The sequence below is a fragment of the Anas platyrhynchos genome, chromosome 7 (assembly GCF_047663525.1).
Source record: "Anas platyrhynchos isolate ZD024472 breed Pekin duck chromosome 7, IASCAAS_PekinDuck_T2T, whole genome shotgun sequence".
NCBI lineage: Eukaryota > Metazoa > Chordata > Aves > Anseriformes > Anatidae > Anas > Anas platyrhynchos.
The window spans coordinates 22,078,660-22,222,838 of record NC_092593.1 but is presented as its reverse complement, the minus strand read 5'-3'; the positions used below and the strand labels follow the sequence as shown (position 1 = coordinate 22,222,838).

Sequence of the window (144,179 nt, the reverse complement as noted above, 5' to 3'; positions counted from 1 at the left end):
GATCTCTGTGAAATGCAGTGTTCAGACCTACCAAGCTGTATTTCGTTCAAGCTTTGTGCCACATCTTTTCACCTGAGTGCTAGGGGCCAAATTCAGAGCAAGTATAATCAGATACATCTCCTGACTAACTCAAGCTGTCCTGCTCACTGTAAGTTTGATTTTGACATAAGGCCACTGGCCTTATGCCTGTATGAGTGCAAGTTTCCTATGCATGTGGCATTGCCTAATGCTCAGATGAGAACATCATGTCAGACATGTTTAATCATAACAGTGTTTATCCCTTTTACTCAGAATGTACCCCCTTCATGACAAATGTATGTAAATGCTGAGATAAAAATAGCATTTGACAAGATAGCTGGGTATGTTTCATTTTATTAACACATTAGTCAACTTATTCTGCTCAAAGTAATATGTTGAATAGTAGATACATATAGATTAGCATAATTTTTTCAGTCAACATTTGTTCTGTGAGTTTTTTGATTACATTATTTTAATTAAGCAGTAAGACATGACAAGCAGAGGATTTCATGGTGAGTATAGCGCTCCTCACAACATATTATAAGGCATGTGTCTGAAAGCTGGATGGTTTTAACCATCCAAAATGTGCATTAATAATTGATGTAGATTGACTAAAGTGTCCTTTGGTTTCTTTAATGAAATATATATTATCATATATACTGGTCATAGACATCTGGGCCAAGCCTTTGCTCTTGGCCACTGAGAAGGCTCCATTTGTGCTCTAAAACCTTCTGTCCTGTTTCAGGGTTTAATGTGCTCATGACAGCACAGGAAAGCTTGTAAATATATTCAGGGCACATCATACTGTCTATAAGGGACATCACCTGTCCTCTCTGGAATCGCATAATGTAGTAGGTGTCACAAGTCAGAAATAATGAAGATAAATGAGATTATGGACTCAAGGAAAAATATGTATTTTCTAAGTAATACCCACCAGTCAGGGAACAGGAAAGTGAAAATGTTCAATTTCTTTTTAGGTGTCCACTGGAAAAACAGATTGGAATGCTTTGTGTGTAACTTATTTTGTATCTCATTGCATCAGTCCTGTGATATGAAATAAGAAAATGCTGGAGATAACAAATGTCTGTTTAATTTCAAACAGCCATTGCATTTTTTCTTTTGCATGTTCAATGGTGGGTGTGAAGTAAGTTGGACTATTATGACCAGGATCTCAAAGTATCTAAATGTGTTGGTTGTAATTCCATCCATGAAATGAAAAGATTGAAGTAAACCTGGAGATTGTATAGGTGTCCTGGGTTTTGGTAATACTTCATGAATACAAGAGCACATGATAATTATTTCTTGACCTATGAGTGTGTCACTCTTTTAACCTATTAATTCCCTGCTAATTCCTCGTCGTTTTGTAAGATGTTTCATTTTAGTAGTCATTTACTCACCATAGTTAATTAATTCTACTTATTTTTAATAATCATTTAACATTTTACTTGAGGGCCAGTAAAAGCAACAACAAATAAGCACATGGTTGTCCAGCATTAAAGCAGCAGCAAATGACCAGGAATATGACATAGTATCAATCTTTTTTGGGTATCATGGAAAGTCACTATGTGGTAAGAGCAAGGTGATGTCCTCCCCTCCTTTCAGAACCAAATCTCTGGTAGGCAAATTACCTTTGTGAATATCATCTTTCCTCATCTTAGTTAACCCAGTCTGAATAACTAGATGAAAGATAGCTTCAGACAGTTCTGAGGTATCAGAAAAAGAGTTTACTGGATCTTTTTTCAGGTTTCTTTTTTCAGCTCCTTTTTCATGTGTATGTTATGTTACCTGAATGTTCCTGATTTTTTTTTTTGCTTGTTTGTTTTTGTTTGTGTTTCTTTAGGGCAAAACGATGAACTACGTTGTTTTATTACACAGCTGGTTTGCTTATGTCGAATGTAAAGTGTTTAAGGAGAATCTTCTGGATATTCTAGGAGAAAAGGTTGGACCTTAAGACTGGGATAAGGAAAAACCAAGCATTAGTTTGGAATTTCTTAAATATAAATATTTTAAGAAAGTTGACAGGGTCTTTTTTTGAGGAGGAATCAACATCCAGAGTTTCAGAATGTATAATGTCACATGATAAGACAAGCTATGTGTTAACAAAGGGTGGGGACTGAACCGGAATCTCAAGGCCAATGTCTTTAAGAGACTGAAATGTTAGTGGAATGGAAATATGGTGGGTGGTTATTCTCAAGATCCAAATATGTATGCTTTGAGTGATGTAAAAACTTGAGTATAATTACTTATTTCATTAATCTTCTACCATTTGTTGGCATCTAAGTCTTAATGGTCCTGTTTATAGAGAACTCAGCTTAGTTAGTTTCTTGTATTAACCTTAGTAGTGAGTGTGAATGCAAAAATAATATGTTTATACACACCTAAAAATAATATAAATGTGATGAAATAGGGTTAAAATGTGTTGTGAAGTTTGATAAGCATTCAGGCATTTTATCTGACTTGGGGGCATTGAATCCATGGAAACATTGTCTTTTACACATCATTTTCTCATTCACAAAATTAAGTAATTACATCCTGGGAGAAATGCACTGGCATTGAATGTACGGTATCCAGACTATGTCACTACAGGTAGCAGATTGAATTTAACTAGCCATATGGATTGTAATTGTCTGAGTATGATTAATTCATAATGTTTGTTAATTTTATGCCTTATAATATGGTTTGTTATTACAATGTAAGTCTTGTCTTTTCTGTCTTGGTTTTGATGAGAGCCCTCTGGGATTTTAATCTTACTACTGATACTAACTAATGATGTCCTTATATTCATGGGTGTCATCAATGGCTTGTTCCCCTTGGTGGAAGTTTCACGGAAAAATGTTCTGAAGTTAGAACAGATGGTTTGTCAGTCCATTGCAGAACTCTGTTTGCAGCCTGAGGAAAACTTTATACTGAAGGTGGAAATAATGGTTTTCTGCTTAGCTTATTGTAAATTCTAAATGGGGTGATTGAAGACTGTAATGATCACTGTTGTTTGATGCCTGTGTTTCAACATCTGGCTAATGCCTTTACTAACTGTAACAGTAAGAAAAGGCACTACAGTGTTTCCTGCTTCTTTTCATTAAATAGACTATACCATACGTGTATATATGTGTGTAAACACACACAAATATATGCACTTGATGTGCACATATGAAAAAATGTGTATTTTATATCAGTGTCTGTATTAATACCCAATCTGCACAACAGTGAAATGAAATACTCCATAAAAATACAGCATTGTTCACATGCCAACACCGTACTTTCTTTTTTTGTGTGACCTGAGTTTGATTTCTACTTTAACAATTGGAATTATTTAAAGTCCCCTTTTATTTACTCTTGCTACAGACCCAATCCATTAACCCAACGTAAGTTAAAAATAAAATAAAATAAAATAAAATAAAGAAATACGTCTTTGTTTCACATATAGGACTAACAGAGCTCCTTGTAAGGCCAGGGTGAAGACCACCTCCTGCAAAGTGAGGGACCGCATTACACCAACTTATTTTGTACCTGATTTTTCAGAAGATAATTCACTAAATCACCAAAGCCATTAGTCTGTTCTGTCACTGCACTCTATTTGACTTGAAGGAATATTGTTAGTAGGAATCATGCTGGAAAAATATTTTCAATTTTATATATTTTCAAATATACATATTTTAGTCAATATATATATATATGTATGTATTTTTATACTTTTCATTGAGTATTCAATATTCAAATGTAATTGTATTCTCTCTTTGCTTGGTTGCACTTCAGTCTACACAATGACAATTTAGGAAGCTTTATTTTAGAAATTCGGATAGCATTGTCTGAACTCATTCAGAAGTCTACTATGGCCAACTGTTCTTGAAACAAATTGCTAAAATCTCTAACAACATTATACTGTTATTAAATGTCTAGCATTATTTAAAACTATTAATAATTAAAAAAACACATGGGGACACATACCGAACTGTAGGCACAATGTCTTGATTTGAATGGAACCTTAATCACAGGCTTAAAACATATTGCTGAAGTGGGACCCAACCACATGCTTAGGTGCTCGGAATACTGGTCTGGTGGTCAGTATTTAATCTTCTTGTGGATTTTTGTTCCTGAAGTTGTGGTGCTTTTTTGTCAGTTTATGCTATGTTGGTCTAGACAGCAAGCTCTTCAGGCTAGGCCTATAAAATGCCTGTTGATACAAAGAGTGGTCAAAGCATTAAGCTTCTGACTAAAGCTATCAGAATCTGAGACATTAAGTATCCTTAATAACAGTCTGATCATTTTTCGTGATGAAAACTTTGTGAATCGTATGCTGCTTATGGTGAATTTGCAGTTAGTTTTTAACTGATGCTAAATCTGAGTTCTGGAATAGCATGACAAGAAAAGCTTTCCTCTCCTCCTCCCCCCCCTTTTTTTTTCCCCTTCCCTGTAGCTTTGTGATTTGAGAATTTTCTCATGGCAGGACAAATGTGTACTTCTACAAGGTTTTATTTATAATATGGATCTGAAGAGAACGGCTGTGACAGGCACAGAAAAAGATTGCTAAATATAGCATTTGAAAACTGAGAATTTTAAAAACATCTTTTTCCATTATTTCTTCAATCTTTTCAAATTGGCACCATGTTTGTAACTAATGCTAGCTATGTCAGCTACAAGAGGGTTTAAGGATCAATGCAAGCAATTCATATGATCAGCTGGAATAGAGTAGTGTGGACAGTGGCATGGAGTTCAAAGGGCAATGCTGTTCAGAAAACAAACCCACAGTATAATCACTATGATTCTGATTAGTTGCTGTTTTTTCCTCTTTTTCTTTTTTAGCATGATGTACATTTACAACTCTCATTGGCAGTGCCTCAGTTTTATAGCCAAGCTTTATATTGGACTGATAGCTTTCACTTCCTTACAGATGCAGTAAAATTCATATCAACACTCAGAGTTAGGTTTTGACACGTTAATTTTCTTTGTAGGCAAATACTATCAGCTATATCAAATGACCATTCATCAGTGAAATAAAAATATTCTACCAATTCCAACATGTTAAGCTTGCTAAGCAGGCTTTTATTTGAGATCTATGAGTTGCTGTGGTGATCATCAAGTCACATAAGGCATAAATCAATACTCAGTATTTTATCTGTGTAGTATCTGTGATAGTATCTGTGGCTTGGTGAGGGATCTTTCTGTTCTCCACGTCTGTCTACAGCACTAGCTAGTTACCCCTCTGTGCCTTCCCCAAGCATCACTGTTTTGTCTCACATGGTGGTAGCAAACTGAGGTGGTTAGCAGAGTTGTTAGCACTTGAAATGACGTTTTATCAGACTCAGAGAATCCAGAGTAGTTGGCAAATCGAACCTAGCTACCTGAACTGCTCAAAGGGATGTAACCAGAGAGGAAGAGCATCAAAACTACTGGAGAAGGGATGGCCAGTGCAACAAATATGAATAAAGCAGCAGGCAGTGCTTTTGTGAGCATCTATACCAGATTATCATCAATTTGTTACACAATTCTCAAAAATTGGACTGAAATCCAAAACAAGGTTGTGTGAGGCTTTGAATTGTCTCATGGGTCCGGTAATAGACCCCCAGATGGGGAAAGAGAATAAAAGAACAATTTGTGGCAAGGTAAGGTGCTTATTAAGGTTTTCATACTATTTGCTCTCTTGACTATTTCCCCTATCTCTTTCTTTGCTCTCATACCACTGCTCCATGACTTAACACCTGAAGGGCACATTGGGCCTATTCCTCATGAGGCATACAGCTCACCCTTCATCTTCAATCCTTGCTAGCTTATTCATGCTACTGTTTCTGGAAACTCTAACCTATTTTTTGTTTTCCTGAGAGAAATAGTGATGCATTTAACGATTGCTTTTGTGGATTTTGTCACCTAGGATCAGAGATCTTTATGATTCATTTGAGGTCAGAGGCAAGCTAACGTCCATAGGGTATTCATCAGTTCTGGTAAGCCATATCTTGCAGTATGAATGCAGAGACTGACTGCTGCATAGGTTTACTATGCAGGACTATGGAGTCCTATTAACATGCATGGCTGCACTATATTTTAAGATCATAGCATTTTATTGAAATTACAGTAGAGATGTCTGCCTTATGTCAGGAAGATATAAGTGTTGGGGTACTCAAGGTCTGCCTTTCTTTCCATATGTTTAGAACACGTCTGGATTTCTTTTAGCTCTTCTCTTAGATAAATCCCAAGGGGTCTATAAAAAAGAGCACTGCTGCAAAGAGCAGAAGTGGGCAGTAACTGCTTTGAGGGGACTATATACGCACTTCCCGATAATCCTCAAAGTTAGAAACATCTGAAACTGTTGTGTCAACACCAGCCCAACTTTGTCTAGATAAATAAAGCAATAATTTGAGAATTTCTACTTCTACATGTTGGTCAGGTCTTTCTGAAGTGGCTTAGTTTAAACCTCTGGGAGGGAGACAACCCTACTTTGTACATATTCATTCCCCTTCTCTTGAAGAAAATCTTCAGGATAATTATGTGAAATGAAGATTTAAAAAATATGTATATATAAAAGGAAATTCCTAATACAAATTTCTGTTTTCCCATGTTTTCATACTACAGGAGTATTTGTAGAATATAACTGTGTCAGGTTGTCAGTAATCTTTAATTTAAAATCTAGTGACTTCTAGTTCTCATAGTCGTAAGTACCGTTGACAGAGAGACAGCCTTTGTGGTTGTAAATGCTGAAATGAGGAAAAATCAGATTTTAGTAAAAGTAAATTATATTTTCAAATATCCTTCCCAAACACCTGTTTTGCTTGCTAATTGCTTGTTTTTTAAAGGAAATATTTTGGTAAAACAATGTGTTGGAAGTTTATTACTTAGAAAACATTAGCAGAATAAGCTCATACTAAAACAACAGATTCTATGAATCACACTGTAGTTCACACGAGGTAAGTTGAATAAAATTGGTGTATTATGCCAATGCTGTTTTTGTGATAGATAGAGTAAGTGTATTTTGCCTATGTTGTAATGTCTTATAGTTTATTTTTAGGGGATATCTTTTCTTTGCTGTTGTCCATGCATTTTCTCTGCATTGCATATTGGCACCCATTTATTTAATTTATCACCCTTTTTATCTCCTCTTTTGTTTATTCAGCCAAACCTTCATAAACAAGTACAAGAGAAAATATGTTATAACAATTTTTAAGTTTTAGGAGTTCAGTGCTAACCTAAATCTAAATTTTTATGCCTTTAAAATTTTTTCTATATTTTGTAAACATTATTTCTGACTCAGATAAAAAGAAAATGTAGCTATGCTCTGACATTTTGCTTGTCATTACATACTAAAGATGTTGTATTAAGTTTACGCCAACATGAAGTTAATGTCATCGTGATGATAGACTGAAGGCTGCTACCACATGTGAACAGTTTTGGGTTTCTTCATCCTTCAGTAAAGGAGGTGGAAATCTGTAAGATGTCTTCATGATAAATTAGCTAAATGAATAACTGACATGTTGCATGTTTATGGTTGAAGGGAATCAACTTTCTGTGTTCAACCAGAAGGCCTGTTTTCATCTACTGTAAAAGAACATTCTGCTACTACCCAGGATCACCCAAAACAGATTGTGCTTTGTGGAGATTTCACCACGTTCAACTGAACACTGTCATGGATGATAGGTCAGTGATTTATATTACAAGTACTTCTGTGCAGTGCGTGCTTTATATCAATTTCACAAACGCCTTTTCTTTATATCAATATAATCAAAATAAATATAATCATAACCAGAATGTAATACAGTTATAACTACATATACAGAAATGGTACATATCATGCTATATAAGCAATTGTCCAGTGCATATAGCAATCAAATTCGTAGCTCAAAAACCTTCACTTGTATGGTGGATCTCAAAATGGGAATTCTCTCTCTCTACATGTATGTTTGGTGTTTTCTATGAGGAGCCTGTCATTTTAACAAAAGTGACATGCAGAGTAAAGTGGAAAGGTCCTGTTTCAACCTGGGAAGAGGGTGGGGCAGACAGCTGAATTGTTCCATTTTTTCTATGGAATCTTAATTGATTAGACTATCACCTTTATTCACCACAGAAAGACCGTCTTTCTTTATGATGGATACAACAGCAGGAGAGCAAACTGTTGGAATTGATATACTTTGTTGCTTATCTGAAAGGAGATTTTTTGCCCTAATTTTGCACAATAGTAGAAACTTCCTTTAAATCCCATTTTCCTAACCAGTGCCTAGAATAGCTCTTGTTGTTAGATTCTAAGGACTCTATTGTGGCTTTTAAGCCAGAGCCCGCAGTAGGGGTTGTGGAGGGATACACCGCCCCCAAGAAACTCCTAGAGGGTTTGTGCTTGAGGACAAATCTGATGATAGAATTTAAAAATGGAACAAACCATTGTAGATCATCTAGTCCTCCCATCTGCCAGCACAGGATTTTCCCTCCCAGATATTCTTAATGCATTGTTCGATGTAAAAGTCTCAACTCTGGGAGTTTCCAAAGCTTTGCTTGGAAAATGTTTGCCTCCTTTATCCCCTCAGAAGTAGGAGGACACAGCAGCAGCCATGACCATGTCTTTCAATATATATATCTGTGTATACTTTGGGCTGGCTTCCACCTGCTGGCTGGTGTGAATAGGGGGCAGATGGGTACAACTTTTCCCTTTACAGTCTCCAGATGACTTAAGTATACCACGTGATCCTGGTGTCCTAGGAGGAGATTTGTGACTGCCTTAAACCATCACCTGTCCTTTAATAAATGTCTCAGATTTTGTTCAGTGGGATCTGAAGTGTAATTGCTCAGTTTTGGAATGCAGTGACGCTAATTTGTGGTTCAATCAGAAATTTTGTCCTAATTTTCTGGGTGTTGATTACTCTTCCAGACAGTGACATTGAGTTGAATATTCCAGTGCATTTTGTTTACTACTTAAAGGCTGACAAAACTCACATATTTTTATTTCTCTTTTAAGGAAAAAAAATAATTCATTCTTCAGTCTTGGTACCTGTTGATATTTCAGTCTTCCAGGAGGATTTTGAAAAATTTAAGTTACCAAATAACTGATTGTAAGTGCTATTGGAAAGAAGACACTGGATTGTCACATGTAATTTGGGCCTGTAGTGTAAATGAGACCCCAGTCCTGCAGAGATTATCCTATATTTAATGTTGTTACATATAAGTGTTACTGTCAGATTTATAAAGATAACTCAGAGCTTTATGAATTCATGGGATAAACACGTAAACATTGGAGTATGCTGGGATTTGCATTTCACTGCCTATGAAGCCTCCAGTAGCTTTGCTTCAGTGTCATGAGTAGTGTAAGTGGGAATGTGCTCTGTAGTGAGAAGTGTGGGATGACAGCGATATACAAAATCCACCAGTAGTGACTATAGTAGTCATAGGGAAAAAAAATGAAGGCTCCATCAAGATCAAATTCCTTTTGACATATTTGCCAGTGCTCTTTAACCCAAGCGATTGGAAGTTAAAAGTGAGCAAATACAATTTTTAAAAAGTGGTTAATATTCCACATTTGAAAGAACAAATTTAAATCCTACTAACCTGGATGTGCTTACATGGAGGAAAAAAATTGCTCTAACCTAGGCCTAGAGGTTAGAGGAAAATCTTCAGGAGCAAAGAAAAATATGTAAGTAGAGGAGTTAGAAGCAAATGAAAATCTGATTAAAATGGAAGAGGTCCCATCCCATTTCTTTGATCCCAAGATATGCAGTAGATCTGGGAAATATTCAGGATGTTTGCTCTTCTTTTAATGCATATCGTGCAAGATATGAAGGACAGAAGAATTTATTTGTTCAATTGGAGACCTACTGTGGTGGTTTGTAGGAGAAAAAAAAAGTTATAAGCTGTTTTTTCTTGGGCACTCTGTGAACCTTGTTCATACAAACACTGCAGTTACTTTAAAAACAAACAAAGAAACACAGGGGGCAATGACAATGAGATGTTGGTTTTTCTGTTTAGGTTCTATCAAGTACCAAGTAACAAAGGTATATTTCATGAAGACTTCAAAGGCTTGAAATCAGCCATTTTTGAGCAGCAACTTTAAAGTATGCAGAGGTGACATTGTCTATGTGAATAATTTTGATTTAGTCTGGACCCCATAAATAAAATTACCAGATTAATAACAGCATCTGGCTAGTTTGCTGGCAGAAGATGCTTTAATTTTAGATTGAAAAGTATTTTCCATTTTTTAAAGTATGGACAAGTCTAAGGTAGGAAGGTCAGGTTCCAATGTCTGAAGTTCTTTGCCAGTTTAATTAACTGTCATCTAGCTTTCTAATAGTTTCAGAATCTGGTATTATATATTCCAGTTTGATTGCTGCAGTGCTTGGGAAGAACCACAGAAGAGCACCTCCTCCAAACCCAGTTTTACTGCTGTTCTTAACAGCTATTTTCCATTCATATTTTCATCCAGCTTTATTTTGGGCTGCTTTCACTTTCCAGGCAGAGAAAGCATATGGGGCCATTGCATAGTTCCTGAACACAATTTCTCTCCAAAACTTTCCAACTATATGGCTTTCCACTTTCTACAAGGCAGGGCAAACACTTAATGGTTATAACTGGCCTGGGCATGAAGATAGACATGCATTTCCTTTTCCATGAGATGGTAGCAAAGATGGGATGGATCTTCACCCATGTTTTACAGTTTAATCATTTGTTAGCTCTTTGCAAAATATTTTTGAAGACACTATGTACCTGTCTCCCGGCAGCTCCATCACTACATTTTGCACACTTATATTCACCCCTGCAGTGACTTCATGGGCTTTCTGCCATCTGTCATTATTCCTTTATTCTAAAGTACAGTGCAGCCTCACATAATTTATGACTTTGTCTGATATTTATTAGATAGACAGGATTATTGCCCACAGATGGCTATGGTTCACAGCCAGAGGCGTCTTCACAGAACTAGCGGGAAGAGATTGATTCAGATGACCACGTGACTTCTACTGTAAGCTAATTTTAGCACTGAGTGTCTCTTGATAACTTAAAATGAAACAAGAACTCTCGGTCACATTTATCCCTGCAGCAAATGATGCAGTTCCATTGACTTCTGTTGAGTCATACCTGTATGTCAGGTGTGAAATTAGCCCTCCAATTTTTCATTAGGAAAACAGAATATTTGGGAGCATATTTTAACTGCAGCACATGTATGCAGTTACAAATATTTCTAGTCTCACAGTTCTACCTTTGGATCAGAAACAACAGAAAAGATTTATCAAGTCATACAGTTGTTGCCAGTAGATGACATTGTCTGCTGGCTTTACATTTTCTCTGCTTCTTTTTATGGGCCACTGGAGTCATATATTCTGTCGTTCACAGTGTGAGACTCGGAACATTTCTTTGGCAAAGTCAGGGAGACTGGCGTGTTGAAAGTGAGCCAACACAGTCAGGTTGTTTCGTTTGTACTTGAATTTGAGACGACTACTTGCAGCAGATAGGAGATGAAAATTGTATTGTATCTTTCTGGTGTGTTTGTTTTGCTGCTAGTGAACTAGTTGCTGCTGGTGAATTTCAGTCATCTCACTGGCAATAAATACACAGAATTGAATACATGGCTTTTCAAATCCTTAAGGATTCTATTCGGTAAAGTGCAGCTCACTGATGTCCCACATAAACTGTTAATTCAGTGGGTCTATGTAATAATACTGCAAATACCAATATGCAAATAAAAATCCCTACCAATTTCCTTGCTGTAGACTGAAGCAGAAATTCCTGACCTCCACATTATAATCTATAGGGAGTTTATTAGCAGTCGGGTTTGGGAGGAACGACACTTCAAACAGAAGCCATCTGGAATACACATTAGGAGATCCTGCTACAGGAGAGCTAGGAACAGACACAGGCATAGGAATACGCTGCACTTGCACCCTGCAAAAGTGCTGCACCCTTACGTTCCACTGGGAAGTCAATGGGAATTAAAGACATTCTGCATTTTCAGCTTTATGATATAATTCAGGAATGCCATGTGTTGTTTAATATGTTAAAACAAAAGTAAATACATGTGTGCTAGGTAAAGTTCTGCCATCTGATTCAATAGAAGAGTTACGGTATAGATATAAATTCCCACTATTTGTCATTGCTTCTGTGCTTTTGCTGGTATGTCAAAGAGGCTGTTACTGTTTATTTTAAATGGGTTTACTTTCCTGGGTTACAAAGCTGAACTGATACTTGCAGAGAGCAAACCTTATCATCCTTTTTGACATGTTTATTCACTACATTTTGCCAGTGCAGCTTTTAAAACCATTACCCCCATTCCTCAAAATGATAAAGACAATGTAACAGCAAGCACAGAATTGCCATTGTTTTCTTTGCTGTCCAGCCTGCTTTTCAAAGCTTTTTGCTGTAGATGAGAGAACTGAAAGGTAAAGAGAGCATGCCTGCCTGCAGAGCATTTGCAGTTTGCTTTGCCAATATGAGCATGGCACCATTTTGTTGGCCTGGTGCAGAAAGGAATGCAATATATGTCCTGCTGGAGGCTATAAAGCAATGTGTCAATGCATTATTGGGTCAGAATATCTAAATGCAAGTTCACCGCTTCAGGTGCAGTGCCTGCAGGATTTGACCCTAGAGAAAAGTATTTCCTCATCCTTTACTACAGACATTTCTAGAAGGCACAGGCTAATTTCAGGTTTGACATGTTGAGGCACAGAGAAGAGTCGTTGACACAGCAGGTGCACTTAAATATAACTGTCTAATTATACAGTGATGCAAGTTTGCTCCCAAGAAACTAAATGTACAGTGACATGGTATCTGCCTGTCATGGTCTGGAATAGGAAAACAGTCTTCAGCAGTCAGGCACGTTTCATGTATGAAATCATAAAAGCCATGGTATGGTAAACATCTGCTTCATTCCTGTTCTGTGATTTCCCTTCTGCAGACTTGGAAGATTGTAACATGTATGCAGCTTGTTACAGAGAAACAAAGGTTCTAAAACTTATTTAAGTGCACTAAGGTCTTGATTTCAAGCTTATTTATCTATTTTGGATTTGAATATTCTGCAATAGAATTTCTGAATCAGTTTAAAATCCACAACAGTAATGGTGGAGGATAGCAGCACTGTTATTCTGCAGTTACTGCTAGTCTAATTCTGGCACATCGGAAAGGTCACTGCCTCTTGGCTAAATGTAAGCAGAGCCTGGGGCTTGGTAGCGCGTAAAGGGGGTGAGGTGGATAGCTTACTACCATGGTTCTGGCTTGAGGGCATACTTGGGTGATAGGAGTGTTTTCTTGCCCTTCCTGTGTGTCCAGTAACAAAGTCCTTTTTCCTTTTAATTGGCAATTTTACCCTGGACTAATGGTGCTTTAACTACACTCTAGCTGCTAAAGACTAGGCAAGCAACCAAATGTAGAGAAATTGGAAAAGTAATAAAATACTATCTTAACCAATAATCAGAGAATCGTTGTTACCTATGAAGAGAATTGGAGTAGTAAATAACAGTACCTGTACCTTAAATAGATCATAATATTTATTAATTTACTTTCATGCCGAAGTACAAGCTTTCACCGCTCCATCTCACATGCCAAATGCACAGAATGAAATTGCAGTAAATCCGTCCCACCTTTCATTGAGTGTCCAGTTCAAACTCTTTCTCGCATTTTCCAGTTTTATTGTACGTCCATCCTTCTAAGATTGTCCATCTGCTTTTTCCATTCTTATTCTTTCACACTGACCAGATATGTATTTAGGCAGAGGGCTAACTGCAATGTTAACGCTGCTAAGAATTGCAATAATTGCGCCAACTGACCAATAAATGTTTTCAGATAAGTATTGTCCAAACAACCATTACAAATTCACAAAATTTTTCTAGTGTTCTAAAATATCTCTGCTGAGAAGTAAAATGTTTCTTTCATTATACATTGTCTAAGATTGCCTAATTAATGACTATACCTTTAAATGCCATCTTCTCTCAGTGGTGATAGAGAAAGGCTGTTTGTTTTGAGCACAAAAGGAAACATTTACTGAATGACAAAATGGATATTCAAAGCAATCCAGAACAAAGGCAGTGAACACTGTGTAACAAAAAAAAAAGATGAAGATTCATGGTGAATCTTTTCAATATATGACTTTGGGATCTCTTTTCAGTGAAGTACCTTGGTGTTCACATATCAATCAACCAGACAAAAATTTATAAAGTGAAGAGTGCAACTCGTGCTCACTGGTACTTTTGGCCAAAAGTACAGAGCAGAGCAGATCACACCAGTGTATTGGGAGAGAAATTAATTTCTTGCTTTCCAATGCTGTCTCTGGCTCCCAACATCACTTCACCATCACCACGCTGCCAAGAGTTGCTTCTGTCAGCAGTCCCTAATATGTCACATATGGAGAAACAATTCATCAACCCCAAGGTTGTCTTATAAAGGCTTTTTATAGACAAACATCAATCCCATCTCACTTCTGTTGCCCTCATATTCCTTTTTACACTCAGTCTTCAAGATTCTGCTGCCGTCCCTAGTCAGTGCTTAGGCCATGAATTATTTGGGGTCAAGATACTTTCTCTGGAAGAGAAAAAAAGTTTTTGCCTAATTTTTCATGTTAGTCACATTCTACCTTGGAAAATCTACAGATCTGGGAAAATTGACTCCTTTATGGAGTAAGAAATGCAATAGATGGTTGTTATGTGATCTGGTATAGCTTCCAGACTGGGGATTTGTGTTTGTGTCTCTATTATAACATATTTTTCTCTTTTATTTTTAGAATTGGTTTACCTCCATGAAATGTATCTATACTGATATCAGTTTCCTAGAAATGTTTTTGTTTGTCAGGATTCTGTTCCAGATTATAACAGATCCTCCCCAAATTTAACTAAAATGTTGTTATACCAAGACTTGCGGATTCTCCAAAGAATTTTGAAAATTAATTAGTTGCTTAATAAAAGTTGATTTTTCCGTTGCATTAGAAACATCTTTATATGTCTTGTAAATAATATTTAGAAAATAATTCTATCTGTGAATAAATACCTAACAGTATTTACTGTTGTTGCTTACTGATAGCCAGTGGGACTGTACATGTATATGACCAGGTGGGAGAACAGGCCTGACCATATTTCTGAGAACAGTTTTGTGCAAGGCAAAATTCTTTTCAAGACCAAAGAAAACTTTATGGAGTCACGTTTTTTATTTTTTATCTGTTAGAAGGCCTAATCCACACCCTTTACTGGAAGCCCTACAGTATCCTGAGTACCAGCTGCTCTCCAGCAAGGTGAGTCATGAACTTTTCTTGTTACAAAATAGATCCATCTTTTTCATTGCTTGGCAGTCTTTCTCCTTCTAGTAACAGAGAGGAAAAAGCAACCATTCACATAATTTTGTGTTTCAGGTTGTCAGATGAACCAGACATTAAAGGTTAGATCTAGATTAAGCACTTGTGTGCTCTCTCCCTTCACCCTATGACAAGAGTTGTCCTAATTGATGCCCAGATCTAGAAACGGTGGATATCTGTAGACCTGGACTCTGGGTTTAGCTGCATGGTTTGATGGGAGGCCGAGTTCTGGCTACAGTGAGCTTGCATGTAGTCCCATTGGGAGAAATTACTAGTTCAAAGACTTTGTCTCATGGTCCTCAAACACTCAAATCCTAGCTCTCCCTTTGGGAACTACAGTGCTGGATGCTTATCATTAATGGTGTTCTTATGTTGTCATTGTATTATTGTTAATAAAATGTTTGAGGGCTTCAATAAATTCTTTCTGTTACTGTTGTTTTTCTCTTCAAGGCTTTCTGCTCATTACTGAATTGCCTGCCAATGCCAGTCTTCTCAGCTCTGTAAAGGATATTTCATTTACAAATGCAAATGTGTGTGGGCTTTAAACCTGTTAACAGGAAATGTATCATGTGACAGTTATCGTACGAAGAAAAGTTCTGCATCTGTACTTCTCCCCAAGAAGAGTATTGGTTTGTGTTTAAGTTCAGTAGGGCAACCTGCCAAGTAAATACTGTATCTGTATTATATCTTAAGAATCTTGATATAGTTAAGGACTTCCCACTTGCCATGCCTTCTCCTAGAAGAATGTCCTGGGCCTGCAGGTTGTCCCACATACACAACACCAGCTTTGACAATACATTTTTTTGTTATGTTTCCCCTGTACTGCACACACACTGTGGCTCCCTCACAGTTTTCCATTGTTAAGTTTTTGATTTCCACTAGCCATACAATTTTAGGCATGCTCCAGATTCCTCAGCAAGTGTTTTGAACAACCAGCAAGTGTTACTGCTAGACAGGTAAACTGTCTTTCCCAACTTTTAAACTTTATTTATTTATTTATTTATTTATTTATTTATTTATTTTTCAGAAAACCCGATCTTAAGTTGAGAAAGGTTTCTCAGAATTTAGTAAATTTCTTTTTGATCTAGCTTGGTTTATATTAGCATGGGAAACACCAATGACCTGGATTCAGTTTGAATTCACAATCAAAAGCACTATCCATTCTTGAAGGATCGTGCTTATTAATAGTTAGATTTTGGCATTTTGGTTGATTGTGCTTTTTACTTTTTGCTTAAAACAGGAAATTAAATGAAAGAAATTATGATCATGAAAATTTCTACCAGCAGCAAAAAACAGGATGCACCAGTGCTTCAGATATACACAACTCTCCTGTAGTTTTAAAACCAAATTTAACACCAAAGTGAGTCAAAGGAAGTTAGAGGTAAGTCTGAAAACAGCATTCCACCTTCCAGATGTGAGGCTGAGCTTATGGCCACTTCAAGGTTAGTCAGCTCTGTTGTTGTGTGCTATAAAAATATTTATTTGAAGTACTATGTCTTTTGTGTTCAGCTTTTGCTATTTTCTAGCTTATTGATTACCTTGTGGAATTTAATAAGTGATGGAATGAAGAAGAAAGAGCAATACAATTTCCTTCCCATTTACTTTGTGACCCCACACAAGTTTACTCTTTGAGCAGAAAATGTCCAGATGTTAAAAGGGAAGTGAATATTCCTTTCCAGATGCAAACTAGTTTAATGCAATAGTAGAAGCAGGAGCATGTTTTGGATGGGTACTGCCTGATTCAGGGAGGCTTCCAAGTCACAACATCGAAGTTTAAGTGAAGCAGCTCTGTTAATAGGTCTGTTAAACCATATTACATGGTACTAGCACAATACAGAATCCACAGAACAGTGCACTTATTTGGTGTAATTTAGTTGTGAATCCCATTGCAAATAACCTGACTTGAACTTCCAACCAACATACTTTGTCCGTGGCTTTATGTAGAAGGATTCTGTTGGGCATTAGCTCAATTGGCACTGAAATGTATTTCTCCTTGGGCTAGAAAGCAATAGCAATTCTGATGAAAAGCATTATGGAGATGTTTGTTGTTGGCACTAGGGAAATGGTGAAATCACATCCAATTACTCAATTCTCAGTATGGCCACATCAATCCCAAGCAGTGAGAACTCATTTCCCTAGTGAAAAACAGCCACCCAGGGACACAGTGCATTTAGCATATTGGGCATAAGTCACCAGTGTTGCTTTCTGCGGTTTGTAGAAATTTTTGACATTTTCATACAAATTCCATTTTCCTGTACCTCTGCTAAGTGCGGTGCCAAATAACTTTTCCACCTGAAATAGTATGATGTGTTATGGTATGATACTGTACTGAGAAAGTAATGTAGTGCCCCCAATAAGTTGTGCAAAAAGTAGAAAAGTGAGTTTTTGAAATAATTTCCATTTATTACTTTTTAGCTCCTTAAGGTTTTGTGTTCTTCTTGACTCTCCAATTGAAATGCAGATAGGGTAATAATGAGCTGAAGTGAAAGCAAAGAAACAGTTGCAAAAACTGTATCTGGCAAATTTTTATATATGCAAAAAATGTGAGATACTGAACAGGGGAGATGGAAAAGCTGACAGAGGAAACAAAAGGGAGGTAGGTTACTGTTGAACAGGTACAGCTGGCCAAGTAAGAATGGTCCCACCTTGCAGTTTCAACACCTGATCCTACAAACTCCTCAGACCACCCCTTTAGTTTATTTGATTTATGTGATTAAATATAGGTAGGATTGGGCTCAAGAGATAAGTGAATACTTATAAGCAACTTCTGAACATGTTGACAGAGCCTGAGCTAGAAGCCCTGGTTTTTCCCATCACGCCAGGTTGAACCCTTTGCCAGCAGCCTCATCTGACCTGCTCCACCCTCACCTCCTCTGTGCTTGGCTGTGAGGTGTGTGGGTGAGGGAGCCTGCAGCTGTTGCTGCGAGCTCAGGGACCTTCTTCCTGGCAGAGGCCCCACTGTGGAACTGCTCCTGGCGATGAAATTCCCTTGTCCACACCCTACACACCTGATAAAAAGAGAGGGCTGCCTGCCCTGCCAGTTCTTGCCCTCACTGTGCCCTCAGCTCTCTTGCCCTCACCATCCCAGTCCCTCCTCCAGTAGGGCTGCTGGTAGCTGGTGCCTGTCAACAGCTAGCAGGCAGAGGTGTGGGAGCTCCCAGCTTCCCCTAGCTGGCCTCCTGGAAGGTGAGCAGCCCCCTGCTCCTCTTCTGCTGTAAGGAGGCTGAGATGTGGGGAGTGTGGCTGGGTGGTGTGACCAGGGAGGCCCAGACCCAGGTGAGTTGTGTCTGCACACGGTCAGCTCTGCTTCTGTTCCTCGTGTCAGCAAATATATATATGGCCTTTTCCTAAGGGGAGAATTCATGTAAGCAGTGTGCCAGAGAGTTGATTTAAGCCCTTGTGTCCTATAAAGTGTGTATCATACAATGTCTTTTTGAGCTCTTAGTGAGGCCAACTTTGCACTCCATGCAGGAGGGATACCTGACAGGGCAGGGACCTGGTGGGCTGGGGCTACTTTGCTGGGATGGAAGTGGGGAAAAGGTGCCCTATAATGGTAGCATAGGGGTTCATTTTGAAGGCAGGGAGCCTGGAGAACCCAATCCTGTTCCAGCGGAACAATAAAAGTCCAACCCCAGTGAGGGGGAACTACCTCAGAGACAGGAAAGGTCTGTAAGCGCTGCCCAGGCAAGCTGGGATGTGTGGAGGAGCAGCAGCCAGCACCAGCTGTTTGACCTTGGCCAGGCACCACTCTCACAAGGTAGCTCAGAACAGCATGAGGTAACCCCCTTCTTAGAGGTAGCCAGTTATGCTCAGTGCTTCTAGCAGCATATGGTATTTTCCAGGCCTGCTTTAATGATCTTCCAGCTCTTTGGGAGCTTCCACTTCTGTCTACCATGAACATTTCTGTCTCTCAACAGAGGCTTCCAACTTGGTGGATCTTTCTTTTGGATTCTGATGGGCACGTGGTTCCCTAAAGAATCTGCCTGTGCTGGCCCGGACATCTAGAGAGTATCTTAAAGACATGTTAAGGTGATCTGCCTTTTCAGTGGGGACTTGATGACTAAGGACGGGCTATCACTAGCTTGTCTATTTTATTTGTGTTAAAGCACCTCAGCTTTGTAGTTAAGTAAATTGTGCTGAATTCAGTGCAGTTATTTTAGGGCTGAGTTTAAGCCTAAACATTTATTCAGTACCTTTTTGATTTAGCTTCTTCATCATTTACTTGTTTGCAAGAATTATCTGTTCAACATCCACCTGGAGTTTTTATTTTATTGTATTTTGCATTCTAAAATTTGGCTAAAAGAAAAACCCTCAAGGTTGACAAGGACTAGGATTGACAGAACTATGGCTCTTTGAAATCCCTGTTGTCCATTTAAATTTTAATGTTTCTATCATTTGTTCCTCAGTGTAAATTAACAGCCATGGCAGTGTGTTGGGTTTCTTTTCTGAAGTCAAGACTTTAAATTTAATTCAATAGCCTAGATTTACAGCTATTCTATATTTCACAAGGCAGAATCAATAATGTGACTGAAGTGAAGAAGATAAAAATTTATGGTATCTTGCAATTTAATGGTTGAAAAGATGCAATTGGAGAGATCATAAATTGTGAAGGAGTTTATGCTTCATTGCTCCTGATTCAGTGCTTGCTGTTAGAACTTGATTTGTGACTATTCACAAGGTGTGATTAATGGTGTGATCGATGCTTGCTTCAGTGCAGTAAAGCAGTTGTAATGCTCTTCATTAGAATAAATAAAATAAATTGACTGAAGCTTTATAAAAACTGTGTAACATTTAAAATCTAAAATGTCAATTTTTTTTCCTGTTACAATTTAAGTTTCTTCAGGCAGTTTCCACCTACATCACATCACTCATTGTCATTCTTTTTGGATATTATAGAAATCCATGTGGGTTTGGGTTAGCTTTATGCAAAGCTCAGTGAAGGGGAAAAAAAAAAAAAAGAGTTGAATAGGGCTGACTAGAGTCTAAGATTTTCTGGTGGCTGTGTTTTGCCATCCTGCAAACGTACATTTATTCTCCTTTTACAGATGCAGGTTTAAAGGAATCAAGGCAGAAAATGACCTTTCCATATACAGCTCTACTAAAAACAATAAAAATTAATAATTTTCATTGTTTTTAAATGGAATGGATGTATGATCAGCACCGTAGCAGAGACAATGAAGATAAAGAGGCTTTACTGAGTATCATTTTTTTGTTGTTTTAGGGATGTTCATTGCATAATCCAATGCTATGTCACAGTATGTTCAAACCCAGGCAGGGGAATATGAGAATACTGCCTTTCATGGCTATTGCAGTTGGATGTAATGATTTTGATGTAGTCATTTCAAGATTTGGGCTCCAGGAGATGCAAACAAGAAATGGTGTAGAAAATGCCCTAAGACGCCTTGTACATGCCAGTCAAGTCCCCTGTGGTATATGGATCACTTTGAAGTTTAAAAATGTCTAAGTTTAAACATGCTGTGTAAAATCTGGGGAGTGAAGAAACTACTGTGAAATTTAGGGAAAATCCTAGTGGGTTTTGAATCTAGAGCTTTTGCATTTGCTGCTGTCTTGCTTTCTTTTGGTTGCCTTTTAGAGAGATGAGTCTTGTAATTAGATGAAAAGTTTATCAGATTTCCACAGTTTTCCCTTGCTCTGATTGTTGTCGGTGTCCTTTTTTATGATGAATGTGGTGATTTCGGGTTTGTGTTTGATTTTAAAAGAAACAATAGATAAATCTAAAATTACAGGACAAGAAGGTGCCATTTTAACAACAGCAGTGAAGTAAATATTTCCTGTAATTTGTGTATCTTAAAATATGCTGAAGCAACTCCAGGCATTAGTGATCATGCATTTACTGATTGGAATTGCAAAGAGAATGAAAAACATAAGGAAACTTCAAACATTTTTAAAATATATAGCTATGTCAAATTAGCGTTTCTATTATTGCACACAGTATTTACAGACTAGCAGTTGTCGCTTCATAAAAAAAAAAATCTTCAGATAGATCATATTCTGTCTGTCAGCAGTCTGGCAGAGATTCAGATATTAACTGCAACACGTTCTGACAGTAAACACATAGTAAAATGAGTGAGACTATAATGTAAGTAGATGAGCTTTTCCTTTCTAGATATTTTTTTTTTCTCCCTCAATGTTGACTGAAAAGCCAGTATTTCACACACACACAAATGGGTTTCTGTGAGTCATAAAAACTAGGTTTGGTAAGAACAGTGTGCAGCCACCGCCCCTACGGCATTTTAGCTCAAAGCAGATCCCAAGAGCTCCAATGCTGTAGTGGACAGAGAGGGATAGTTACTTGGCTATTGTAGTGACTTGACCTGCTCAATTTGACTCTGCCCAAATACTGTCCAAATACGTCGGGCCACAAAGAGATGTGAAACTCTAATTGTGCTTAACACAACAGAGGGTTAACTAAACCTAAAACTCCACCACTTGAGTGGCAGGCAGAATACCTGTGTCCCTGCTTGTGGTTTTGTTTTCTTTTTGTTTGAAGGAGATGATGACCTATCCAACCTATTACGCTGATTTGAGAAGTAGTAATAGTAGCAGCATTGACCCATTAGACAGAACTTGTCATCTTGCATCCCATAATACACCATGTGGACATCCATGCTATTTATGTTTTCTGTTTATTTTTCCTCCTGGGGTAAAGCTATTGTTTATTGTCCAAAAAAATATTTTTCCTCATTATTCATGTACTTTCTGCAACTATTGGCTTCTCTCTTGCATCAGGTACTCTTCTGTTTGTTTTTCCTTTCTTTGTAACAGTGACAGTAGTGAACGTTTAATAGAACCATACAATGTTGAGTACTTCCAGTCAAGGTTCTGAAACGATTTCAAGTTTCAGATGGAAAAAAATGAGCATAAATTGCATAGCACAATTTATGCAAAGCTACAGTTGGAGCCTGTTTGCAGCCTTTTTTCCTTAAGCTCAGTCCTACATCCTGTCTCGTGGGCCATTCCAGCATGGGGAAGATTGTCTTTCCAGCCATGGGTACCTTCTCATTTTTTAATGGAGATGTTTACCAGCAGATGCTGCTGAAGAGTACCGGTGCCAAACCTACTCTCACTATTCTTATTGTCAGTGTTAACCTTGAAAGGGATACCACTTAGTCCTCTGCTGCTGTTGCAAGCAAATGGGCTGACAGGGTCCATTTCTTTGTTTCCTGATAGAGAGCACAGCTTTGGCCAAGTGCAGGTGTAGATGGATAGTCATTAAGTTTATGCTGTTCCTGTTTGATATTTGCAGCTTTCATGAGAGATACTGCTACTATCCTGCTGTTACCTTCTGATGAAGCACGTCTCCCCCAGGAGAGCAAATTATTGCAGAAGTGTGTTTTGTGTGTACGTATTGGTTTTGTTTGTGTGTGTGTTTTTCCTAACTAATAGAATATAACAGAAAAAGAAAGCCTTACCATCTTGAAAGGCTCTTTCCATAGCTTCTATTGTTTTCCTGCTCCATTGTAATATGATTGTGTAATGTGGCTCCAAACTTCATCAGCCACAGTGGTCATTTAGATGTGGGTTTCAATAACAGTAAATCTTTCCCCAGCAGATTTCTGATAATGTCTTTCTACTAGAACTGTACACCCTCCTATTTGCTACTTCAAATAGCAATGAGTTACAGCACAGTGTATAAAGGTATTGAAGAATTTCTGCACTTTGTCATGTTATTATCTTTTTTTTTTATTTCTGGTTCTGAGTGTCTGTAGCTAGTGTCTACCAGTTTCTTCTAGATCCCTTGCAGTTCATTAAAGGGTTGCTCAATTTATTAGGAACCAATCATGCATTCATATCTTCCTCCATCTGAAGTGCACTTTTAAATGTTAGACTACACACTAATCAAGTTGAACGTAATAATGAGAGCACGTTCACATTGTTAAGGTAAATGACCCAATGCAGTCATAGTGAAGACATATTTGAACTACAGTTTGTACTTTTCATGGCAATATTGAACATTCTGGAGAACTCTGAATTGTGTTGTTTTGCGGCGGCCTTGCAAATGTGTGATTATTATGGCCAGGGTTCTGCCAGCAGTGTAATTTCATTGCTGCTTTGTGATAAATTTCTAAGTGCTGTTAACTGGGGGAGGATTTTATGATGTAAATTTCTTCTTATAAATTAGTTTAATAATGCAGAAATGGAACATACGCGTGCCTTTATGTATATACACCTTTACACTAATATACAGTGGTGAATGGTACTTCAGGTTGAGCTTTGATACCACAAGCCTGTTTTCAGGGAAGGAAGTGTAGGTATTTATGGTCAACTCCAGTGTTAATAAGACAGGATTCAAAGCTAACAAGTGCAGCTAAAGAAAAAAGGTAAATTAGTATTTCGGAGGTAGGAAGATGTGAGGTTTCTCTTCTCTTTGCTTCATTGGGAACATTCTGGGATTTTAGTTTTACTTTTTTTCATTCCCCAGAAGAGAAAGGAATTCTGTAAAGTAGTTTCTAAAATTGTGTTAAGGAACCTAATTGCAGTTTATGCAGGGTGAAGTGTTCTGTTCTACGACTTCTCCATGTGAAAAGAAAAAGACAAGTAAATGTTCCTGCAGAGCAAGTAGGACTAGGCTTCAGCCTTATGAAAGAATACTTTTTCTACTGGGGCCTAAATGAAGGTGAAGCTTGTGCAAGGTAATCCAGTCACATTGATGACAGCAGCAAACTTTAGCAGACGTCACTGACCATCGTATGTTCCCAAGGTTGCAGCATTGTTTGTTTTCTGGACCCAGCATGCAGAAGCTGCTCCAGCTTATGCATACTGTGTAGGTGAGGTAGAGCTCACCATTCTTGCCATGCCTTTCTTCTGGCAAGCAGGAGGGTTTCCAGGAGGGCTAGGGAGTACTATGACCTGCTTCTTCATCATGTGGTTTACAACTGAATATTTTTTTCTAAGGACGCTTAAATTAGAGTTCATTGACTGTTGTCAGTAGACTTATATACCTCTAGGAAACTACATGTCAGCAAGTGACTGAGGTGATGCTTGTGTATCGTTTTGCTGTTCCTCCTAAATTATGCAGGCTGGATTTTTCCCCATTCTGGGGTAAAAATTTCCATTACAGTCACTGTAATGTATGTACCACTACTAGAGCTGTATCTATACAGGCGTTCTGTCATTGCTGTTAATACAAATTTTTGTGCATCAGTTAAGTCTCTCAGCATGAGGCTGAGGTGTGCTTTTAAGTCATTGTTCTTGTTTTCAAAGGTGTAGTTACATTTCAGTGTAAAATTCTGGAATAATCATTTTTCCTCTAAAGTCACATTGGCAATTGCACATTAAAGAGAAGATTTGGGTTAAAGCTTTGCCAGCTTGTTTCAGGCCAGGGAAAATGATGAAAGAAAGGGGGCACAATTCTTGGAACAATCCAGGACCTGTACCCGAAGTCCATAAGCCACATTTCTCAGGGCATATGTGTATCCCCTGTATCCCCCCTCTTTGGTCCCCACCTCGGGATGGCCAGCAAGCATCCCTCATCTACCTAGGGGGAACAGCAATAAACTAAGAAAAATTTCACTGTGAAATCAGCATGTTACTATTTAGAACTTAGTGGCCAAAATGTTTACACTAGGTTGTTTCTGATGTTTTGCATGGTTTATGTCTCTTACCACTGCTTATTTTATTACATTTTACTTTCTCATTTTATTTTTCTAAGTACTATAATTTATAAGAGAATATCATTGGATTTCATTATTTTGGCTGTACCACTTGTATTCCTAACATAAAGTAAGCAGTGAAAAATGGGCAGTGTGCCCAAACTCCCAGAGATATTTATATGTCTCTAAAATCCAAACTGGAGGAGGCAAATGGAAAATTTGCATTTTCTGCAATTGAAGCGAGTGTAGCGTCTTGCTGAAAGTGCTGGAAAGCCAAAACCCAATTTGTAGTCAGCAAGAACAGGGGCACATGGAAGCTCAGATGTGAATTGTACATTAGTAAATACTAGCTTACTCAGCTGAGGTGAGAGGATTTGCACAGCAAAGGAAAATAATTTGATTCGTGGTATTTTTTCCAAGAGAGAAAGGTAGAAAACATGGCCTGTCAGTACTTCATTTCCCTCTTAAAGATAAGTCAGTGGCATGCACTGCATAAGTCCCTGCAGGGCTGTCAGAGAACCACATGTTCATGTGGTTTTTGTGGAGTGGCTGAGGCTGGAGGGTGCTTTCAAATATTAGGCTGCACTGCTTTTGCTTAATGTTTGATCCCTTTGGTATAGGTCAGAGAAAATCCTAATTAGAGCAGAACTGCTTCTGATGACCATGTGACATTGTTGCAGTAGGAAGGTACGTTTTCTAGTACTTCTAGTTTTGAGCAGAAGAGCAGCAAGTTTCAAAGTATTTAAGTATTATCTTTACTTTAGATAGTACTGCACGATCAGATATATCTCTTTCCTCTGGTATTTTGTATGCATTTTCCTGTCTGAAGTTCTGCTTGGTGCTGTTGGCAGTTCTCTTGCTGTTAATATTCTAGTAAAATTACAGCTGTTGCTTTTCAAAAAGAGAAAGCAAAATGATCAGTGAATGAGGACAATGAAAAAAAAAGTTCAAGAAGCATCTAAGCTCTAGTGTATAATCTCAAACATATGTTGAGAATCTCAAACCCCAGAGGCCTATTCAATTCTTCATCCAAATATATGTCAACTGCTAGGGCCAGGATTTTCTAACATCATTTTTGGTGATTTTTTTTTTTTTCTAACTGAAGAAACTATTTAATTTCAAAGGTTCTGCAACAGTTTTAACTTTTATTTAAAAAAAAAAAAAAAAGTGAAAATGCAACCCCCCCCTCCCCACTCACACACTTTGGTAGAAAACTGAGATATTTACATTTGAAATTGCTACCAGAGAAGCTGTATCTGGGTTGCCTTGTTCTCTTTAGTGTCTCCTTGCTAATTTCTACCATGTGCTGCCATGCCACATTCACTCCAACAGAAGATGAAATCCAAGCAGAGATCCTAGTTTTGGGAATGGTAATGAGTTGAAGCTTCACAGCAGTGATGGTCTGGCTCTACAGCAACATTTTCAAAATGCAGTGTACTCTCAAGTCTAACACTGTATTCCTTTTCTCTCCCATGAGGCCCTTTGTTGTGATTACTTTTTACTATATCCGCTTTTTCTCAGACTGTAGTGGCTTGTGGTTTTCTAACTGAATGCTTGTTTTGGAATTTGTGCTTCATAGTGGGAATTATCTTTATCCAGCATTTGGGTTTCAGTTGAGTTTTCTGTCATCATGCCATCCACTGGAGTTTGGTGGGTCCAACCCGCCCAACTCAGTGAACCACTGTACTCTTACATAGCTGCAGTCTCTGAGGACTCCCATAAGCAGTTAAGTATAAGGGTTTTTTTGGTAGGGTCTGTTTTGCCAAATACTCTGACAACTACAGCACCCACTGGAGGACCAAGTCACAGTGTGCATCTTGCTGGATATTGGCTACCTTCAAGCCTCTGTGTGAATTCAGGTTGACATCACTGAAAAATGCTGTAGGATCTCTCTGCAGGAGATGCTAGGAACCACTTCAGACAGAGGGGTTCCGGGAGGACTAACCTTTACCAGGTGACAGAGGGCCTTCAGCCATCCCAGTGTTAATCTCTGCAGCAGTCTCAGAACAGTTGGCTCCCACGTGGGTGAAATCACCACTTCCTTGGCACCATATAACTGAAGTTTGTGGTTCTGGATTTCTCTTCATGCTCCAAGCCTTCCCTCTCAACTCCTTTGAACAGTAGATCTCTGCTCTTCCACTTCAGCTTTGTCCCAGTACCCTTTTTGTTGAGGGGCAGGGCCAAGCACGCTCCTCCCTTCTTTCCAGACTAAACCCTTTCTAGACTGGCAGTAGAGCGTGCTGCTGTGGAAAAACTGTCTCCTGAGCATGTCAATACTGGGCCATGACAAGGATCAGCCTGAGTCAGCGTTGTAGGGTGCCCGCTTCCTTTCTCTCCCCCTGCACGCCCAAGAGAAAGAGCAGAAGCAAAGGGGAAACACACATCTCTTTCAGGGAAGTGCACAAGAAGCGGAAGGGAGGGGTGCGTGCAGGCTGCCCCCACTCACAGCGTGCATGTACCCACATCCTGCTCTATGCTGCTTTTCTTGTCCAGTCTTCTCCCCAGACACGCTCTGCTCTTGCCAGACTTGGCTTAGAGGTGGGCAGGAATCAAGCAGCTGAATTACTTGCACAGCAAACCCAAAGGCTGCAGGATACTATCCATTTGCGACCCAGTTGCAGCCTTTGCCACTGATCCACTTTGTCCTCCTCATGTCATTGCTTTCTGTTTGCAGAGAAACTACAGGACTGCATGAGAGCAAACTTCAATTCCGCTTGCTTGGAGCCATGGCCTAAAGTTCTGTGGAGGAAATCCAGGACAAAAAGAGCTGGATGGCAGCTGGATGACAGGTGCTGGAGATACCAGGGAGCGTGATGTTGACAGTTAAATGCCACTGCACATATACACAGTTACTTTTTTTTTTTTTCTTTTTCTGTGAAGCCTGATCCCCTTAAATGACCTATAGGTACTTAAGGCTTTGTTGAGCCGGTGAGCTGTGCTGCTAGGCTTGTGCTTATAATGAGAAAACTGCTGGCATAACCCCAAGGCAAGAGAAAGAGAGATTGCACTCTTCTCTCACTTTCCCTTTGCCTCCTCCTCTCCCCTGGCAGTATTCCAGCAGATAAGCATCCAGGCGCTGCTGCACTTGCCTGTCAGCATGTGATGTAATCAGGCTACAACCTAGACCCATATATTAGAAGCAAGACCAGGTGATAACCTTTAGTTAGTCTTCTCTTAGGAGAGAGAGGTGTTGCATTCCATCTTTACTCTGGAAAGAAATTTACTTGTAATGGCAACAAGGATTAATTTATGTGAGATTTGTTTTTTAAGGAACAAAATACTTGTCACTCTGTATCCATCTCTTCTTATTTTTATTTTACTCTGATTAGTACTTCCTCAGGGTTCCTCTCTCTTGCTGTTTTTCTCTGTTTCTTTCATTCAACTCTGATGAAAGAATTTTTCCCTGAACAGGTGCAACTCATGGTCTTGTTTCTAAACAACTTTGCCAGGGAATATCAAAGCTCCAGATTAGAAATTTACGGTTATCCTTATTTACCAGTACTGAACTTCCTAAAGGCCTTGCAGATCTCTCACCAGCTCATTCTTCAGATCTGTAGAGAAGAGGGAAGGTGAGAATTCATTTTCTTTCCTTTTAAGCATACTATGGACTTCTCCAATTCCATATGCTCCTTTTTCACCCCCTTCATTTGCACTTGAGACAGCTCTCCTGCCTGGTCTTATTCCTGGACCTGACAGCTCCTTTGAAGGAAAATGACAGTATTACAGGGCATGATAAGCGCAAAGTTCTTTGGCAGGGAAAATCAGGCTGTAACATAACATTCATCTCTTTACTTGATGAATAGGATACACTTGTTGCTGGATGAGTGCTTTGTTCTGAAAGAAAGATCCAGCTGGCTCCTGGCCTGCATTTATATCGCTCATGTGGTGACTACTAGGCATTTTTAATGCTTAATGTTTTTTTTTGTTTGTTTGTTTTGTTTTGTTTTTGTTTTTTTTTTTATGTGGGTTGTATAAGATTGATCATGCTCATACTTTTTCAGTTGCTGTTGAAATATTTGAGTTTTGCACATGAGGTTGTAAGAAACAATGCTGTCATCTTTTAATGCCTTTAACTGCTTTGGTTTAATGATTTGATAATTTTAAGCATCTTTCAGTTATATCCTGTTTCATTATATCAAAGAGAGATTTTCATGTGATCTGAGAAGATAGTTTACTTCTCAGAGGTCTGCAAGGAAGTCCCGGTAGAGCATGGCCACTGCCAAGTTGTATTTTCTGTATTCCTGTGTTGTCTCATCTAGAAAGTGAGTGACTATGTTGTGGCTTTTTGTAGAGAAATTTCCATCAAATTGCTTTCAATTTGCAGAAGTAACGCTGGTAGTTTGAAGGTTTGCTGCTAAATAATATGCACCAGGCAAGTCAATGCTATTTTAAGTGGTTTGATTCCTTGAGGTAGTACCAGATGAGCTGGTATGAAACAATGAATTTTCGCAGTGACTGGTGAGTCTTCAGAGCAGTACCGTGAAGGCTGGCTAACTAGCCGGCTTAGACGGATTTCTTCTAGTTTTGTAATCAGCATGGCGGACATTAATTCTGCAGTCTTGGCATCATGTTCAGTTATGTGGTATAAGCATGATCTCTAAGACCTTGTTTTCCTCCTTGTTTTTCTTCCTTCGTCAGTTCTATTGACAAAAACAGATCCAATGTCACATGCATTTATGAAAAAAAAAAAAAAAAAAAAAGTTATTTTTAAGCTAGGCCACTTACCAAGCCAAAACTGTAAAGGAAAATAATTTTTAAGTGGAAGCTGGTTGCAGTATTAACTCAAAGGTGCTGCCATCTGTCATAATAAAATAGTTGTGTTTGTGTAGAACCCTACACCCAAGGACCTCAATGTTAAGACTATTAAACCTCAACATCCTAGTGAGGGACCTAATAATAGCATATCTGTTATGCAGATGAAGGAGATAAAACTGAGTTAAATGACTTGCCCAAGAATTCACTATCTGTTACTGGCAAGAAAAAGAATTGAGCTAATTGACCTCATCTTTCCAAACCCTGTTTTAACTCTGAGATGATTCTTCTTCCTCATCCATGAATATTTCACTCACAGCTTATCTTAATATGTTTTATAGAAACAGCCAGATAACTCTAATATGTCTGAATTATGCAGTGTGTTTTCCAATACAAAAAATATATCTGACATATTAAGCATATTTATTTTTCTCTGTCTCCTCCAGTTCATGGGTTTATCTAAATGATAAGGCATTATGAGGCCCGTTATTTTTTTTTTCACTTGGAGATTTGTAGAGAGCATTTTTTTCTTTCCCCACCACCTCACCAGATTATTTTATCTACTACACAAGCTAAGTTCATACCTAATTTCTGCCATTGATACGGCTATTTTCTATAATGTGAATGAAGTACCTGGTGTGATAAATATTAAAGTGTATCTGCAGTTTCATTTTCACATACAATAGACTTTTCAAAGAAGAAAACTATTGCTGCGGTATTTACTAAGTGTCTCTATTTTAATTCTGATCTTCCTGGATAGTATTCAATACAGCAAGCTGGTAAAGCAATTCAATATCATTTCTCTTCATTTATGACCAAGTTATATTATTTCAAGATAATCATGCAGTTGTAGAATGAGTTATGTTTATGGCATACCATTCATATTGGAAAATGTGCATATAGATATTGCAATAATTCTAATATTCCATTTCACTACCTTTTCAGTGACAAGAAAATGCAGTATTCTACTACACAGAGTTACAAACACTATACAGTGTAATCTTGCTGAAATACCTGTTTGCATTTTAGTTTCGGCACTGTTAATAATAATCCTTCAGTATTACCAAAAAATTGAGATTCAGATGAGTATCAAGTCTGTGCATTCATAAATGCCATGTATTTTCACTTTTTTAAACCTTGTCTGTTACTTGACTTTGTCACGTTAGCTTAGTATATTAAAAACATACAACTACAGTGATTTATATCAGTTTGAACCCTCCTAACAGTTTAACATAATCTTTCTTTTGCTATTAATGTAGAAATATTTCTACATCTTTTCTTTGCAAATAGGCTGTCTTCCTTCATATCACTGGACAATTTGATTGCAATATTTTCTAGCTGTCTATCTGGACAAAGAGAAGTCAATTGTCTTGGTTAAGAAAGGCAAAAGTTGGGAAAGAATTCTTTTGGTTGGACACAGTTACTGAACTTTTGGAAGATTCTGCAATGGTCCAAGTCCCATTCAGTTACTATGCAGTATCCGCCATGTTCCAGTGTCCGTAACTGTAATGTTTCCTATGTTTCAAGAGGCCTGATTCTTTTCTGTAGCTTTGCTGCTTTTCTTCGTACCACTTAAAATCTGGAAGAACTGGTGGAGTAGTACTAGGTAACACTTCTGGGAAGTAGTCACTTCTGGGTAGTGCTTGTAGGAAAAATAGAATTTAAAAATCAGGACAAAAGTTGTCATGGCACATGCACAGCCTCTGTTTAACTCAATTAATGGCGAATGTTAACTCTTCAAGAGAAATGCTGTCAATTCTGATAGAATTTTTGACATCCTCTTTACCTATCCTTGATCAAATCTAGACATGTTTTTAGGAGAGCAAATCAGTTATTTAATGCAGTATAGCTATCATTCATTGTCATAAATGTGAAAAGTTAAATGACTATTTTCCTGGTATAAACTATTAGTTCTGTAGCCTACATTTCAAGAGGAAGGGAGAGATAATTGCAATTACAGGAGTTTTAGCACAGTGGTTATTCAATTTTGAGGTGCTGGACATGAACAGAGAATACTGTGTCACACTGGTTTATTTTTGCTGCCTTCACACTAAAGACAAATTTAAAAAATAACAACTATTATTTGTGTACAATCCTCAGTGCCGTGGCTGAGCCTGGTCATGTTAATTTCCAAGATTCCTGCACATGATATGCTGCTGTTGTTGAAGCAAAAAAAAAAAAAATCAAAAATGAATGGAACAATTGTGCACAAGGAGGATCAGTTTCAATGAGAAAGCAATATCTAACTCCCAGAATCTGCAAATCTTGTTACCAGTGAGGAATGAGTTGAAGACCTCAATTAACTTTGAGGCAAGTGTCTGAGAGGAAGGCCTGTGTGCAAAACGGGAACCCCCATGAGGGTATGATGGAGGTTTGCCATAGAAAACAAGTGAAATCTAGAGATAAGTTCTCAACACTGACAGTGGTGCTTATACTTTGTTGTGTGTAAAGTTGTAGCCATCATGTCTGAGGAAAAAACTGCTGTTACTGGAGTTTGAAATGCACTGACCTAAACAGATGGGCTCAAAGGGAAATGTCATTTCCTAAGGGTTCTATGTCATTTTGCATTTTACTTTGGCACTAAGAAATCAGGGTGTTGCAATCAAAAAGGAAGAACTGAAGTAAATTTGATTTAGGGAGACACTGGGATGTTAACAACACACAAAACAATTATTAAGGTCAACTTCTTCCTGCAGTTTGAACAAAATATATTTTAAATATTTATGTTGTATTAATCCAGCTCCCTAAAGAAAGCCTCCCTAATGTGCTGACAGATTTCCAGAAATGCTAAACAATAACTGGTACACCTAAGACAAAACATTAAGGCTGAGTGAGAAAAGGAAACAAGCAGAGCCTCAGAGTGGGAAATCTTTTCTTCAGGCATTTTTTCCTCATTTTCTATAACCTGCCCCTTCTCAAGTGAAGGGCAATGTATTTCCAGTTTACTTTAGGAGGATTACATACACTGTCTGCTAACTGCAATAGTATATTTTTGTTTTTGTTTTTCCATATTTTTTGTTATATTAAATATTCTTGGGCTGAGTGAATGATAGCAAAGAGGAAGAGATGAATATTGCTGTTTCTGCCCCAAAAGCCCAGTGGACTAATAAGCTGTGTTAGCTTCAGGACTTGCTACCTTTTTGCTTGAATGGATTTGAAGCATAATATATCCAAGAACTCCATATCAGCATCTTAAAACTTACTCTGTTAAAGTTTTCAAAAGGATAGGGGAAGTGGGAGGTGGGTCAGAGAAGATGCCCTTAGGCTGTCCTTTACAGTTCTTTCACTTGTTATGAAATACTTTTATGCAACTGAGTGAAATGTGGTTAAAACTGACTAGGAGTTTAGAGTAATTACCTTAGAATGCTTGGATCAAAATGTTAGGCTTCTGGATACAGCTCTCTAATATTGCTAGACAAGGAGAGATTATAATCTGATGGCCTACTCTAGGCATATATATTAAATGAATACTGTTCAGATTTCTACTGGGTTGTTATGTGAACAGGAGGATAAAGCAAGTATCACAGCTTTTCCTTCTTTATTCCTTTTTTATTCCTTTTTTTTTTTTCTGAAATTCTGAAATTCTGAAATTCTTCTTTTGGCAAGAAAAACTCAACAGTCAGACTTGCAGTCCTATCAAATTGCACTTCACATTTTAATAACTCACAGTGCTTTTTTACAAAAATGTAAATCTATCTTGAAATCATTTTGGATTCTTAGTGAAACAAAACAGAACATTTTCTTTAATATTTGTTATTTTTATCCGCTACAGATTCAGGATTCCTTTGGACTAAAGGAGCCACCGAGCTTTCCCATGGATGGGGAAAATGCTATTGACCTAATTTGCAGGCTAGAAAACAAAGATCCAATAAATTAAACTAGCTACTATTGTTAATCCCATATATGATGTGTGACAGAAGAGAACCCAGCACGTTAGCTCTCTAAGTTTTGTGTAAAGCTCTGGTGAAGTGCTTTTATGGCTGTAACACAATAGAGCTCTCCACAGTGTAGTGGAAGGTTAGAGGCAACAGGCTGAACTAATAAAACCATCTAACCCATAGGTAAATGAGTAAGCAGAGTGATTTTCATCACAGTACCAATTTAATATGTTGGTTGTAAGAGGAGGGATGGTGTAGCACATGAACAGAAACATGCATTTTGTAGGACAAGAGAGTATATTGTTCATGGCTTATTGCCTGACCTGGAGCTAGCCAAAGAACTTAGCCCTTGTTTTGGAGAGGTTGACTGCTGGGATTTTGTCCTACAAGGAAGATATTCTAAATCTACAAATATAATTTGGTGAGAGGAGGCCAAATTTGGGCCTGTCAACTTTGACACATCCCTTAAAAGATTCCAAATGATAGAAATGGTGTGTAAGAGAGTTGTAACAAAGGAGAGGTTTTCAGTTCTTTTAGCAGAGAGCTACATAATCACACTTTCTTGCAGAAGCATTCAGTGTGAAGATCTGTCAATAGAAATCTCAAACTGTGAATATACAATTGAGCTTTATTATCCTTTTGTTATTTTGTAACTACATAGGTATGACAGACAGAAACTGATTTTAAAAGAAATTCACGATTGTCAGTGTGTCACATGCATGAATCCCACTGCTGGAAGTTTTTCAGTAAATCAGCATCTTTGGGTAGGTGCACCAAGTGCCATATTTTAACAAAATGTTTTTGCTCACAGTAACAGTCAAGTTCTTAATTTAAAGAGAACGAACATCCTAACATTTTGTTACAGCCTTGCATAGCAGACAGATGGTGCTCTGTCTCACACAGAGCAGGCATGGAATAGCACAGTTATAAGTACCAGATAAAAGGTGCTACGGGGACAGAATGTGTAGGAAAACCCTCAGTTTGACCATTTGCTGTGGCAACCCCAGGAGCAGACATGAGTGAATAAGCACTGTATTGTAAACAAGAATCATGCATAAGACACCCCAGGTCTCCTCAGGAGTCCTTTGACTCTCTAAGTAGTACAGTAAAAGAGTATGCAGAAGTCTTCAAACCTTCACATTGCCAGCAGGACTATTTGTGTGTGTTTGGGTCTTACGGGTTTATGGTGCTACTTTTCTTGGCTGGTCTTGAAAACCTGCCACACAGAATGCAGAGAATGGAAGGAGGTGTGGAAGCCTTTAGTTAACTTCAGAGTTCTGTCTTTCATGGGAGGTTAAAAGAAGGGAGCAAAACTCTGCCTGAGGGGACTTTTGTTTTTAAGGGTTAACTTTATTTTGGATTTATAGTTTGTTATTAATTTGTTTCTGGGTTTCAGAAAGGATATGTTGGCTGTGTTTCATCTGCCAGATCAAAGATACTGTTTATTGCACTTTCATAAAAGAAATGTTTTTCCTATCTTGTGCCAAATCTCAGCTACTTCTGCCTTTACCTGTTCTCAGGTTTGGGGGTTTCCATTTTTAGTGCAGATAGGGTTTAAACTACACAAACACGAGCAAAAAGCATCTGCTAAAATGTGCATGTAACAAACATTTGCCTGAGCAGGCACTAGATTTTCTGCAACCTTGTTTCTCCACCATATTTATTAAATACATAATCTATTAAAGGAAACAACTCAGTTCCCTTAATACCATTTCTGACAAACCCATGCACAAATTCTCCAACAGTGCAAACCTATGGCTGAGTGGACTGAACGACTGAACAGCGAAGCAGGGAAGGGGGGCTGACAGGGCTGTTCCCTAAACAACAAGCCCACACTGAGTGACAGCTTGTTTGTGTATTGAGTGATGTGCAGGATCTGGTTCAAAGTCTCACAATGGAATCACTGCTCTGTGACAGTGACTGTAATGTACTTCAATTCAGCACCCTCCACAGGAGCAACAAAGGCCAAAGAATCCACCACAAGTGTGCTTAACTTCAAAAAAGAGTAACTCTGTGAAAACAGGAAAGCTCACTAAAAAGAAGCTAAAATGGGCCACTAAACCAATTAAATCCTTCCAGGGAGCACGAAGATGCTCCATCTGGGCAGAGGACGCAACAGCAGAGCATCCCCCATCCTTTGGGAAAGATGCAAGAAAGAGTAAAAGGAGGCCAGCATAGCTACTCAGCAAAGGAATGAAAGTTACTAGAATTAGCAAGGGAAATCATTCACAAAGCTGAAGTTGTGTTCAAACAAAGAAAGCAGGAAGGACTGTAAACTGTGAAAGACTAGAGAACTCTAATCAGTCTGTCCAAAAGCATTCAAGGAATAACTGGTTTAATCTACTTCTTAGATTTGAACTGATCACTGTGAAATAGGTGTAACATGCTTTTATGCTTTTTTTTCTTTTTTTTTTAAATTTACCTTTACAAAGCAGTGATTTCATCTGCGTGGTTTTAGTATCTTTTCACACCTGAAAGTGCATAGATTTTAAAAGATTGTGCTTGTGCATCTACCTAAAACCATCTTTCCAGCATTTGCATTGTCATCTGTATTTTATTTAAACTTGTCAACATTTTTTTTTGCTAACAGATAGTGTTTGAGAAACACATGATATCAACTAGTTTCTCATACTGCTTTGTTTCACTGCAGAGAATCAAGGTTCTGAAACTGCCTATGTTAGTATATTTTACACTTAGGTTGATTAGGAATGTTCTACAACAGGATTTCATTTGGAAATGCTGACTGATCAAAAATGTAATTTTTTCAAAATATATATGTGTTTTACAAGCTTCTGTTCAGCTTCAAGATGTTTTTAGCTTCCCAATTTGGAGGTATTTGATTTTTTGATTATATTTTTTTTCTTTCACACAGAAATGTTCTGCAAATGAAGAATTCTGTGATTTGACCAGTTCTGTTTGAGCTGCATCGTGGGGGCAGAAACATCCTTAGGTAATTTTTCTGAGTTCTCTGGTTTTTAAACGACTGTTAAAAAGACCACAGAGGTGTTAATAATAGAATTATAATTGGATTGATCCAAGATAAAGGATCAATATACTACTCTTCCTAAGAAATTTAACAACTTTATTACAGTTCCCCTATGCCTGGTACTCCACTAAGGTGCTATCTGCCTTACTTTTTATTTAAACAACATTCAGACTCTGAACTACCCCAATTTGATTAAATATACACAATTTATTAAGCATTCTGGAAAGAAAACAGCTGCAAAGGAGCACACTGCCCTGAAGTCAGGCTCATTTGGCAGGTTTCATACTAACTTGATAGTAATTATGATCTCCATCGAGTGAGACAGGGAGTGAATAAGATATTTAACACTGTGTGCTTTGGCTGTGAGAACCTTTTCAACTTGTGCTTTCAATTTCTGGATTTCGGTGTTATTAAAATATTTATGTGGGTATATTTTAAAAGAAATAATTATACTTTCTTCACACACGCTTTTTTTAATCTCTCAGAGACATTTCTCTCTGTTTGCTGTCTGTTTCCCAGAGATGGATGCTCTAACCACTATATAGAGCAGGACCATAAATATCCTTTTCCAGCACTGGAGCTGCAGTTACAGTATAGTGAAATCTATCATCTCATATAAGCTGCAGTCTGTCTGCATCAGAAAATGACCCAGAACTTTCTACCCACAGTGACTGGATTCAGTTATGGTTTTAATTTAAGAGATTTGATGCATATATTCCAGGTAATACAGGTCTTTCTGTATAGTTCCTGTACGTATAAATTGCCCTTTCTCTCTACTATACATTGTAGATTCTTGTGTGATTTTATGCAACGCTTGTTTTTCAGAGTCTCACGTTGAATTCTGTGGAGAGTTCCCTAAATATACATGTACTGGCTATGTCAATACTCAGAGTGAGTATCATGCCTGAACATCTTCTAATTCTGTAATACCATTTTCTAATGGTGAAACCACTGGCTGCCAGAAAAAAAAAAAAAAAAAGAAAAAAAAAAGAAAAAAAGTAGTATTCTTGGAAAGAGGATCTCAGCTGTAAGTTGTATAGAGCGTTGTAATTATCAGGATAGAATCAGGATAGAAGTGCTTATAAATTCTTAAGATGAAACTCTCTTGTAAGCCAGAAAGCTATCTTAAAAGCTCTAAAGTGTAAAAGGTACCAAGAGAACAAATTTGGCCATGTTCCACATGCCTCTGTGCCATATTCAGTCAGGTCTGAAGTTCCTGGCAAAGTGTGAATTTTTTTAGTTACATGAAGCTTATAGTTAAAAGCTTACTACATACGTTTACTAGATCTAATAGTAGATCTCCTGGGTCTTGTTTCTTGTGCCTTTCTGAGGCATCCTCCTTGAAGAGAGGACTAGAAGGAATGGGAGGGTAACACCAGTTTCTCAGAGGCAGAGTAGTGGAGTCATGCTTCTAATCCAGTCAGAAGCATGAATGATAAATGACTTGCAGCAATGTGGAGGGCAAAATATGGACATGCTATACAATAAGCGGTTTCTGAGAACTCCAAATTTTGGCACCCGTGACAACCTGTGACATGATTAAGAAATCAGGTTCACATTCCAGACTGTTCTAAAATCAAATGTGAACAGTTGCTTCAAACAGTAATACTCCCAAATGCATTTATTCTGCGTGTCTGCACACCAAGCTGCTATGCTATGCAGTGCAAAACTTGAACAAGCTACTCAACTATGAGAAGCAATCTAAATGTTGCAGTCCCTTTGGTCCCTGCACACAAACCTCTGATCTCAAAGAAGTCAGGTAAATGTGTTCTGGTTCCCAGATAACTAGGTTGTTTCCCTATTGAAGGCAGCTTACGTGGTCTCTCTTCACTCTGATAGTCTATGAAAGAGACATATAGCAGATGAAGCTTGACATAGCAAAGGATAGGCTTGTACTATGTGTTAAAGCTGCCATTTTTTTTATTATTATTTTTTTTAGTCAAAAAATGAAACACAACTGTTGAGGTGTCCTTCTCCTCTTGCTCAGTTCTGTAATGCCACAGCTTTGCTGTGCTGTGCTTTCACTCCTTGCAGGTTCGTGGACAAAGTTACTTTGCACTTACTTGCAGAGCAGACAGCAAGGAGGGAGGAGCAGGCAGGGTGCTGAGGAGTCCCAGTGACTCCCATTGGAGATGATTGCTTTGCACTTCCTTCCTCAGCCCTTTGCTGTTCAGCTGTTGCCATGGTGGTTAACTTCTCAAGTATGAATGGTTCTTCCACTTCATTCCGCTGCCTTGTGCCTACAAAGCATGGGCGGATCTTTCTGGAAAAAAATGCTGTCATCACAAATCCTGTACTCTTCGTTCTGTGCTGGAGGCAGAAAGTGAGAGGTAGAGGAAAGAAATAAGTGGGAGCAAAACATCCGTTTTTTTTTTTTTTTTAATTTCTTTATTTTTTTAATTTTAAAAATACTGTTAAATTTGGCAAGCCAGCAAACCTGATGTTATTTTTTTTTTTTCAAGCTGTTTCGCTTTTTGTTTAGCTTACCTGTCTGGGTTAGCTTTTAACAAATTCAGCTGCCACCTTCTATATGAGTGGGAACATTTTTAGTATTGCACACCAAGCTAGCAAAAACTGAACAGTAGTTTGAGACCAGCAGCAGCAGGTGCATGAGAGACAGCAGTGATTTGGGGAGACTGAAAGAGTGCATGTGAGGTTGGCAAAGGGTAATCAATGTTCTAAAGAGGATAGTAGGAATCTTTCTGGTTCTAAGAGTTATTACCAGGACAACTGTGCTGCTGAGAGCAATTTTTTTTTTTATATACTTCAACAGTATCTGGTTCTTTTGTGTGTGTTATCTCTAGGTTTTAAAAATAATTTCAACCTTTCAATGCGTTTGGAAATGCTCATGTTTGGATCGAGGTCAGAATTTTACCCATAGTTCCTGAGAGTTGCTTATTTAACATCTGTTTAGCAGCAAAGAGGAGAGCAGGATGTCAGTTTTTAGAATCTCATAATACAGCTGGATCAAAAGGTCAATGCAAAAAGGAAACATTTTCACAACAAATATCCCAATGATGGAAAATTTCCAGATGAAATTTCCTAATAGTTACTTGTGCTAGGCATAAAAATAGATAAATGACACTGAATTAGCTCATACATGAGTATGAAGTTGTTAGGCAAAGCATCGTTATATGAGCCACCTGCTCACCAAATATCTATTAATATGCTTGCTGGATTTAGTTGTAGTATCAGGGGAACTCCATACTGCAAAAGTCCCAGTCCACTTTGGGACAGAGACTTCAATCTGCCAATTCCTAAAAATTATTGCACCACTCTTGAAGAAACCATGTCAGAGCTGGCACTCTGAATAACATCGTGAAGTCAAGAGGAATGCCTTCATTGCCTTTCACCAAGGCCAGAATATGTTGACTGGTAACAACCAATGACAAAATTGAGAACTGGAGTAGCAAGTAATATTTAATGAAGGGTACCCAAAAGGGTCAAGTTGAACAACACATATCAGAATCAAGGGAAAAAGCATCTTAGGCGGTCTCTTGTCTGATGTGCATTTTGTAATGGTATTCAGTGTGTGACAGTAATCTATATTGGGAGTGAAGCTGGGAAGAATACAGAACTAAAGAGGCAATCTAGAAAAAGGAAGTTTTAAATAGACAGGCAGGACTCCAGCAGGATACAGTCAGGTTTTTTCTGAAGAGAAAGAAAGGGGTGTGTCAGAAATAAAACTGGATTACAACAAAGATGAAAGTCATACAAAGGAGGGCTAGGAGGAAGAGATCACCATTCCTAAGGCAAACACACAACCTCATTATATAACTTCTTTTACAACAGGTCATTAATTGGCCATTAAGCATGCATACTGTAGGGAGTAAATATTCATGTTTTGGTGACCCAAAGATGCATATCACTGACTGGAATATTTTAGTTTCTAGTCAGGGACTGACGATGTCACGTTTGAAGGGGGAAAAAATGTGTTTGAATGAAAATGTGTTTGCCAGGAACACTTTACTACCCCAGTAATATATCGGTTCCTATTGTCTTGATTCATTTATCATGGAAAAAGTATCCACGTAATCATCCTGCATTAGCTCATATAAATATATGGAGAAGAAAGATACTGAACATTTTAATGCAATTCTCATCCATACTATAGAATGTACTCTGAGATGGGATTCTTAACATGAGGTAACTGGGAAAAATCTGTTTGTATCCACCATTTCATGCCATATTATTTTTAAGCATTGTGGGAACGAAAAGGATTTCATGGGGATGAAAAAGGATTTTGTGACATTGGAAGTGTATACAGATTAATTGTTTATTGTAGAAATCTTGTTTTGTTTTGTTTCCTGTCCCTGGTGTGAATGGACATCATTTCAATATAATAGAAAAGATTATAAAAACAAAATCACTGCAGTCATAAGAAGTATTCTGTCTTTTCTCTTACTTGAAGCATACTTATTCAAGTTTCTTCTTTGTAATGAGGTTCTTTACCTTTTTTTCAATTTAGATGCTACCTCCTTATGGTTGCATGCCATGATGAAGACCATAAGAATATTAGGAGTCAGTAGCAAATACAAGCAAGTAGAGTGTACGATAAGGAAAGCAGAGTAAGACTGCATGAGCCATACATAAATAGCATAAAATGGAAAAATGACTGAGAATAATCTTGTAGTTTGTGGTTGAACCCATTTCCTTCCAGAAAAGATCAGATTAAATTAAAAGCTATCACCAAAGTCTGCATTATGTATTATTATACTCTTTTCAGCTGTCTCCAGAGAGAAGACACAGTCCGAGAGGGCTTGGAGCTGGCCTTCTGGAAATAGCATGCTGCCAGATTCTGATGGAAAAATTTGAAACACTATCTGATATTGATTCTGTAGCTAACAGGATCATTCTTAGAATCCAGCAGCTTTTCCTAAGTGTGCACATGCACACACACAGAGACACACAGATAAAATTGTGATAAAGGGTTAATGTGCTGGGTGAATACTTGTTTATATCTCTATATTGTTACCACCAGGGTGTTGATGAGCATGTATTTATCCATAAGCCACTAATTTACTGCCACTTTGCCTATGGTGTTGGAGAACCTCGTTACTTTCCCGTATCTGATTGGGAGAAGCTGACCAGAATTTTAACAGAATCATTAGAGCACTACAATGAGCTTCATGCTGCAATGAATCTTGTTCTTTTTGAGGATGCTATACAGCACATGTAAGTTTCCTTACTTTCAGTAGGTATAATGTGTGCTCTAGCAAAGATAATCATTGAAGTGCAAATTCATTTAAAGGTGACCTGCAAGAGTATTAAAAATAACCTCACTGCTTTAGAGATATATGCTGAGTGCCCCAAATGACCAGGCTAAGCCAGGCATTTAGCAGAGTTTTAATATGAAATGTAACCATTTTTTCTTCTAATGCTTCCAAGCAGTCTTCACCCACTGTGAATTGTTGGCTTCTTCTCAGTGTGACCCATGGACCTGCTACTGGTCATGTCAAATCCGCTATAGAGCACTGAGGCAGACAGTGGTTTGACCCATCAGGGTATTTTAAAACTCATTATTACAATGCTACAGTGGTTTCAAACATTTTACATTTTACGTGAATACGAAATGAAAGATATTTAAAAAATAAATCTACATGTTGGAAGCCTACACAGAGCTTTAGGAAACGGATTTATTTAATGCTGTTAAGCTAGTCCCATAGTTTGCAATGGGGTTATATGATGGATGGGCTATCATCATTTTTGTATTTTCCAAGGGACCACCTCATACAGGAGCAGATACTCCTACACAGTTAGAATTTGGAGGGTTTTAAAAAGACATCTAAAAGGTTAGATGGGGAAAGAGAATGGTATTTACATGTAAATTTGCTAAACTGACTTTTAGGGGAGTTTCTTAGTCATATCTTCCATGTTTCTAAGTATGATGAGAGCTTGATAATGTGGCTTTACTGCCCATTCCTATACAGACCATTTTTGTGTCAAAGGTACCAAGTTCAGCTGCAGTTTCATTCCATTGTCGTTTTCTTTATTCCAATTATTTTAATTCTTTATTAAATTATTTTTTTCCACAAAATTTTCTAGATAGTCACTGTGTTGTTTAAGGATCATGCATATAGAAGTATGTCTAAGTTCATTTGTCAGAACAAAATAGTCACTGCTCTTTCTGGGTTTTCACTTAGTGCATTCCACATAGTTTGAACAGTAAGTGGCCTTGGTCAGATTTGTTTTGTATGCATTGTTTCACCCTCTATTTCTCATGCAAATTTAAATTGATAGCAGCTTTGAATTGCTGGCAAGTGTTAACTCAAAATCAGCCCCTCTCTCTTTTCACAGGAAGATAAAAATAAGAAAATATTTCTGTTCACATTAGCTCCTTCCTTTCAGCTCCTCAAGCCTAAACTGACTTATTTAAATAAATATCTCTTCTTACAAAAAACTCTCGGTGCATCCAAAAATTACATGTTTACGGTTTACAACATTATCATGAAAGTCATTAGATTTATCTCAATACTGAAGTGAAAATGGTAAAGAACTCCCAAGAAATAAGTACAGACTTCATCCATTGGGACCAAAAGCAGAAAGCAAATTAGCTCTTTATCTTGTTTAGATTTTTGTTAATCAAGAAAAATGCACTTAATTACTCTGACAGGAAGCAGTGCATGTAGAAACTGAACTGAGCCTGAGGCCAGATGTCATGCAGTCTGAGATAGCGTAAGTTTGTTGTACTGCTTCTCTGTAAATAGAAGAGAACCTCCTCAATTACTGTAGCTAGAAGAACTCATTATATTATTCAGGTAGGAATTTAAATGACATAAATCCTTATCCTTCCATGGTTATAAAAGCTTATTTTATATGAGCAAACTTTTTTTTTTTTTTTTTAATTTAATCTCAGACCCCACAGGAGCAGAGAATTGGGCAATAGAACTACATTCTTGTTGAAACTCAACCACTGGTGCTAACCAAAACCCACTGTCATCTTCTGAATGTACGGGAAAGTTTCATATCTGTTTATTGTGGATAGAAGCAGAATATCCTTGTTGCTTACCAACAGAAAAGGCCAGAAACTAAATAGGTTAACCTACAGGAATGCTGCTGACAACTGTCTTGCTTTAGGTTTTGTTAAGATAGAGAGTAGGGCTTTGTGATGCAGCCTACAGTTTCAGTTCTGATATTTCTCATCTTCTATGTGGCTAAATGAAGACAGCAATTAACAGCAATTTTGCCAAGGTTTACCACTAGGGTGGGGGGAAGTAGATCTAGGGGCAAAAAAACAAATCTGAGTTTTCTCTGGACTTGCACCCTGGGGCTGCAGTCCCATTTGAATTTCAAGATACATAATTAATGGTAATTTAACACAGTAGCCTTTCCAATATCAGGCCATTATAAATATCTTCTTGTTGTTAAAATAGCTACCAAATTGTTTTTGTTTTGTTTTCAAAACTTAGTTGAGCTTAATGTCTGTGTGCCCTCTACCTCTCTTTCAATTGTTATTACAACTGGCTAGTGAATGTTAGCAACTTTGAGTCAACAGACAAGCATGAAGTGTGATTGAATATGAATGAAGCAAATGAGTTTGAAGCAATGGAAACTACATCTAGAAAACTTAAATTAACACAAAATGTAGAGTGGGACTCAGTCAAAACTTCAGTCTAATTCTGACTGGCTGCTTGGAAAGAAACAGAAATTCAGAACAGAACTTTGCAGCTTGGATCAGTCTGTGAAGATTTTACTGGTATTTTCTAGCTCATTACTTTTGATAGATCAAATATCATGGGAATGACTACTATCAAGCAAAAATAAATACTCTATTTTTTTTCTGGTTTTATAGATGTCCTATGAGCTGTATTCCTGAGACCGCCTTATGGCAATACTATCTTAATTGGTCTTGGAAGTAGTGTTGAGCAGAGTCTGCTGGCTAGCAGTCTTTCACAGCTCAATGGAAGTTCATCAAGTCACCAGACTTAAAAAGATGCTCAGGGTAGGGATTTTGGTTTGCTGTGGTATTCTTTTTTTATGTTGCAACAGTTCATATAGCATTGCTGACTACCAGATTGTAGTTTCTTTTCCCTGACGTTGCAGGGGCTATAAATTTTGACCTTGGAATAGTGCTCTGTGGATTGACTGGTTTCGTATGTAGGCTGTGTTCTTTTGATTGCTTTCTAGTGATAATCATCTGATGCCTTCTTTTGCGTTCTGACGTTATCTCACCAAATGTATGCATATTTTCTCATTTGATGTTTTCTTTGTTTCTCAGTCTTTACAAGGAATGCAAATTTAACTTTCATATTCATGTTGGGGCTGAAAAATGTTGGCCACCTATCCCAACTTTAGATCTGCACTAGAAACCTATGACACAAGTTCCCAATATAGAACGGGTCCACGTGAAATGACGTACAACCCAGGCAGGAAGAGAGGGCTGTGGCACTGTGAGAAGCCGCAGATCCAGGTTTTAGGCTTTCTAAAACTCAGCATGAGCTGGGAAACTTCTGTCTGATAAGAGAGGTAATATGGTACCAGCCAACTGACTAGGTGAAACCTAAATGCCTTATAGACAATGTCTCCTGGCTCCTACTGAGTTTCTACTATCACAGTTTATCTGTAATTTAGAAAAGAAACATGTAATCTACCCAATTGCCCTTTGAAAGTTGTCAGCAACTTGTTTACACCATTTCATGAAATAGATAATATTTCAAGGTTACTTGTAACTAGCTTTTGTTCTGAGATGACAGGAAGTTGCTTCTAATTAACTCAGCATGTTCATCAGAATCAAATTCTTCAAGTCTGTGGGATCTGCATCACAGAGAAATTTAACTTCAAGTATGATACAGTAACAGGTAGCTAACTTTGTTTAATCTATTGGAAATTCATTGAAAATAATGGGAAATTTACCCCATTTTGACTGACAACTTAAAATAAAAAATTACAACTTTCTCAAAATATATGGTCAGTAAAACTGTAGTGGTATGAATAAATTTCTAAATGCTTATTTTTTTCCATGAATAGAAAGGCACCAAAGATGGATCCTTTACTAGGGATAGGTCTATAATTACAGAAAGTAATATAAGTATTTTACATTTACTGTGCATAATAAAATGCAGTCAGTGATGAAAGAATATTATGCAATGGAGTCAGAGATGAAAGCTGCAGAGGAATGATTTGCTGGTGTTCTCATCAGCAAAATTCTGTAAGCAAGAACCTTACTCCTGTTTGGCTGATGGGTGATAGTCTCTCAGCATTGTGCTGAACGCAAGACTGATTCTCCTTTTCACTTAGCATATTTGTCTTATTTTTTAGTTTCAGTTTCAAACAGCTACATTCACGGTGTTTCTCTCACATAAAATGCAGCTGCTTTTATATATTGTAGTGAAGGAAATATTCACTCAAATAAACAGAACAGACTAACAGCAAACAAAATGTCACGTCATTTTTGAGGAATTTCTGGGAATATATCAGCTAAGATTCCCTAGGATTATTGGATCTGCTTTAGAACTGGTAATAACTCAACTTATTGGCTTGATATTATTTCGAAATTTTCAAAATATTTTCATTATCCCCAAACTAACTCTGCTCGTTCTCCTGGAAAGATTGAAAATGTATGTTTTTTGTTCTTAAGCAAAATTTTTCTTTGGGAAGAATAGAATCTCTCAAAACTGCAGCCTTGACTTCCTACCTTGCCTTGATCTAAGTAAAAGGTACTGCTCTTGTGAGTTTAAATGATAGAGTTTAGGTCTGTGAGTTTTCAGACAGGTAGTGATGGGAGTTAAGTCTAAACGTATTGTTAGACTTTCCTCTGTTTGATTTTATGTCTTGGGTTTGAGCTTTGAACACAGATGATTTTAAAAGGGAAAAAAAAAAAAAAAGAAAACAACTCTAAATCTTAACAGCAAAAATTTAAAAACATCTGAAATAGCATTATGGATCTGTAAGCACAGTAGACTTGTAAGGAAGTTCCTTGTAAGGAACTGGAGATTCTCAAACTCGCATACATAACTACAGTGGGACAGAAGACTTGATCTGAGAAGACTGGGTTGTTTGTCCATTTTAATCAAAACACTCTCCTCCGCCCCCCCCCCCCCCCCCAACTGTATTTTGTAATGGATCTCTGCAAAGAAAGAACAAGGACAAACTCTGTCCTGTGAATAATTTATATTTATCCTCCTGTCTCAGAAATTTTAACTTTGATTCACACGCCTGCAAAGCTGATGATTTATGTGAAGTTTCCAGAAGAGGCTTTAATATGGCAATCTTCATGGCAGGATAGCACTTTTGTGCAAAACCCCATGCTTAGAGGACAGAATTGGAAGATTGTGGTTGAAACTATTAGAGAAAGGCATTAGCCCTCAATATCAACAAAGAAAAAGCATAGAAGAGAGAAAATCTTATCCAGCTGCAATCATTTCCTTATTTTCTTTTTGCCTCCAAAATATGGTTTTAGTACAAAAGAACATTAACATTATTTATCAGCTGTAACTTGGGATCAGGATGAGCAGCTGAAAATTATAAATGGATGGGCCGTATTTTTAGCTCTCTTGTTATATGATGAGGATATCCAGAATTCCTATCATATCTGTATTGTCCAGGAAAAAAAAAAAAAGCAAACATGATCAACACTTGTAGACAGGCAACTGTTAAAACTGCTGACAATATAAGTTGGCTATATACTAGCACTGACGTTATTCAAAAGTTGAAACAAGGGCTTTCCTGACTGACTCCCCCATATAGCACAGAGATTCTCCCAGTCTTTGTGAGCCTACTGTGATCACTCTCATTTTATAACTGAAGATTAAAGGTACTTCTCTGTTTAGTCATTTCAGCAGGCAGACGTTATACATAAAGCATTATTTTTATCTACCAACAAAAATACAAATTTGACTCATTTACACTGTCATATAAAAAAATATATCATTCAGTCCTAGAGTCGAATCAGAAAAATCTTGCTGTATCCATGATTTGATTTATAAATTGGAGTAACTCTTTTTTGAAAATTATATATACATAATTTTTTAATGCATACACGGAATAAGGCTTTACTATTATAATCAGCTGATTTTAATGCTTGTTTCATCTTCTTTCTACACCACCACCCTCACACAAGATTGTTTAACTGCTTTTCTTTCATTCTGTGTGATTGTTGTCCATACATTCTGCTATTCCTGCATTTTACTAGAAAACTTAATGATCCTAGAGGAAAATATTTGTGATAGAAAGTCGTTCATTATTATATAAGGGCAAACAATATGCGTTTATAGTGCAATCAGCAAGCTGCTCTGAAAACAAAATGCTTGCTCACGTTTTTGGGTAGCAGTCCCTGTCTTTGTGACAATGGCTGCATCTTCAAATTGTTAATTATGTACTGCCCCCTAGGGATTTGTGTTTTGCTTGTGGCAACCTGCTTGCAGCTCCTTTGGGATCCATTTATTATAACAGTCTAGATTTCTTATAGGGAATTTGCACTTCTCTCCTCTTTGCGTTTTTTGACCTTGATAATAACTTCGAATTTCTTCCTTTTCCAGCTGTGATGATATGAGTTGCTTTTTAACTCCTTCCAGGTTAGATTTTGTTGCTGGTGGTGGTTGGTTGATTATTTTTAAGTAGACTGTTAATATCTGTGGTTTGCTTTGTATGTTTTGTGTATTTAGAGTGCATGCATATTAGGTTTTATATATAAAATATTCTTTACATTATTTGAATAGGATGATAACATTTTAAAACATTTTTTCCTTCTGATATTTCTAGGGGATAGGTTTTCTTTTCAACGTTTGTCCACATTCCATTTGTAAAAATAAGATGTGTAAATTTCTCGGAGCAAAATTTTGCTTCCGTGCTGAAAGGGAGAAGATGGGAACAGCAGTGCTTTACACAGGTGTCAAATACCTGAAGAGTGATTTCTTACAGTTAATGACGTGGCAGTTTCAGTTTAATAATAATAATAACTAGAACAATGACAAGGACAAGTTTCCTTTTACTTCACTCATAGGTGAGATGAGTTGTCCACAGAAAATCTGATCAGAGGAAAGAAGAATTTTGCCAAATGTATTTATGATCAAAACAGTTCATAAATACAAGAAGGCAAAATGAGCAAAGGGCAGTAGGTTTTGAATAGGCTTCATCAGCAGAGGGGAGAGGTCATCTGGGAAGATTAGTTATAGGAGCTATTAAATCACCTCTGTGACACTGTTAGAAGAAGCTGCTTAACATAATCATGTGCAATCAGTAAAACTGCTGTTTATTATAAAACGTTTTTGATTTTCATATTTTATATTGTTATGTAAGATGGTGTAATGTAAAGCCATACTTATTTCACCAGTACAAATTATCAGCATTAATGATTTGTGGTGCTTTTCCTGACAACTTTCAAAGTAAAAAATTGTTGGGAAATACCTCTCCAAACCTATTTTCACTAATATATTTAAAGACTTGCATAGAAGTTTTTCGTTATGCTGTAATTGTAGACACTTGCAAGTTTTTTTTTACAGCTTTTATATATGAACTGCATCATATACTGCTGTTTGTTTGGTTATCCTTCTTAACCACGCAATACCAGCCATCTCTTTGAGGTGCTTATCACTTAGTGATAAGACTCTGCAAAAAGGGATTGCATTATAATTTTGTCTCTTCCATTTGGAGTTGGACCATTCAGTGCATATTTGCTTACACACCAAGTGGAGAACTGCATCACTTTTTTCTTCTCACACGTTTATGTCATAATATGGACTACCTTAGGATGAATGTATTCAGATCCAAGTTGTTTGCAAGATGCATTAGAACTTGACTCTCCTGTTTGGTGAGGCCTAGCTTGAAAAATAGCAGCTGATAGAATCTTGCCAGGTTTTTGCACAAGATTTTGGTGCATTAATACCTTGCAAGATACTAGTTTATCATTTTTCCTGAATTTTCCTTCATGCTTGGCCATAATCCCGTGAGGATGCACATTCTTGTCCAGCCACCGTGAGTGATGTCTAGATTGCCTGAGAAAGCGAGCTCCTAATTTCAGTACAAATCTGGAAAGTGTTTTACAAATGGAACTGGGCCAGAGTTTCTCAGTGAAAATGTCTGGATGCCATCTGGTTCTGTGGGTGCAAGAGGTAGAACTCAAAGTATCTGGAAATAGCCACAGGGGAGAGAGTAGAACCTAATGTGTTAGACCTCTGGCAGAAAACAAAACTAATCTATAATACCAAATTCCAGCACTGCAAAGGATGGGATCTCAGAATAGGCAGGATTAGGAATCTGAGGCCTTATTTATCAATATCTTCACTGTTACGCTGTAGCCGATTTCAATGGGATTATTTTGGCTGAATTCAGACGTAGTTTTATGTCAGATCTTATATTACAATATAGAATTAACCTATGTATATTATTGCTGTTGTGCTACCTACGAAATCAAATTTGCAGAAAGCTGCTAACTTCAGAATAATGATTTATATACAAATTTCATAATATACTGCAGTAAATTATCTTGAGCCAACCCACTCATACTGATACCAGTACATGCACACTCCTTCTATGGCTCATCAGTTTGCCTGAAGCCATATATCATATGCTGATATATGTTGGGACTGTTCATCAAGCACCCTTAAAATCAGATTGCCGATTTTAACTGGGGCCCCCACAATTTCCAGACAATCTGAGTCAGCAAGGGGATGGCAAAGTATTTAAAAATCAGCAAATTTAACTCAGCCTTAACTGTTGTAATGCTGATTCTGATAGTGATGCACATTTGTAGGACCAAACATCCGCTAGCATGCTAACAAATTGCAGCAGATTATAGACATGGATTTCCACCACTGAGGCTGTACTCTCACTTGTACTTTTGTTTTCTCAAACAGAAGTCCACCTGGTCCATAAAAAGCAGTACAGTGTCAGAAATTTAGAGCTGTAATTTTAAAATTTTACTTCCTCATTATGTATTATTTTGGTTAAGCTCAAAATATCTCTGCATTTTTACTTGCTTTTTGGTGATTTGATTTATGGCATCAGAGTGTTTGGCTCTTTCTTTCATTTTCCCTGCTTATCTGGCAGTCAGAAAAAGCTAGAATGAAGTATGAGTGCAAGTAGAATACGTACTTTCAGAAAGCATTCTCAGGCATAATATATTGAAATCTTCTATAATGAATTCATGTTTGCCAGAAAAAAAATATTTAACCATGCCAGGAAATTATCTGTGAGGAATAAGCACTCCCCCCACCCCCCTCCCAATTTGCATTGCTTGGAAGGGGAGAAGAAAAATGGCACAGATGCATGCAGTATTGCACAAAGAGTATATATGGACATTTCAGTCACTGATATTTCCCCATTTTCTGATGCTAATGTAAGATATGTTGGTTTTGCATTTATAATTAAGATGAACAGATGGTGAAGACTTAGTTTAAAGTAATACTGTACATCCATTAAAATAATCTCTGCCTACAGTGATTCTTCACTATAGCAAGACTTAATTGCATATATAACACAAATACATCAGAAAGAACTCAGTCTTTAGCCATTTGCTCCATTAGGACAATAGTAAAACAGACGTCACCAAAACAGGATTTATCCTGGAGACTCCTAAGATTAACAGATGCATCTCTGCTGACAATATTGGGTTGCTTTCATTAATGATCATTTTATGAATAAAAGAAAACATAATTTCTTAAAATATACAGGATTTCTTTTTTAAAAGGCACCCATATTTTGAGGGAGGAACATTCAGGAACAGAAGTAAATTTTTAACAGACTGATTTGGTGTTATTTACACTGTTTCTCCCATAACATAATTTGTTCTTCAGCAAGATTTATAAGTCTGTGTCTTTGTGGACTGTATCCATGCTTTAAGTTAGGTATATCCTTAAGCATGTAACTGAAGGAAGTCCTTAAGCTGTTAGGAAGCAGAAGCAGATTTCTGCATGTTTTTGTTTTTCTACAGAATGCCATTTTGCAAAGTTTATGTATACATGAGTTATGTAAATAAATAAATAAATTATTTTCACCTAAAGATCTGTACTTCTTAGGGAATGGAACTTGAGGTTATATCTCCAAAATGGGCACTCACAGAACAGCAATAGAGATGTTAAGCAACAATACTCATTTTTCAAGAATGATGTCAATTATGGATGTGGTTGTATATTTATAAGTCCCATAATTCCATTTCTGTTCTTTTCTTGTACTGTCTACCATCCCACATTGGTAACTATTTTCTATGTTAACGAAATCTGATGAACTCTAACATCCAACGATATAATTCAGCAGAGATAATGTCCGTTTCTTTCTCCAAGGTGGTTTGTTTTGTTTTATTGTTATAATGTAAGGACATACAAGATCACTGAATGTTTTGGAGTGAAAGGGACCTTAAAGGAATCTAGTTACAACATTTTACTGTTGTTGTAATTAGCCAAAATGAAGTATAATAAGGGTTTGATTCATATTTTTGCAAGTTTTTAAACCCAAAACACATTCACTATCACACCAAAATGATTAGCAGTCACTATGTAGTGACTGAACAGTTCTCAAATGAGAAAAACAGTTGTTCATACGAGTTTCTTAAAACTGGTGAATCCCCATCCTTTGTCATGTGCTTTAGCAGTTGAAGGCCTTTCTCTCGTCCTCAGCGGTTATTACTGTCCACAAGAATACCTTGACCAATGTGTTATGTGATATTTTGGTTTAAGTTTCTTCATTTTTCTCTGTTAAAATTGTGCTTTGTTTAAAAATATTTAGATATTTATTGAAGCAAGAACTTGAACCCTGAAGTCCCATTTTCCACATGAGTACCCCGAACCTTAGGTTATTGAGTCATTTGCACGATCTCTCAGAATATTTAAGTATATTAAACCAAGTCAAATAGCACCAGCAGGAGAGATTGAGAGAGTCTTTATCCCAGAATACAAAAACTCAGTAATATGGTAGTTAAACATTCTTCCAGGAGGTGCGGTTCAAAACCCCTCAGGCAGAAGAGTGAATTGAACCAATCTTTCTTCAGTCTGAGATGACCTGTAGGGTAAGGCAGGAGAGACACTGCTTTTGTGTGTGTTGATACATTAGTTTTCTTTGAAATGTCTGAAATTGAAATTAAATAATTATCTCCAGTGTTTATACATCACCCCCCAGACAAAAACATTTAAAATCAATTTGGACAGACATTTAGGGTTGGAAAAGGATATGTTTATTGTACTTTGGCAGCCACACTGAAAGCGCTTCATTTGTGTAGACTTCATTCAGGTGACAAAATTAATAAGACCAAGTAGTCCTGTAAATATAGCAGAGGTATATGAGTAATAAAGGAAATAGGAAGGGGAGAGGGTGGCAGAGGAGGAGGAGAGAGACAGGCTGGGAGCCAAAGAGACCGAAAAAGGCAGCAAGTTTTACAAAACATTCATTTGACTAATTTGCTTAACATAATAAAGAAAGGATGGTTTTATTTGGGAGGGTGGGGGGATAGCAGCAATGATTGATTAGATGGGTATTGTATTTGCTGGATACGGGATGAATAATGTCCATGAATGGATATGGAAAGTATCTCTCCAAAATTGGAATAATCCATAAGTCATAGGATGCAGAGCACAAAATACCAACACACTAACATACTGAGAAAGGCTTTAAACAATAACTGAGCAAATCTTGGAAGAGGTCCAGAGAAACAGGGAACAGAAAAGGAGCTACATGTAGAATAATGGATTTTAGACAATAGAGAGAGAGCAGCAGACATTTGTGAATGGAGTATTAGCTCTTTAATTATAATAATTACCTAAGTTTAAGGTCAAGGCACCTGTGCATTTCTGTCTGTGAGAAACTGATTAAAAAATTAGAAGTAGCATTTAATCTTGGTGATACTATTTCCAAAAATTCTCTCAGAAATTTGGGTATTGCCAAGATCATTACTTATTATTTTGTTCTGTACCTAGAGACACTGACTGAGATGGGTCCCATGTTGCCACCCTGAGATCATTGACATCAAGACTGACTCCCTTATCACTTAAAATGAAATATAGAATGAAAATCCTCTGCAGGGAAGAAAACCATGAAGAATGAAGATCCTTACATACTAATTTATTCTGCTTTCTCATACATACTGACCATGGAAATGAAAGGTTTCATATTGTTCCCTTTAGTAATTCAAACAAATCTATTCCTGGTCTTGGAAATTAACTTCGTAGCTAATCAGGTGGTATAACCTGAGATTTACTGCCAAGGAACCCTAGCTGGGAAGCAGCAAAGGTGGATCTTGTCACCCAGATGTGATGCACACAGTGTGATGCAAAGCATCTTCAGTTGGAAACAACCCTACATACATCATTCAGGTTATGTTCTGTGCTGTTGGAGGTTTTGTGATGATTTCTGAGCAGGAGAATGCAAGCATCAGTTCAAGTAGCTTGTGCTTCGGCAACACCACAGCTAGACCAGTGGCTGCCAGCAGTGTTACACTTCAGTGTTTTGCTTGCTCTCTACCATGTCAGAGCAAGTTTGAGTTTGAAAAAGAGCAGACACAGATCAATGAGTTGCAAACACAGAGAAAGAGCTTCCTATTCTCTTCTCACCACCCTCCCAGGCATAAATATTTAGATTTGGATTATGGGTGACAGAAGAAAGGCAATCCCACTAGGAATGGATGTCACTGGTTACTACTGAGCACATAGCTAGAGGAGACTGAATGAGTGTTGAGGGAATTAGGGAACTAACACAAGGGTATGGAAGAAAGAATGAAACAAAGAGAAGCAAAGATGGAGCAAGGTATGGAGTGTATTGTAGAGAGAGATTTTCTAAAAGCTTATGGAGTTGAGAAGCATAAGGTTAAAGCTATTTCTTTAAAGAAGAAGGGAGCAAGTGCACGAAAGGAAGTCATAGGAAAAGATGAGAGTGAGAAACCTGGAAGTAGAGAATGAAAAAAAAATGACAATTTGGAAGTCATTTGCTCTAGATTTGTTGCGATTACTGCTCTTAAACGTGTCTTAAGAGAAATATTCCCACTCCTCTAAAAATTCTGTTGTTTTTCTAGGCTCTTTTTCAATGAGTGATCTCTAATAATACTAGTAATTAATAATAATAATAAAAAAAAAAAAACGAAAATTTTAGTTTCCACTTCTATACAACCCAAATTTCAAAATTTTAGTTTTCTTTTCTTGCCTTTCACTCTTTTTGCTACTTCCTCACTCTTCTCCCCAACACTCAAACAATCCAAATCTGCACCACCTTCAAAAAAAAAAGTGTGCTAGAAAGAGCTAAAGCATAATTTTGACAATCTAAAAATTTCCACAAGTGAAGAAAAACTAAATATATCACAAGTGCACTTCAATTGGGAAGGAGGAAGGAACTGCGTTTGCAAAAAGTCACACAAGTGAATAAAAAGCATAGATTAAAATGCACACAATGACATTTTTCTCTAAAAAAAAAAAAAATAATAATAATCCACAAGGTTTGCACAGGGGAAACAAACAAATTTTCTAGTTTGTATTTTTGTATTTCTGAGCAAAAAGTAAATAATGAAAAGGCATTTTAAAACAAAAACAATCTTTGGATTCATTCCTGACCCTGAGACAAGTGTCAGTCATGGCTATCATTGCAGAGGGAGATGTTTTGTCTCCAGCTGTGGCCTGTGGGTAATAACCAGACCTTTTACGTTTCAGTTGTAAGTGTTAGAGATAAAGATGTCGTGAAAGAAACAGAATTAATGTTTTTCACCATTGTACGTGCTCACCTCCTCTTGTGCTCTCTCTAGTTCAGGGGTCATTGTTTTCATTCACATTTGAGGTAAAATGTGCTAGTGATGATCACTGGAGAAAGAACTTCGCAGAAGATGAACTGAGCAGATGAGGTACCTGTGGTGAAATTCTGGATAAAAGCAAGAAAGTAACTGCTATCCAAGCCAAGGAGAGTGAGTAATTCTAAGTCAGTGCCACCATCAGTCTGATTGAAGTAGTGAAGGAACACTGAAAGAGCCTGTTCAGGTGAGAACAAGCCTGAAGAGGGGGAAAAAAAAGAAAAAAAAAAGGTAAGAGGATGAGCAGATGGAAAGCTTTTAGTGAATCAAAAGCACCTGTTAATAATAAAAATAAATAAATAAATAGAAGTGAAGAAGAATCCTTCTTCATTTTCTTGTTGTTTTGGTAAGATAAAAGAAAGTCTTGCAGTTTTGCTTGGTAGTGTCTTGTGAAAGGGATATTGATAATGTGCAAAATATGGCAGGAAATCATGGTGAGAATATTGTTACAAAGAAAACTGGGACTAGGGCTGATTGTTTTCAATGTGATTAAAAAGTGAAAATCTGTCTAGAGCAGAAAACTAGGAATAAAGGTCACTAGGATTATTTGTTCTATATTATAATCTGGAAACTTCAAGTGGGAAGGTTCTAAGAGTTATTGTATAAGCATAATCAGAGGCAGCTACTGCTCAAAAAAAATGTGATTTTTAAAAATACAAATACATAAAAGGGTAGGAGAAAGACCAAAGTTAATATGATTTTCAGCAAAATTTTATGCTGGAAATTATATAAAAATGTGATGTTTTCCCATGCAGCTTGATATTATCCCAGGCTATCTAAGGACATTGGAAAATATTTACAGGAAACTAGATAAATACTCGTCTTACATAATTATCTGTCTTGGCAATGAGGCTGGACTACATTATCTTTTTATGTTCTTTCTAGCACAACATTTTCTGATTGGGAAAAAAATCAGTCTGCCTTCTGATTTCAAGCCAGCCAATATCTTTCTCATTATACCACACTAGCTCTTTAAGGGACGTAGTGTGGAACTTTGGGTGTCATTGCAGTCAAATTGTGAGCTGCTTATCCCCACTGGTATACAGCTACTTGCTGAAATAGCCCAATTAATTTCAATGTGGAGATCTGTGCAAATCATTTCTGAATGAAGGCAAGAACAGGTTCATAATATGGCCCTTTTTTTTTTTTTTCCATAATTTTGTCTTACAGATGAAAATTTAATTTGTAGTAACCTTGTGAGGCAGAATTTACTACTTTTTGTCAAGTATTATGAGATTCTGAAGTGAGAAGTGCTAAAACCTTTGGAAGCTCTTGATACTCTTCACTGTTAATTAACATCCCTGTAAGCAACAGGGTGTGAATTTACAAAGTAGACTGTGAATTCTATGTAGTGGCATTATATTGTAAACAAGAATACTTGTACTTTCTGGTTATATTAATATTGCTTAGCAAAAGTGAAGCAGTGAGCATAATTTTTTCCACAAGCATGGAATTACAAGGGTTTGACCAGGCAGGTTCAAGAGAGAACAGCTGGCAATTTTTTTATTGACAGAATTTGTCAACAGTTAAAGGTGAGGAAGGACAATAAATGGGAATGAGAGCATTTTTTCCTTTTACAGTTGACAAATAACTTCACCAGGCAAAAATACAGCAGGATGAATTGTAATAAATACAGTGTTTGTGGTAAATTATCTTTGTTAGTAAGGAAAAATCCATGTATTGATTAATTCTTTTTATGTGCAGAATCCAGTTATTGGATGCCTCATAAAATCATCCTTTTAATCTTCATATTACCTGCAAGATAAGACTAAATTAAGGAAACTACACTTCAGATCATCGTGTTTCATTCTCTCTTGCTTCTGAAGAAAAAGCTTGAATTGCAGAAATGGCAAAATCATGTTCCTATTGATTTTGAAGAGTACTTAAGAATAGCTCCCACAGCTTCAAGTTGGGCTAAAAAGAAAAAGTGTGCATCTGAGACAGCTAGTTCATATCAGTAAATTTAGTCACTGGCTTCCCACTGTAAATCCCACCATAACTCCCACTGACTTACTGCAATAGCTCACCTGAGTAAGCTAAGTAATTGTAAAAAGCTCAGTAGTCCTGAGTAGGGTATCCTTCTGCAGGGCAAGAGAAAAGGTTAGATTTTTCTTGTCAGCTTGAATTAATAAGTGATGCCAGAAGGCTACTTTGAGTTGAGTGATGTTTTCCATTTTTTGATTATGCTTCCCAAAGACACTGGAAAAATATTTGAACAATCCTCCTTTTCATCTCCAAGTTCCCACATGACTCCAGTGTTGTTTCTGAAGTAACCCATGCTGACGCATTCCCTAGCGTACTTCTGGAAGATGTAGGATATAATTTGGCAGATTTGTCAAATGACAAATTTGACATTTGGGGTGATGTAGAGTCGAATGCAACCACTTCTGACTAGCAGAAATAAAACCACTCTTAGGAAGGAAGTGAGCAAATATATGAGAATAGTTATACTTTTTTTTTTAGTGTAAATGCACTGAAGTAGTGTGAGTTACAGAAGTGTAAAGAAAGTATAAAGGAGGGGGAAAAAAACATCCAGAAAACATTTACAGCCTCCTATTGTCATAGACTCATAGAACTGTTAAGGTTGAAAAAAACCTCCAAGATCATCTGGTCCAACCATCCCCCTACCACCAATTATCAGCCACAAAACCATGTCCTGTATTCATGCTATTATTTGCTGAAAGCAGTCCAAACACTTGTGGCACAGCGTTTGTGCATCCTTTCTGGGCATGTACCATTTCCTGGGCTTTCAGCATGGAGCAAACATGCACAACACTATCTTTTCCTGGACTGGAAAAACCAAGCAAAAGAAATGATAGCTTGGTTTTAGTTGGCTCTACTTCCACCAACCAGATTTATTTTGCCAATTAGAATCATGGTGAGAGTCACTATGAGATGATGCTGAAGAGAGTGTTCAGTGAAAAATGCTTGACCTATTTGTTACAATTCTCCCAGTAGGTGTCAGTTGTAAAATAGTAATTTAAGATATAGAGTAACCTAGAATCTCTGCCAAATGCTTTTTCACCTATGTTGTTGGTTTAAGTAAAGATAGAGATGACTGGACCAAACTTGATGTTTGCAATATCATTAGTCATGGGAATAAATGGCATTCTTCATGGTTTGTTTTCCTTTAATGATAGGAGGAAATAAAATTCATATGAGTTAATGTTGCATGTACAGAATTTCCTGTATTTTCCCAGAAATAATTTCTTTTTTTTTTTTTCAGGCTTTTGAGTAACATGTGTTCTTTAAAATACAGCTTAATTATAGAAGAACATAAACTCAGCTCATTTCATGTGGTTTTAAGCATAACCTAATCCTTCATAATTTTGCCAAAGTGTTTTTTTTTGCCTCAAGACTTTTTTTTGCCTCAAGATTTCCAGCTTGGCTTAAGCCACTTTTCAAGCCTTTGTTTGATTATTTCTGCTATGTGGTTGGATTTATTCTCTCAAATTATTTGAGTTTTGACATCACAGTGTTTTTTTCTGCTTGAATCAGATAGTATGGTATTTACAGCAGTAGGACCCATGTAATGGAGCACACTTGCATAACAGCTAGTGCTTGATATTTTTCTCTGTGATGTGCTGGGATGAGTACAGGTAGCTAGAACCAAGAGGTGCCAGTCTCAGCAATTTTAGTTCAGGTGCCATGGAAAAGATAATCAGGAGCACTTCACAAATGGAGCAAAAAGTTTTGTAAACTGAAATTAGATAAGTGTGTGTGCCTTAACAAGTACGTTTCTTCATGTTTTGTATATTCAGCTTTTGTTATTGTGTTCAATAAGTGATAGAAATTGGAGACTTGCAACAAACAGGTCCCAGATACAACTGCCTTTTGTACCACTGTATGCGTTACATTATTCGTATTTTCCCACTGCCCTGTTCCAGGTAATATTTTGACATTCCTATGCCTCTTCTTTTTAACATACGATGTATTTCCATGGTATGTTAATGTATATGTAAACATTATGAAATTTCCCTTGAGCTGTCCTACAAAATAGATATTGTGCGTAGCACACCTGTAGAGTATCTGTTTGTCCCGCCTTTGTCATTTGATCTTGATTTCCTACCTTTCCAAGATCCAGTAAAACATCCCTGTGTTGACCTTCCCACCCTCTTTCAACCTTTCTCCAGAGAACTGATCAATACCTACTGATTTTCCTTTATTTGGATGATGGATAGCTTTGGATAACTCTGTAATCTACGTTGTTGTCCTGTCTACCATCAAATTCTCCAAGCACTGACCTTCATACCAGAGTTCTTCAGACATCATGCAGAAACCATGCCTATTACCAAATGGTTAAAGAAAGTCCTGGTAGATTCTCTTGTTAATTCATTTAGATTTCCTGAAATAGAGAAAACAAAACAAAATAAACCTGAGACGTTTGGAATTCTGACCTCTTGTAGAGTTCCACAATGCTTCACCAGCTGGGTGTTATTTGATCTACTTCTGCGTTTCTGTAATCTGTACTTGACCTAGTTTCAAGTGTGATCCAGCCCTTTCCAACAGGTTACTTTCACGTGACTGAGTGGTTAAGTACTTATAGGAGATGCCTAAGTGAGAAAATAAGGTATTTACTGCCCAAATAATATAAGTCTGGTCTGAAGCTTGCTTTCTGGTGCTCCAAAGTGACTCACACAGGGTCAGAGATGAGAGAGATCTTCAGGGGAATTTTTTATAATCCCACAGAAAGCCTCATGATTCCCCCTTTTACTCTGTAGAAGCAAGAAAAATAAAGGCAGATCTGTTCCCTGCCATATAGGCAGTCATAATAAAACATAGGGTAGAATATACCTACTTGTGCTTTGAGTTAGAGTCAACATACAGTGCTATTTTGAACTTAAGGAAAGTGAAATAATGAGCAATTCTTATTTTTTAAGGGAGTGGGCACTGACCAAATGAAAATCTGACTAAATCTGACTTCAACAGCATCCAGCTTCCAGCAGAGAGGCTGCTGGAATTGCCTAGGCACTGGTTAGTAGCTAGGAGGAGTTTGCTCTCTATGTTGAAGCTGACAAGCCTGAAAAAAAAAAGTGAATGATTTTAAATAAGCACCAGACTTCCACAACACCTCCAAAATTAGTCTCTAAAATATCATTATTAACTACCTATTAAAATGTGTTTTGATTTAATTTCAAATCTATTTAACCCACATCAATTTGTAGAGCTGTCTATCTCTGTTATTTTGCTTTATGCTTCACATTGTATATATTTGTACCCAGCTGTGCACATGCTTGGATGCATCATGGGTTGGCCTATATAGTAGAGTCATGAAGCATTTATGACTAGATCTTAGTCTCAGATGGATAAAATTGCACCAATATCTTATGAAGAACACAAAATTGACCACCAGCATGTTATAAATATGCCTGAATTTTTATTTATAATAATTTAGTTGAGAACACACATTGGTACCAAGGTCTATAAGACCTGTTGAAGTGATCTTTATTTTAAAAGGACCTTGTCTGTATAGCTTCTTCACATTCACTTTAGAACGCAACAAATAAAAAACAGAAACAAGTTTCTGATGGAGCATATGTGCTAATTTTTAGCATATTCTCCAGACAATTTTCTTTCAAGGCTTGCTTGTTAAAAGTGTCACTGTTCCTCTGTTCTCTGGTAGTGTTTAGAAAGGACTTGTTATGAAGGGCTTCTTAGAAAAGGTAGTAACTTTTTCTGTATAATTGCATACTTCTACATATATGCTTTCTGATGTATTTTAGCACATTTTCAAATTGAAGGAAATGTTTTCTTGAGTCAAAGGAAATGCTGATAGTTGTGTTTTTAAACTGTTAAATATAATTACACTTTTTAAAATAGAAATCCAAACAATTTAATTTCTAAATAGTCAAAGTAAAGTATTTTGACTAAGAAAATGTATTTTTCCTTCAGATAAAGTTCTTCAAAATCACGATAAACTCCTGAAGCACCTCTCTGATACTGGCGAGTGGGAAACAGCAGCTAGCAGTCTCTCCTGGCTGTGTGGCTTTTAAAATAAAAACAACTTTCAGTAGTGGTGAACTCTTCTCAGCCTTTGAGTGACTCATGCATGGCACCTAGGAGACTTGGAGACTGTGTCATTGAGAAGGTAGAGTTATTTGACGTATGTTAATATAATTCTCAGATATATACATGAAATATAATTTCATAATATAATATAATTTCATGTGTTAATATAATTTTCTACCCTCTCCCAGTATTGTGCTATTTGGAATTCTTTTGAGCTATCTGTTACAATTATACATGTTAAGAGCTTCAGCCAAAAGCTGAATAGTTTGAATGTTGCTAAATATAATGCAGCACAACAATGCAAAACAACTTGTGAAAAATATTCCTAGGTCAGTAGGATTTCTGTTTGATTTGTTCAGTTTTCTGCTTCATCCTTTTGAAAAGTGCCATACGATGAGTAGAGAGTAAGGCAAAACAACTTAATTGGATTTTGTGATACTGAGATTTGTGCTATTTATAATGTAGGTTCTTAATTAGTCTTAGTAGCCTTAATTCCTAGAACCAAGGGATTATTTGGAAATTTTAGCTTTTTTTTTTTTTTTTTCTGTTCTTCCTTTTCCTTTTCCCTTCTTTGTTTTTTCTCCTTTCTCTCTTTTTCTCTCTAACAATGTTCATGCTTCCAGGGCTGCAGAGGAAAGTTTTAAAGCATGTTCTGTATTAAGTGTTAAGGAAAAACAAAACAAAACAAAACAAAAAAAAACACTTCCTTACTTCATTATTTTAAGGCCAGTTCAGGTTTTCAGTGGAATGTATAGCAGGCATAGATATCAGCAGGGCTTCCTGGTTTCTCATCTGTAAGACCCAACTTGTACTTCAATGCTGGAATAAACCATCCTCCCTGGATTGCACCGAGTCCTCATGAGCGTAGAGAGAAGGCACATCTAGAGAAGGCAAGATTCTGGACCAGCACCACATGAGGAGGGAAAAAAAAAAAACAGGTTTCAGGCCTCTGGCTGCTGCTGCAGAATCTTCTGTTACCTCATCTCATCAGGTCTTTGTCCTCTGCAAACAAAATGAACACCAGGTACAAATGATACAGAAAGTGTAGTTGAGGGAGATGTCATAAGCTTATATTCTTGCTTCCAGTCAGTTGGGAATGATTGTTTGAACTCAGATGTCAAGACTGTGTTCCCAGTTTGAAGTGTGAGTTTGAAATCCAGCATTTCAGGCAGCAATGGAAAGAATTTCATCATGAAGGAAAGGATGTAAACTGTGGAGCCAAAAGTCTTCACACATTGTATCTGTTTAAATAGACATATACATATATTGACATATTATTCATGAAATGTGCTAGAGGTTTTTGGATTTTTTTTTCCACTTTGTAGAACAGTATAAATTTTGTATTCACAGGAAAATGACAAGCTATTTTTAAGTGATAGCTTCATGTCAGTGCAAAAGGCAGCAGTTGTTGCCAGAGGAATGAAATGCCCACTAAAGATGGCAATTTAACTTACACTATGGGATTTCTGGATACACAGTGAATTTAGCCATGAAAAACTGTTCTTCAGCAGAAGCATGCACTTTGTCCTAGATTCAGTTTATAAACATCACTCAAAATATCATTGTCTTTTTCTGTGTGTGTGTGATTACTCTCAAGACAGGAAATGGGCATTTCCACACAGCTTGAAAACTGTGATCCTTGAAAACCTGTCTTTACTCTCTGTCAAGGATGACTGGAGTAGATTACACTGGAGTATTAAAAATACTAGACCACAAAAACTTTGAACCATTTCTATAACTTAGCTACCGTAATAATGGTAACTCTTTTTTTTTTTTTTAATCTACAAGATGGAAAAAATGTCAGCTTTCATATTTTTTTAATAAACAATCACTTTATTACTATGAAAGAATTTACTTATTCCTTACAATCTACATTTATCAATAGCACTAATGTAAAAATAGAGCAATTATATTTAAATGACAGAGCTAAATATTGTGTCAGAGGTATGAAGCAAATGGCATTGTTACTCATTTCTTGAAGAATAATTTTCTTCATGAAAGCTACGTTCTCAGGTTATGAAACCCAGCAGGGCCTTTCTGTCAACAAGCTACTAATTTCAAGTAAATTATGTAATCCAATACATAGTGTTTCTGTACTTCATATGGGTATGTACACATTATGTCCCTGCTCAGAAAAGTTCTTAGACTTAGGTCCTACTTCTCTGCATATTAATGTAAATCTTTTTAAAAAAATAAAAAAGGAAATTAACAGTTAAGCCATTCAGCTGTTCACCTGCACTCTACTCACTTGGCTACCTCCATTCTACTACTTCCCACACACATCTCCATCCTCCACTTGAACAACCCACAATTATCTTTATAATAAACCACTATGTTTATAATAATGGAGCTCAGAGCATCATCTATCAGTTTGCCTTAAACTTCCCATTGAATGGCCCTGTTTTCAGTTATTCATATGAGTGAATTTCAGATATTTAATAGAATTTCAATTACTTATAACCTTTATCCAAATGATTTTTTCCTACATGTTTAACTCAGTCTGAAATTTTGGGAAAATTGCCACCAAAGCATTTCAGCTATTTTCATCAGAATTGCTGAGGCAAGGAATGTGAATTTACTCAAGTTATACACTGGTGACTGTTTATCTGAGAATCTAAGAATTTTTAGTTGTGCAGGGCTCTGAAGTTGATCAAAACACCAAGCTTTTTGCCAAATCTGTGAAATTTACCCAAATTTAGCTATGTCAGAAGCACATGAGCTGTGTGTAGTTTTGCCAGACTCACAGCTCTGAAACATGAGAGGTCTACCCTGAAGTTGTAGTGACAAACCAGGGCTTTTCGTTCAGTACCAGTTCTCAGTTGAACTGAGTGTTCTGGTGGCCAAGCCTGGCCCCTCGAAACCAAAGATCCTTTTTGTTGCCTCTCTTGTTCATTATCTTTTGCATCTTTGCAGGACCTAGAAGTTCTAATTACCAGCCAGAACCACCTCAGTGATGTACTGCAAAGCATGGGGAAAATAATTACATCATGCTGTGAAGGACTGGCACCAGTGAGGTACAAACAAGGGGAAACCCTCAAGAAGCCCTCCTGTTGGGTTGGCTAGCATTGGCCTGGCACCCACACTGGCCCTTGCTGCAGCTTCTGAAGGGAAAGTGAAGTTCTGAGGGGAAATCTGAACAGGAAGAACATGAAGGTTTTGCAGACACCAATAGACAATTCCTTCTCCAAATATGAGGGGAAACAGAGGAAAGACTGGGCTTGTTTGAAAGCATTGCAGTCAGAGGAAGGTACCTTGGCTCATAGACTAATTGGGAGCAAGAGCTGACCTTTTGATATTGAATATAAGAGGGTCAGTGGTGAGCAGATAGGCCACAAAGGGCTTTGAATGTCAAGACAAGTCATTTGTGTCTAATTCGACTGAGAAGGCTACAGAGAGCCAGACTTAGGGCGGGGCCCGGGAAGAAGATTTGTGTCAAAGCTTGAGAGAGGGGGGCTGAGACTGGGGGCGGGAGAGGGAGTTGGGAGAGCAGGGGAGGTGGCTGGACAATCTGACTGAGATCAGCAATAGCAATGAAAGGGGAAGGGAGGAGGGGATGTTCGAGGCAACCTTCGTATGAATGAAAGCTTGACAGAAATGGCAGCAGTTTCTGAATTATTATAATATATTCCTAAGACATGCCAATTCAGGAGTTCACAATGCAGCTGTTGTTTCTGAGGGAATGAGAAATTATTTTACCAATTTATGCAAAGGACTATTAAAAAGGTGGCAGACGAAGAAAAAATATCTACATAAAAAGGAACGTTAATTGCTCCATAAAATGACTCACTGAGTGGTTCAAAAATCTTCTCATGCATAAATATCAAAAGTTTTACTGTTGGGGTATTTTTTGTTTGTTCCTTCATACTGAAAGAGTAATTCTCACAGGCCAGTATCTCCAGAAATAGTAGTAGATGCTTTGGAGATTATGAAACAAAGCAGGTATCTCCTGCTTTTAGCTTCCTGGAACTGGATAGTTCTGGGAATTGAAAGGGGGATTTTCATTTCCAATTTCTGTATTTACCTATGGACGTTTGTTCAAAGTACTCATCATGTGCTTAATCTTCACTTTACCTTTGGGACTATCAGAGGCATAACTTTAGCTGAGAAGAGATCTTTTGTCTCCAAAACCACAATATATATACTTTCAAATTCACCGTCCATGTAAATTATCAGGCTAAAGTAATATACATTATGAGCAATGGACTTCCAGTGAGCTTAAACACTACTATAACAAACGGACACTATACCATCAGCTAGTTCCCTGTGAAGGTTTGTCAGTTGCCTCTGTTCTTCGTATGACCACATATGAAGACAATTTGGAAATGTGTTGCTGCCTCCAAACCATGTCTGTGGCTGGCAGTGCTCTGTACAGTAGAATACAAAACTAATAATCCCAGCTCTCTCTTAATGATCCTGTTGCACAATGGGGTTGTTTTAATAATATCCAAAAAGTCCAGTGAAATGTGGGCTCCATCCTAGTGGGTAATGGGGCAGATGTGGAACCAAAATGATGCTGGTTTTGTGGGAACTGTCTAATTGTTCAATTTAGCACTGAGGCTGATTTTAAAGCAAGGTTCTGCAAAGAATTAAACACCGACAGAATTTGCGGGGGTGTCTTTTAGGCATGTGGGTGGTTTGTAACAAATCATAGACTTGTTCTTTTATTTCTAAAGCAGCAGCTGGATGTTGTAGTTAGGCAGGTGTCTATAAGTCCCAACTTATCAGCTCCAAAGAGGAGAGCAGTTTTCCTGAGGGGGTAGGTAAACTCACTGCAAGACTTGGGAGAAATCAGGACTTTGGGTACCTTTAAGTTTTACATCTTAAATACCAGAAGTCACTTCAGGTCCATTTTCTGTGGATATTTTCTATCAGTGTTTAGATAGATAGTGTGAATAATTGGTTATCAGAGGATACTGTCGTAGCCTCTTCATGGATTCTGCTCTGAACAGCTCAGTATTAGGCTTGATCCTCATGAAAGCATGGCGAAGGAATAATATAAAGGTATTATTATGTGTCCAGTGAGGATGTTGTCACTGGACCACAAACTCTTGAAGTGAAATGACCACTTAACTAGGAAATGCTTATGTGTTTATAAATCACAGGTAGCAAGAACACAGAAGGTTGGACTGTGAGATGTGTCAAAGAAGTGTGAGGAGAAATGGAAATGTATTATTGATTCCAGCTGGAAAATAAGCTAAGAGTTGGAAAATAGTATGCTTCTCCTGAAATACTTGCTTTCTCTCCAGCTGGTTTAGAAGGTATGGATATGGATTAGCTGGGAATTTGAATGGGAATGTTCCTCTAGATAGATGGGAAACGCAAAAGCATTATTAATAGCATGAGGTTCTTTGTGCTTTTCTCTTTGTTTATTTTTGTATATGTTTATTTATATTTATGTTTATTATGTTTTGTTAGATTTATTTATTTTATATTTATTTCTGTTTATGTTTATATATAATCAATATAAATATTATTTATATTTATGGCTGGTTGTGTTAGGGTTGGGTGAGGGTTCATATGAAGGTTTGCTTGCGGGCCGGTACCAGAGAAAATTATTTTATTTTAGTGGATGATTTCTGTGTATTGTGGTATAGCACCTCATATCTGCAAGGAACTTTATTCTGTTCTATTTATACATTTACCACAAGATGTAGACTCTGTCATAATAGGAGAGTGATTCAGTCACCATTGCCTTCAAGATGCTATCCATGAAGAAGGGGAGATAAATTCCCTTCCTAAATGAGGTTGATTTACATGCCACAAGTGTAACAACACTGTTAAAAATCAAGGAACAAATTATGTTCTTCAGCTGCCAGGAGTGCCCAGTCCAATGCAGGTCCCCTTGTTCTCACTCCAGTGATCCTCCATTGCTGTCCTGTAGCACATCAGGATGAGTGGCTGCTCAACCTACCTGATTATTTTTTTCTGCTTTCTTGTCCCTCTTTGTCCCTCACATCTGATTTCCAGACCCACAATACTAACTTCCTCCTGCTCTCTTTGCCTCTCAGAATAACCTGTCTGTCTGGTTCTGCTCCACTGCTCTAGCATCCCACACAATTATTCACTCAGTCCCATGCAATACCCCCTGACTACCTCAGCCCTCTATGCAAATTTATCTTCTTATGCTTACTTGATTCTTCAGTGACTAGGATTATAAAAACAAAACAAAAAATCTTGTAAAATATGTGCAAGATTCTTCATTTTTTCCTACTGTGCTTAGTTTTAGGAACTAGGGCAACTATTTGCTCTTTCATCTTTGCTCAAGAGCAGTTTTAATTACATAAGTTTTCTGTAGCACATGAGCACAGTGAAAACTTTTTTTTTTTTTTTTTCAGACAGGGTCCTTGATGGCCTCATCTATTCTGCTTTTCTTTGGCCTTTCATGGTAGCTCTTCAGTGCTCATTCTGCACCTATATGTTCTATATAAAAATATCTCTAAATATATTTTCATCTACTTTTTCTTCTATCAATTTGTCAAATGAGCAGAAACCTCTAAAAAAAACTATGAATAATGGCCCTTTATAGAGGATATGAGTGACATCTTTTTATCACATCTCATGATATAAGTTAATTCTGATGAGTACTGCTCAGGAACAGTTTGAGTAACACTTCATACACTCATAATTGTTAATGCAAGCAAATCATAGTTAAAAATCTATGCAAATTTGCAAATTCTTTAACATGTATTCTGTAAGGACTTTCTGCCCACTGTCCTCTTATTTTGTGATCATAGCTGGTGTTAGTGATGCTGAAAGATTATTTTCACACTGTTGCTGGTTTTTTTTGGTTGGTTGGTTGGTTGGTTGTTTTGTTTTTTTTTTTTACAACAATATACTTTTCAGGTCACATTTTAGAAAATATTCCTCCTCAAGAACCCCCACTCTCCCATAAGGCTGATAAAGAATAATGGGTGGCTTTAATTTATGATGCTAGTGCAATTTGGTGCAAAATCTCACTTTCCTTGGTAATTTATTCATAAGAAATATGAAATGAAATGTCCCAGAAGGTGTCTGTATACTAGCTTGCAAGGAGAATTTGCTCTGTCATATAAAGAGAAGGAATCTCTCATTATTAAAGGACCAAGATTTGGAACATCTGAGTGCTCTTTGATGTTATTTACTCACTGTTGGCTTGAAGCCAACAATAAAAACTTTAAATGTGACAGTGAAGAATTGGGCCCTGAGAGACATTGTAAAAACAAATTGCCCTTCTCGTTCCTCCTCAGTTATCTCCATCTGTGAAATGGGAATAGCCTGTTTGTCAGAGCACACTTGTGAGATATAATTCATTAATGTCTAAGAAACGGTTTTAGAACATCAAATGGAAGTATCTGTTCAAGTATCAGGTATTATTAGGTCTGAAATGAAAGCTATTATATATTGCTGCATCAGGAGCTACTTGAAGTCTCTTATTCTATACAAATAACGAGCAGTACACGAGTGATTTTTATCTTGTCTTAATAGGATAGTCTATCGACAGTGCTGTAGGAGTGGTTTGTACTGTTGAAATGACATTAGGGAGCGCTGCTAACACACTGAGCAGAGTCACCCATTCCAGAAATGTTTTGATTTGGGGAGTCAGAGAACCAGGAAAGAAAGAAGATACATGAGAAAAGAGAGAAAGGTAAGACAAGGATGGTTGGGGCAGGCAGGAGGAGAAGGGGTGAAAAGGAAGAAGTAAGGCAGAGCAGGGCAGATAAGCTGGGGGAAAAAAAAAAAAAAAAAAAAAAAAAAGGAAAAAAAAAAGATGAGAGAAAAAGGAAAGAAATTAAAACACAATCTTTTAATTAAAATAAGAAGTCAGTTGGATGTGTTTACAGAAGAAAAAAAAGACACAACACAACTTAGAAAAACAAGGCTGTAATGCCATCTTGGGGTTTCTGATGACATCTCAATCCAGCAGAGCTTTGCTCATTTGATTTGTGAATGTCAACAGAAACCCCTTGATGCCATTGAGGCTCGCAGTTGCCTCTCATTGATTCTGTATTATTTCAACAGTGGAAAAATAGCACCTTTATTTTCACAGCCAAAGTATCTCACACTGTGATAGAAATGTACATGTGCTTATTGAATATCATCTGTTCATTTTTACCTAACTTCTTTGTTATCACTATGGATTAGAAAGATATGTGCTCTTTTATGGCTATCACGTGAAAGACTATTTGTCAAATATACTTTAGTCCGAGTCTTCATTAGCCTAAGGAATATAGACTATTCTGTCCAGCTGTCTTATGCTGTTTATTATTTTAAATTCACCTTATTGGTGCAAAAATTACCCCAAACAAGCCTCTTATTGATTCTTCTGTGTTGTATCCATTTTTCTCATATTTCACAGACAGAATAAAACCTGTTTTGTGAAATGAGTGAGAATCTGCACTACTTATTCATGAGTATGTACAGAATTCTGAGCCCAACTCTGTAACATGCAGTATGTCTTCACGTTTTGCTCAAACACAGGAGGTTCAAAGGTGAAATCAGTGACCAAGTAATGTGTTGTCTCTCTCAGACTTGATTTCTACAGATTTCAGGTAAAGAGTGCCATTGTAAAATGCACAGCCTGAACTATACTATCCTGTGCTTGTGTCAGAAAAACTACATGAATTAATTGCATCAAAGACATAGTATTCTACTATGATGACAGTGGGAAAGGTCAACATTTAAATGATAAAAAATTGTTATCCTATATATAATATTCATAAAATAGACAGTCTTATTATTGAGAAATATTCAAATAATCACAACTTTCCGGTAGGAATTTTTTCTTCAGAAACAGCAAAAATTTTGAAGAAACATTCTATGGTAATTGAGCTGACATTTCTTTGTGACGTAAAATAATTTTGTGACAGAGGTGATTCCACATACACCTAAAACTTCCATGACAATCTAGCCTACCTAGTCAGGGCCAAAATCTCTTTAGTGGTGGGAATTTCACCACTTTTTGTTTAGGCTGACCATGTGTTTCTCTGTCCTTACAGCTAGGAATCCTTTTTGCAATTTCTCAGATAAATCTTCATGGCTTCAGGCTGAAATTATTGGGTTTTGTTCTGCTTGTGGTGGACATGGAGAAAACTGATCACTAACCTCATCTATTTTGTAACCATTATTTTTCAGTCTTTCCCCATCGGTCATGTTTTCAGAATTGCTCTTTTTGTTGTTCTCCTATGAATTTTCTCTCAGTGGTCAATACAACTTTTGAACGGTGATGCCAAAACCTGGTCATCAGTTTTCATGCTGGAACCTTCTAAGTATTGTGTGGATGACCTCTGGTGTCCTGCTCAGATCCTGCTGCTAAGATATCCTAGATTTACTGTTTTATATGTTCCCGTTTATGTCTCACTGGTGACCTGCACACTGCCTTTGGCATTCTTCATCTGATTCTGGGCTGCAGTGCTGCTGTCTGTTGTCCAGGTATTCTTTATTTTGTATTTGCATATTTTATACTTGCTACCTAAGTAAAGGACTTAGTCTTGATACTAGAACCCCACAGCTTCTTGCACTGGGTAAGAATTTTGAATTTACAGGCACTACACATTCTGGCTGAGGGAATGTATTCAGTTCTGTGAATTGCCATGAAACCCTGTCATCAGTGCAGTAGAGGGTTCTTCTTCCTAATCCTAAATTAATTTGTATATATATATTACCTCTCTTTTTTTTTTTTTTTTTTGGGGGGGGGGGGAAGAATTATTTCAGAACTTAAAAATTATTTTTCATTTTCTTTTTTCTTTTTCTTTTTTTTTTCTTTTTGGCTTAGTAATGAGACTTTATTCTAACAGTCTTTAATTATCAAAACTTTATTGAAAACATCAAGAGTTATATGAAGACACACTTGACCTGGAGTGAAGTATCAGGAGTTTTTAAACATTTAACTTATAGTGTATATTAGTATGAAACTAAGTTGAGCAGAACCCATTAATGTCACAGTGATCGGTTACCAATGGAAATAAATAATTCATGATGAAGGGAATTAGTCTAATTAGCAGGCAGTTTGAGTCCTTTGATAAAACCCAGCTCTAATTCCGTGAAGGGCAGGAAGTGCTGTCATCAGTCAGCCCTGAAAAGATTAGCATCTATTATGAATGAGGTTAGACACCCTAGTGAAGTCATGTGTGTCCTGGAGACAAACTTAATATGTTCCAGAATGGGACACAGTTTGTCTCACCAACACATCATGATTCCTACTGGGCTATTGTATGTAATAACAAGCAAAGATCAGTGCTCCTTCCTATCATTCTCCCCCTGTCCATCATTCTGACAACTGTGCAAATACATTTTCCATGCAAAGCAGGGAATGTGCCCTGAATACTTGTAAAATTGTATGAGATGTCAAAGAAAATGTGTTACCTTTTCTCAGCAACCTAAAACCAAAGCAACCAAAATACCAGTGAACAAAAGAGGGCTTAAAACACATCTGGCATATATATGGGTTATAGTGGGAGATGTATCAGTTCAAAGTATGTTGATTCCATTTGAAAACACTATTGTCATCTGTCATAAGACGTGTTGATAAAGCTATAGCTGTAGCTATGCATGATATCAAGGCTTAAAATAACTAGTGATGCTATAAGCTTATTGTATTGGATGGATATATAGAAGTAACATCCTGGAAAACTAACTAACGTTCTGGAAGGAAGGCAAAAAAAAAGGAGAAGATTCTTTGTGTTACATATTTTCATTTACAAATGTTAACTGGTTCATTTGAGGAGACTAGCTGTGAGCTGTGCAAGCTTCACAGTTTTGTACTACATGCTGACGCAACATCAGCTGTGTTTCCATTTTTGCTTATGAGCCTTTTGAAATTATATGTTTCCGTTTTGCAATTTGATGCAATAATGAAGAAACTCCACATTTGTACGTTATTGTATTGCCTGTTTTTATTGTAGGAAATTAATTGCTCCTTTTATTTATGTTATTAAGGGGGGAGAAAACAATTTTGCTGTATTTTATCATTTGCTGTAATAATTATCATACTAGTAATACAACGGAAGCCTTAGAAACAGAGTATATTATGTTCAAATGTCTGAACAGCTCTTAATATGCTGACACTTGTGGCTGGGGAATACTGGTGTTCAAATGTACGTCGAGAAACGTAACAACAAGTTACTAATAATATCCCTGATGAGCATAAGTTGATTTATAATTCAGAAATGAAGAGGAAAAGAATAAGTATAGTCAATGCAATAAATTATTTTCATAGAAACAGAACAATATAGTAACTAAGCTGGCCAAATACTAAATAATAATGGAGCATTGATATTGCAGAGAGTGTCAGAATCAAGTGCTACACTAACCTGAAGTACATTCCTAGATGAGATTAAAAAAAAATAGTGACCTTCTCTGAAGGGTTTATTGCTCTGAGTACCTGGAAGAAAGATACACAGGTTAGTCTGCCTTGATTTGTTTATTTTTGTCTAGAACTTGCTGGCTAGTAAGTCTGGACAAAATTCAGTTGTATGAGCTTTTTTACTGATTATATCATATCTTATTCTGTGTGCCTCTCTAAAATGACCTATGGTGTGGGTATGCCTGAGGCTAGTGAATGAGTTCATTCATCTCATTAGAATGGGTTTCTTTATACTTATGTGTGAACAGGTAAGTGCTGTAACTATTATTAATATTGCTGTGTTGGTGGGGCATGATCCTTAGAAGCAGAAAATGTATGTTCTGGAAAACTTTGAGTATTATACATCAGTTCAGGCAATGGACCAATATACCCTGAAGTCACGTAAAACAGAGGAAACATGAAAAGACTGTAACAAAAATATGTCACAATACAGAGGAGCTTCCTGTATAATTCACTTTTACATGTTAAATCCTCCATGGATTTCACAGGCTGTTTGGTACACTTCTTTCAGGTTAAAAATACCACTGAGTATAGACATAAGAATTTATCAAAACATCATTTGTTCCATATACTCCAGTAACACCCATCCCAGGTAATACTTTGGTAAAGTATTCTGCCGAAGAGATAGAGCAATGAATTCCTTCTTCCTAAAGCTTATGTCAGGTAGTCTTCTGTCTGCCTTTTCCTGCCCTGTCTAAGGTAGGTTGAAATGCTTCAACATAGGCACTTTGCCTTATTTGACTGAAGAGCCGTATACTTTTCAGCAGCTCGTGTTTTTTTCCAGATTATTCCCTTCAGAATTCATAGGGTGAAGCACAAGGTTAGGGATGAAGGTTAGCGGTTCCACCGCTGGTTCCACCCAGCTTTGCTCCATGATTCTATTTGAGGTTTCCACCAGGCACTGCTCAACATGACTTGGTGCATCACAGTGGGCCTGAGTCATGCGTCACAAACAAACCCAGCCCTTTCAGTCAATATCTACAGGTTACAGCTTAGTTGTATTCCCACTGAACAAAGATACATACTTCAAGGGCAACCATAGTTGCTCATAGCTGCTAATTTTCCTTGAAGAATGTGCTTAAGCAGTACTCTGTCCTTTTACTACCAGGAAGGTGACGTGGAAATGGCTAATGGCACAGCATGTCTGACTCTTAGGTGTACTTGCATTGCTGTATTCTCTTGACAAAATCTAAGTTCTTATCCACTGGGACAGGTGGACCTGCTGCTTCAGTAAGGAAAATGAGGGGAGGTCACAGTAGTTCCTAGGTTATGTGACAGAGGACACATACTCCAGGCAGCCATGCTGCTAGGGAGCTGCTCTTTCCCCTTCTCCTGAAAAAGGGAATTCTGCAGGACTTCGATATTCTAAAAACAAGCAAGCTGGTGAAAGAAGATCCTTTCATTGAGGCACTCTTTATCTCAGCATCTGTCTCACCTGTCCCTTCACTGAGGCATCCTTACAGGACATAATTCATTAATCAATTCCTGTCCTTCCTGCTATTTTGTAACCGGTGTTTACACGTGTCATCCCATGTCTCTGTTGTCCTTAATCCTTACTCACACCCTCCCACAACACCAATACAGTGAGATACTGCAGTGAAGGGCATGTCATCTGCATTCACAACTAAATCTATAACACACTGAACCATTTTCAAGGCTTACAAAAATGGCTGTTAGTCCATTCTCATTAACTACTGATCGCACTTTTGATCTGTTCTTGCTGCATGTTTTATTCAGGACTTCTGGTCATGCCCTCTTGTCATATCGCTGTGAGCTGTCTTTTTTGTAACTATAAGGCTGTTTAGATCTTTTTGTAAATAACACAGAGCTAAAATTGTCCTAATGAGTCTGGCATACTGGTGAAATGCCCACTCTCAGGTGTGTCTTTGATTCACAATGCTTATAATGTACTGAGTGATCTAAACCAACCGCTCTCTGTTGTGTTGTCCCCATCTCAGACCAGCTTGTGTTCTCAAATACTTGCTACAGAACATTAGATATTGGCTACTTCTACTGGACAGAAATACGTAGCAGAAAAATGCATGTCCCTAAGTTTCCCAATTCACCATAAAATTAATCTATTTTTTCTGCAAGTAAAATAAGTTCAGGCACTGCAACTCTCTCTCATAAAGTTTTCTCCAACTTGTAGAGCGAAAGCAATGAAGAATAGCAGAGAAAGGGGAATACATACAGATTGAAGTATATGTTATTGACCTAGTTTTACTGTATGTTTATCTGCATCCAAACCAATGTAATTAAGGCAACGGGATGGAGAAGGACTGAAGTAAGGTTACAGAAACAGTGGTCAAAAGGGTGTTCAATTCTAAGGACATTGCTGGAAGTATGAAAGCAGAGCAGCATGACAGGCAGGAGAAAGAGGGGATCATGCAGGCTAATATTGCAGGGACATAGGGGAAACAGTAGGCTATGCAGTCAGCAGTAAACACTGAAAGAGCAATCCTGAGCCACATTAAAAAGAAGCTGGAACTTGACATAGGCAAAACAATGGTGAGGAAGCCAAGTCTTTGAAACAATACTGGAAAATAATACTTCTGGCATTAGAGACAAGTAAGCTTTTTGCTGCTTAGTTTTAACTAGTTGTACTGCATATCACAACCTGCCTATAGATGAAAAATGCATCTCGTGCTCTTTGTGTGAATCCAATCCAAAGTGGACATTATAGCAGCATTTCCTGTATTTTGAGCAGAATAGAAGCCCTGGTTAAATGGAGTGAGAAATGCAGACATTCTCCTTACTGTAATCCTTGTGATACAAGAGGAGGAAACAGGTTTAGCACCAATTTAAACATCCCAAGACACTGCTATGGCAAGTCTGCAGTCCTGGTCAATGGGAAATTTTTGTTCATTCGATGTCATGAATTGTAGTGTACATAAGCGCAGTAAATTAAGCTCTTATGAAGTCTCCAATTAATGCAGCTTCTGTACTTATTTGTTGGAGATTGTCTCAATTTCTGATATTTCTTTTTCATCTCCATCTCTACCTGCAGTGCCTCAAGACGTCTTCTGTGCTGCTGCTTTTTCTGAGAGTCACAGCATCAGCTGGAGCCTGCTGAGACTTCCTCCAAAAGAAGCAGCAAGGAAAACTCACTGGTACGCTCTTTCGGTTACTACACTCAAATACCTGGTTCTCATCTGTTTTTCCATAAATAATTTTTAAAGCGGGGAGAGGGCACAGAAGGATGCATATGTTTATTAATTGAACTCAGATCCCACCTGGCTCAATTATAATGTGCAACCTCTGTGATGCACAACGCACTGCAACATTTTGACAGAACTCTTGTTGTCGAGGTGTTTGTCTCTAAACCAAGTAACAACATGACCTTCTCCTGTTATATCATCTGTGTGAATGCAAATTGTATTTTATCAGTGCACCAAAAATTTGAAGCTAACAAACCTTCTTTGAGCAGTGTACTGTAACTTCTTTTGCATAATTAAACCAGAACCCCCCTTCTGGACAGGTTCACTCAGCTTTGCCTTCCCTTGAGTAATACACCTTCAGACCAGTGCCTTGTTTTGATGTATTACAATGATAGACTGAAGAGTTCGTGTAATACATCATCACAGTCAGCTGTTGCTGGACGCCAAGGATTGAGAGACTGAGCCAGCTGTTTTTCTGATGTGTTCTGGTAATGCATCACTGGCCTATGGAAACTGATAATGTATTACTTCAAAATGACACTACCCAGAAAAGAAAGAGTCCAGAGGTGCAGACTCTGTATAATGAGGCATTCCAAGTACTAAACAGGGCTGCAAACTCCTGGAACAAGATGTTGGTAATAAATCAGCTTTCTATAGTATTACATTAGCAGTGTGGCTAGACGGGTATGCACAGACACTGTTGTGTGTAATCTGATTTCCAGTGCCTCTTTGTGATTCTGCTTTTGTGCAGATCAAAGATAACCCTAGCAGCAGTTTTACCTTCACTTCTCTTACAACCAAACAATTCACAATGCAAGCAACCCAGAACAAGAGACAGGGCAGAGTTACACAGTCTCAAGAAATTCAGTGAGTTGGGATTCTTCCTCAGTTTGGAGCACTGTTAGAGCCACTCAGATGCCACTCTTCCAGTAAACTGAGCCCGTCTGAGCCCATCTGAAGCAATGCCAGTGCTCCTCGCCTTTGCCCTTGACAGGAGTATTATGTCCCACAGGTGCAAAATAAGCTGGCCCAGAGGGCTGCAGTTGTGACTGACTTTTCTTGCAGGTTGACTGAAGGGGAGGAAGACTCCTTTAGCAGTCTCTTCATCCCCTCTGTTCCTTTTCCTCTGCCAAAGATTCAAGCCAAGCAATAACTGGTCCCCAGTTATTCTGAATTAAAAAAGAAAATTATTGGAACGGGTAGCAATTCTGAACATGTCTGCCTATAAAACTCTATCTCCTTGATGAAACAGGTTTGTGTATGTGTAAAAATAACATTTCCTTGAATTTACTTTTAGCCTCAGGTCCATCAGCCACTTCACTGCCTTGGCACGTATGACTGTTAATGAAGTAAGCATCAAGTTCCAGCAGAATAAAATCACTTTCACTAAACAACACTCTAGAGCTTTCTGTAACAAATGAAAATCTATCAAACTCTGCTTGTAAGAGAAAGAAGTGTAGAGACAAAATTATTTTTTAAAGCTGTGAAGTACATTTCTACCTGTAGCTCTTCCAAATACTTCTGTTTATTTTTTTGTTTCTTTTGTTGTTGTTGTCATTGTCTTTGTAGACTGCTCTATAACTTTGTATATGTAAACCTCATTATATCAATGGCAACCCTTGAAAATAAACAGATCCTGCCCTCAAACTTTACTTTCTAGTTATGGGAGGTTTAAAACAAGGGCTAAGTATATTTTCCTAAAAGTAAGTATACTGTTCTGTCCATAGTCAGACATTATAAATCATGGTACTACAAGACATTAAATATAGTTTTGTGGCATGTGATTCAGAGTCAAAAACATTCCAACCTCATTTACAAAATGGTCAATAACAGTAAAACTCATACTGCTGGCTTAAATGTAATCAAAGATTTTTGAGAGACACTTTTCCTGGCATGATTTATATTGGATCAGGTAGTTTCACAGCCTATCCTTTCACAGACACCATAAGGACAGCATAAATGTTGTGTCAAGTACTATGACTTACCCAGCAGAAGCATGGTTGTGTGCTCAGATTTCATCCCTTGGCAGCTCCCTTCATCCTCAGTACTCCAGAGAGCTGAGTATTATCAACCCCTGCCTTTTCATCTTAAAGCCAATGCTTAGCACTTTGCAAGGGCAAATTCCAGTGAGTAACATCTGTAATTTATTTCCTGCAGTTGATTGTGGGTATATAATTCCAAGTGCAAATGATCTCAGTAAACCACCAAAGATTTCTGCATTATAAAAAAGAAACACAAGATTTTTCTGTTCTTGCTTTTTTCAGACCACCTCATTTCATCCCCAAGATTATATACATGATTGGCAATCAACCTTGAAGCGTCACAGGAACATTTTACTCAGTCTTGGCTGCTTGTCTTTTATTTTATTCTTATTTTTAAGATATTTTTGCTTTTCCTTTAAACGTTCTGGCTGAAGAGTATATAGAACAAAAGATCACACATTGGGAGTTTGGCTTCCACGGGACCGGTAGCGTGTCAGGTGTACGTTCCCTCTTTGACACCATTTTGTCACAGTTAAATGATGATCATTAATATCTCCTTGAATGAGACTTCATGGAAATTGTAGCTCGGAACATGCAATCAGCTCATTTATGGTCTAACAAGTGTTGCCCTGAGACAGCAGTTGACTGACACAACCGTTTTTGTAAAATGCAACTTATCTGCTACTATTAGACACTGAGATTTGACTTTCTCTTTTCATTTTTGGCACATAACAAATGTTCCAGCTCTATTCTATGCATGGATAATCACAAAATTTGTATTTTACTCTTGTTACAAACTTGGACAATAAGACAAGTTTCTAATCGAAATAATTGTTTAAGATTATTACAGTGATAATTATTGCACTGATAATAACGCATTTCAGCTGACAATACATTAGCTCCATATGGAGATAAACTGAAAGGCCAATGGATTTATCATGATAACAAAATGGAATACTGTTAACTGTGACTGTAATTTTTCCATCCATGCGCAAAGAAATCTCCCATTGATTCATTGTCTCTTGACTGAGTGCTAGTAAGAGTTTCCTCTCCATATACATATATAACCAGATTGAATCCTAAATTAGTTTGATATCTTTGTTGTTGTTATTATGCAATTGTCTAAACAAGTACAAAAAGTGTGTACCTTAGCACTGTAAGAGTACGGCTTCTGGCTTTGAAAATGCCTTTAAAAAATAACAAACTGCAAGACAAGTAAGGAATAAAAAAAAATGTGCATCTATTAGGATTTTACAGGATAGATAAATAAATGGGAGCAACAAGTCTTTACATAATGACTATTTCCTGTATGCAGGAACCCAGAAGAGATGGCTGTATGTCCATGAGATGGCTCTGTGTCCATGATCTTCCACTGTTAAACTGAAGTCTTTGCTACTGGTGTTGCAAACTTTGGCTAATACAGCTCCAGCCTTTGAGTATCATTTTGGGCTGTATCAACTAATGTCTTTTATCCCTGAGTTTTACTCTCATTCTGAAAAGTATCCAAGGACACTTGGTCAAAAGAAGGATTTTTCACAGTGATACGTTTTTGTAGGGAGGCAAATGTACAGAACTGAATTGTTAAAAATCTTCAGCCAAACTGTCTTCAAAGAGCTTTGCATCAGACCATAAGCTTTTCCTTAGCAGACCAAAAACTGTTAAAAAAAAAAAAAAAAAAAAAAAAAACTTAAGGTTTTGTTTAGTTCATCTGATTCACCTCTTTCCTGAGGTTTTAAACTATGTTTATCCCTGTGCTGTTTTTCTTACTTATCTTTAGACCATATCTTTTTTAACAATTAAATAATCCAGATCAAGAACACTATAAAATTCTTCGGACATTTTGAAAATTGTCATGGACGTTTATTTGCTAAAAAGTACATTTGACACCACAAGACTAACATTAATATGCAAATCAGTGGACTATAAAATTCGTTTTGGTGTGCCTCCAGGGCTGTATTTTTATAAATACAGAAACATAATTATGCATCCTCCAGAGAACTAAAAATAATTATACAAATTTATAACAAAGCCCAAGGCAGTGTCTCCTTTTAACTGTCTGTTTTTAATATCATTTAAATCTTGTTAAAACTTAATTACCAATTCTCTTCTGTAATAATTTAGGTGGAAGATCGGAAGATCTGAGGTCTAAGCTTGCTGTTTGAGAGAGAGAACTTCATCAGAGAAACAAAGACACCAAGGTACAGATTGACAAAACAGGACAGTGCACATAAAAGCTTGGTAAAGGAAATGCCACTGTAGATGACGATGAACAGAATATACATATATCTATTAACATCCACATGAAGTGAAACTGAGCTGATGTCTTTTATGATGGTAATATGTGTACACCTAAATATACATATACACAAATACGTGTATGTATATGTGGTAATTTATTCATTCATACTGATGTAGCTCAAACTGGTATCCACCCAGAGGGTACTCAAGGGACCAGTGCTTTCATTCTCAATCCCTGTTCCCCAGCTGTTCTCAGTCTGGAAGGTGATGGCTGCTGGGGGCAGCTGTAAAAGTGAGTAGCTCTAAATTCAAAGCTGGCCTGGCCACAAAGTTTAGACAATATTTGGAGTGGGCACATTTAATGTTTTTCTACTGTTTGAATGCTAATAGATCCATGCGTATTTTTAAGGCTACATTTCAGAACAAGATAATCTCTTATCCATAGCTGTTAGAAACAGGTATAGTGGCAACTGTATGTTTGAATTAGAGGCATGAGGTCAGGGGGGAGGGCCTTGGCTTTGTACCTCCCGTAAAGCGCCTGGTAAGCAACGTACAGCAAATGTTGCATAGTCAAACCTATTTCTTTAGACTGATTTACTGAAGATTCTCCACCCATACTGTTGTATCTGTCTGTCCAAAGACCCCAGCAATGTCATCTCTCTTTGCATTGAAGGTAAAGCACAGAGTAGAGCATATGGCTTCTGTGCCCGCAGGTTTGCCTTTGCTGCCAAGATGAGGAATCTAGAAAATAATCTAGGGTAGCTTCTTGACTTCCTCCATCAGCGATAAAGACCCCATCAACATGGAGACTGCTGCCTCGGGTCTTGTCTTTGTGTCATGTTTGCCAGCCAGTGTTTAGTAACAAGTGTCGCTGTCTGGTCCTCTGCTTTGAGCTAGAGCACATTTCTGTTAGCCTCCACATCCAACTGAAAGCAGCTTTGCGTTGATTTAATTCACCCTTTTTAGTATGACCATACTCACAATGAAGGATGTGCATCCAAACTTCCAGCTATTGCACAATTTCCACTGGGCATAAATTCAAGTGATTTGGCAGGGTGTCTGGTTGGGAACCAATTCTGCTTCATTCTATCCAGCGCATGCATTCCTTTTGATTGAAATGCCAGACGTTTGTTAGAATTACTGATGCTGGTGACAGCCATCTTCATAGCACTTCTCTGTGCTTTCAGATTGTGTATTCATTGAGTGTTAATGGAAATAAGAGATGCAAAATATTAGAGAATGCAGTATGTTACAGATTTCACATCCTTGCCTTATTGAATTAACAAATAACCTGTTCATTTGCAAATATACAAATTCATCCTATTTGTGACTGACACTTTGTATGCCTCAATTTTTTCTAAAGTGATAACACTTAAATTTTAGGATGTCAAAATTATGTTTTTATTTAACCACATAGACTACTCGCGAATCTTGTAGCTTTCCTGTAGGAGTGGTATCCTTCAGAGGTAGAAGTATGGAATATATAATAAGCTTATTTAATTTGTAAAACCTTGAAATTTAAATCAAGTGTTAAATAGGCTGTCATTTGCACCTGTGCAATTGAATTTGAAGTTGAGGGGTTTCCTGAGCTGGACTAGGTTGTAAATAGGTTGGTTTTATTGGGCTGTAAATACATTTGCTTCCAGTCATTGTTTGCCATGCAGCATGACCACAGTAGGTGTGAAAATGCAGGTGTGAAACTTTCCAGGGTGTTGCTAGTCAGGCAGAAATTGCAGGAACAAGAACAGGAACAAGAGTCTGAACATGACCTTGTCTAAACTGACTCTGCTCTTAATTTGATTTTTTTTCCACAGGTTGTGAGTTCTGGATCTATACTTTTTACAACTGAGCTTTGTAGTCTTGTCAGGCTTCAGGGAAACCTGACAGAATTGAGAACTGCCCTGAATCTACTCGTGTTGTAACCAATGTGACACAGCAGCATGGGGCCTTGTGAGGCCAGGGAGAAAAGTCCAGAGGACTGAGGCTGCAAAACTGCAAAGATGTACCTGGAGAAGGTAATTGAAAAATTGGTGTGAGCACATTTAAGAAATCTGATTTATTTGAACAGTCCAAATAAATGAGATTTTATTGCTAGGCATAGGTTTTCTCGTGATATTTCAAGAAAATACCAAAGATCACAGAAATGGCAGGAGCTTGTAACATTCCAAAAATGTTCTCAAGCTAATTGCAATCCCCTTTGCCACTTTATTTCTGCAAAATGTGACATATTTAAACATTGCCAAAGAATATGCTTCTTAAATGTCAGTAAGTTTTTAGGAAACATAAAGACTGCAAGATGTATGACAAGAACTAAGATTCCCCAGATGAGTGCCATAGAAAATCTTTCTTCTAAGAAGCCTGAGAAATTTCAGTCTGGTATATACTATTAATGCAATTCTGTGGCAGCTCTTGAGGGCTGTCATTATCAGACTTGTTCCAACTGGACAATGTCAGACAACCCCAGGCAGGCAGTCATAGGAGGAAGCACTAACACCTAGCCAGCATGTACACTGTTCTTGCTGTGCCTTGGAGGCTACAATTCACAAATAATGTCCATGTGTGAAAGGGGAAAAAAAAAAAGCTCCTGTTTGCTCTGCTTGAGGCTTGGGAAATATTAACTTTCAGCATTCTGCTGAGCAGCGGGTGACAGCGGTGCTGACATCCCAAAGAGGTAGGTAGTGGGAGGTGTGCAGCATGCCTGTTTACATTGCCTTATCTCCTTCATGCTGGATTCCTCTGTGGCACATTCAGTCCATTTGTCACCAAGAAATAAGATATAGTGACCAAGAGGAAGTTGCTTCAAGGGAAGGATTAATTTCATACCATGTAAGAAAGATGGCTATTGATACTGCATGAGGGGAACACTTATCATGTTGATGAATTTCATGTAGCTGATAGTGTCAGGCACAAAAAGTTTAGTTTCAGCATTGCGTCCTTTGCAGCTCTTAAAGCTCTGAGGTCCAATTGGATGGCATGGGTAGGTGGAATCCTACCTACTCTGTATCAGGTCCCACTCCTCAGTCAGTCTGTAGTAGCTCTGATGAGATACAAATTAGAGTAAGGCCCCAAAGCCTTACAGTTTATATATGTATGTCAATAACTGCTAATTGTGGAGAGAAAAGGGGTTCTTTTTCAATTAATGCTAATTGGATCTTTAACATACGGGCACTAAATTTCCTGGAAGATAAATGATGTTCTTTATGCCCCACATCCCTGAAGGGGAAAGTGCAAATGTTTCCAGAAGTTTTCCTGGGAGGAAAAATACTGTGCATTTCTTTTCTAATTGCCAGCAGTGGTGTAACTGCACAACCCCTGCAGACTGGTTAGGCTGAGAACAAGACTAGATGATGCACTGGATGCCTTCAGGTGGGTAAAGGAACAGTGAGTAGTGTTCTGACAGTCCTCAGCAGCAACACTGCAGTCATAGTATAGCAGACTTACAATGTCAAGGCTGTGTTCCAGCCTCCAGTCTCCACTCTCTTCTCCAGTTATGCACTGCCTAGCCCAGGTTATCTAAAGGTAAATGGCTGAAAAGTCTAAATAAAGAGAGTTCAAAATACATGTCAGGGGAAAAACAAACAAACACCTTCCTGTTACACTATACTACAGAATTTAGTGCTGACTTAAGAAGCAAACATGACAGCTGTGCCTCTTTACTTTGGGAACTTGTGAAGGACAGAGCAGTTACAAAAATATGATTGACAATTCTGAGGTGAAGAATATACTGATACTACACACTTTGCAGATTGCTCTATCCCCCTTGATTCAGTGGAAAATAAGTTTTGTGATACTGGTCCTTACTGGTTTAAAATTGAGACTTAGGCTTGGGGGAACCCAAATTTAGGTTTCAGCCTCTCCAGACTGGAAATTTATTCATGGCCATACAAAGTAACATCATTCTGAACTTAAAGGTGAAATAACTGGCCTTCTTAGCTGACTGTTCTGTAACAAAACTGGTGAAAGTCTTAAAGGGGTGTGAGCTTTTCAGCTCTTGGTCTTACATGCTGAAAACATCTTTCTGCAGGATTCCCATGTGTGAAGCCAAGGCATGCCAGGAAACCCTGTATGAATATCGTATCTTGACTACCGCATATGTGGAGTTTTAGTTTATTAGGTTATTAATCATTAATAGTTTTGTACTCAGTTCTAGCACGGGGATTAGTCACAACAGTACTTGGAAGACACACTTTGATCCATTGATCAGATAATAAAAGAAGAAATATCAAGTTGTTAGTTAAATTAATGATTGACCTACTGGAGTTAATGCCCCATTTAGATTAAAAATTTAAAAGTTACATTTCTGCAAAGTAATGAATCTGAACTATTTTGTTACTTTGGTTTCTTACTGATCTGTTCCAGAAAAACAACAGTCCCTGGTGAATAAAAGAAATAAATTATTGCATGTTTCAAGTGGAGTTCCTGTTAGTAAATCAGTCATTAGCCCAATTAAATAATGTTCATCTCCAGAGATGAAATGCTTCCCATATCCTGGAAGAGCTAGAATATCCCCAGGATCACAGACATTTAAAACTATGATTGCAAAACACATTATTGAGATGTACAATATTTGCATAGTTTGCATGCACAATGAAAGCTTTGTGTTATTTTTCTTTATGAGGCTGTAGCTAGCAAATTGCTAGATTACCCAGAAGACTTGTTGAGATCAGAGAACAAGCCTGCATAAGAAGGTCATGCCTAATACTAAAAATACCCAGCACTGTGGGCTTAAAAAAGCAGCATTATCCATTTGAAAATAGCAATAGGAGCCATGGGAAAATAGTATCCTGCAGTCCATCGGAACATGCTGATGTTAGTGAGAGTTGATCATGCAAAATAAAGGCCAGAATTGAGTATTACATGATATATATTGGCAGTTTTAATGAGGTAAAACTGTAATATACCCTCAGGTAATTCTTTAAATTTTGTAATTCTTTTTCTTTTAACAAATATTACAAATCATGAAATATGCAAAACTGTGTTTTGCTTTCTATGTGAGTTCTTTTATTTCATTTTCTTCATATTAATGCATATTTAAGTTTCAGCAGTTAAACTTCTGTGTACTGTACTTAGGGAATATCATACAGTATACTACTACAGTATACAGTCATACAGTATACTACTGTATGAGGAAGATATGGAAAAAGTAGTGGGAGGCAGTTTATTGGTAAAGACCTGTATTTTCAGGTCACAAGGAACTTCAGTGAAGGGAAAGTTTGGAAAGAAGAACAGATAAGTGACAGAAGAACTATGCCAGTTAATGTTTTGAATGGTTAATGGAAGTGGATTTGAACCATCTTTTACCACTGCTGGTATTTTGTGAATAAGAATTTCTGCTAAGTGCCCTTGAATAGTCCTCTTACGTTTGTCATTAAATTCTATTTTGCTTCCCTTTGTAGCTGTAATGTGAACATAATACTGTCATCTTGCCTTCTCCAAATATTGAATACAGAAGAGAAAATGCTTTTCCACACTGAGCCACAACTTCACAGGCTGGTATTTTTTTTTGGCGCATATTCAAATGTCTACAAGCTTCAAACTTGATTATATGATTAGTAAATCTAATAAATTTCTTTTTTTTTTTTTTCTGTAGGTAGATGAATTTCTCCAAAAGCATATTAATTTTGATAAGGAATACATTATTGTTAAAACTGTAAAATTATCTCAGTGACCCAGAGTTCAGTTCAAAGTTTGTGCAAGCAAAATTTCACCTGCTGCTGGACACAGTGCTTGGGTTATTAACATCATTAGAGTGCAGCAGGTAGGAGTTAAACTGGTATAAATTTCTTCAGCTTTAGATTTAATTTTTTTTTCTTCTTTCAGCTCTTCTTTTGTTAATGCAAAGAACTCACTTTAAGCTTATAGCCATTAAAAGGTACCAAAGAAAAAATGCAACAGATGTCACAAATTATTCTTATACTGTGAGACTGGGTTGTGTATTAGGTCTGTGCTTCATTTGGAGGGTTCTGACCTTCCAAAAATAGCTCAGCAGAATGGTGTCTGCACAGGGACCCAGAAGGGCTGATGTTAATCCTGGTTCTCTCACTGATCTGCAGGGTGACCTTGCACAATCTGTGTGCCATTTTCCTTCTTGCTAAAATGAAAATAATAATACTTACAGCCTTTGCAAAGCACTTTCAGAGCAGAGCATATGAATCGATAACATCTTCTTAAGTATGTGAAATAGCAGAGGAAATTCTTCCCACTTGCATTAGTGCACTTTCAGCATTTAGAAATGTGAAATTATAAAGATTATTGCATGGGAGGATGAAGCTCAGAAGTGTTCCCCTAATCAATAAGTTGCCAACTGGAATGCAAAGGAAAACAGCACTAAGGTAATGTACCACTTCGTGTAATAAAGAAAGAATAAAATATGTGTTTTCAATGTGAGTATGGTGGCTACCAGTGCAGTCACACTGTATTGCAATGCTGACTTGCTTGCTTGTGCTGGTGTGGAATGGTATAAAATGTATAAACAGTCTGAAATCCCTACATTCATTTTAGTAGGAAATCATTTAGATTTTCTGGAGAGACCTGTCAGTATAGACAGAATAGGAGAGCTGGAATGTTTTGGCCATGTGTGCTTGCCTTGTTCTGCATATGGGGACTTCTTTTCCTTTGTAGCCTCCTCTTGTGCAAATCCAGCATGGGTCATCTTGGCACAGTGTGGTTTACAAGGATGGCAGTAGGTCTGATACTCTGCTTTTCTCTGTATGGCTGCTGACCATCTGCAGAATCTTTTTGTGGTCCAGACAAGTGAACAAATTGTGCCTGAGTAGTGTACCTAACTTGTATAATGTCTCTCAGGATTCTGTAACAGGTACTGCACAGGCACAGCATCATCTACTGTGCAGTTTAGGTGAGTCCTAAATAAAATATTTTAAGCCATCTGTTTAATTGCATTAAAAATACCCTGATGATCTTGCACTGTCTGAATGGTCTCCAGGAAACTATTTGGCTAAAGCAATTTCTCCTTGGCAATGTTTAACTAATTCACTATGTTTGCACTGTGAATTACAGCAGGTCCTCATACCTTTTGTTAGTACTCCATGTACCAGAGCCCTGCTTCCTACTACTGGGCTCACAGTTGCCTAGTTCCTTCTGCTTTCTCACCACTGCCTGCCAAGCTCTTCATGAAAGTGCAGACTTTGGGACCAGCACATGAGAGAAGGAGCTGGGCAGGAAAATCCATCCCTCTTCTTTCCCAGACAATCTTTGAGCTTCAGGCCTGGACAAGGAGGAAAGCTTGTGCCAGTTACTGCCTGTACACTCTGGCTTGGTGCCCACCATAAATCACTTGTCAGCCAAAGGACCAAAGTCTCCTCTACCAGCAGAGAATGGTGAGATGTTGTCTTGGGAGTCCAGCTGGAGCAGTTTAACAAATCTTCACTTCCACCTGCCTCTTCCATCACCTCAGCTGGCAGCTTCTACTGTCCCTCATCTGAGACCCTGTACCAGGGCACAAGCACTTAAAAACACTGCTTGGAAATGATCTGAAAGAGCAACAGCGGGTGCTTGTGACTTCTCTAGTGGGTGGTAAGAATGATGAACTCTGGAAAATATGCACGGTTGCTACTGGTCATGTTTGGGGGGCGCAAGTGGATTCTTGCAGGAGGTGCCAATATTGATGTCCTTCTCTCTTTCTCTAACAGAGACTCATTTTCTTCCCTTTATTTGAGTATTAAAACTTCAGTAAGCAAGACCCCAGTCTTATTCCCACCCCACCATCAGGATCTCTCTCCTTCTCCCTTACAGCTGAAGTTGTGGCATGGGTCAGAAACTACTTTGTGCCTTGCAAGGGCAGACCCCCAGAAATCTGTGTGCCAGCTGAGATCCTGTAGCCCTATTCCAAGGTGGCCTTCTCAGATAGACAGAAGTACCTTCCAGGTCCAGGTGTCTCAGGAGCTGTGGGGCATTCGGCAGGGCAATGGGTGAACAGGGAAATGTCCCTTAGGAGAGGACTGATCTTAGCCACCACCAGGACATTCCTTGTAAGGCTGCTGTGGAGGCACAGGGCATGGCCCAGCAGCTGCCTGTGCCAGCTCCTCTAAATGAGGAGCCTGCAACTCCTTGGCTCTGTGCTCTGCAGGCACAGGAGGCAGTGTTGGCCATTTGCTCTCCATGCCTGGTTTGGTCACCCCTTTGCCTTTCTGCTGGGAAAGAGGCATTGGGAACACAGGAGAGAAAGGCTCCCAATGATACAGATAAGCACTGAAGACTTGGGGCCTTGCTTTGATTTGTCATTAAGAATAAATTAAAGCCAGTCTTCTAATAGATGTTGAAGTTGGTCTGTCATGAAGATTGCTTGAATATTCCATCCCTTACTCATGGACGAGAGTCAGTGGGTAGTTTGTACTGAGATCCAGCCCCACCCTTTCTATTCAGAAGTTCCCCTTACAGTTCAGCTAAACTGACTGAATGTCTCCCAAAACTCTCTGTAAGTATCTAAAAATCTGGACTGCAAATATTGGGTTAGCGTGGGCCATACTGTTAGATTATCTCAGCATAAACTAAAACAAGATTGTAATGTTTATCCATTTTGCTTGATAAAAGCATAAAAGAAAATTTGCCGTTGGGTGTGGTACAGTGTTTATGATTAAATGCTTTATTCATACTTGTATGTCAATCTATTAGCGTGCTGTTAATTCAAATGTTACTATGATGTATTTTATCGCCATTAGCACATTTATCACAGGTAGATGTGAAACTTAGACAAAGGTGTACATTCTCATTAATGATGAGCAGCCTATTCATCTTACTAGAGTGTAATTAATGTTAGTTATAATACTTAATTTTTCACTGTTTGTCATGGTGCATATTTAGCATTTCTTCTGTCCTTTATCAATCTGCTCTCCTATCATATGAGCACATCAAAAAGATATATGTAAGTCTCTGACCTGTTTTGATGCCTAATTTTTATACTGTTCCAAGAACTGGAATATTTTTGTTCTTACACGGTATCCAGTACAGTTAGTTAAAAAACAGACTGTATCATGTTGTTCACTGTTCTGGGTTAGTGTTGTTTTTTTTTTTCATTAAAAACATAACAACCAAACAATGAACTAAATTAGGGATGCAATGAAGACACTGAGGATCACTTGATGCAGTATTGTGCTGTGCTTGTGTGAGGTTTTAATGGTCCCAATTTTTCTCCTGGATTTTCAGTTACATTTTTCATACTACTAAGAATGTTAGTACTACTAAACTTGTTGTGTAAACAATACATCTATGAAAAAAGTGCAAGTGTGGTGTATCTGAAAAGTATACATTATTAGCTAAAAATGTGTTAGAACAGTTTATTGTTATACATAGCTTTGTGAATAATGCTGCTAGCAGTCATAGAGTCAAACTACAGTCAGTGGTGCAAGACCAGAAGAAGTTATGGCTGATGTGTCACACAGCAGGTGGAAAACACACTGTGAAGAGTTAGGTAAAAGGGTGTGACAAATGAATACATCCTTGGATTTGCTCCCCGGAATACCAATAAATATAGGTGTGCTGGAATCCTAGAAGTCCATACTTACGTATGGGACCCAAGAATAACGCAACCGCCTCGGATGAACCCTGGGCACCAAAGCAGTTTTATTTCTTGCTCATCCAAAATTCCCATTAAGCTGGACTCATACTTCATGTAATACTTGGGAAAATGTATTGGGAAAAAATATTTGAACTAGGTCAACCAAGTGTTTCAGGTTTAGCATTCTGTGAAAGCAGAATTTTTCTCCAAAATTTTAAAGAACTCTCTATGAGAGAAAACACGCCTATTCCTATTCATTAATTCATTTTCTTAAATGGCAGACTTTACATTTCTAAGCTCTTCTGATAATAATCAAGGTTAGAGGAATTAGCCATTATTTTCTGTGAGTTTATCTCTTTTGTAACTACTGTTTGACACAGCCTACTCTTCATGCCAGACATGAGGCTGACCACTTCGCATCTACACCATAATTAAATAGGTCTTAAACTTCCATTCAAGTCAACGAGGGCTCACCATTGCTGCTGAGAAACTTGGAGCTATTAGAAAAAGCTTAGAATACTTTTTGGTATGCCTTGGATTAATCATTATTTCCTTCTCACCCACCATGAGTGAAGTATAATGCATCTAAACACAGAGATTTAGCATATTTCAGTATGAAAAGTCAATTTGTACACAATCACAAGTAGTTATAATTGTAGATTAGTAGTAAACTAAGAACAAAAATACCAAGCTAGGTTTAGGCATTTTAAACTAAACGATAGTTGAAGGTGCTCCACAGTCCCTCAAGTACAATAATAACCTGTAATGTGAACAGGATTGAGCAAATTTTTCCATGGTACCAAAGCAATACTCCACAATGAGTTTTATTTCTACAACTGCACTAAAATCTTTTCATTAAAAAAGAAACTCCTTCCTTTGAATTCTCTGTTGCAAAAAAAGACCAGGACATTTTCCATAATATAGCAATACTCCTGAAACAACAGGCTCTGCAATTCTCTTTCTTCCACCTCTCCCCGAGTCACTTGAACATAGGGAATTGCTTAAATAGAAATATTATAAAACTGCAAACTTGAGCTTATGTCAATTTTAATTGATAGAGAAAAAATACAAAGACATGATGAAGTTGCCTTTGCCCTTTACAGCATTACAAAGTTGGTTATAAAAACAAGCTGTAAAATGCACCAAAAAGGTGAGCATTTCGCTCCATTTTGATTTGGCCATTTCGCTTTCAAAAGGAATTTATAAGAACACCCGGGAACAATGAGCATTTGAACTTAAAATGATCCAGGTTTATTTTTACTCCAAAAGAAGAAGTCTCAATAGAGTTATTGATTTTCTACCATTCATCCAATATTGCACAGAAAATGGACCTGACCTTGCAATCCCTAACGGAGACAAGGAAGCAGTCATTACAGTCATGGGTTACCATTGATTTTAGTGGGATTACTTGCATAAGTAAGGGTTTTCAGGGTATGACCTTTTGTCCCATTAGCAGTAAGACGAAGCGTATGTGGTTGTGAGTTCCACTCAGTTCAGAAGGATGCAGTTTACCTTCCTGTTGTATCTCCTATGATTTTATTCCTGTGCAGTTATTCTACATTATTTTTGTTTTCTGACTGACAGAGCTTCATCGTGTTGTGAAGAGTCCCTGTCCTCCTTCCATCTAGAGCAATTTTTTACTGTATCATGCAATGTCATTCTGAGCTCTGAACTAATCCTTGCTCTTATGCCTCTTTCTTCCTCTGGTTCCATTTTCTATAACAAAAGATCCATTTTGGACTAGAAACTGTATCTTGCTATATTTTTTAATTCATTGGTACATTTTTCAACTCTCTATGGCCAAATGAGAATGAGACATTTTGCAGTAAACAGAGTAGTGGACAGAAAGCAGGTTCACACTGCCACGGGGTAATTTATGTGGACCCTCAAAGACAGATGGAGATATCACATATTGTTCACGGGGAATCGCTGCCAGTCAGGCCTACAATCCAATTCTGAACCAAAACAAGTTTCTCCCTAAATCTGGGGAGGCATCTCATGCCCTACAGCTACTGTAGCAATGCATCTCCAGAACCTCGCTGCTAAGACGGATAAAAACCTCCTAGTTGTGAATCGGAATACATTCACAACTAGCTCATGCACGTTTGTTCTTATGAAGGCCTTATCCTTTAAGTCAAACAGATCTTCTCCCTCTTCAAAGTTTGCTCACAGACGTGGCTGTAGTAGGGAGTCACATCTCCTCTCTGCCCTCATGTTGTTGCATTACACGTGAGGAGGGCGGAGGAAAGGCGTGCCAGAAACTGAGCGACTGCATGGTTGTGCAATGCCTTGCACAGTTGCCTTGTCATGATTCAGGGCTCTATAGGCTGACTTTTCTCCAGCAGTGAATAATAATGACCCTCCAGAGTATGGTGCCTGCTTTATTCTGGACAGATGCCATTAATCCAGTCAATTTTCATTGAGTTGCAAAGCTTTAGTACAAGAATACTAGCAATTGATTATTTTTGTCAGTGGTATTTTCAAAGAAATGAAGTAATGAAATGTACAGTATATTTCAGTTTGCAATGATCATTCTGATGTTCCATTTGCAATGGAAATGAGCATATAACATATTCATGTGTACAGATAAGGAAAATGACAAACATTAACAACCCTTGTTCTATTCATTTATAATATTCAGGGGAAAAAAAAAAAAATCCTTCCATTCCATAGTTTTTAGTTTTGTTTCAGCTGCACAATGCAAAACAACAAATACAAATTAATGGATAAAATGTTTAATTACTTTCTAAGTTTTGCCTGAAAATGACTATAATCTAAACCACAAATTCTTTGTAAATCTATCTACTAAAAATAGATAATTCAATGCCAATTTTATTTTATCTTTGTATATTGCCTTATATGTATATCAAAGATAAAATTGCCTGTGAAATCAAATAAACCTGTGTGTGTACACTTACATTCTTGTGACCAAGCAGCCTTTGATGTGCAGCTCTCAGTCTGTTTAAGCAGACTGCAGTGTTTGCCTTATCAGTGTCAGTCAGTTTCTGCACAATTTAATCACCACTAAAAAGAAATGTTTTGCTCTTACGGATATAAAGCAGTGTGCTGAGGATAAATCAGTGCAGCTCGCCTTCCTTAAAATTTGCGATACAACCTGATGCTGCAGCTCTTTTCTCCTCTCATCTCAATGGGATGCTAGCCTAACAATCGCAATTTTAAGATGGGGAAATTGTTGGTTTTTTTTTGAGTAGAAATAAATTGCCCTGCTGGTATCTTTTCATGAGTTACTGTTATGGTACATTGGGCCTGGTGTTCACAGCTTATGATACCTGGGTTTAAAGGATCAGAGTGAGAGAATACTTGGAGAAAGAAGAGCAGGACCATCTAAATTCTAGATGGTCCAAGCAGGTTGAAGCAGTTCAGCAGTAGACATCCCAGCAACCTCCAAAGAGGCTTATTGTGCATCTACCTTCCTGGTGCAACACCATCTCCTGCAAGAGGCCCGGAGGAATTATTCTCTCTGACAGTGAAGGTTGCCTTTTATTCCTCTTTTGTCGAGGTATCTAGAGAGATTGGGCTTGCAGTTGCTGAACAGAAAAGGAAAATAATACCTGCTTTTCTGTTATCTGCAGCTGATGGGAGCAAGAGAGGAAAGCTCATTCACTTGCTGCTGCCCAGGGCTCAGAGAGGAGGCTGCTGCCAGGGGAAAGGCGAGAGCAGGCACTGCTGCTCCCTGCTCTGTGGATTCGCAGGGAGGCCCACGGGCAAGGCCAATCTGTGCATGGCCTCTCCGTGCTGCTGACCTGATCCCAGGCACTAAAAAACTCACAGAACAGGGAGAAAATGAGCTGCCCCACAGGAGCGGGGATTTGAGGGGAGCTTGGTTCACCATGCTCCTGGCCACACTGCCCCGGGCACCCGCTGGCCCCTGTCCAGCTCTGTGAATGCGGCCGCTCTACCACAGTGCCACAGGGGAAATGCCTGGTTGGGCACTGCCTGTTGTGACCCTGAACACATCAATCGCATCACCCATCTTGCAGGTTCACGCTGCCACGGGGTAATTTATGTGGGCCCTCAAAGACAGATGGAGACATCACATATTGATCATGGGGAATCACTGCCAGTCAGGCTTTCTGTTGGCTCCCATCTCTGTGATGTGTTTTAAAAAATATTGTGTGATTCAAAATTATACCTGTAAAACCTACAAGTAGAAAATTACTGTGTGCATTTATCTTTAATAACAACTTTGTGCATATTTATAGTACTAGTTTAGTTGAATGTGTTATACTAGTTTATTTCCCAGTCTGTTTTAAATGATATTATTCATTAGTAGTCATGAAGTGGTATGACATTTTTATGTTGCTTGTTTGTAACAAAGGTTCTTAATACCTTTTCATAATGAAAGGGGATAAATGCTCACATAGAATATGTGAAATTGTGCTTGTATGAGCACAGAGCCTTGTCTTAGGGTATTAAATTAACATTTGGTGCTGCTCTGTTTTGTATGCTTTTGTAGCAACTGTTTCAGCTAGAAATCACTATAATATACCTGTATTCTGGTTCCTCAATTCATACAGCATTTAGGTCCTGCCAATACTGTGTCTTATAAATATAAATATGCAATTTAATTTAATTTTAAGCATGCAACACATTATTTTCCTTCTAATTAAAGTATGATATTGCAATATGGTAGCTACCTAGGGCAAACGGGACACATCACATTGCCAAACCGAAGGGAATGCAGATGAAGGCTGGCAGCAGGCAGGGGCCAGCCCTTGGAGCCCACGTCATGGTGGCTCTGGTGTCTGTGGGCTGGCCCCAGCTCTGCTGGAGCAAGGACCCAGTGCCTGTGGATGCCCACACCCTGCTGTCTCCTCGCCCTTCCATTCCAGCGTGAGGCAGCTGGAGGAGTGTGACTGCTGCTCGATTTCCTGCTGCCCGGCTGTGTGCTGAAGTTGGCTGACATGCAGCAAAACTCAGAGAGTTCTGTGAAGGAGGGGATGGCTGGTGGCAGCTCTGGGGGCTCCTATCGCGTGCTCTCGGAGCAGAACAAAACAACACAAGTCGGCCTTCTGCATAATGACTCAAAAAACTGTTAATGGCCATCTTCAGTAACGTAGCAACAGCCAAACCTTTGAAAAGAGGAAGTTTTCATTGAGAAAGCGTTTCATTTTAAACATTGAAATTTGGTATAGTGTAGAGGATGAAATAAGTTTTGAAAGGAAGCTGATGATTAAGAAGAAATGCAGTGGGCATTTAATAAATGGAGGAACCGCAAGATAATTAACTGGCATGCATAAAGATTCATGCTTTATACCAAAATTTTAATTTTGCACATAAATGTGCCTGATGTAGGCAGCATTTAATCACCTAGCTGACAGGAGTAACTACTTTCATTTAACCTTGACTGAAGATCATGAATTCTAACAGGTTTAATTGGATACATCATTTAACAGAATGAACAGAGCAAATTTTTCTCAATTCATAGGTTCTGATTGACATGCACCAGCAATAAGGCGTTGCACAATTAAAGCTGATCTGTATTCCTGGCCTGGGCAGCAATTGCCATAGTGATGTGACACTGTTTGATCACTGTGGCACTGAAACTATACTGAATTTCCCCTTGTTTTGAAAAGGGCAATGCTTTAAAAAAAGAGAGAGAGAGAAAGAGATTTTGGCACTTTTTTTTTTTTTTTTTTTTTTTTTTTTTTTTTTTTTTTTTTTTTTTTACATTAATCACATTTATATGCACAAACTGTAAGGGAAGGAACTTGTCTTGTTATCAGTAACACGAGGGAAAGAAGGAAAAATGGTATCTTCTTTTTTCCGTTTAGCACATTATTTACAGAAAGTCAAAAATGTGACTAGGCAAATGGGTTGTAGCACATTAAGGACCTGATTGTTCTGGGTTTCCATCCGAGCAGGGAGTGGTGCTGCGGCTTGGCCCCCATAACCTTGCCCAAAACCACTGCACACCACAGCCGCCTTGCCAGATGAGAAGGGGGGCTGAGGCGGGGTGCTCATATTGCAAATGAGGTAGAAAAAGATGAAAGGCAAGAAGTGGTACCCAACGGTGAGCTGCGTACCTTTCCTGGCATGCAGCATTTCCTATGATAAAACCTTGAACTACTCAGGGAGGCGCTGGCAGCTTTGTTCCCCAGGCGCAGCTCCTGTCCAGCCACACTCTGCTGCCTCTGGCAGCTTCCTTGGGTCATGTTTTTGCCCTGTGTGAACTGGAATTGTTCTTCCACTGTTTAACCACAAATATATGTTTTTTTTATCTCTCTTGTCCACTTATATTTCATTTCAGATACCTCCTCTTTATTTCACTCTTTTACAAGAAGAAAAGTTGCCAAACATTGAACCGAGGGCAGGTGTTTCAGCCCAGCTCAGTAAAAAATCGTTCCTGGTTGCTGAAGGACCTGCTCAAACAGCTCCGAGCAAGTTCTGCTGCCTGCCTGAGAGTTGCAGCACCACGCGCAGCACAGCAAGTAGCTTTCCTTCTTTTTTCTCTCTCCATCCCCTCAGGTTTGGTGCTAGGCCCTTGATCTGACTTGCAGACCTATTGCTACTCGTTTGTCCGTAGTCATTTGTGTATGGGTAATGTATAGGGGCAGCAAGCAATGAGCTCTGTCAGAGCACACAGCTGTGGGAGACGGAGATCTTGAGGAAAGCTGGGATCCTGCTTGGCCTGAGGACCTGAACTTTTAAACCAGGACCACTAGATGTATGTAAAAAGCTTCTTGGTCATTTTAGAGAACTTTAAAATGCAATTATTTATAATGCCTTTCTCTGTCTGAGGTCTTTACAGTGTGATTCATTGTATGAAGCAAAGGAATTTGCCAGTGTAATTTATCACAGTAACATTTTTAATAGTTTCAGGTAAATGCCTGGGCCACATCCACATCCTCTGCAGCCACGTTGCATGCCTCAGCACCACAGCTGCCACTTACCTCGTGTGGTGAGCTCCTGCTCAGCATCGGCACCCACCCTGTGCAGGGACAGGGGTTGGCCGCGCTGCCGGGTGTGTTTCTGACACACACACACACACAAACACCACACACACACACAAAAACACACACACACACACACACACACACACAGACACACACACACAGGGGCTGCCTGCGCTCACCTTGCACTGAGGCGAGTAAGGGCAGGAGACAAGGCGCCTGCGCTGCTCCCTCTGGAGTGCCTGCAGGCAGGAAGGGTGCTCAGACCTCCTGCTGGGCCCTTCAGCAAAGGACATCTGTGGGCCCCCCTTTAGAAAGGTTTGTTCTGTAATTTACTCTGTTCTTCCAAACCACCCCGGTAAAATACCAGTCCATCTGCCCCATCACCCAGCTCCTTCTTGTGTGCTGTGGTATATGAGTGCTGCCTCGCCCTGTTCCTCCTCACTTCAAGAGGAGGCTGAGGTCAGTGAGGGGCCTGGGAACCCACGTGCCGAGCCGAGGGGCTGCTCGGGATGACACCTGCCCCCATCTGTTTTGTTGGCCACTCACCCTGCCCACACTCCCAATGGCACATTGGACTCACTACATGGGGCCTTTGCAGCACCTGTCTGGTGTTGGGTGTGTCAGCTTCCAGCCCGTTCCTCTTCTGCGCTTAGAAACACTTGGGTCCTTTCCTGCGACTCTCCCGAGCTGCGTTGCTCTTGCCCTGTCCTCGTGCTCAACCATCCGTGCTGAATTACCTTCCGCTCCTCCCCCTGGGGATAGCTCAGGCTTTGACCCAGTGGGACAGTGTGTGCTTGAACGCCGCGATGGGCCAGGCACCGAGCTGCTTGCTCCCAGGCCCAAGGTGGCTGGGGATTTCAGGCTCTGTTTTCAGAAGGGCTTTCTGCGCTTGGAAGTGTGGTCTATTGAAAGTCAGCAAAGGACAGGTCAGCATTGACTTGTGCATTGTCAAGTATTTTATCTATTAATCATCTTTGACATTCCTATTCTCTTTAGTTTCCAGAGATTTTGCAATTTTTTATCACCTATAGAATATATACAGCTGTCGTAAGAAATATCCTATATTTTGGTACATTTCAAAGTCCTGTGGGAGAAGGTGGCGTTCCTGTTGTACTGATATAAGATCAAGTTTGAGGATTCATTTTTAATGCTGTTGTGAACAAGTGGGGAACATTAAAGACCAGCCACATTTTCCCCAAGCTTTTCCAAAATCCGCCTTTCAAGTGTGACCTAGACAAAGGCTCAAAGAGCAGTAGATGTTTACACCTTTCTTGCACTGTATAATTTAATTTTCAGAAATATAAAATGGGACAGCAGAAATATTTTTACGTGTTCTCACAATGTCCAAGTTGTTTCTTACTGTTTTTATTTGAAGGAACTAGACACAATCCTGGCTGCCTTAACCACTTCCTTTGAGAGGAGAGAGCTACAGCTGAGAAAAGCCGCTGCCAGGAAGAAGTGAATAGAACTAACAAGGCTATTGAGCTGGCCAACAGATTAGTGAAAGGTCTGAGGTGAGGTCCTACAGGGCAGGCTAATGAAGCAGTCCACAGAAAGCACTTCTTTGTTATACACTACTGATCTGGCAATAACAGAGGCACTTAGCAAAGAACCTGATGAGCTGAAAAAATTATGTCATTATCATTCATTTTTTTCATAATAGAAACATGTTTTTGACCTTTGCATTTTCTTACATTTTGCCTCATTGTGGTATATATTAACTGTAAGATTACCTGGTAACTAACCTATCCAGGAACATTAAGAGAAAAGAAATAGTCAATCGTAGATATTGACAATGAAGACAATTTATTAAAATGCAATGACTATATTTGCAACAATTAAATGATGCTAATGATACTGCCCTGGGTTGGGATACATAGAATATAATACAATTTGCACTACTTAGTTAAGCAATATGATAATTCTCTAATTATCTCTCTGAGATTTGCAATGGGTATTTCAGGAGAGAATAAATAATGGCAAAGCCATGAATTATCAAAAATCCATATTGTCTGTTGATCCAAGCTGGCTCAAGGGAATCCATACTCACTGATGGATTTTTCATTTATCATTCATCTACTGATGAGGCTGCTTTTTACACACACACATACACACACACTTTTTTTTTTTTTTAATACTTTATTTTGTTGTAACATTCATTTAGGAAATCTCTTGTGGTGCCTCTCTGACATTGTAAGTGTTGTGCTTTGCTACCCAGTACTTCCAAACCGAGTTTGATAAACAAACACGTAGTAACCAGCAAAAATAGAAGATCCATTTGTTATTAAGCAAAATTATATGGCTGAGCCTAGCTAGTAGAACTTAAAATATAAAACAGTGCTTAGAGTTATTTCCTGAATCAATAGAAAGGATTTATTGACTAAAGGGGAGGGAGGGCACTGCAGAAGGCCCATTGTTTCTGTTTAAAGAAGCAAGATGAATGCATTTAAAATGTTAACATCCTGGCTGAAAGTGTAATGTATTTTAGTGATTAATAATGCCTGTAAAATTAAACCATGTACCTAATACAGAATAATAAAATAAATAACATAGCAGACCTCTTTAAAGTGTGACAATAAATGATTGTTCTGAGGCGTCTGATAATAATATTTTCTTCCACCTAACATATCATATTGTTTGGTTCTACCATGTCCCTCCTGCTGTGGCTGACAAGTGCTGGAATAGCATACATATAGAGATGAAAGGAAAAGTGTCTGTACGTTGGGGGGGAGGCATAATGAAAAATAATCTAAAGGAGGAAACAGAGATGAAAGAAGGAAAGTTGAGCCATTCGCTAGATGAAGACAGTAAAATGAATTTTAATGGAAAGCCCTTCAGCTGGCACCTCCCAGAGCAGCAGCTCCATGAAGAAGGTGGCCAGCTCGACAGATTGGTGACGGGAGATTGAATTCATTCCTGTTGTTAGCTGTACCAGACTTGGTCAAAGGCAGTAACAACCATATGACAGCTATTTGGTGACTTGTAGGAAAAAAATCAGTTTTATTCCAGTCAGTGGTAAACAATGGGTAGCTCCTTACCATTAGCAAACAGTTTAATATTGACCGCTGCATTGTCAGTAGTGGTGGTTTCTTTGCCATATTTTTTTCTGAGAAGACTTTCTCTTATTTCCCTAGTTGTATGGTTATCATTGATGTAAGGAGAATTGCTCAAGATGTAGGAAAATAAAATTGTTCACAGCATTTCTTTTAGTAAGTAAATATGTAAAAAAATCCTTATAAATATACCCTTACCATGATGATATTAACAAATATATAAATGTATGTGCTTTCCCTCCTCTGGTTCTTAGTGAAAGTGTTGCCCAAACAGCAGGGGAGCTGGCTGACAGTCTCTAGCCAAGAAAAACCTTGCGCCAAGTGTCATGTCAAATCTCTTACTGATTTTATGGCATAAAAGATTCTGCCCGAAAGTAGAAACTATTCTTGCCTGCCTTCCCTCCGAGCCCTGGCACGCAAGGACTATTTTGGGGTGGCTGCCTGAGTAGTTGTTACTCTGTACCAAGGAATTCTTTGCTTCTGACAGGTGCCAATTACGCTGTGGACATCTGCCCTAGAGGCATTGAATCAAGCTGACAACTCATTTTATATCAATCAAACAACAACCATTTTCAATAATTTCCCATCCAGCTGGGACTGAATTTGCACAAGTGATCTATGTATTAGAGACATTACCAATCCGCAGAGACATTCAGAACCATGATTATGTTCTGTTTTCCCACAGAAACTCTTGCATCTGCACAAGAAAGCAACAACTTTTCCTACTATGCAAGAGGATGCTGACAACTCAATTTCAGTCACTTACTGCCAAATTCAACTTGCAACAGGCAACTCTTGTCAGAATAGAAGATTTTTTTTATGTCTGGGCTTACCATGCATAAATTCTGAAGTGCTCATTAGTCTTTAGCCACAGTGGTGGACAGTTTTTTATTAGCAGTAAGTGAATGCTTCTTTAATATTGTTTTCTGGGCAGAAAATATGAGACAGACTTATCACCAGAGCAGTATTAGGAGCAAGAGAAAATGCAGTGCAGAAAGGTGTTCCAGATCACCATCTTTAGTTCTTGTGAAAGTTCACTTTCAAAGTGGTATTGGCATGAGCCGAAATCTGGGGGTGCTTCACTTGAAAAGCAGGAAAGTAAGTGAGGGCTTGCACGTAATGCCTTCTTCACAGTTCTGTATTTTTTAACATACACGGTTAATCAGAAAAAATCTAGCAGCTGTTCCACTCCCTTTTTGACCTGTTAAACCACCGTGTTGCTTATATGAACTTCCTTCAAATACTTTATTTAACAGAACAGTATATCTGGAGGCAAAGAATTGGTACAATGTTCTTCTGGAAAGGCCCAAAATGTGCCCCTTGCTATTGTTTGAAGTACATTTGCTAGCTGACTGGAGCTAGGGGTGACAACTAACCCACAGACCTCAGGAATATGGTTAGCAAGCCAGAACAGTAGGCAGGCTCACCTTCTTCTTGTATTCTGTTGAGTGCTATGCCCTGCTGTTTGCATAAGGGGACAGGCTTTTATTATTCTATTCTCTCCCCACTACTGTGCACCGGGGCAGCACAAAGCAAGATTTAGTGCTTGGATATAGTATTTGCTTGCTAGCAATTGTTATAGCTAAGGCTGCACTGAGCCTTCCATCTTAACCTGCTGTTCGCCCATGCTCATAATATTCTTTAAAAAAAATTCCCTTTCATCTGAAATTTCTCATGCTTGTTATCAGCTGAAATATGATTTATTTTTTTATTTTTTGTAAGCCTGAATAAAATTCATTCATTCATATTTGAATTATGCAAGGAAGGGGGTGTGGGGAGAAAGGTCTCTTTTTTTGCACATTCATAATTCACAAAAAAGCTGCATATTACAAGCTGAAACTTTCCAGGTGGCTAGTTTTGACTGAAGGATAGTCTTCATGCTAATTACAAAGAGAGAATTACTGAAAGAGAAATGAAAGAGAAAAATTAAAAATGACACATATTGTGATTAACTCATTTGTTTTGTAGGTGTGTCGTACAAAAGTTTCATTGTGAGCCACTTAGAGCATGTTTAAAGTAACAATTTCATTTAAGTTGGTATGAACTACTATAATTACATAATATCAATGTTTTGTACTGCAATTTCACCAAGAATCTCCCTACAGAAGCTGCATAAGCTTTTACTTATGCAAATGTGAAGCTCACAGTGAAATCAGTGCAGAATCTTATGAATCATTAACTTTGACCAGAAAGCTAGTCTAGGGAAGTGGGGAATTGGCATGTAGTGGCATTTACTGCCTCCATGCCCTGGGTCTCTGAATGCTGGGCTGCTGCATAAAGTAACTCGAAGCTTTCAGAGTTTGGATTCCAAGCAGGAATCCTCATCTGTTTTTCCCTCCTTCTGAGTGAAGTGAGAAAAATAATGTTTTCCACTGATGCTGCAGGGTTTTTTTTACAAAAACAAGTGAATATTGAGACATACCAGCTACTGTCACTAGGAATTTAAAACTCACTCTGTTATTTCAGGTCCCCCTTCCAGTGACAGAAGTTCCTGAACCCATCGCTGTGCAATGCATGATACAACAACAGTTGCTAAATAGAACAGTGAAGGCAGTGCCTGGCAATACCAAGGCCACACAAAAAGCCACTGGTCTTATATACAGTCATCACTGGCATATATTGGTCAAGCCACAGCTCCAGGGGATCAAATGGATTAAAGTTAAACCTGGTTCAGATTTGAAAGTTATCTATAATTTCAGTCAAAATGGGAAAGAGCCAGTTGGCAGCTACAGGTACTAGTGAGAGTAAAAACATCTGCTAAGCTATCGAGAAAACACAGCAATTATTTTTCCAGAGCTCCTAATGTCACACAATTTTCCTGATGCCCCACGAACTGTTACAGCCCTACTAAAACCTTTTCCTACCAGAAGGTTATTGAAGGATAATGCTTGGATACATGACACTGGCGTTGTATCACTTGTCTTTCTTCATCCTTATACTGGTATGATTTTTATAGGTGCATGTTATACAGCAGGTATTTCTTGCTAGAGGCCTTGTTTGGTAGACAACTTGAAAAAAATCATTGGTCTTGTACTTGACCAAACACTTGCAAGTTACGTGTTCTCAGTATTTTTTATAGTCTTTGCTGTTTACCCCAGCAGCTCTTTGATTATGCTCTGCCAGTATTCAAACTATCTTCCTCTGAAAGCTCTCCTACGCCTGTATGATAGTTGTCTTAACTCCTGAGGACTACAGTGCCCCAGATATGTTGAATCCTGCTGCATTTTCTCTTCTCTGACCTTTTCTTATCTTATTTACACCTTTGCACGCACTTTAGTTCAATGATTGCAATTTGAGCACTCCTTTTTCTCTAGCTGAATAGTCCTCCCCAACACACCACCACCCCGATGTGTAATCACCCAGGAGACATAATCATTCACTCTGAATAAAAATAATTCTCCTACCATTTGCTCCTTGCCTCTTTTCTGCCCTTTTCTCTGATTTATTACACTATATTCTTTATGGAAACATTTTGACATCCATCCCCTCTGTTCAGGTCTTGTACCCACCCTTTGAGGGAGTGCTTTGAACAGAGAAAGGCCAGGATGAGTGGGTATCTCATATACTCACTCACCCTTTCATTCCCGTGTCATTTCCCCCACCTCCTCATTATATCCCTGAGCCCTTCCCCTCCTTCCAGTTCAGCCGTACCTACTGCCCCTCCTACAGCGACCAGTGTCCTTCCTTCCCTCCCTGCCCCTCGAGGAAACGAGGAAACGACAGAAAATATTTCCCACAGCCTGTGCTGCCTGGGACTGTGTCTGAGTACACGCGGGTCCCGAGTGCCAGCCAGGGACAGTACCGGCCCTGTCTGAGCTCTCCACACCCTGTAAGCCCAAGAAAGCTGCCACAGGACAGCACCGACCTGCAGCGTAGGCTGGAAAGGAGTTGCTGTTAATGCAGTGGAGCTGAAGGAATTCAGCTCCCACCTCCGTCACTGCTTAGTTAGACTGCAAGAAATATTTAGTGAGTGAGAGCACTGAAATGATTGCTCTTTAAACGTAGTTGAAATTACTGTGAAATTCCTTAATTAAAAAGTTCAAGCTGAGAAGCAAAATGCTTTCCAATTCAGGCATCGCAGGGCCCCTCACTACTGTACTCTCCTCCTGGTCTTCATCACCACCGTCATTTTCTCATGTTACTTGGTATGTCGCCTGTTGGTTTGCTTGTTACAAGGAGTGTCCGCCCCGACTGCCACCCCTACCCTGTACTGACAAGCAGAAAGCTCTTTATGCTGAGTATTGATCTAGTGGCATGCCCCAGCCCACAGTGGAAGAGCATCTTTAATTTCTCACTCCCCCGGGGGCATTTGATTTGAGAAGGATTTTCATAGTGTGCTGAGACTCAGAAAGTGGCTGCTATTCACTAAGTGCTGGTTGCAGTTCTGAATCTGAATGCATGCTGAGGCTTCACTCTGCCTGTGGCAATAAGCTGTGCCCTGGACAATAAATTCTGCACATTTTTGCCAGTGGGCTGAGCTGAAGGCAGGGGATGCACTCGCATGGACTGCCAGGCTCTTGGTCCTGCACTTGGGGCTGTATGTCACCACATCGCTTGCTGATTCTGCACAGAAAGTGTCCAAATCAGCTCTCTAAGTGGCACTTTTAGACCTAAAGAATTTCAATCAGTTTTATTATTACTCAGGATACATTAGGTCAGTTCAGAAACATTCAGACCAAGGACGTTTCATGAGCTCCCGTGCTGCCCACAACCATTACAGGCTGCAGGCACAACGGGGGTGCGAGCCGCAGAGCCCAGGCCTCGCCCAGGCCTCACGCGCCCCATGCTGCTCAGAGGAACACACAACCCAAACTCATTTATGCTATCACAAATCCAGAGAAACTTCTCTACAACCCAGACGATCACTCTGGGTTCACAGCACAGCTGGAACATGCAGATCATCCCCAGGCTCAAGAGGACACCAGAACACTGGCTTGCATTCAGCTGTTGAGCTCACGAATGAGCTCAATAATTTGAGCCCTTTATAATTACAACCAATTTCAGCACTATCCCACACCTTAAGTTATCAAATTCTAAGGTGCTGAAGCAGTGCAAAACAAGTTCCTTCTCCAGGCCCTAGGCCCTCTGCAGTCCAGGTGAGAAGGGCACACCTTCCATTGCCCTCAGAGTGGCAGCTGGGGGCTGTCAGCTGCTGGGTATTGTTAAACAAATTAAATGGCCTAGGAAAGGCAGGTGCCATTTCCAAGGTGCCATTTCATGCTACCATTCTGGATGTTCAATGTGTACTTATTAGGGTTGAGTAGGCAGTAGTTATTTAGCTTTTCTATTTTAAACCTTCCTGTGACGTACAGAACACAGATCACAATTTTTTTCTAGTAACTGAAGATCCAATTACTAAAATCTAAGCTTACCATGAAGTTTTAGGAAAACAGAATATTTGTAAAAGAGATATATATTTCCTTTATTGATGTGGTTTGATTTATGGATTTGTAAACTCACCACTTCAGCCTGAACTTGTAAAGCAGCGACATCACTTTAGAATTAAGTTGACGGTGCTTGAGGATGAATTACTGATACTCTTTTTGGCTGCTGACAGTAATTTCCTTCAGGATAGTCTTCTGGCTGAAAAGCTATAAACAAGACTCACAGCAGCAGAAATAGAAATGAAGATAAACAAAGGATTAAATCAGCTACAGCAATAATAATTTCAATGCTGAATTTGGCTCCTTCTGGTCAAAAACAAATACATTTTTTTAAACTGTGTTTACTTTATAACCTGTATTTTTCAAATAGCTTGTCCATGGGAAAACTGCATATGTGTCTACCCACCAAGAACCATAGCTTTTCCACCACAAGAAAAACTAAATGAGACTTTTTTAAAACCACCAACAACAGAAGGGTAAGTGCAGCAATGTTCAGGTGAGCAGTGTGGACAACAGGCAGTCTTTGCTGGCATGGGGTGACCACAACTGACTGCAGTCACACCTGGCTTCAGAATGTCCACTTCTCCACATGAAGGATGGGGACATTAAAAGTTAATACAAGCTTTTTCCAACTTCAGAACTGCTTTGCAGGGGGGTATGATATTCCTGTCTACTATGGTGATGCACATGATTATGTATCTTGTGCAAGCAGTTACTGAACATGCAAACTGGGAAAAGGATGTTAAAAATCATTGCATTATTAAATAAGGCATCATATCTAATTTAATTAAGAGATAAATATACCCCTAATAGTAAGCAAATGTTGTCAGGTGACATCAGCTGTACTTGCATATCTTTTGCATCTTCAGAGCACTTCATAAACATTGTCATTTATGCTCAATATGTCTCTGAAATAGAAAAACAAGGCTTCGTTCAGCTAGGAGATGAAGCAGAGTTCAAAGGATATAGCAAGTCAGTGTACTCAAAATGTATGCTATCAATAAAATCATTACATCTCTCTCAAGGGCTGTGTTTTTGCAGTCAGGTTGCAGGAATTTAATGGGGACCGAGCTGAAAATTATGACCCAGCTGGATGAATCTTTCTGCTTCCGGCTTGCCCTGCAGTCTGCATAAAGGACGTGGAAATGTTCTTGGAGCTTCAGGTAGTTATCAGGCCTGAATTGCCCTTACAACTGGAAGTAAGGTGTTTCCCAAGAAATGTGTTAATGATGATCCAGGTATTAATGGCACACGTTTGCCTTGTCATAACATTATCATCACAGTCTTTAGACAACCTCACACTTACAGAAAAATAGTGTTTGAGTTGCCGTTATAAAATTTCTTACTTTAATAAATCTAAAGATTGCAAAGAAAGTATGTTAGGGAGAAAATGGCAGAATATTTTAAAAAAGGAAGCTAACATTTTGTTAAAACCATTTTGGGGAGAATAAAAGACTTCAAGGGTTTTGAAAAACGCACACACCTACATTAGAGCAACATGGAGCTTTTACTGAACTCCACAATAGCAGCATTCTTTGAATGTGAAGATGTAGGAATGCACAAAATCCACAAAATCCCAGGCAAGGAATTTCCCCTTACTTTAGCAATCCACGCATTTTTTACATATTGTTTCCTATCACTGCCCTTTGTGCAGGCATTTACAGCGGTGAAGTAAAGGCTGGTAGCAATCCTGCTGCTCACTTTGAACTGAACAACTGCACAAGAGACAGAGACACAGGAAATCACCCCTTGATTTCTGAAGAGTTAAATTGCAGCTGCAAACCCAGTCAAGTTCCACTTGGAGTAGGCTCTGGTGTCTAATGCATTGCTGCTGCTGGTTATTCTTTCTTAAACTTTCTGTTTCTCCAGGAAAGGCATAATTGCATTCTAGCCATTAAAGAAAAAAGAGGACAATCCCAAAAAGCTTAGTCACTTTTATATTGTGATTTTTACTAATGCCATGTAGGAGTGACAGAATCTTTCAGTTAACATAATTCAAAAGAGAAGGGGGAGGAGAAGGTGGAGAAAGACAATATAAAACAGATTTATATTGCTTTTACAACTGAATTGTTTTCAGTATAATGTCACGTTCTTAGTGTGGGGGATTCTGCATGTGTCATGAGTCTACAGATGTTCTTGCACACTACGTGCAGCTGCACTATTTGTCATGGGCAAATTTAATAGCAAGATGCTTGTTACATGTTCCCTCTATTCTCAGTCCACAAAAACCACTGAGGAGAAAAACACTGTGTGCTAGTTTGCTTGCTTCCCCTCTTTACACACTTCTAAAATATTTAAGAAATAAATTCTGGAAACACCACCTCTCCCTCACGCTAAATTCTGTGACACCTGCAATTACAGCTCTGTTGTCTTTGCTAGAATAATTTTTTTGGGCTGTGTTGTTTCTAATGCTTCTAATGCTACTACAATCATTTTAAGCTTCTGAATTGGAATGGGGGAGATGAAGGGAAGAGGTCATTTTCCTCTTGGGGGGGGGGGGGGAAGGCGGTTCTTTAAGAGCCCTTCAAAAGGGAGAATACTTTCTACCAAGTCCTGAGTATCCTCTGTTCTCACTGACTGCAGGGGAAAGTCAGGTGCCCTCCATACTGGCTTACTGCAGAGCCAAATGCTGCCAGGACTTGTGCAGAGGAACACTCAGACAAGCTCTCCTAATTTTCAAATCATCTCACTATTTTCCTTGGAAGTGTTCTCCTTGTTATTATGCTCATTCTGGGGTCCAGATTTTTGCAGAACTATCTAGGAAGAACAGCAAGATTTTGCAAAATTAAAAGAAAAAAAAAAGTCTAAATTCTTCTCTCAGAAAGCCTATAATGTGCTGAAGCATATGCTTGCTGTCTGGTTAGTGGCAAGAAAGGTAAATGTAGAACAGGCAGCATAAGCAGAAATTTGAGCTTCAGAAAAGGGAAACTGAAAGCTGAAACAGGAGCACATCCAACTGAAATGTCACAGGATACAACTCGAGAAGAGGGTACAGCTGAGAGGGTATAGCAGACCAAGTTAAAATTGTTACACTCAGTGTGTGAACAAAAGTAGATGCCATAAATGAAAACCATGGATTTAATTATGGTGTCTCCCACAGTACAAGACACTGCCATTTGGTGCAGGAGCCACAGAGGCTGGAGCAGGCAGTATGCCAGGAGAGGCCGAGGGAGCTGTGATTCCTCAGCCTTGAAAAGGCCAAGGGGGTGGCAGGGATTTATTGCTGCCTAAAAATACTTCATGAGAGGCTATAGAGAAGATAGAGACAGATTTTTCTCAGAGGTTTACAAGGACAGATACTTAAAAAACATGGGAGCAAAGATGGGTCAACAGGGTTTAAAATTTTTGTGATGGAAAACTATATTTCTTTGAATAATTTCTGAATTTGTGTACTATTGTATTGGAGATATATTAGAACAGCCTGAATTTAGCACATGGAAACACCACAATGTTTAAGCTATATAATCATGTATCAAGTTGATAGAAAAGTTCTTTTTGTTACCAAAAATCTGATCAGATAACTATGGAGATATAAAACAGGCGTGTTTCTGTTATTAAATATGTGCATCTGTGAACACTGACTATCAAAGAAAATGGAATATTCCAGTGAGTCTCTTCAGAAGAATGCCAGAAAATAGCATTGAAATATGCAATATAAATGTGAAGATATTAGTTTCCAGTCTTCACATGATTGCTTAGCTAAAAAGTTAACCAGATGTGATTATGACATTTCTCCTTCTGTTTCTAATCAATCTATAATCATATATGTGGGAATCTAGTTGTGTTTGTGTACATACCCAATTCCAGAAATTGTGAACTACTTCATTGCGTAAAACCTGCCTGAGTGAGTGAGTGTGTGTGTGTCTGTGATGCATCTTAAATTGAAGCATATGATTTTTATTATCCTATTAGGTTACACTATGGTCTCCTACAGATACAGGAATTTTTAACTTAGCTCCACAAGCTACAGCCCTCATTTTAATAATCACAGTATTTCTGTTGATTATGCAAATTATGTAGACAATGAAGACAATGAAAATCAAACACTTTTTGTGAGCTGGCCTTCTTATGGCGATGAAGCAATGCAGGTCAGTCAGATCTATACAGCTGTCCATGATGCAGCAGATAGCAGTGTGAACACTCCCAAGATCTGCTGCTCAGCTGTGAATCTGCAGTCACAGGGGGGTTTGCAAATCCCTGCTGAACTCTGCAATTCACAGACTAACCAAAGGGACTTTATAGCCAAGTAAATGTGATTTTGCCACTATTAGTAAAAAGCAAGGGGGGTTGTACTGACATGACGGTGCAGGCCCTCTGCAGTTCCCTGGGTTTGTCTTGGCCTAAGTAGATTTTAAGTTCTTTTAGCTGTATCTAGTTGGGAGGTACTCTCAACTAATTTAACTTTAGTTCATAGTAAAAACAAGCGGATTTTCATTGTGGATTGAACTGTGTATGGCTTTAGAATAAGTCACAGGGAAGAGTGCAGACACAGACACATCACAGTGATTTAATCACAGTAAGCTGCTAGTGTTAAGAAAACATACAAAATCAAATCCAAGCAGACACCAGACTGAGGAGAAAGCATCCCCCTGCCCCCTGAATATCACACTCCTCCTGGTGATGACTCACCATAATACTCCCCCATTCCTTCTGAGAAATACCGAAGTGTCAATCTTCAGACCCAAAGGCACCCTGGAGGAGTAAGCACAACATGAGAGAACAGGGAAATTCTGTCTAATAGCTTTAACTCTATTTTTAATGAGGCCTTCCTGTATTAATTTGGTAATGTTGACTCTTAGACTATTTAAAACATTTATTAGTCTAACAACAAATTCTTAGGTCCATACATGCAGTGTGTTCCCTTTTGTCAATAAGATGGCTTCGACTGTAGTATCACCTCTTAACACCTCCAGTATTTCAGGTCTTGGAAGCCAAAATAAAAAACAGTTAAGAGGCTGAGGGTGAAGGACCCGATCGCCTGCCTATCACCCCCAGGCACCGTTCAAGTTGGTCCGTCTGAAAGAGAAAAGCTTACTTACGCAGCCCAGTGCAGCACGGACCCTGCACAAGCTCCCATTTACAACTGTGTGTGCATACACGTGTACATGCAGCCACGCAGTCCTCAGGAGAGTCCTTTCCCTAATGACTTTCAGGCCTCATGTCAGAGAGGGAGGCAACATGTGCCTCACGGCCTCGTCTTCACAGGTAGAGGGAATGTGGACGGTTTTATCCGTGTACTTCTGCTGGGTATCCTTGCTGTAGTTTGGGCTGTTTTATGCTGACCGGCTCTGCCCAGCCTCTGGAAACCTTCTCAGGCAGTGGATGTTGGTCTTCTCATTAAGAACGCAAAAGCAGGTCTTCACAGAAGCCATTGCTGCAGGGGGCACCTCTACAGGGACAGCCGTTTTTCTTACTCTCCATCCACACCTCAAACATGGGAAACGTATCTACTTTCAGTGTAGCTCTTCATGTCCCAAGCGCTGCCGCTGCACATACATATTCCTGCTAGAGCAAGCTGAATGGGGAAAGTATTGTATAATGATGTCTGATTTAGCTTAAAGTGTCATCTTTCCCTTCATTGCATTTTGTCTATGAAGTGTGCTGAGTCTTGTGCAGCTGTGTTCTTGCTCTTATTCGGCACAGACCTCTTCTGAGTTTTGCACCCATACCAAGAGTTGCCTTCTTCCCTTTGAAAAAAAGTGATAAATGGGTACAGAGCAGAGGAACCCAAAGCCTGCAGGGATGTGAGTCAGGACTAGGAGAAAAATCCTAACCTAATAAAAAAAGCTGATCTGGCTTCCACTGCATGTGCTGTGAGCTAGGAAATTAAATCCCAAATGGAGAAGAGAAAGGGAGGACAAAAATTCAGATTCAAGTGCTGACCCTACTTGTTTTCAGAGCACAAAGTGTCTATTGTACTGAACCATAAAACAGCCGAACATTGAATTCCTGCCCAGTCTCCTTGAAGTTACCTGGAAGTCACCTACAAGGACCTCACAGGAGAACATGTACAAGGGCTGGCTCCAGGAAGGTGTTGAGCCCCTTCTGCTTCTGGCTAGGCTGGGATGCTCAGCGTGCTCACCGCCATACCCAGCTGGGCCCTGTCCTTGTTTGATATATTTCTGACTGAGCTGTGTAAACAAAATCCCGTCCTGACTCTGAAAAACACACCACATTTATTATCTAGAAATTAAATGGGGTTAAACCAATTTCCATTGTCAGATGTGCCAACCTTTAGAACAGATCTAGCGTTAAATCATGGATGTCTATAGGGAGTTCCCTTGGATCATTTGATCAAATTATGCTCTTTAAAGTATGCTTCAAAATGTCATCCCGTTGTGGGAGGAAAAGAAAGAAAATAAGGCAATGAAATGAATGGAAATTTGGAGAAATTAAATGTTGTCTCATGTATTTTGACAACGTAGACATCAGTAGGTTTGCCAGACAGATCAGCTTCAGATTTCAGATGCAGCTTAAGCAAAGTATGACTTGCACAAAATAATCTAGCCTGAAGCACAAACTACTTGCTAGCCGTTTTCATGACTTTGTCCTCTTAGATCATCTTCTGAGTTTATTTACAGTCCATGCTTCTCCCATGGCTGAGATCCTTCCCCAGCCCTTGAGTAGAAAGCTGGGATCTGACAACATGGACATCAAAGTTCTGGTCATCAAAGTGCTTTAAGTAACAAGATGGGCTAGGCAGCACCAGAAAAGGGGGAAAAGATAAGAGGATGAAAAGAGAGACATAAAATGACCTGGTATAGAGATTAAGAGGAAATAGCATTGAAATGGCTGAGGAGCTAGGACAGAAAAGTCCCACTGAACCTATTGGTTAATCATTACCTTGCTTTGTAAACATCACATTGTAGTTGCTTTTCCTTCACTGATATCTATTGCTCTACCTCATTACTTTCATCAACAATACACCAGGCTTAACTGGGCATAAGTGGGGAATCTACAGCATCTTTGGCACCTGCACTGAGTTAGGAAGGCAAGAAGTTATTGGTTCTTTGGATCTGAAGCTGAGTTTGCTGGATTGTGTTTGGGGGATTTGCTGGTGTTGGGCTTTTAATTTGAGAATGCAGAAATTTTGACTATGAAGCATAAGAAACTTTTTGCAGATTCCTTTGAAAGTGGCTTATACTTTAATACCAACTGCCTAGCCTCACACATCAAACAGAAACTCAATTTTGCATTATTCTGATGAGATATCACAGCACCAAGTAATAGGGACTGGTTTACTGAATTCAGGTTGAAGTATCTAAACATACTTCCTCTTGTCTGGTCTTACTAAATCTCTTTCTAACCCCAGTACCTAAATATCCTTAGTCTGGTCATGTTCCACACCTTGACCATATGGCTCTCTACTAGAAAGCAGAATAATTCCAGGCAATTAAGGCACTTGCCTGTATCCATTTTATCTGCAGATCTTTGGAGGTGCAAACAAAACACGCTGGATGGGGAAGACTCACTAATGCTGATAGTGCTTTAGATCACTTGATAATCTTTTTCCTGTGTTAGTTATTATGGAATGGAAATCAAATGCATGGATGTTAGGGCTAGGAACAGATGGTACTTCTGTTCTGCAAGGAAGAAATAGGGGCAAAGGGGCAGCAGACCTCCCCCCTTCCCTGTCTTACCGGGATTCATTGTGTTGCCCTCCTGTTACAGTTGGCTGTGACTCTTTCTTGTTATAAAGAGATGTCAGAAGTTAGGGAGAGACAGATGATGACCTTAAATCCTTCACTGCATTTTACCAGGATTCCTAAAAAATATAAAATAAAAAAATAAAAGCCAGCTAAGGCAGTTGGAAAATGTCAGTGAAGCATTACACAAAGAACTTGATACATTTGTTGACCTTTCTTTTTCCTCCACCCTTCTCCTCTAAGATGGATTTAGTAGTAGTGGGTGCTTTAGTGCTATGAGTGCTTTCTTAAAAATAATTTAGATGCTATTGTCTGTCTGCCACTTGGAAAACATAGCTGTTTCAACGAGCCCCTGCTGAATCTGAAAAAAGAGGGTTTATTGAAATGCCTCCAAAAATGCACCAAAATTTCATTCTATTCCTTGTCATCTGAAATGCATCTTGTTCTCGCCTTTACAGACTTTTGTTTTATTTTTTTAATTGTACTTTTGTATTCAGGGTCTTTTCATTCTTATCCCCTATTTTACGAATGGCGTGTGTGGTATTAAGAGCTGAAGGCAGAGATGAGAAGTGTTTTGAACTGACTAATTTGCAGGCAAGAAATAAAGCTCTTGTAAGGTGGTCCCAGGGGTATCTTCGCCATGAACACCATTTGAAATGACATGTAATCTCGTACATTTCAAAGGCAAAACATTTCCTATTCTAAAGTATCTTCATGAGCCAGGGTTGGTTTACCTGTTTCCAGAGAATAATAAACCACCAGAGACAAGGAAACTCCTTCCCTCCCCTCTCAAAATTCCTGTTCCTTTTCAAAGGGGCAATTGCAGTCAATAGTTTGTTTCTGTCCTATCTTTTGCTGTTCTGATGGCTTATAACTCAGTGGTCGCTACTAATACAAAGCTGAATGCACTTCTGAATTAAATATCAACTAACAGTACACAGCACATCCCTCTACAACGCTATAAATAATGGTGTAGAGCTCCCCGTTCTCCCCCTTTTATTTTATCTTGTTTTACAACAGTAGAAAATTTACAGCTGGGTCTTACAATCTTCTAAAATTTTAAGCATTTCACCATATATCCCTGGCCTGGCAATTTCTTAATGTAAACCGTTCTTCTTCTAAAGAAATTTGAGTTCAGCTGACCTTGGAATACTGTATTAATAATACTCTTTCTCAGCACAATTTACTGTTTATAGCCTTGTTGACATACTAAAAGGCTTGCACACATAAGTCCACATTTAGTTTGTGACAGTAGGTATTTCAGAAAAGTCTTACATTTAGAATTTCTCCCTGTTTTGTTCAGTTGGACTTGCAAACCAAGGTACTTAATCACCATCTGCAAACTGATTCATGCACTATGAGAAATGTTTCTATATGTCTATCATTTAAGCTTACGATAACTGTAACCTGTACTCCATGGTTTTAAAAGCTTTAAAAATGTTCTGAACAGGGAATTTGGCCACAAATAAAATCTAAAACTTTTGCAAAAATAAACACTGGTAAGTATTACAAGTCTTTTTCATTAATTTCACAGCTGTTCTGTACTGAAGCCTTTAGATAGGTGAAAAGGAATGGATGCTTTATGAACTCGCTAAATTTACATTGACCACTAACTCAACAGTTACCTGATTTTATAACTCTGCATGGAGAGAAATTAGCAAACAGCATGTCTTCAGTCACCTAGGCATGACTATATTAGATCCTGAAACTTAAAACAAAATCAAGATCTTTAGCTGCATATATTTTCAAAATCCACATGCTTATGTTGAAACGTGCTGGCTCTCCATACTAATTCTTCAATTGCAGACAACAAGGAATAAATTTTGTGACTCAGACAGAGATATTGAAGGCTCTTGGAAAGACAAGTAGAAGCGCTGGAGTTGTAACGTACAGAAAAAAGAAATTTCTAAAAGAATGAAAAGCAAAAAGTTCTCCCCTGAACCTGATAATGATGTGAGACAGCCGACCTGACAGTATGACTTGTGCTGTCAGTTCGCGTTACTAGCCTCAGCCCTTTGAAGGACAGGTTTTTACACTGTGAGTGACCCTAACCTGTGTTGTACTTGGATCTCTCCCAAATGTAAGTCATGATAAAATATTATGCCCTGTAGATGGGTCTTATACCTTAACTGTTGTTTTCCCTGAGGCTCTGTCAACTGTAATTCTTAACTTATGGGATCTTTGTCCAAATGTAGCGTGGAAAAAATTGTGAGAAGAGGTGTAAGGCAGCATTCACAGAAACCTTAAAGAAGGTAGCGCTGCTCCCCAGTAGTTTCTCCTGGTCTGGTCCCCTTACTGATTCTGAACCATGGGACTACACCCTATCACTAACAACCACAAGGAAACACAGCGTTTTCCATTAGAGAAATTTCTACCAAATGACCTCGTAGTACAACCAGTCTTTATTCAAACTAGCACAGGCAGGGAAATAAAAGAGGTGGCTCCGTTAGCGAGTGCTGAGCGCTGTCACATGTTAATGCACAAACAGTGTTAGAGCTGGAGCACAAACTAACTATCTGATGGAAGTTACCGTGCTTTACTCAGACAGCTGCCTGGGTGAATGCCAGCTGTTCTCCGAAATTAGAGGTAGCTGTCTGCTCTTCTCCATTTACTACTGCAAGTCATCCACCTTGCATAAGGATACCTGAGCAACAATCCCACCACCTTAACAGGCTGAGAACTTACCAACCCTCCTTGGAGCAAACTCCTGGAGTCAGCGTCAGGACTTTGTCTACCCCTTGTATTGCCTGCATGCAGTGTTACCTTAGTGACACACTAAATTCATTTGTTCTTTATTTTTTTCTTTAATCAGCCAACCATGTACACCATATCCATTTTTGCATGCATGAAAATATTTATATAGGCAATGGGTAGGGATCCATTAGCACAAATCAATTGCTCTGCTTCTGGGTTGCTTTTCAGACGCAGCAGTATTTTGCTAACACAGAATACCTAGCTAGAAAGCAATACAATATCCTAGCTCAGCTGGTTAATTGAAACTATATTTTTAAGGGCTGTTTTTTTCACTTTAGTGACTCGTGATGTGTGCCATTTAAACACTGTGTGTAGAACACATGCTTGTTTGAACACTTCATTATTTGGCTCAAAGTAGTACAGTGTATTGTTCTGTTTAGTGGACAAGTTTGAATTTACCATTGACTCAGGAGAACTTCACAATGTATCTTTGGGTCAAGGACAGGAAGCAGCAGCAGAAATAGCTATGGAAAAAGCATCAAAAGAGGGCCACTGGGTTATACTTCAAGTAAGTCAAAGCTCTTCATTACATCAGTGCTGCATTGCAGTGTTACAAACTGAAGCGTTTCAAAATAACATGTGCCTAGATGAAAGAGTACTAAATAGTGATTTAGAACTTCCTTTGTCTTCTCCACAAGGGAAGCACGTAACTTCATAGCGAGGTCTGTATATGCAAGTATCACTGAATATCACATAAAATATGAATTGCAACTATCTTGTGTGCAGGGAGTCAACTAACGTATTTTCCCAAGCACATGGTATTTGATTTACTAATTTATTATCCATTAAAAAAAATTCTTTAGTAAATAAATATGTAGCGAAAAGAATTGTTACGCTGTATAATCAGATGAATAGATACAAACAGGGAAGATTGCTGTCATTATGCAGTATATTGTGCTAAACAGATGCACATGATTTTTTTCAAATATTGTGCAATATCAAACCGCTTCCTTATGTCTGGGTTTTTCTTGTATCAATAAAATGTTTCATATTTCAAATCAATAGCTCACTGGGAAGCCTATTTTTTCCTCCCTTCTCCCCCTCCTCCCTCCCCATCTCTGAATATTTATTTTGCAGCAAAGTGGCTTGACACATTAGAGAAATTACTGAAGAAACCCAGCGAAGGAAGTCACCGGGGTGATCGCGTTTGAGTGTAGGGAACCTGCCCCTTCTCCTAAAGAATGCCTCACTCCAGAGGGGATTTTGGAAACCTCTTATTACAATAACTGATAAGCCACTACCTGAAACGCTGCCTGATCTTTGTGCTGCGCTGGGTAATTTTGACCAGACAAGTAAAACATCACAGGAAAAAAAAAAAAAAAACTATAAAAACGTGATTATTAATCTTCTCAATGTAAAGCCACCTGAAATGTTGAAGTCACCACCAGCCTTTTTGGGACACGCAATAATAAAGCAGAATGCATTTCATTACTTAAGGATTTGTTCACATATCCTAGAATGAAATAACTGCGTATCAACCACAAAGCAAAGAAAGGAATAAAATAAAAATTAATTCTTTTCGTTCTAAAGCATCAAATGCAGCTCCTGGTTAAACATGTGCATGGGATACAAAGTATGTGCAGTCATTACAGATAATTACTGTAGCACGGAACAAGGCTTTATTTTGGTTGGGTCTAGCTTAGTTTGATTTTTTCTTGAAATGTGAGACCGTGCCGTTTTGTGCCTCGGGAGCCTGCTCCGTGCTGTCAGCCTGCAGTCCCCCGGGCTGAGACCTTCAGCGGAGGTGATGAGGGAGGTTCGCTGCGCCAGGTCACGGTGCTAAGGGCTTGGTCCAAAATGTTGGGATCACCACCTGCGAGGAAGGAGTGCTTGGGCTGCGAGGCTAGCACGTCTTCCTCTGTCCTTTATAATCTTTGTTTCAGAAGGTTTTTAATAAAAATAATGTTGTTACCAAGCCCTACGAGACGCATAAAGCCGCAGGGTCTGTAAATGGCAGCCGGCAGCCAGGTGTAAGGCAGCAGTACCTGCGCTGCCGGCAGCATCACCCCGCACCTCCACAAACTCACCAACTAACAAGGGGAAACCTGCTTTTCGCTCCCCATTTAAACACTACGTCCTGAAAGCGTTTGCAAAAATTACACGGGCTTTTCTTCTTTTCCTCTTGTTCAGAATAAATTCTTCGAGCAATAAAAAAAAAAAAAGGCAAACGAAGTGCACGGAGGGCAGAGCGCCGCGGGAAGTGCCGCGATGCACAAAGAAAGCCGCGGGCAGCAGGCACGGACACGGTATTTTTGTCCCCAACTTCCTCCGGCTCCGGCCGGGACGCGGCTGCCGGCGCTGCCCCTCCTGGGGCCGCCCCGAGCCGGGCCGGGCCCCCGCTGCCCGCGGGGCCGCCAGGGGCCGGGCCGGGCCTCCCGGGGGTCCCTCCGGGGCTTGTGCCCCGCCGCGGTCGCCTCCTCGCCACCCCCGGTGCGGTGCGAGCCCGCGGTACCTGCCGGGCGCCCGGGGCCGCCGCCCGTCGCGTCCCGTCCCGTCCCCGCACGGAGGAGGGAGCGGGGCGGCACCCCCGCCCCAGGCCGCCCGCGGAGGGGCCGGGGCCCGGGACGCGGCCGGAGCGGCGGCGGCTCCGCGTTCCCGGAGCCAGAGCGCCCCCTGCCGGCCCCGGGGCTGAGGCGGGCGCCGCCCGGCCTGGGAGCGGGGGACAGCGGCCGGGCCTGGCCGCCCGGAGCCCGCCGCTGCCCCCCGGAGGGGCCGGGCCGTGCAGGTGTCGAGGCCCGGCCCGTGCGTGCAGGCGTTAAGGGCGGCCCAGGCTCTCTTTCAGCGTCTCCGTCCCTCCCCGTGCTGACACTCGGCGCAGCACACGCGAGGTTGGCCCCGCTGGGGAGAGCCCCTGGCTTGGCTTCACCTGGCTCAGTGCCACTGCTCACCCAAAGGCACGGGCAGGGACCAGCCCCGCGGATCTGCCACGTCTCCGGGGCTGGAGGTGACCCGGTGGTCAGCAACAAGCTGCAGCCACGCGCTGAGCCCCGCTTTTGTGGCTGGGGAAAGTACAGAGGAACATCAGCTGGCACACTTCCTGATTCGTTTGAACCGCCTCGAGTACACCGCTCTTTTTGAGGAATTGTGTCTTAAATGGACTCAGCTATTTAATAAATCAGCCCCTGATCCCCCGCAGCGGTGACCTCTGATCTCTTCTCAGAGCACCGAGGTTTCGTGTGACGCCACGCCAGCAAGGCTGCGGCCAAGCTGCGGCACTTACAAAGTGCCCATGGGTGATACAAGCATTTTGGAGAAAGTGAGGCAAAACAGCCGTCTCCCTTCCCACTCTGCGGGGCAAGTCGCGGTACCTCTGCCACGTGCCTGGCGCAGCCTGCGCTGAGCTCAGAGTTTTGCCAGATGGGGACGGGAGGCAGGGTCAGCAGCAGCCAGCACCTGCATCCCCGCTCCCCAGCCCGCGTGCGGCACAGCTGAGGGGTGGGTTATAGCCCCCGTCCTCACCAGAGGACACATTTGCCATCTCATCTCCTCCTCCTCCTTCTATTTGTCCCTCCTCCCTCTTCCTCCGCGGCCCTGAGCACGGCAGGTGCGGGAAGCCACGACCGCCACACGCGAGCTCCTCACATACCCACCCTGTCCTCGCAGAGTCGGCGCAGCAGGCGGGAGGGAGCGGCAGGCCCTGTGCCCACAGCCTGCAGCAGCAGCAGCCGCTGGGCTGCCTCCTGCCTCCTCCTCGGCCCCCGGTTCCCCCAGCCCGCAGCAGCTCACCTGCCGGCGAGCCCCTCGCCATCCCGCGGGCCGCGGTTCTCCGTCCCCAGCTGCCGGGAGCCTCCCGCTGCGAGGAGGAGAATCATCTGAGGAGGGAAAGGGAACAAAAGAGCGAGATCAGAAAGAGGAATAAAAGAAGGAAATGTGGTGAATAATAAAAACAAAAGGAGGAATTTTCCCCGGGGGGAGGGAAGTGCCTTTTATAAGAGCTTTTTCTTTTTTTTTTTTTTCTCAATTTTTTGCAAAAATTCTGACAATGCACATGCTCATTTTCCCTTTCCCATCCCACACAAACCTGTTGTTATTTTACTTTCATTATTTCACTTTGCTGCATCAGAAATGCTGAATCATAAAACGGGGGTTAGTGAAAATGGTATTTATCTTGGAGGAATGAGCCCCGCATTATTTTAAAGATCCCCGCACTGCCGCTGTTATTATTATTATCATCATCATCATCATGCATCTTGGCAGGTTGAAAGGTATCTCAGAACAGTACGAATTCAGTAGTAATTTAACATCCCACAGCAGTACTTTAAAAGCATCAAATAACATTTTGAATTTTAAGTCAGTACAACTGTAAATAAATGGATGTACTCCCACATGTCTGTTGTTTTCAAACTTGTGATGATCCTAAAATATTTGCCTAACAGCTTTGAGCTGCAACAGAATTTCAGCTCATATATACATGTGCGTGTGATATTGAATTAAACCATTTGTCATTCTTTTCCATAAAAGACACAATTTGGCTCTCAGCAAACCATTTGAAATAGAAATTATGATGATGATACTACAGCCCCATTTTATTTTATGGTAGTGTATTGATTGTCAAATAGACAATACGTGTATTTTTGTAATGGTCTAAAAGAAGATATTCTGCCTTTTTATTTTACAGTCCTTATGCTATTACTCGCTTTCATTTCAATAAAGGATGGCATCTTTCAGAGATGCTACCATAAATTGCTTCATTTAATAAATTGCTACACAGAATAATAATGTTACACCAGAGAGCAGCACTTTGTAATTTGGAAGAAATAACATTTTTCTTTTAAAACATCTCTGTCTCTTTATTTTTAAATTAAAATTCTCTCTCTGCTGTTTTCTATCTAAAGAATAACCTGATTATTAGCAAATTCTTTTTTTTTTTTTTATTCTTGCAAGCATCAGAACTTGGTTGTGACATAAAGAGGTTAATTAAAATGGGGAACAAATTAGATTAATTTCCACAGATATAAGAGCGTTATAAAAGTCTTGTTCTCAACAATGACTCCATAACAGAACAGTTTGATTTATGCCTAAGCAGGTTCCTTATTCTGTCTAGCAAGGACTGCCACTGGTGTCTCGGTGACAGGGTTTTTATTATTTCTTTGACAGTTTGATAGGAAGCCAGTGCTTGCTTCTGGGTTTGCAGTCTCTTCAAACCTGGATTATGAAGGTTACCATAAAGATATGGATGAAACACTGCCTCCCCAAAGCCCCATCCGTATGGCCCACACCCCAATGTGGAGATTGCTTTTGCAATAACAACTGCAGACAACCTGCTCCATATGCTATTAGAGCTGCAATTCAAATAGTCACTGGTGAAGGAGTCTCCCAAGCTGTGGAAAACAAGGTCAGTAAAAACATAGAGCAGGCTGCGAATTTGTCACAAGATGGTGTGATGTCTCTGGTTTTATGTTTTTTTGTTTGTTTGTTTGTTTTGTGTGTGTGTGTGTGGTTTTTTTTGTTGTTTTTTTTTTTGTTGTTGTTGTTTTTTTGTTTTTTTTTTTTTCCCTGAGGTCACCAATTTCAACAGAATTAGATTATTTTTGTTATTTTCATACCTGTTTTTTACAGAGATTCAATTTGAAATTTGTAATGTGGGAAAATGATCTCTATGCGAGACATAAATATATGCATTATTTTGTACCACACAAAAAGAAGATCTTGCTGGTGTGTTACAATACATTAATAAGGTTGAGTCATTTAGTATCTTTTGTCAGGTTGCAAAATGCCATTATTTGCAAACTACAATGCAGAATTTGCTTTTCTTCATAACAGCATGAAATGTTGCTGCAAAGGTCTTCCACTCCTCCATTTCTCAGAATAAAAAAAATATCCTTCATACTATAATACGAAGGCAGCAGAATTACTTACACTGCATAAAGTTAAGATACACAAAACTTTAAACTTTCCTTTATGTCATCACAGAATTAGGGGCATGAAACACTTGCCTCGCAACAAGTTGGTATCTCTTCAAGGAGACAGCAGACCTATATGACATAAAGAAAAAAAAAAGTTAAGAATAAAATAACACCAGATATTTTATCCAAACAGCAGCAGCATGCTTCTCAAAATAAAGTGATTTGTTTTCAAGAATATGAGAGACTGGATCTGCTAGTATATGAGGCCATCTCTTCAACAACTTAATTTATACCTGAAGATATGTGTACTTTGTGTTACTAACCTCAGGGAATGCATGGTTTTAAACATAGCATCAGTGTAGATGCCTGTAATGGAAGATGCGAGTGATTATTTGGGGAGCTTTTTTCTTATTTCATTGAGTTAAAAACTGTGCCTTCTTACATTGCCTATTCCAAACATGTAACTTGTCTCCATATATCAAATCATTTAATTTGTGTGAGAAAAGTTATCAGGAAACTGCTTAGGAGATTGAAACCCTCTATTTCTCTGGAAATTAGGAAACAAAACACAAGGCCTCTGATTAATGTGTTACCCTGGTGTTTCAATGCAGAATAGGACATAAGACTGACGTTCTTGTCTTCTGCCATTGAAGATATTTGGGTGCTCTGTTACAACTGTTACTAAGTGTGGTTACTAGCTACAGTGTGTGCACACGTTTTAGACAATTCATGGGACAGAAGGTTTGGTACCTCAGAGACCCTCTGATGCAAAAAATAAACTCTGCTTCATACAGATCCCCACTGGACAAGGCACATGGTTCAGATCCTGTTACATAGCAGGCATGTTCAGAGCCATCGGCGTGTGGCATTTGACCATTGCTAGGGGATAACGATTAATGGTGAGCACAAATGCAGTAACAGCAACACCCATGTCCTCACCTCACTGCGCATGCAATAAGTGCAGTAAGCTAGGTAAGGACATGAACAACTCATCACAAATCTTTGGCCTTTTTTTGTAGGTAATTCCTGTCTCTGAATGCCTAAAAGTACTGAATAGCAAGACGTAATATTCTTAATCACACAGGGACAAATCTCCATGATATCTAGCAATCTCAAACAGCTATGTACCTGCTGCACTAAAATTTAATATATGTTCAAATCAGGGAATTGGGCAACCAAATAGCTTCTTATGCATCACTGGCAAATTGCACAAACAATCGTGGTATATCCATGCGCAGCTATGGTTAATGCATATGACTCCAGACTATATACAGAACATCTGGTTTATATATATTTTTAAGGGCTATATTTTTTTTTTAAGGGCTATATTTTTTAAAGGAACCTCCTTTTTTGCCACTTAGAATTACCTTCTTTTTGATCTTTAATTCAGAGTAACAAAACATGGACACTCAAATAGCCATTAGCCCAAGCAAGCCAGCAGAATGGTAGCTTGATTGCATGTACGATTTTCTGTGGGATATTTGAAAGCAAGTTAGTAATTTGGCCCTTTATCATTTTCTCCTTGAACATGTGCGTAGGTGGGTGCTTCTGTGCATATGTATATCAATTAATATAGCATGCAATTACTTAATGCAATTAGAGTGAATTTAAGAAATACAGAAAGCCCAGAACCTACACTCTTGTTTTTCTGACCATTTCCCCCTTTTAAAATATAAATGACTCACTCCAGTTGCAAGAGCCAAGATATTCTTTACACTTGACGATTTAGCTACCTTATGTGTTTTTACTGGAGAAAAAAAAGCCCTCTATCATTTATCATGTCATCTTATCACAGTCTCTTTGTGAGACGCAAATAGCACACTAATGTTTTCTTTTGTTAGGGTGAGTTGGCAATCTCCTCAGAGATGGAGCAACTACAGACAGCTCTTTTTTTTGATAATCTTCCTGACACTTGGATGAGACTGGCTTATCCATCAACATACAGTTGCTCAGTGGTAAGTCGCATGCCAACAGTCAATCAGTATGGATGACGCTTCTTGTCCATCTTAAAAAACAGAACAGAAACTAAAGATTTTTTGGCAAATATCTTGCCATCTTGTGTAACTCAGAATAGCTTTTTATCATAAACTGATATTACCAGTGCTTTGAAAAGCAGAAAGAACCTTGTATTTACCTTGCCAATTACTGCAGACTTGGAAAGAGTTCTAAAATCTGCATTCCCACGTCTACCTTGCTTGCTTGCTTTTTCTCAAGCTGTATGTGCTGACCAAATAGGTTTGGTAAGCACTGTAGTACCTTGTATCTCCTACTCAGAACACTAAGCTTGAATTCTTGTGGTTTTTGGGGGGATCAGTGTCTATATCAACAAATGGTATTGCTCAGAGCTCAAGGGTCACCAGCAGGAGCAGCAATTGGCAAAGCAGCTTGCATTAGGATCTGAGAAAAAAAGTTTCAGAGCAAATAGTGAAGTCATCATGTTCTATTTGTCTTGAACTCATTTTATGATGTGCCCATCTATCTACTCTGCAAGGCAGTCTTGTAATACCAAAAGTGAAAGCCAGAACAAAAAGTGAAAAGCCATCAAGTGCTGACAAATTATTTGCTGACATACATTTGGCTTACCTCAGGAGCCTACTGAGTGAGGCCAAGAGCCCTTGGCTGATGGAGCTGACCAGGACTGAAGAGCTGACCAAACGACAGGAAAGCTCTGCCTAGCACAAAGACAGATAGTGCTAGAAGGCAAAGCAAGCCCACACTTCTGAGATAAGTTCAGACTTCTGAGAGATTGAGAGAGGAAGAAGAAATCTTGGTCAGCAGAAGAGACATTGTGAGAAGCACCAGAGGTACATTGTGAAGAAGATCAATCAGAGCTTTACAGAATTAAATGCTCTTTAGCTTCCCATGATGGAAAACTAAAATACCATAGAAATACTGTGATGTCTGTGATAAATATATGTCCTGAAGACAGAAAGCGTTGCCTAGGGGATATAATGCAGTAATGCTAAATTACAAGCTGTTTTCAGGAGGGACAACACAGCTGCTTTCTTTAAAAAAAAATTTATGGGGGAGTCAAGCTGGACCTTATATTCATGTTTGGAAAAGAGAGGGGGAAAGTACCCACTGATTATATAAAAGCTATCTTGCAGAACTAGTAGGATTTGAGGTGACAGATTATCTTGCACCATCAGGTGCAAAACACAGTGAGTCACTAGGGAGCAAAACATTACCAGGAGGTGTTGTGTTATGCAGTTGGGCTCCAAGACAACCTCCTGCTGGAACAGAGCGCGTATGAGGAGGGATGGGGAAGCAGGCAAATGGGAGGTCTGGTAGGGACACCAGAGGGGTTACAAAGAGCTGTGGCCAGTGGGCTGGCCAGTTCTACTTGGCCATCAGTCCCTTGTGTCTGGGAGATGAAAAAATAACAGAGAATGAAAACAAAACTTGAATCACTGTCACATCTAAAAAGACTGACGGAATTGTCGTTGTGAGCTTCCTGCAGTGAAGGATGTCCTATATCACCCCGTTACACACACTGCAAAGCACAAGGTGGCCTCAGTCATCCTGATAGTCTCACCCTGTTTTTTAAATGTCGCTGTCTCTTACATACCCACCTGACACACCACTGGCTAAGACGCCAGATAAAAATCTTTGATATTAAGCAGATGTCATTTTGAAGTAAGGCAAGATGGGGTGAGGAGGTGAAGGGAAAAAATTCTGAATACACTCACAGTTTAAGCAGTGTGGGCTCAGCAAGTGTGTCAGAAACAGCAAAAGTGAGCAATGAAATGAAGAAGATAATGTCAGATCACTTACTAATCTTATATCTTCAGTTTGCCTTCAGGATGCTATTCTAGGTCTCTGAAGTGAGCGTGGATTCTCCTCAGGTGGTGATGATCACAGGTGGTGATGTGATACCAGTGATGTTAAGTGGGGCAAAAGGAAAACAAAACATAACATAACAAAACAAAACAAAACAAACAAACAAACAAAAAAAACATGCTGAGTGGACGGGACTGGAAGCTTGTGTCACAGGTCATCTAGCTTTCTGGAAATCTGCAAAAGCCCAACAGTGGGATGTCTTTACAGTAGCAAAATTTTTGGGGTTCAGGCCTGTTTCTGCATTGCCAGGCAATGGCTGGAGCAGGCTGAGGTGACAGCAACAGTGCTGAAGGATTCGAAGGGAGACATTACATGCAGAGGGAAAGAAGTGCTGGGGCTTGTAAGGAGCGGAGGGGGAGAGGGGGAGGGCAGGAAGTCACAAAATGTATGAGCTGCCAGAAGAGAGGACGTTCGTTCCCCCTTTGGAAGATATTCATAATGCACAGATACAGGCTTAGAAACTATTCCATGAAAGCTCAGGGTTATGGCACTGACTCCCTTGCAGGCTAGAAAAATGCACGCATGAAAGGAAAAGGCCTTCAGGGTAGGAGGGTTTGTTATTTGTTTTTTTTAACTGACAGAATCCACTGCTGACTTGTAAGGTGGGGAGGTATTAACTGCCGAGAAGGAGGAACAAAAGGCAGGGATTGCAATCCTGGTAGAAAAAGCAAGGAACATTGCAAGTAGAGGTGGGCTGGTCCAGAGAGGGGGTAAGGATATTCAGTGAGTGCTCTGAGATGAAACATGCTGTGTGTTCGTAAAGGTGCCTGTCAGTCAAGAGAGAGAGCAACATTATGACAACCTCTCTTTCCCCAGCAGCCAAGACCAAGATTTCTTTTCCCTGTAAAGCCAGCCAAGAAATTACTGAAATGGTTGTTTTAACAACCAAAGCTAGCCGGGAGGGAACAAAAGAACTCCAGGTGTATGTACACACACATCCATCAACTGTCCATCCATCTGTCCATGTCCTCCCACAGCCTCTGATGGCCCAACTTCCACTTAAAGAAAGCCTCTTGAATAGGTCAGAAAGCTGGTAGCAAATTATTTTGCCATTGTACAACTTGAAATGATCTAGGTTTCAGGGAGAAGTATTAAATGGATGTAACCTGCATGAAACTTTCTGAGGGTAACATAAATCTAATGTCTGTGCAAGAGCAGAAAAGAGATTACATTTCTTATGGTAGTGCCACTCCTGTTTTCTGAATCCCCACTTGTCCCCTTCCCAGATACCTCTCGAAGCGTGTACTGTGTGTCTGTCCTGAGATGGACGGGCTTGGACTGCAAAGGGGCTTCTGTCCACAAACACAATATTGCTGCACTTGCTGAAACTCACTTGTCAGTGCTTAACTAACAAATACAAATGCAGAGCTGCAGTGAAATCAAAAAAAAAGATACTTTGGTATGGAAAAAACTTAATATGAGGAAGTTGCTTATTAAACAGAGAGGAATTTGTTGTTCAGCTGCACTCAAAACACAAGAAAAGGGAAAAAAAAATAAAAAAATTAATGTGTGCCAGGGCAAAAGTACCACTGTCTTGGCAAGAAAAAGAAACATTTGCAAGCTTCTGAGATGATATTTGAACAATGGGGAAGAAAATGAACGGGAAAAACTGCTTGATGGGCTGCTGAGAAGAGTCCTCCTCCCTCTCTATGCACACTGATTTTTGTGTTTTCTTACACCCAGATAAGATGGACTGATAGCAGAACAAATAATGATTGACACACAAGTTATATAAAAAAGCAAGGATCATGAACAGATTTAAAAATGGGCTGAACTCTTTGAATTCAAAGACAATCAGATAAGTGGCAAAAATATAATCAACTACCATCATTAATTTCTACCAGAAGATATTAGATATTGAAAATAAATCTCTATAAGCTTTTTTCACACAGTTTCTATTCTGTAGGCTGATACAAAGTCAAAATTAACAAACAAAAAAAGTACAAAAAAAAATGAATCTAAAGCCGAAGATCCAAGTGAGAAGAAATGTTCAGAAATCTGTCTGTCACACAGCTGAAGTAACACATTTTCCTCTGCTTGCTTAGGTCATTTTCTCTGCAGATCTGATCTTTAGTAAATTGCCCCTAATCAGAAGTCTGCCCTTCTTCAGTTTTATCCCAAGTCCCTATCTGGCAACTTCTGAAGTTGCCAGTTATGTTTTGGAGCTCTCCTCACATATTGCAGATGAGGATCAGAATTCTCCATTGCTAAACTATTCTTTTTCATTTCCTTTTAATCCTTCTCCTAGACGAGACAAATGTTTAAATATTGCCTGCCTCTAGTAAATATTTTAAAACGTATACTCAACTAGGGGGAGGAATGGGAGCAGCAACGGTTTGCAGTCCAGGAGCTCCACATTACTGGATCATTCCTGGCATAGCAGGTGTCAGGTAGGCGAGCGTGTACTCACAGACAGCGTCCCCGGGTACACCACGCATCCAGGTCCTTCCCGGCGCCTGTGATTCCTGACCTTCCACTTTCAGATTGCTTCTAAGCACTTTTAAAGCAAGAATGCTCTGTTGAAATCCTCAGTGTTTCGGCATTTGCTAAGCAGCATATTCTATTAGCGAACACTTTCACTGCAGGTTAACATTCTCAGACAGATCGTACAATGCACCAAGAAGTATTGGCTGGGGGAAAAAAAGCCTGTCATACATAGCAGGACTAGTGATAATGCACAGTGTATTACACTCCAGCAAAAATGACTAATCTCAAAGCTAAACAGGAACAATTTGTATGGTTGAGACAAGTAGAATAAAATATGTATTTTAACTAAATCAGTTTTTAGGAATACCAGGCACAGGTTAATCCTTTATAAATATGTTCACAGAGTACATTAGACACCAGTCCGCCTACACAAAATGAATGCAGCACACACTCTGATGTATTACAGAGGCAGGATAAATGAGGGAACTCTTCTGTGTTTGATCTGGTTCTGCTCTGTAATTCAGAGATACTGGAGATGGGTGGTGAGTTTCTCATTGATCCCAAAAGAACCAATACTGTTGAAACCTGTGAAATGTAAGCTTTGTAGAGGATCGGAGGCTATGCAAGAAGGACATTGTAGCTTTAGGGGCACATTCTCTTCTCAGGAATGTATGTAACCGGCATTCACAAGTCATACACATCCTGGGGAAACAAGACCCTGTAGCTTAACAATAGGAAAAACGCATACCTAGCTCCACAGGCAATTATATCACACTCATTGCTACATCTGCATCCAGTTATCAAAGGATAGATTTTCAGCAGATAATAAATGAACCTGGTAATGAATGTCTTGAGAATTTTGAAACAATGCTAAATTTGGCAAACATCAGCATTTAAAAATGCAGCGAAGAGCAGTTATAGCATCAATCCAAGTCTAAAACATTTTAGATAGAAAGCACAGGGCTAGCACATAGATGGGGGAATAATCAGTTCCAGGTTTTTCCCCGCCATTCTTTACAGCTTTATAAACCACTTACACCAGCCTTGCTTCTCTGAACTGTATTTTGCGTATGGTGGAGGTGTTAATGCACAGTTACTGCACAATGGGGTTGTGAATTTTAGTTAATGAAAGCTTTTAAAGGCACAATGAAATCTTGTGATGAAAGGCAACAAAGAAGTGCAAAGTATTATTATAGCCTAGTCTAAGTTTTACTGAGAGCATTCTTATACACGATGGACACAGCATAAATATGTATTATGGATGATAACCTCCCTGTAAAGGCTAAGTCCCACTCCTGAGTCTGCCAGAGGCAAGGGGTGGCAGTCTTACAAGGTTTAATAATGTCTCGTGTTTTCATCTTTCTCCTACCCCCAGAAGCTAGAAGAGGACCCCTGTATAAATTCTGAGTCCTTAATGAATAGTATGGCCGTTCTATTGCCATGCTATTCATTAAGCATGGATATTGCATGCACAATTAGACTACAAGCTCTGAACACCAAGGTGGTACAGTGTATACTTAAAGGCAATGGCAAACTGAGGAAGTACAGTAAATGTCACAGTAGCGTGGCATACGTCTACAGCAGGCATTTTTGTGATATCTCTAGGAGATGTAAGCAAAGGGTCAGAAGTCTGCTTGTTTGTTGTTGTTTTTTTTTTGTTTTTTTTTTTTCCTCAATAATTTTCACTAAAATCCAAGTATTTGTTCCTGATAATAAAAAGAAGCAGTTAGGACTGTCTGTATTTTACAAAAGCAAGGAATGGCTGTCTGTACAACAGGATGTGGATGTATGTTACAGCAACCCATTTAGAAGAGATCTTGCACCAAAATAAATGTACAACAGCTTACCAGGCTGAGAGAGGAGGGGAACTGCTGGTCCAAATGATGGTTTGATCTGTTACAATGGAAGCAAAATCTTCAGTTTAAAAAATACTATTCTGCTTCCTGGGTCTGCAAGAGCTAACATTGTTCTAAAGGCTGCATCCCTCTGATCAGCTGCCCTGTTTCACTGATCATAGTCTAAGTGATCTGTAGCCTCCTTCTTTTTCTGGCTCTGTTCAAAGAAAAGATTGCAGCTTCATTTCAGTTATTTGCATGTTTTTCTTAACAGTTTACTCTCAGCAGCTTCTGATTTAACCTTATGTGTTCTGAATTTCAGGAAAAAAATGTTTAGATTGGCACCTAATATTTTCAAAGTAATAACAGGCGCCTCTCACACACATGTCATGTTCCAGCCTTTTAGTAAATGTATTCTAACACTCTTAGCTTACCTGCTTTAAAAGGACTGGCATGTTGAACCAGCTGGCCTTTTTCTACTGCTACAGCTTTTCATGTTATATTCTGCTGCTCCAATTTCTGTATTTTCCCTGCAGTTTGCAAGACAAAATGCAGAAGTTTAAAGTCTCATAATGTTTATGTGACAAAATCTTACTGCTAAGTACAGTATTACTGACGGATTAAGTTTAATGCCATAGCATAATGTAATTTAATTATAGTAATAGCGCACAGCAACAGTGTTACTGCTTGTGGCAGATTGTGAGACGTTCTCTTTTAAAAGCTTCATCGTTTTTACTTAGTTTTGGGGTTTAATTCCACAGCATTCCCCCCAGTTAAATTAATTTCATAGGCGTAGAAGAAGGAACATTAGGCAAATTGCTTCCATTTTGCCACGATAAGATTACATAAGAATTCACAATACCAACTAAAAATCCATTTTGCATTATTAGACAATAGTCAGCCAGCCTGGGGGGAAAAGCCTGTAGCCTTCTGGGCATAAGTCCTCAGACCTGCATGCTACACTTTAAAAAAAAAAAAAAAAAAAAAAAAAAAAAAGAGGCTCATTCCACCACATCTACCTTTTGTATTTACCTGAGTGTTTTTATCATACATTGATCCGGATTCCTATGCCACCGATGAAAAACCACATTCACATAAGCTATTGTAGTGCATGGCTCTGTCTTTTTTCAGCCCACAGTTTCCACTGATTTTAGCTGTAGCTGTGGCTGACAGCAATTCCAAAAATCAAACCTACAATATTTCATATTTCTAAAGTGTTTTCTATCCAAAGACCACAGAATTTTCTGTCACTGTTAATTTTGCCTCACAACAGCTCCAGAAAGACAGAAAAATGCATCTTCAGCCAGCACAGCTGTATGCAAAGTGAACATCTGTCCATCGCCAAATTCAGTTTAGCTAATAATAAAAAAAAAAAAAAAAAAAGAAAAACAACTTTTTTTTTCCTTCTCCAGACAGGACCAGACTGCAAGGGAAAGCCTGTAGAGGATTTCCATGCTTTAAAAAGGGAAACAGGGAGACACTGAATTTCCTTAGGTCACTGAGAAAACATGTGGCAGTGCTAGGAAAAGAACCCAGCACTTCAGCAGCCAGGATATCATCTTCACAGCCAAAATTGGTTGTTTTTTTCTCTGCAGCAATACTGCATTAGCTCTATCGTGGTGACATAACAGCACAGGCAGAGCTGCCTCTGTGTTTTTTGTGTGAAGGCTGTTAGATAAGGTTAATTTCTGGTTGGCAGCGAGATGCTGGCTTTTTCTAATTACATCAAAGCAAAAGCTCCCCTTGCCCTATTTTAATAACAAGATAGGTGAGGTGAACTAGCTAAAGCACTGCAGCTCTTCCAAGAATTTTTTAGACCCAACTGTACATATTCTTCAGCATAAACATTTATCAGTGTGCAATGCCACAAAGAGACTTGGGCTCAGTACTGCAATACTTGACTCTTTGGAGCCCTTTAAGCTTGAAGAACATTTTAAGCTTCAGAAAAGTGAGCACCTCTGGACAGAAGTTGGCAGTAGGTTATATATGATGGACCTGAATTTCTGCTTCCTTAAGGGGAGGATGGAGATGACTAAAGGGCAGAGGGACATGCCTCTCTCTCCTTGGGCTTCACATGTACGAGTCTGTGAAAGAATCTTTGCCCATGAGTCCCTTATTTTTGCAACATACCAGCAGCGGGAAGAGACTAATTGTGCTAGACTTTCCACCCACTGCTCTTCAAGACTCTCTCTCTCTATATATATGTAAGAGCTATGAGAGATTAGGATTCATAACCTTTTTCTACTTGATTTTGGGCAGATGTTTGAACTCAGGACTAATCTTTTGAAGCATCAATTTGCAAAAAGCCAGCCTATTCACTGCTTTACAACACTGAAGGCCCCATGTCAAATCCAGGGCACATTTTCAAGTTAGCGAAACATAATTTTATGCCAGTTCACTTGTGCATTAATTTTAGCATGCTGCAGAACTGCTTTCTCTAGCTATGCTCTCCTGTTGCAGCAACACCTTGTACTCAGCAGAAACCTGGATGCTTTACAGAAGTTGCACCATTTCTACACCTTTATGCCTTCATACTGTGGACCATTTGCTACCAAAAGTCTCTGCATTCCTTAAAGCTTTGTCTCAGAAGAAGAAAGAAATCTGGGTCAAACTCCCTGCATCAAAGCAAGCTGGTGGGGGATTTCAACCTTTGTCTTAGCTCCACATCTTAGGTGACTGTTCTGAAGATTCAAGGGCACTGAGAAAACATCATCCTTTTTGCAGTGTTTTCCATGAAACTTTCTAACAACAAGAAAGCAAGAAATTGTCCCTAGCCCAAAATCTACTTGAGTAAATTAGGTCATCTCAGCTGCTTTTGTAGACAGGACAATGCACATACAGCAAAGAAGTCTCTTCCTCCCACTGATGACATTGTTCCCTTGTTTATATGTGTTGGTTTGGAAATAAACCTAGAGTTTAGTGTCTGTTTAAAGTGAAACTCTGATTGTGAGTGTCTCTGCTTTTTTTTTTTTTTTCTTTTTTCCTTCCTACCATTCAGGTGCAGTGAACAACTTCCGCGCTGCTGTGAGCATGACTCCTAGCCTCAAGATCTCACCCTCCCTAGTGTTGTCTGGATATCAGGTTTTTCAACCCCCAGTCCTTCCTCACAGGTAGGAAGCACATCACAACTCATTAGTAATTTACTGCTACAGTAATTTTTATAATTACTGCCAGGAGGCCTCATTAAATTTGATCTAATGAATAAATATTGTATTTTTCAACGTGATTACCAGAACAGCTTAAGCTGAGTGCCATAAACAATTATTTTCTTCAATACGCAGTATGTCAGTGAGTATTGATTTTTATTTTATGAAGAATTTACTGTATTCCTATCTATGTCTAGGGAGTAATAAATAGCCAACCCTCTGAAGTGTCAATTGCCATGGAGCAGAGCAGATGGCAAAACAAAAATTGGGGTATCTGTTGCAAAAAGTAAAATAATGCACATTAGCAAAGATAAAGGGTTTGTCTGGAGGTCAAGGAATAGCCTGTGTGTGCGTGTGTGTGTGTGTCCTAGCCCTCAAGAATGCAGCCTGATTTAGGCTAGTCTTCCTGCTTTGTTTGCAAATCAGTGACACAAAAAGATTTAGGCTGTATTAGTAGGATATAACAAAACATTTTATCTCAGAGAAGTGACCTGTTAACAAATGGTGATGTCTTATATTTCATTTGCTTTTAGATGCAATAATCAGATGAAATGGGTTAAAGAAAGATACAGAAATATATGATATGCTGAACATGAACCTACACTACAAACGAAAGCTGCAAATAATCTTTACTTCCCAGCATCATTTATTACTGTTTCTGCAGTTGCAGATTTTAACACATAAACCTCTTAAAACTGCAACAAAAGGCACACATTGGCAACATCTTAGGATATAAATCAGAGGAGCTAAGTATCAGGGCAAAAACCTTGAAGTATCTATCATCTAAATATGTTTTTGCATCTCCAGCTATATGGTACCATGTTATACAGCTCTGATTCCATAGCTCTTGTACTACTTAAATATTTTCTTTAAGTAAATTTATCTACATTAGCAAATAGCACTGCTGTACTGTGCAGTTGTTTTTTTTTTGTTTGTTTGTTTTTTTAAGTGAGTCTTTCACTTAAGGTAAAAGCAAAAGGTGTGTGGGTAAACCCAAAGTCTCCGAGGGCAATTGGTATGACTGAAAGGATCTATTTTTTTCTTTTTAATAGACATTTTAAATTAGCTGTATTTTCTCCTTTTGTTGCTTAGTTTATGGAAAATTGGGAAGTCTTGAGATTTTTAGCTCCATTTCTTCCACTATCTCCTCACTGTGGCTGAACTCTGATCTGGCTTCCACCAAATTTCAACAGAAGGAGTACAGTGCAGTTACTGATTTATAGCAGTACATCACCAAAATATCCTCACTGACTATCACCAACACACACCCCACACACTACCTGTGAATAAATTGCAAGCAATTAACTCTACACAGGACCTCATGACTAGATCCATCTTACTTGCTGCTTCAGTCCAGAGTATCTGTATTTCATGACACCTAACATATGCTCTCATTAGGTCCCATTGGTACCCAGATTTCTCTTGGAACAGGTATGGAGAAACCTCAGTCTCAACACTAGCTGATGAGTATCTGTGCTTCCAGATAGGCTGTTAAACACAATGCAACTTCACCTGTCTCACCAGGTGAGGTCGGTGGCACTTGCTCAATGAGCCTTGCACAAAGGGCAGCTGCAAGACAGCTTCTCTTCCTCCTTTGTATTTTTGGTATTCCATGTCTCAGAAACATGCTAAAGACAGTATTGCAGAATTCAGTATGGCTATAGAGAAAAGTAATAGTAAGGTGCCCCGTGCTACTTGGGTGTGACAACTCAAGCAGCTTTCCTACTCCAGCTGCTTGTATTTTCTGAGGGATATGTTTGACATGGTTTAGATGGCTAGCAAACAGCAGGAAAATAGTGCTCAGAAACTGAGGCACAAAAAGGTTTTAGGTGTTTTTAACTATAGGGAAGAGGTTGAATTGTTTGTCATAGACATGTCTAAGAGTCCTTTTTACAAAATCCATGCATCTCCTTGCATACTGTGTAGATATAGTGAGCCATGGCAAATGGGAAACAAGGGTACTCCAGGAAGGCTGACAGCTTTTCATAGCAGGGAACCCTAAGACCTTGCAAGAATCAAGTCTCTTTAAAGATCCTAGAACGTTAAAAGCATAATGTGATACATATACAGGGAAAACCAGAAGCTAAATTTCAGGCAGCCTTAGTTAGCAAGTTAGCTAAGCATGATAGCAGACAAACTGTTCAGCTCACCAGCAGAATTTTTCCCCAGAACTGGGGGAGAGGGAGGGGAATCACATTCTAGACATTGCATTTTAGACCTTTTGGAAAAAATAGGTAAGAAAGAAAATGGCAACTGACAGCTTGCAATACTTTCAACTACTTTGTTTCAGCTATAAAGCAGAATTTAGCCCATAAAAATATACCTCATACTTATTAAGACTAAGAAATAGACTTACTTTGCTTGCAAGGAGAAAGGCTGTCTACCATCTGTGCCTGGAAGGTAAGTAAGAAAAAAAAGAGCATTACTCCTTGCTGTGGAAAATCAGTCTTGATAAAAAGTCTTGATAAAAAGCAAGTTATGGTCACATTAGGAACATTCTTTTTTTAATTTTTTGATTTTATTTTTTAACAGCCTTCAGATATGTGGATGAAGGGTGTTTTGGTCTAACAGCTGCAGATAAGGTGACTTGTTTAAAGTGATACCAGAAGGCTTTGACAGAACTCTGCATCTGTATGCTGTATTGACATACAGCTACCATAGATACTGATATTTACTTATTTACTGGAGCTACTTTCAAGAGGTCTGTAGCGCAGTTGCTATTCTCTAGCCCCAGCAACTCTTTGAAAACCAGAAGTTGTTCTCCTAGAGAAAATTGGGATTATGTCAAAGCAGGTCAGTTCCTCACAACAAAACTCTGTGCTTGGTTTCCAATGCCAAAAATGTAACATCGAAACTTTATCATAAGAATTAAATGAAAACAGAAATAAAGGGGGAAGAAAAAGCCTTTAGAGTGTTAACTCTCCACGGCAGGAGGAAGCCAGCATGGGCATTGAGCTCAGCACACTCATCCCCTTCTCCCTGCTGAAAGGGACACAAAAAGAACTCTGGCTAAGCATTTATTTTTCTGCTAATGTGAAAGTTTTCTTTTAAAGAGGAAGCAGATTGAACAGAGCACGAGAAAAGAATTTGACTCTGGCTTATTTCCAAAGGGCTTTTTTTTTTTTCCCTGATGATTCACTGTTATCACTTGTATTCGCATTATAACCAGGCTCAAAAAGAAATACCCAAAACCCAAACCAACCCCACCCCCTACACCTAACAACAAAAAACCCACACCACAAAAGCACTAAGAAATAGGATCTTTCCTACTGCTAAATTCTGCTAATAAGCTATATAAAAAGAGAATCGTGCAAGAGTGCTTATGTTCATTCACATTTGAGTAGAAACATAACCAGGCTTCTAGATCTGGAACTTCAGAGCACATCTAAAGATAGTGGATCTTCATGTTACCAAACAAAATGGTTGATGCTGATTGGACTTGTTTTACCTCAGCAATACAATGTAATAGAAAATGTCTACATCTCTCTGAATTCTAAAATTGTTCATTTCCAATATAGTCTTACAGTTGTTTTGTTTTCAGACAGGAGCTTGCTTGGCTATTCAGGACGGATATATGAATTTTAATATTTGAAGGAGCCTTCTTACCCTCAGCCCCCATGGCAGTCAGTTGAGCTTGCCCAGTTTATATAATAATTCACAAACATATCATGTTCACGTGGGCATTCAAATTAAAAGGAAGTAAAACAAGGCCAACAGAAGGGGTGCTGGTAGGATTGCTTTGTTACTGTGTATGTGATTACAACGGTATGAGGATGCTTACCATAGGCTTCTGTTACTTAAACCTCTTCACACAGCCTAGGACACAATTTCACTCTCCCTGCCTGCAATGATATTAACATACGGATAAGGATATAAAGCTAACTTGAGCCCAAACACAAAGCTATAATTTTAGCAACATTTTGTTTCCATTTTCAGGAGCAGGTAAGTTGTACCTGCAGACATACTCCAGGGGAAAGATTGTATGAGTAGGGCTCAACACAGCAGGATCTACAGTTCAACTGATTTAAGCTTTTCTACTTTAAGCAATCAGCACTGAGAAATACTGCTGAAGTACTACTAATAAAAGGCAGACTGACGCGATACCTTTCTACTCCATTGTGACCATACCACATCTTCTGGTTGTGCAGAGTTTGGTTGGTTAGTTGGTTTTGATATATTTTTTTTAAATTTAACAGAACTGTTTGTCACCCTTGCAACTGGAGCAGGTTCAATTCCAGTCAGAAGGAAACCTGTACTGGTAGTAGCAAGCAGATCTTTAACGTGCCTGTAGTTCCATCCTCCAGGTGTTTTCATACAAATTCAGTATCCACAGCTTCTTATAACTACCAGTCACCATAAGGTTCCTGTCCTGCCCTCCCCCTTCCACTTCCAAGACCCTTACCACTAGCACTGACCATTACACCACTGGGTTCACAGCTTGCACCCACCTTTCACTCCAAAGGGTGGGTGGCTCTTTTGTTTGAGGCACCCACCTAGGCGTCCCAGGCTTATTTGGTAGCAGGGTGAGAACTAAGCACGAAGATGTGATGATGCCCTCACGTAACACTTGGAGCTGACACACTCACGTATTTCTCTGACACTGCACAGCACCACATGGTGCTGGAGTTCAGGACCTACCAGAGTAGGCAGCCTACATTTGACAGAGGAAGCTGTATCTTCCTACTCACTTTGTTCTAGCTGCGTGGCCAAGAATATTAGAGAACAGCAGGTGGTGTTTCTAAAATCTCCATACTAGCTTATGCCATTAGCCATGCAAGAGCTGCACTCACAGAACGCCGTAAGAGAACAGGCTGGTTTATGCCAGCAGAGGTCAGTGGGTGACTCCTTTGCCAAATGCATCAGATGTGGAGAACTACGCCTTCACATTGCCTCTTACAGGTGAGGTTTCAAAGCTAGCTGTACTCCCTTAACCTACAGCACAAAGCTCTTCTCCAACTAGATGCAATTGCTTTGCCCTTTTTGATCCTTTTAACCTACCTGAGTAAATGCTGCTATGTATGCTCTCTATTATCACATCCTTCCTTTTCTTTATATATAAGATTTTTTAAACACACAAATAAAAGGTATCTTAGCCCATGAAGCTGGGAAGGCAGAGGGAGTTGTTTCCAAAGCTAACGTGTGTTTTTTAAATTTGCATTACACCTCCCCACGTTAATGTAGCTGTTGTTAAGCAGCTGAGTGTGCTGCTCTGGAATGTGCAGTGTGCGTTACTTTAGCAGCCTGTGAAGTAATTCTTTAATGCTATTTTTGTAGCTTACACACAAGGAAAAATACATTTTGCTTCATAGGTTAAGAGACAAAAATCCTTATTTCAAGGGAATACACCTGAAGAGACCTAACACTTCAACATATGGTTAAATTAAAAAAAAAGTGAGACAGGGAAGAACCAAAAATATATATTAATATATATTACTTTAAGAGAATCTTCTGATATTAAGGAGAAAATTGTCCAATTCCATCTCTAGATACTATATCAATGTGAAAGAATAGTTGACTCATAAGCAGGCTTTAGGTTATATTTACATATTTAACATTAAAAAGGAGTTATTGATCACCCTTCCAGAACTATTTCCTCACAGACTGTTTCACAGGCACAAATGCCCTTCCCATACACCCCTAAGAATGCACAAGGAACAAAGCTCCAAGAAATCTAAGAGTGCAATTTGCCTATTAATCCTTTCTAGCAATTACAAGTGATTATAACAGGTTTTAGAAAAAAGCTGGAAGTTTTATTAGACCTAGATGCAAGACCACCTGCCCTAGAGCTAAAAGTAGTGAGGGAATCATCAACTCATGCAGCCTTTTTCAGTAATAAATTAAGTCATTCTACCTTATGCATGGGCTTCATTCTTCTGGTCTTCCTTTTCCAGTGATTCTGCTTCCATGCATCTTTGTTTTCAAAACTACCCAACAGTTAAGACTTTTCTCCCCATGCAGTATCTTAAATTGCCACCCACTTGCTGCGGATATGAAGCACAAGTCCTTTGTCAGGTTAATATTAACAATACTTAAGCAGCTGTGGTAGAGAGGCTTGGGGGGAAGAGTTGGATTGAAACACCTCAGCATCATGTAAACCTTAAAACTAACATACTACATAAATACAAATTTTCTTTCATGTCACCAGTGGTGATGAAAGGTAAGCATCTGTACAAAGCTTTTGGTGATCTTAACGAAAATGAGGATTTTACCATTAGAGTGTATTTATGGGCAGCTCAGACACTGCTCAATCACTTTCCTGTTTCCACCATCTCAGTACAATTTTCATGGAATCTTCTGCCATAGTCTCGTTCAACTCCTCTCTTAGACGAAGCTAGTGACTCCAGCAAGAAGTATCAGAAACAGTCTTGTGCACTACCAGCCTACTAACAAGGTCCCTGGTTAATTCTCTGCTTTAACACACAGCTCTAAATTTAATGGGGGGAGGGGAGACAGTAGCAGGCATCTGACTTCTACTTGTGTCAAACTATATCGTCCTCTCCATCTCATGATGAATATAGGTATCTAGCTTAAAGAAAAAAGGCTGAAGGTTCTGAACATCTGCATCTTGCCTGGACTCAGTAACTGTATTTCCATCATCCCAAGTTAGTCATTAACTACCAGACAATTCAATCCGAACAACATGGCTATCAAAGCAAGCCTAGTTTAGGTACACAGGACTGGGGAGAGAAAGATGTAGTCACACTGCTCCTCCATGAATGATGAGAGCAACCAACTCCTGTACTTCTCAACTGTACACGTAATACATCTGAAAAGTGGTTTATCTTAAAAGTGGTAAAAACTAAGTGCAGCTGTAATGGACTTTTTAAGAACAATTAAGAGGCAAGAAATTCTAACCCAGAAAATTTTTATTTTCAAAATAAAAACCTTCATACAGCTTTGCAGATGAAAACAATCTTAATACAGCAGTCTCCAGGATACAAAGCAAGGGTTTGCTTTTAGCACAGTCCTTTCAAGCTCTAGCAATCAGAAGGGAAGCCCAGCAATTAGAAAAATCGCTCTTATCTGTCAGAACATGTACTTCTAGAGTTCCTTCTTCATGAAATGTACCTAGAGGGTAGATCACACTCCACATTAGATTGCACAGCTATTCACGCTACAAAAACAGAGGACAGGAGATTTTCAACAGCACAGATGATTTATGAAACAGATCTTCAAGTCTGGGACGTAAGTATCTTGTGTCCAAATTCTTCTCTCCTCCCACACACACTGATCTAGCTCCCAGAAAGGTATAAATCATGGGTCGTTATATACACACACAGTACAAACACTGTGCAAGCAGAGGGGTCAAAAGCCATGTTTTGTTCTAGTGCTTAATAAATCCAAGCTGATTCTCCCTACTATTCAACTGTACATTATGTATAACATTGCATTCTAAACCTTATACAAAGCTTATACAGTAGTTTCCATTGCCAAACTAAGCGCAATTATACACTGTGGTTCTCCAGATACAATTTTTGTGGCACCTTATGCACTGACTGCTGTAAAATAGAAGACACTGTACATGCAACACCAGATACTCTTTATCTCAGTTTTTGCTGTACTCGTGCTTCATTAACATCATGCAAAACAACCTCCTATGATCACAGGCAGCCAGATACAAATAGAAGTATGGATGGACTGTTAAGAAGACCACAGCACTAATCACATTTATAAGTGCTCACAAACTGTACGCAACCTTTACATCTCCTTTATTTATTTTTAAAAGCCTTTTGATCATTTGTTCTTCTTTATCTGTTACCACAGCCAGGGTATGTCTTTTGAGAACATTATCTATTTATGTTTGCAAAGCTCTATGCAATTGAAAGAATAATTCACCTTAAGCTGGACTGTAGTTTAGGAAGTCCTTACTTTTTCTTTTTGTTCATAGGTAAAAGAAAACTAAGGCTTCTGATTCCAGTGACTGCTTGTCATTGCCCCTTTTCCTGACAGAGTTCAACAAGCTGCCACCTTTAATCCACTTGTAGTTGGTCAACAGTGAAACAAACCACTACTCTACTTAGCCAAGCATCCTCCTTTGCCAGGACCTGGGCTGATTCTGCACAGAAGCAAGTCCATAGTTGGCAGCAAGAGCAGGGAAAAGAGAACCCAAAAAAACAACAGTAATTTAAGTGGTCACTGTGATGCACACCAGCACTTTCAGATTACTGTCATCACTAGACAACTCTAGTGCGGTGCTACGGAAGCTTTCAGCAGTGGCCTCCTCTCATCTGAGAAAACACAGAACAAAAGTGCTTACCCCCAGTCGCTTCTGCTACAATTTGTCACTCACTAAAGAATCTCCTTTAAAATGGCCAATGTGCACTTTAAGTACTCTATAAAACTAAATGTTAATGCTTGGAGACTGCTCGACCACAACCTTTAGGGCTTCCTTTTTGAACTTAAGAATGAGTTGCTGTTTTAGAGAATTGTTAGCTTCCATTTGATCATTTATGTTCAGTAAGAGTCTATTGCAGCAGAAGTTGGCCAGGAGTTAAGCACACACCTTTCCCTGCTTGGTTCTGTGGGGAACAATGCCCTGAAATGTTCAGAACATCTCTATCTTTTTGTGATCAACTTCAAAGCATAAATAAACCTGCAGCACAGATTACGGCATGAATAGAACTCCAATGGCTTAAAGTCCCATCTTCTTTCAGGAAAAAAAAAACACACATTGTTGGCATGAAAGCAAGAACTGATGTTATCTGGTTTTCTGTTTTGCAAAAGTTGTTTAAAAAGAAAACAATGGTCTGTGGGCAAGGCCCCTCATTAAACAGTTTCTCCAAGTGTGATTTGCACTGAGATGCACTATTTTTGCCCCAAAGGGGAGGGAACAAAGGCACTGGCTTTGTAATCTCGTTTGATTAAATGATTCACAGTAGGTGATAATATGGCATTGGTGAAAGAGTACGTAATTTAAAGGCAATCACAGCTTCAGTCTTCCATTCCAAGTTCGTGTTTCAGACTGAAAGACAAGTAGAAACTTGAGTTAGTTTATAGCAAACCACTGCTTGGAAACCTTCTAGACACATTAGCAGAGGTCATGATAATAAACACAGGTCAAGTTGAAAGCAAAGAGACAGAGTGAATATACCACTTGATTTGGTTAAGAACAAACATGTCAGAAAAGCCTTGTGGCAAAAATCTCAGATTCCAAAGACAACATGGACTAGTCTTGTGACATCTACCTGACAAACAGATGTGAACGGAATGTTCTCTCCCAGCTTTCAGCTGCATAACCCACTGGAGTAGAGTCATGCCACTGACACAACAGCATGCTTACCTTTTCAAGTAGGCATGGACATTGTCATAGCCATGGTACTTGGCCAGATAGACCAGCACACCTGTAGCACATCGGCCATCTCTCTGTCTGCAGAAGCTACAGTTGCAGATTCCACGACATGGTGGGCACCTCCAGTTCTAGACGGAAGACAGACAACATCCTTCTTAACTGAGCTGCAATGCCAGACATGATTCACAACTGCGAATTAGAAGATGATCCTGCTCTCCACTTAGTTTTATATTGACCATCAGTGCTGCAAGAGTCACCAGTACAGAAGAGTCCAAACTCTTCAGTCTCTAAGGCATTAAACTCTCCTTTGCCTCCTTTGCACATAACCACAGGCAGCACTCTGCTCTGCTCAACTCCTGCACCATTTCCATAGCCCACAGTAGCAATGAAATTCTATGAAAATTTTATTCTATGAAAAATTCAATGAAATTCAATGAATTGTTCACAATATAATTCTCTGTACTGCATTAAGCACTAATGCAAAGTAAAATAGAGAACACTATTCTGATGCTCAAATACAAGAATATTTTGTCAGCTTCTCTGCTCTCATAGTTTATTCCTGTAAATAGAACCACGTAACTAGTAAATATTTCTGTCACCAGGACTGAATCAAATTAAAAACACATTATGTATCACAGCATTGCAAGCAACTCTTTAGCTATGAGTAATAGATGTACTTTTCTGCTCAAGTTAAGCATAATAAAGCCAACGTTCAAAACTGTCTTACCGGGTCCAGCAACGCTGTTCTGACATCTTCCCCGTACCTATTGCGGAGGCACGGCCCACAGAACTGGCCCCGTACCCCTATGCAATCAGGGTTACGGCAATTTGTCTTGGTATCTATGGTTTTTTGTCGACACTGATGACAGGTGGATCCCTACAATACGGGGGAAGCAATTCAGGAAACAGAACATTAAAAATAACTCCTTAGTTAGGGGAAGAGAGCATTAATAAGCAGTCTTTGGCAGTTAGCAGTGCTTATCCTGGAACAGAAAGTCACCTCACAAGTTTCAATAGCGACTGTTTTAACATTACATCTTCAGTGGCTGTTAACAAACACTTTCACAGGCTGGTATTGCCTATGTAATATGGTTGTTCCAGGGTTAAAGCAAGCCAACTGGCTTGATAAAGACCATTCTATAAATTCAGTGAAAGAGAGATGATGACATTTTAAGACTTCAGGCATATTTCTCCCCAAAATCACATCCCTCCTAACAGTGAGAAGGGAAACTGCTCTATTTGATGCTAAACCACAAGCAGAGAATAACAGGCAAATGATTTCACAGAAGTATGCATTTCACGAAGTCAGAATATACTTACCATAGCCCTGTTATACACTTTCTCTCTTGCAGATCCACAAATGTTATTCAGCTCCTCCTCCGTTATCTCCTCAACCGGGCGCACAATGTGTGGAAGAGCCATGGCACCACGGTGACCCCTCCTGGGAGTTTGGGCATCATGCTGAATAATGAAGACACAAAATTGTCAAGATTAGATTCAGCAAACATTCTACACAAACAAGGAGCAAATCTTCAAATCAATGCTAAAGTCTCAAATAATCTTTCTGTACAAAAAAGAGAGAGAGAGAAATTTGCAAAGACATACAATACGTATGCTGCTTTAGAATCTAAAGGGTGACAGATCAAGTGAAATGTCATTGGAGCTTACTTAATTTCTGCTGGAGTACAGAGGAAGCAATTCATCTAGGATAAGGTGCTCTGAATGAACTTCTGTTTTCTTGAAGGGATAGAAAACCACCTTCAATAGCAACCTGCAGCTGGAGAACTAGAACCTCAACTTACCTCCATGTATTCATCAGACATTGTTCTTCTTCTTACTAGGAAATACCGGTCATCATCCTCTTCTTCTGGTAAAGGAGTAGGAGGACCTTCAGTCAGAGACCTGGATCTTGTGTGCGGCCGAGAACTTCGATCTGGGTTCCTCCTCAATGCACTTCTAGGTAATGAACGTCTTGGAAGTCGCTTTGGCCCCTGGTAAAATTTAAAAGCCCCTAATTAAGCAACAGCTCCTGTCCCCACTATGCATTTGGTCTCCACAAGACATGCCTGCTTTCTTTCTTACTTTCCCAAAAAAGAATTCTTCCCCCCACCACCAGAAAACACAAGGTAAAAAACATCCTAGGCAAATTCGTCTTGAGTGTACTGCTAGATGTGGAAAACAAGCCAAAAGCAGCTTGTTTGTGTCCATGCAGACAGACATACAGTAATTCCCACACACAGCAGCAGAACCCATGTCCATGAGAAGTTTGCACTTTATTGTTATTCCCACCCTCACACATCTCACAGATAAACTAGCAATGAAATCCAAGGACAAAATTATTTTTTTTTCCCATGGCTTCAAAGTCACAGAATATTCAGAATTGAGCTTCAAGGCTTTGGCCGCCCCCCTTATCTCCAGCCTTTCTATAAATAGGCATTTATACAGCATCTCATTTGGTTTTATTGGCCAGTGGAGTCACCCAGTCACCTTTATAAAATTGAATGGATTAATTCATACAGTGCCAAATCAACAGAGTTGCACAATGAGTATTGTTTACTAAAGCAAACGTGCAATTCTGATCTGGACTTTGATGTCCAGGGTTTATTAAGCCTTTTAATGA

At 39.0% G+C, this 144,179-nt stretch overlaps 1 protein-coding gene and 3 long non-coding RNA genes across 9 annotated transcripts in view; 2 read left to right on the top strand and 2 right to left on the bottom strand.

Annotated features, from left to right (window-relative positions):
* Positions 1–26,433: 26,433 nt before the first annotated feature.
* On the top strand, positions 26,434–37,436 carry LOC101803309 (uncharacterized). 2 transcript variants are annotated; one of them, XR_005267210.2, is made up of 4 exons: positions 26,434–27,405; positions 27,542–27,656; positions 36,370–36,447; positions 37,309–37,436. It is a non-coding gene; the product is annotated as an uncharacterized lncRNA (long non-coding RNA). The 2 variants fall into 2 exon arrangements; XR_002402239.4 differs by lacking the exon at positions 37,309–37,436 and adding an exon at positions 37,003–37,238.
* Positions 37,437–61,003: 23,567 nt separating this feature from the next.
* Positions 61,004–95,044, top strand: LOC110352750 (uncharacterized). 2 transcript variants are annotated; one of them, XR_005267163.2, is made up of 8 exons: positions 61,004–61,268; positions 64,103–64,203; positions 66,292–66,447; positions 75,538–75,640; positions 79,792–79,868; positions 81,723–81,923; positions 85,305–85,397; positions 85,499–95,044. It is a non-coding gene; the product is annotated as an uncharacterized lncRNA (long non-coding RNA). The 2 variants fall into 2 exon arrangements; XR_002402245.4 differs by lacking the exons at positions 64,103–64,203; positions 66,292–66,447 and having other exon boundaries at positions 61,052–61,268.
* Positions 95,045–97,704: 2,660 nt separating this feature from the next.
* LOC106017149 (uncharacterized) lies at positions 97,705–118,894 on the bottom strand. 4 transcript variants are annotated; one of them, XR_011810645.1, is made up of 7 exons: positions 117,629–118,894; positions 112,417–112,541; positions 109,816–110,463; positions 109,406–109,468; positions 105,581–105,684; positions 104,853–104,983; positions 97,705–101,293 (listed from the first exon to the last, which is right to left on the bottom strand). It is a non-coding gene; the product is annotated as an uncharacterized lncRNA (long non-coding RNA). The 4 variants fall into 4 exon arrangements; XR_011810646.1 differs by adding an exon at positions 115,576–115,640 and having other exon boundaries at positions 97,705–105,684; XR_011810644.1 differs by having other exon boundaries at positions 104,853–105,684.
* A 20,224-nt stretch (positions 118,895–139,118) lies between these two features.
* CDCA7 (cell division cycle associated 7) overlaps positions 139,119–144,179 on the bottom strand; it is an 8,789-nt gene continuing 3,728 nt past the window's right edge. Inside the window, exons 6-10 of the mRNA XM_038182373.2 lie at positions 143,362–143,550; positions 142,880–143,020; positions 142,287–142,436; positions 141,551–141,687; positions 139,119–141,232 (exon numbers count right to left, since the gene is read on the bottom strand). Coding sequence (XP_038038301.2) covers positions 141,202–141,232; positions 141,551–141,687; positions 142,287–142,436; positions 142,880–143,020; positions 143,362–143,550 — 648 coding nt within the window. The 3' untranslated portion in view covers positions 139,119–141,201. The remainder of the gene's footprint in view (positions 141,233–141,550; positions 141,688–142,286; positions 142,437–142,879; positions 143,021–143,361; positions 143,551–144,179) is intronic.